This window comes from Ambystoma mexicanum, chromosome 8 (genome assembly GCF_040938575.1).
Source record: "Ambystoma mexicanum isolate Mex_15411 chromosome 8, UKY_AmexF1_1, whole genome shotgun sequence".
NCBI classification, from domain to species: Eukaryota; Metazoa; Chordata; class Amphibia; order Caudata; family Ambystomatidae; genus Ambystoma; species Ambystoma mexicanum.
Genome location: NC_090929.1, coordinates 502,032,216 through 502,176,394, shown reverse-complemented (window position 1 = coordinate 502,176,394; position 144,179 = coordinate 502,032,216).

Here is a 144,179-nt window from a genome sequence, read left to right as displayed (position 1 = left end):
TACAACATTAACACACTAATGCTAATAATTTTTTGCGCATTTGAGGTATGAGATGGGAGCGCCAAATTGCTCACCTGGGTAGACAATGAATCTGGACTAATGGCCATAATGCCACTGAAGAAAGCATTGTGTTACCAGAATGAAGGTGCAGTTAAGATTGGAGATAACACAGAGTGTAGGTACACAGAGAAGCATCCAGCAACAAAGGTTGGCACAGCAATATTAACGGACCACTATTGGGCGTGTGGATCAAAGGCATACTAGAAGCTGCCACCCAACTGGGGACGAGTTTGCTCGTTGGCGCACATCAATATGCCAGCACTGGTAGTACTACAGAAGGACGTGAAGGTAGATGATTTCTTTAAGATGGATACTAACAAGAGAAAGAAGATAGATAAAATTGGAAGAAAAGGGAAGTAAGAAAAGATCATCAGAGGTGAGTAGAGACAACTATTTCTCATCAGAATCAGAAGCATCCCTAGACGATGTATCACCTGAGCATCGGTTGTTCAGCAGGACAGAGATTTTTTTCGCGTCAGTAGTTCCAACAGTCTAGACATAAACAAACGTGAATTGGTTGCAGATAACAAGATGGGAGCTGATGCAGAAGATAAACTCTACAGTAAATGGCTTCAATGCAATAAAAGAAGGGCTTCGAGCAGTAAGGGTAATGCACTCCAAAACAGATACATTTTCAGATTTCTAACAGCAATGGAAGAAGGAGTTTGCGCAGAGATCAGGAGTTGCTTTTGCACATTTGTACCTGCAAATGATGGAGAGACTAGTACATTGGCAGAAGCAGTGACCAGACTATCGAAAATGCAAGCCAAGATGGAGGAAGGGGTCAAAGTTACAGGAAAGGACCAGAGCAGGTTGTCGTGTATATATGGTCATGGATGCCATTATGGTTAGCAGACGGACTGGAATTGTTTGTAGGAGCACTAATATAAGTACTAGTGGGACTGTGTGTGGTGAAGATCTGCATTACACAATCCTGCAAAACTACTGAGAAGACAAGATAGTGGAAGAAAGGAATAGCCTGAGAGCAAGGGTGAAGGAATGCCCGATGTTCCTGACTGAAATGATAACATTTAACAATCCATTCGACAATAACAGAAACCGGGGAAATGGGTATGGTGCAACCCAGAAGGAGAGTGCAGCCATATGACGTGGAGTTCCGATGACCATGCAAATTACTTCATTTTGGAGGAGTAACAAAGATATGGCTACCAAGAGAAAGAGTGAGGAAGTATGGAGGATTGGTCAACATGTTGATCAGAGAGGGAATGAACAGAGGGTCCTATGAATGCCCGCCTCTTATCCCCAATGAACATGACGGCCCAAAGACTCAAGAATGCACAAAGTCACTCATTATTCGGACAACCCCCAGGAAAACCATTGACTGACATGTATGCAGAGAAGTATACCCTCTCAGACAGCAATTCAAACCATATCCAGTGAATGTCTTTATGGATGCAGGTACTTCAACAGTGTTCGTAGACCCAAATGCCATGATGGATGACGTTGACTAAATGCAGAGAAACCACTGTGCTGACATCATCAGTGACACCACGACATAGCCACGTTAGTCATGAAGCACACTTGCAACAATGCACAGCTCTACACAAACACACATTCGTGTACATGAAGAACATGCTTACACAGTTCTGTAGATAGAGGACAGATACATACACATGCTGTCAATAGCTTTTATTATTTTGTCATTAGCCAAATGCAGAAACGCTGAACGCAAGGCAACAAAGAGATGCAGAGCAAGCTTGCAGATGCTTATGGCAACTAACCCTATGGAACTACAGGATCACAGAAGGAGCCTAGCAGGACCAAATATAACTAATCTATAGGAAGTATAGTATGGTCTAAGTGTGTAGAAGACATAATACAAGTATAAGGAAAATCACATAAGGCCTCGAACTGCAGGACAAGGGACGACAGAAAAGCAGAACCAGGCTGCACAGAGCGGGAAGGCCAGGCCACAAGGCCAAGATCAGAGACAAGCAAGCACATTCCAAACTTAAAATGGCAAGGGGCCAGCTGCAGAAAAAGAGAATAAATCCTGATAATTACAGACCAGAAATGCTCTATTTGGTGGTCCTCAACCACGTGATGCGGCCGAGCTAGATAATGGTCATTCACCCACAGTGGGAAGAAGAGCAGTTCCCACTGACACAGACATAAAGTGAAACCTGAATAAGTTAACAACGTTGCAACATGGAGAGCACTCTCACAGGCAAAAGTGGTACTGCTATCAGATACATTGGTCACACATAGTCATTCACATCACCTTGAAGAGGTGCACAGAGGTCTGAGAACCGAACTGGGCCCTAGGCCTGAGGAGACCAGTTCCAGCCAATCAGGGGACAGAAATCCAGGGGCGGATGGCAGGGGGCAAGGGCCAATGCTATTCATGTGACCCTGCAACATGTAATGGATAGCTTCTTGGAGAAGGGACAGGCCAGCCACCTGGCATGGAAGGACCAATGGAGTAGGATGTATAAGAGCAATCCATAGGGTATACCACTCCGAGCACTCAATGAGGATGTGTGCTGGGTTTTTAGGGAGGGCCCAGATTGTGATGCAATTTTGTATCAAAACGTGGAGACATGAGTTTGGAAATGGAGACTGTAGAGATTCTTGAATGTCGTGTATGATCCCTGTCAGTTTTTGTAATAAGCAATAGTTCTTCTAACCTTCCCTTGGCTGAGTCCTCCGTTTGAGTTCATGAGGAATCCCCACTCCTGGAGCGACTGACAGACAAGGAGAAGGTGAGAATGAACAGTGCAGCAGAGATGCGCCTTTACGAGCCAGTCATCCAGCTAAGGAAACAGCCGGACTCCCTTCAGATGCAAATGAGCCTCCAACGGAGCCACCACCTTCATAAACATGTGTGGCGCTGACATCAACCCAAAGGGAAGGACCCAGAACTGAAAATGCCCCCCACAGAGAACCTGAGGAACTGCAGGTGCAATGGGTGAATGGGTACATGATAATAGGCATTCTGCAGATCCAAGGAGACCATGCAGCCCTCCCCGCTTGACCAGAGGAATAATCTTCTGCAAAGACTCCATCCTAAAACAAACACCTCTGACAAAGTTATTTAGTTGTTTTAAATCCAGAATCAAAAGTATCTTCCCAGAGGCTTCCGTAACAAGAATACCTTAGAGTAAAACTCCAAACCCCACTGGAGCTGGAGCACAGTCTGGATGGCCCCTTTGGACAGAAGCTCGGCAACTGTGTGAGGCATGGCCACTTTCTTGGCAGGGTCTTTGGGCAGCGTTGTCATGAAACAGGATTGCTGAAGAGGAAGAGACAGAAAGTCTATCCAGTAACCTTCCTAGACAATCTGCAGGACACAAGCATCGGAGGACCACTGCTCCCACACTGGAAAATAATGCTAGAGAGCTTCCCTCCACAGGCACACAGTAATTGTCAGGGCTTCTGATGGCCTCCACCGGCTTTGGATCCCCAGGCTGGGGATGGAAGACCTTGGAGTGATGAAACAGGGCATATCTGCCCCCAGACTCTAGGCGCAGTTGCCGAAGACCGCTGGACCTGAGGAGCAGGCTTACGCCGCAACCTGTCAGTGTGCTTGTCAGCCCGGGACACCTGATGAACCTTGTCTTCTAGAGAGTCCCCAAAAGCTTACAGCTGTAAATGGAAGCCTAAGAGCGGCAGCTTTCTGGGAGTTGTTGGATTTCAAGTCCCTCGGATGAAGCTGATGACGAGCAGATATGCATGCACCTATGGCCATGGCGGTGCCCCTGAAGCCATCATAAGAAAGATCAGAAAGGAGTTGAACCTGACTCTGCATATTATCAAGCACAGGAGCGCAGGCCAACTCTTCTTTCATAGCCTTTACGGAAAAGCCTGAAGCCCCCAGAACCGTCTCAGACGTACATGAACCATAGACATTGGCCCTTAGTGCAAGATGAGAATCCACATGAGCCTTCTCAGAGGGGCATTTGTTTTACGGTCCTCCGGGTCCTGAAGGGCAGCTTCCTCTGCAGCCATGGAGGAAGGGCCCACCAAACTGGACAGAATATCATCAACAGCCACTGTGTCTGGGAGAAAATCCTCAGCACCTTTCAAAGAATAGAGACGTGCCATGAACCGCGGCATGGAGACATGTCCGGGTCAATCCATTTACGGAGCACCTTCGTTTCAATATCAGATATCAGAGAGATCCCCAGTTTCGGAATGTTTATATTGCCTTATGTTGAGGTCAGAGGAGCACTCCCCCTCGACTGGGACAGAAAACCCCATGGAGTCCCAAACCTGGGAAATCACAATCTCAGCCTCATCCCCGGAGAGATATTTGCCTTCAGCCTCATCATCAGAATTGGAAACCATTGAAGAATGGATAGAGGCAGTGGAGGTTGACGAGGAGGAAGAGGAAGAAGAATCTGAAGAGGATGGGCTGGCCCTATGCCTGTTCCTGCCCCTAGAAGCCTCATGCTCTTCAATGGCCTGTTTCATAAGGACGTTGATCTCCCTCTGTGATAAGGATAACTTCAAAGCCAAGCGCTTCTTGTGTTTCTTTTTGGCATGTTGATGTTCAGGGCTCCTAGAACCAGCAGGAGAGTCCACATGCCATCTTTTTTCAGAATGCTTGTCCATTCTGACCTACACAGAACAGTAAATGCCAGACACCAAAACATAATGCAGCCTGACGCTGCAGAAGCCATTACCCGCAACAGCAGAAAGCAGAAACACTGAGACATGGCAATCTGCACGTATAAGTAGAGCCGCCTCGCCCCAGTCAGGCAACCCGGGCCTTCCAGGCCAATATGAAAAAGGGAGATAACCTCCCCACCCCCGCAACCAGGTAACCGCCGGAAGTGGGGAGGGGGCTGCGGACCACAATGCACGGCGACCGGCAAAGCCATAAGAAAAAACAACCGAAGCTGGCACTTTATAAAAATCAAATCCGCAAAAGGGCCCAAAGCGCTGCAGGAGGTCCCCACCAGCCAGAACCGCTCAACCGGGCCTCAAGCCACTGAGGGAGCCCGGGAGCTCATAACCTACAGTGAGACCGCTGCAGCCCCTCAGGAGACGCCGACATGGAGGAAGCAGCAACAATGCCTCCCAGAGCCCCGCACCAGGAGAATCCAGTCCCTGTAGGTTTATACCTCCGGGGGAAAAAAAGTTCCTGTGAGGGAGGCGTGGGCAGGAGGCTTCCTATTATGCAAGTTTAAAGCTCTTGCAACACCACATTAGCTACCTGTTGAAAATTTCTATGATGGAAATATTTAAAAGTAGATTCCTTGGACCAATCAGCTTCTCTTAGGATATCCTCCAACGTCCCCCCAAGCAAAGCCAATTTAGGGGCCATAGCTCCCCTAGCAAAATGAGCTCCAAATATGGACATGTCTATCTCAGCCTCCTTCATCACCCAACACACCCTGGGAGCTAAGGTGGCTGAGGAAACTGCAACAAAAGACTTTCTGAAGGAGACAAGCAACTGAGAGGTGGAAGGAGTCTGCAACTCATTAGTAACCTTGATATAGGGTTGCAAATAATGAACCACATACAGTTTCTGATCCTCTGGAAAAGAAGGATAAGAAATCGAGGTAGATAAAAACGTTTTCTTGCGGGAAAAACCGTTATTACCTAAATCTAATGCTTTGACATCAGAAACCCTTCTAATGAAAACCAAACATAACAACATTGTTAATTTTGCAGGTAATTATTGAAGCGAAAGAGCATCCTTAGTTGGCCATGATTGAACAAATGGAAGACCACATTCACATCCCAGAAAACAGAATGCTTACCATTAAAAGGAGGATTCTTAATCCTGATGGCAAGGCTCTTCTTACTAGGAAATGCCAGCCCACCGGTTTTCCCTTAACCAAAATATGACCCGCTGAGAGGGTCGAGGGAAAATTATTGATTGTCCTATAAGATTGCCCCTCTTTAAAGAGAGATACCAGGAAGTTAACTACCTCTGCTGGAGCGGAAGAAAAGGAATCTCCATGAACCAGTCCACCCAGTGCACCTGTGCAGATTAGTAGGAAACTTGAGTGGATCTAGCCCAAGAGTCCCTCATGACCTGACTTGTGTCTCTGGAAAGGCATGGGAATGACCAGGACTCACAGAAATCTTCCATGCCATGAACTGTAGTTGCCCCTGCAAGACCAACTTGTGACACCCGCCCCCGGATCTGTGAGTAACAGCGGGAAGGACGGAAAGAGCCTGGGAATGTCCACCAGTTTGAGTTCCAGAAGGGTTGGAAGCCATAACTCAGTTGGCCCAAAAAGAGGTCAAAAGAAGCAATGACGCTGCTTGTCCGTGCACTTGCAGTAGAACCCTCGGAATGAGGGAGAACCAGGGAAAGGCGTATCTTTGAAGGTGATCCCAGTCCTGAAGGAAAGTGTCTATTGCCACAGCATCCGGATCCGAACACCAACTGTAGAAATGAGGGACCTGGCAGGTGAGGCGAGAGGCGAACAGATCTGTGAGAAAATCCAATCGCTGCTGTCCTGAAGGAACCTGGAGTTCCAATCCGCCACTGTGTTGGAGAGGCCTGGCAGATATTCCGCCTGCAACATAATCCTGCGATTGAGGCAGAAATGCCAGATATTTTGCGCTATGTCTGTTAATCCCTTTGACCGAGTGACCCCCAATTTTTTGATGTAGCGGACGGCTGACACATTGTCCATCCTCACAAGGATGCAACAATTCACTTTGTCCTTGACTAAACTCTTCACTGCAAATAGCCCTGCCAAGAGCTTTAGACAGTTGATATGGAGAGATTGCTCTAGAGCGGACAACTTTCCCCCTGTAGAAACCTCTTGCTTTCTCGCTCCCCAGCCAGACAGATTGGCATCCGACTCTAACACCATGTCTGGATCGAAGCCAAATATAGCTCGCCCGTTCCACGCTTGCATGAGCTGCAGCCACCAATGAAGCTCTGCTGTTGAGTCTTGCGACTTACACACCACTTGATAGGGTTCCATGTAATAATGTCGCCACAAAAATCTCGCCATGCAAAAATATCGTAGAAAAATGGCCGTTTTTTGTGGCGATTTTATTGAATGGAACATGCGGGGGACACGCCCGCAACCCCCAAACTTTTTTTTGTCTTTCTTTTATAAAAAAAAAAAAAAAATGTTGCCCCTCTCCCCATATATATGGTCACCCAAATAATATTGCCACGACATTTTCCCGGCGATATTATTTACGTCGACCATATATATGGGGATGTTATTACCTGATACCCTTGATAGTAGGGAGCTCCTGACTGGAGATATCAAGTCTTTGGCCACTAGAGAGCCCTGTAATGAAGCTTGCCAGAAAGATGGCTTGAATCAATGCCGAAAGCCTACCTATGATCCTGTCAGATGTCGAAGCGACAATACCCCTTTCTTTAGCACAGAATTGATCTGGGATCGAATTCCGTGCATCCTCTTCTGGGGCAACCAGAGTTGCCACTGCTGAGAATCTATAGCGAAGCCCAGAAACTGCAGACATTATGTAGGCACGAGGATAGACTTTTCCTGATTAATTACAAATCTCAAATCCTGAAGGCCTGGACACTTCCAACCTAAGTTGGGCAAGAAGGAGACTCTCCTCCTGTGCTAGAATGAGCATGCCATCTCGGTAAAAGATTATCCTTATCCCCCTGGACCGTAGGAAGGCCATCACCTTTTACAGCAGCTTGGTCAAGCACCAAGGGGTGGATGAGAGGCCAAACGGGAGAGACGCAAACCGCGTTTGGCACGAATAGGTGGCCTGGCACCAAAATGGCCAAGCCGTGAGGTTCTTTGTCCTGTCCTTTGGCCATCTTGCCCCTTCACCTTCCCCAGGTCGACCGACCCAGTTCAGTCCTTATTTGGGCATGCATTCTCCCGTGAAACACCAAGCTTTCGTGGACTTCTGCATGCCTTGTGTGTGTGTGTGTGTGCCTCCAGGATGTGGGCTGGGATGTCTGTTCCCAATACACATCCTGGGTGCCAGAGAGTCTGCAGTGCTGTGAATGCCTGGGACCACTGTGGTCCGTGATTGGTCAACGTATGATATACCTGTATGTGAGCAGATCTCCCATTGGGTCCTCTTCGTTTTGGCGCAAAGATGATTCTGGATAAGAGAAGGCCCCAAACTCCCATACCATGTCGATCTCTGGAGTTCTCACTGAACGAAGGATAGGATCCAAGTATCCTGAAACTAAGAAGCTGAGTCGAGGAACCGCTGGTGACCCGCTGGAAAGTTTGGCACCTTGAGCCTGCTGTCGTCCTGTGGGACCCCTCTGCATCTGGTCATCCAGAAGGTCTGCGAAGATGCTTCGACCCATTGTAATAGTGGGACCAACGCAGCACCTTCATCAAATCCTGCAAGTAAGCCTTCACAGAAGTGTCCCTGCGCCAACCAGTAGGTTGACCAGCTTATGCTGACTATTTGCCCTGATACCGCTGCCATTTCGAGGAGGCCCTCAAAATTTGGTATATCGCTAGCTCTGTATTCATGTCACCCTGACACCGAATTCCGTACCCTTGGCATTCCCAGTTCTGAAGTGAAGCGAGTGCGCCAGAACCGGAGTATATGCGGTTACTGTGTCGCCCAGCCGAGGTGATGAACATTGCATGTGCACTGCATTTGTGCCCCTCTTGCCCCTGAAGCCTGCTTCAGTGAAACTGGCCTGATCCATCCACCAGGAGTGGAGAAATCGCCACTGTCCCATTTGGGAGTCATCATTGTATCTTTGCTGCTGAAAGCTGCAGAGCCGTCAAATTGCCGCACTTGAACCTGCAACCGAAGTGGACTCAAATGCCGAAGTTTGGTCCGGAGTGCGCCGGGGTTCGGTAAGTAATTGCAACCTTAACCGCTGGAACCTAGTGCCTCCAACCATTTTTATGCACGAGTGGCCCCTGGGGGCCCCTCTCCTTTCCAAAGCTAGTGTAAACTATTTCCAACTCTTGGAATCGACTCTGCCCTCAAGTGGAGACCCTCCTAGAATAGTGGGAACCTATTCTTCATCGCCTCACCCATCTTGCTGAGCTGCTACAGATGCTTGAAGAGACCCCGTTTTGCCCATTTGAACTACTGCGTGGGCTAGCATTGCATGTACATTTGAGCATTAGGTCCACTCTTCTTAGGGATTGCACTGCCTCTTAGTTAGGAGTGTGTTGGATGTAGAAGGGGCTAAAAGACTATTTGCACTGCCTGTTTCCCCCCTTTTAGGTTGTGGACCCGTTTTGTGCATTAACCCTTTAGACCCCATTGGTCTTGTATATATGTATTTAGATAGAATTGTGTTGGCTTAATAAGTATTACTGTGATTTGATTTGTGTGTTGAAACTCAAAGGCCTTGAAATGAATATATTTGCATTTTTAATATATCTACTCCTGACTGGCATTGATTTGTAAGTGTCCTTTACTCTGTGTGCTCATTGAGGTCTTTCAGTCACCCTCACCCCTCCTGAGTCTTGACTGCCGCCAAGAAAAACAAGGCTGGCCTTCTGAACCTCTGCCCACCAGGTCAGAGTTCAGAAATCCATCTTAACACATGGCCATTGCTATTGCATCCAGTTCCTGGGGCTGGACCAGTGAGGGATGATCACCAGGATGGGGGATCCTCAGGGAGTGGAAGTGGGACACCAATGGGTAAGACCTACATAACACCTTTCCCCAGCCTACTACATAGGATGCTCAAATACTCTAGCCCCCCTTTTCTGACACAAATTTTGGGCCTCATTATAAGATCGTCGGAATGGGTTAAAGGGTTCCGCAAATGGGTGCGGACCCGTTAACTCCATTCTGCATGATTACAAGCTCCCCTCGCGGGACCCGGTAAAGAACGCCTGGTCAAAACAGGCGTCGTTACCAGGTCCCGCGAGGGGAAGATGGAGCAAACAACGGGCCGCTCGTAATCGGCCCGTTGTTTGCACCCTCTCCCATTCCCATTGAGCCCTACGGGGGCTCAAATGGGAATGGGGAAGGTCCGGGCCCGGGTTTCCAGAGGGAGGAATTACCAGGCCCTCCGTACTCGAAATGGCCCGGTAATTACCCATTCTGGGAACCCGGTAAGAGAGCCCGGTTTGGCGGCAGCCATGGAGCTTATAGCTCCATGGCTGCCGCGCAACTCGTAATGAGGCCCAAAGACTTTTGCACATCGCGAAAGTCAAAAGTCGACAGACAAACACCAGAGCCATCTGCCTGACTTGTCCCAACACAAGGGTCAGACACACACCTGACAGCACTTTCCCTTCCCCACAGGGATAAAAGGTGGAGCACGAGAACACAATACGAGCAAGGAAGACCGCAAAACGAGAGAGCTAACCCAGCATGGCAGTTCAAGAGGAGGAGAAAGACGGCACAAACTTTGAGGGTGACATGGAGAGAAGCAACCTTGCCCTTTCTGACCAAGGCCTGTGAAACCTCTGCAGAAGGAATCGTAAAACCGCAAACAATGGCCAACATGTGTTGCAGCAGATGTCAACGGTACCCAAGACCCTCCACTGCTGATAACCCGAATGAGGGATGCCGATAAAGAGGGGGCGAAGTCTAAAGTTGCAAAATACAGTGGGCCTCATTACGAGTCAGGCTGAATGGGTTAACGGGGTCTGCTAATGGGTGCGGACTCGTTATTCCCATTCCGCCTGATTACGAGGTCCCCTTGCGGGACCTGGTAAGGACAACTGGTAAAACCAGGCGTCCTTACCGGGTCCCGCGAGGGGACCAGGGAGCTAACAACGGGCCGGTCGTAATCGGCCCGTTGTTAGCTCCCTCTCCCATTCCCATTGAGCCCTATGGGGGCTCGAATGGGGAAGGTCCGGGCTCGGGTTCCCTGAGAGAGGAATTACCAGCCCTGCAAACTCAGAATGGCCTGGTAATTCCCCATTCAGGGAACCCAGTTTTGGAGGCAGCCATGCCGCCAATAGCGGCATGGCTACCGCCAAACCCTTAATGAGGGCAAGTGTGTTGACAAGAGTGAACCCGGCTGAGGGAGGTCCACAGTGAACTGTTTAAATAGACATTAAGATTTGTGAATGTCACAGACAATATTATGTTGAAAGCCGTAATGAACCCGGTTAAGGGAGGCTAACATACGAGAGGGATCTGCTCACGGAAGAGGGGCATCCAAGGGTGAAAGGTATTAACCAATGTGCAAGCAGAAAGGACATTTTTATTTAGTTTATTGTTTATTATTTTGAACACAGCAAGTCCACGGAGGCAAGAGACTTTTTGTATAAAAGAGACTTAACCACTGAAGGCCCTGATACCCGAAAATGGAACTGTTGGCTTGTGCTGGGAAATCTCGATCGTGTGCTGTGCTCTGGAATTCTACCTTGTCCCGTGATTGAAACGTGGGGAAGGGAGACCTCGACCACCCAATCCCGACTTATTGTTTGTGAACACTTCCTTCTTTCTTCTGAACATTATCTCACACTTCTTTGGCATTTAGTGTACGGATGGGCAATATGTTTTTAGTATAGGCCCTTTTTATCTGACAAGATGCCACTAGGACTGCCTTTTTATTGTTTGATAGTCGAAGCTTGCTCCCATCTTAGATATAGGTTTAGATTAGGGCTTTTTCCAACCTACCTTTGCAGTTTAATAAACACTGTTGAACAGTGATCACTTTTGTCTGTCTTTAAATTTGCCACCATGACTTCCTTACACTTTGTACTCCATTACTGTCTGGAACGCCATCCTGGAGTACCTTTTTGGAACTGAGCTGTTCCTTCAGACCAGCAGTCAGCTGGTTATGTTTGAGCCTGATGGGGCTGGTCGAAAGGCCTCAGTGGGGTCCATCGGCTGTAGGATCAAGACTGTCCTTTCCATGGCTTCAGTGTCTGCTGGGTTGCCCGTCCCAGAACATGTCCAGGGTCGGATGAATAGGGGGAGGGGGCGGCTTCCTGGGCGGACACAGGTGAGGTGTCTCTGCAGGGGGTTTGCAGGGCTGCTACGTGGGTTGGTCTGAGTATGTGTCTCAACCTTTCCTGGCTTAACATGCTTCTTCCCTGGAATGGGTCCCTTGAGGATGGGGTTATGTCTGTGGGCTCTGTAGGAAACCTAAGGGTACTTCCCCAGATAGAGCCCAGGAATCCCTTATTCAGGTGGTCAGGACACAGCCATCGCTGTTGGATCCAGTTCCTGGGGGTGGACCAGTGAGGGAGAATCACCTGGGTAGGGGAGCCCGGGGTTATGCTCGGGGGAATACCCCAGGTGAGACGCGGTACCATCACGGGGAGGATGGTGAGAGGAACGAAGTCCCGGAAGCTTTTAGAATCTATTCCCACTCATCATCCCTTCCACTCATTGAATCTCCATTACCCAAAGGTAAGGTCAACAACCCATTCACCTCTGGTAAAACTTGCTAAACCACAACTCCCAGAATATCTGTGTTCCTGGTTTCTATCCAAACACTCCCAGTCACTCTTCTCCTCGTCCCTTTAATTAATATTTTCTGAACTCCGGGTCCTCTTTAACCAAACCCTACCATTCCCATAATTCCCCCTGTTTATTTTATGATAAGAATCCTCGTCATTCCCATTCGTTTCATAACCCCTACAAATCCTACTATTCCAAGTTGCCTAATCACCTTCTTTCTTATGACACCTTTTCCACATCCTACCCCGTATGACACTCAGAAACTCTAACCCCCTCTTTTTACAATACGAAAACTTTTTTACACTGTGATAAAAAAACAGACTTTGCTGGAGCTAGTCCGCCGACACTGTCTTAGGATAGTCCACAGCAGTGCCGATGTACCGATGAAACGGCGCTGAGGTTTGGTCGACCAGCTACTGATAAGTTATTTTTGATACCATCTGACTTGTAAATATTCAGACAGACGGAGCGACGCTGAGTGTTGTCAGTGTTGGAGACTCTGAATGTTGTATGCTGTCAACCTCCTTATGTAAGGAAGTCCATTTCATCCAGTAAATACTCGGCCCCGGTCGCGGAGCGACGCAGAGCGACACGGAGTGAAGCTGAGTGTTGTCAGTGTTGGAGACTCTGGATTTTGTATGCTGTCAACCTCCTTGTGTAAGGAAGTCCATTTCATCCTTAAAATACTGTGCCCCGGTCGTGGAGCGACGCGGAATGACGCTGAGTGTTGTCAGTGTTGCCAGGGGTGCCGGGCGCACCGTACGAAGCGAAGCACCAGTTCACGTGTGTGCCTCGCGCCTTGTGCACCTCACCACTCCCCCCAGTTTATAGAACTGTGAACTCAATGAGCTCAATGATCACCTCGGAGCCTGGCCCTTCGGGACTTGTCATGAACGATGCAGCTGTGCACCCCCAGCATACTGGAGTCGAGGGAGGCGTGCATTCCTTTACGCGGCGGCAGCGTCGCTTTCTGGCTGCTAGTGGAAGAGAACTCGCTGAATATCGAGCGGCATCCCTGGTAAGCTGTAGCAGGTCCCATAAAAGGACCTGTGCTTCAATTTCATCTACAAGCTCTGACAGATTTTTTGACTGTCAGGCAAGTAGTTCACCTACATTTGCCATGGTTGTGACACCTCTAACAGTGCATGTACCTAATGACATGAACTTTGAGGGGGGAAATATGAGTCACGCCGTGTCTGAGGTGTTCCTGCAGACTGTCTCGGATGATAATGAGTTTCGTATAAATGCAAATGTCCCTCAAACAGCTGTAGCCTCCCGCCAAAGGGGAGTAGTTGAGTCACAGTCTGTCAAAACATTACAGTCTTTGTCGAGCAATGCGCTGGACTATGTTAAGGCCCAGACGGAGGGGATGGAGAGCAAAGGGGCCGAGGCTGTTGGTCCTACGGTTCGGCCTACCGGTGGGGCTAGTGGTAAAGACCCATACATGTTTAACAACAGTGACCCAGTACAAGCAGAATGGTGAATGGGCCACAACCCTTCAAATCCCCCAAGTGATCTGCTAGCTGATGTTGCAATTGGCACACGATATAATGCTGACGGGAATAGGTTAGCAATCTCACCAGACAAAACATTATGTGATGTGAGGAGTCCAAATCGGCGCAGCTCGATTGCTGCGGTAGATAAGGTACTAAAAGTCCTAATTTAAATAAACACCAGATTGGGAAGTCATCACACCTCCGAAAACAGGGTGGAAGCATCATCCATAGACATCAAAAGTCACACGAGCAGGAGTTAAGTGCTCATGCGCCCCAGGTGAAGAATGCACTAAATCAGCTATCTGAAATATGGAGACTTAATGAAAAACGGAACTTGTGGCTGAAACCTATGGCGAAAAGGAAAATACTTGACTCTATAAATGATGACTACATAGACCAGTTATCTGCATCGCAAAAAAGACATGCTGAGAAAAGACAATTAGCTGGTCTGGATGAAAACGGAGATGAGTCTTACTTATCGCTATTTTCAGCTGGTCCAAACATAGACGAACTATTCACAAAGAAAAGCAATCCATGGAAGCAAAAATCAAAAACATCTAGATCAAGGTCTAATAACACCAACAACAAAAAAACATTCAAACTCAAAACATGGCAGAATGTCTTTCCAAGGAAATTACCAGAGAGCTAAATACACTAATAATGGCGGCTCATACTATATCTATTTACCATATGTGAAATTATATGAACAATTGAATGAGAATATTAAGGACCAAACCACCCTTCTAGCTATGCTGAATACAAAAATGATAAATGTGGAGCAAGATCTGACCATGACGAAACAAGTACTGTCAGACGAGCATCTGAGATCTGAAGCAAATGTGAAGATAATACTGGAACACACTAAAAACAGCACGACTGACAAAGGATTGCTTGCAGAAGTAGCTCGCGAAGCGATTGCTTTGCTGAAACAGCATAAGCTGAATCCCATATCCACGGAGCAGGCACCTAAAGAGAACAGAGAATGTCACGATCTCAGTGTGGAGATGATATCTGCTACAAACCCAATAGATCAGAATGCTCAAATTGCAGTACTGGACACCGACAAAGATATGAACTCAAACCCACCAGAGACAAGCAGTGGCAATGGATGCATGAAAGACCCCCCGTCGAAATGTAAACAAAAACTGAAACGATTAAATGGAGCTGATCGTCAGAAAGTTAGTACTATCAGCATTAGCAGTGAAGCACAGGATAGCGAGACACCCGCACCAACAGAGGGCGTCCCTCTATGTGCGGAAAGAAATGGGAAACAGAATCCGAACCAACTGCTTGCAGATCCCTCTTGACGCGTTTATGATTCGACGTCAGAGCGATCTGAATGTGTTGGTTCCACTACCAATACGGGTATAGCTCGGGGGAGTGAAGCTTATCATCTGTAAAACTGGCTGATCATAACTGCCTTGGAAGGCCAAGGTAACCACAATCCAGGTACTGGCAGCGACGCGCCAGATGCCAAAGTAGCTTTGCAGAAGAAGTCTGTGTCTATCTCAAAAGAAGTGTTTCCAATCTTTGAACCAAAAAAAAGAGAGCCTGTAAAAAATAATAAAGCAGAAGAGACAACGGCTGGAAAGAAATCGAAGAACATGAGGAAAAGAAAAACTCAAAAAAGATCAAGTGTGCGATCATTCTTAAGGAATATTAAAGGTTTTAGCATTAGAAGAACCACTAAGCAAGCACTGGAGTCATAGTAAATGGCAATTCTGGTAATCAAATGACTTCCGCATTTGCAGGACAAAAGAACAGTAATGAAGTGGAAAAATGTACCATAACTGAGAATGAGAGTTCTCCAGAGGATCTTCTCGACCTCTCGACGTATGCTCATTGCAAAGGCGATAAAAGTGGCTGGACTGAGATTCCAGACTGTATTGAATGAGGAGTGCCCATCTGCAGATGTTTTTATTAACATTGACCTCAGCCCACACTGAATGAAGAGAAGTTGTCTGCAGATAAGAAAATCTGCAAGAAGCAGTCTTCCTCTCGAGAAATCCCAAGCATCAAAACCTATTGTTTAGCAAACAAGGAACCCGTATACCTGGAAAGACGTGTTACAATGGATCCAATAAAACAAGATGGTAATACGCTACAATTAGCAGGGGAAGTACCTATCAAATGCATGTTGGGCTAATAAAAGCAATACCCAACATTGAAGTAGAGTCTGTAGATATGGACCCTAAAATAACCGAGTCTGATCCCCAGCAACAGTCTAAAAGCCCATCGCTGCAACAAAAGATACACTTTGCTCTCCATCAATCAATGTCTGAGAAAACTCAGACCAATGCAAGAGCGAATGCAGCTTTCGGCAAAGACTCCGGCCGCCAAGCTCGAAGCAATAAGAAATTGGGGAAATATCTTCTGCGATTAGAGCGAATAGTGAGAGAAAAAGATGGTCTCTTACTAAACAGAAAAAATGTGATGAGATTATTACATCACATTCCATAATTAAGAACGGTGGTCTCTGAAGATATCCAAGTAGTAGAATTTGATGATGAAAAAAACAACGATTGTGTGATACTACACATAGCTTCTAAAATCATTTGTGACTCACTTCTAAATACTGGTGCCATCCTGAACTCCTTAGGGTTCGACATAAATGAAATTTGGAACCCAAACAAGATGGAACGATTGGGAAATCAGATACCAAAACTCTGAGGAACTCCTCTCTGCGAAATGAGGATCTTGATTGGACATGGGTCGCTAAAACTATCAATAGCCCTAAAAACAGCTAATGTTTAAAGTCCAATGATTCCGGTAATATATGCAGAGCCTCTTGGAACACACAAGGTTATATGCATCTTTTTGAAGACACACCGAATGAATTAAAGGACATAGATTTACTATGTCTGCAAGAGACATGGTTAATGAAAACTCCAATTGCGGACGGCTTTGAGATTGCCTTCAACCAAGCAATTAAAGGGAAAAAGGGACGCCCCCGATGTCAGGAATGGTGACCCTTGCAAAAATTAAAAGTGGTATACATATTCTATCTTCAATCAATGTGTCACCGTACATACAAGTCTCCAGGATCAAAATCCCGACGAGATCAGCGAAAGAAGAGAATTTACTAATATTGGTAAATATCTATTGGCAACATGCTGCAATGGACATCTTCATTGAATCCATTTCGGAACTCATCTGTGATATCAAGAGGAACGAAAAAGATGCAAACATCTTAATATGTGAGACCTTAACATAAATTGCTTGCAAAATGGAATCAGATCCAATCATGATGAGAAGAAAACTCATGGTGAACAAGCGGCCATGCTCTGGATGCTTGAAATGGATGCATGGAATCCACAGATGTTGAATGGAGAAGTCACAGGAGACATTCCCGCCCAACCAACTTGGCGAAGGAATGCACTAAGATCGACAATAGATTACATTTTTGTAAATGAAAGACTGAGAAGTGAAATCACATTCCTAAAAATTATCGAAATGAAGTCCAGTGACCACTGTGTAGTAAAAATGTACTTGAAGTCACAACAAACTGAAGGTCCAACTGATATAGCAAAAAGTGTTTTAGAGGTGGGACCCGGTCGTAATCGATTATGACTAAATGCGAGCAAGGTGAAATCACTGCTAAAATCATTGGAAGAAAAATCAGAGATGGATAAAATTGAATACACAACCCTCTTAGAGACCTACCGAGAGAAGAAAACTGCTAAAGCTAGACCGGACTTCATACAGTCATATGTATGGGATGAAGGGCTTAATGTAAAGAAATAAAAGCTGAACAAAGCCCTAAGAATGTTCAAAAATAAATCGGACTTGAGCAGCAAAAGTATGGTAAAACAACTGAAACAAACCTATAAGAATTGGTTAATCAGTCATAAACACATAATGCTACAACGAGATGCAGAAAACATGATGAAAACGCTTGTTAAAAGAAACACAAGTGACTTCTGGTCCTATCTGAATAATGTCTCAACTCCCCAAGGTGCCATTATAAAAAACATGGTACCAGAAGAACTATGGGTAAGGCATTATGCAGTAATATTCTACAACAATGTCATTAAGCTGGATGCGTCATCAATAACAGAGCATGAGTGGTCATTTGAAATGAAGAAAGAATACAGAAACATCAAAAAACTAAGTACATCAAGAGCCCCAGGGCCAGATGGGTTAACAAACCATCTACTAAAACAACAGCCGGAATTATGGGCAGATTTTTGCTACTCATTCCTTACATCAATTTTACAGAAGCGAAAGATACTCACATCTTGGCAGAGTACTATTGTACCGATTTTCAAAAAGGGTAATCACACCAACCCAAAGAATTATCGGCCCATAGTACTTCTTGATGTGGTGGAGAAAATCTTTGCTACGCAGCTTCAAATCCAACTACCAAAATGGATCCAAGACTCCAAAAGATATGATACTCGCCAAACAGGATTCGTTAAAGGGGTTGGATGTTGGTTGAACCTGACAATTCTGAATTTCATAAAGATGGAAGCAATCTGCCAAAATAGAAAGATCTATGTAGCATTTGTTGATCTGTCCAGCACATTTGATACAATTGATCGAGAGATGCTCTGGAATAAGATGAAGAAATGGAAATGCCCTGAAAATTTACTCAAGCCCATAAAAGAACTGCATACGGACACAGAAATTAAGGTCAGACTAGACTCTGGTGGAACCCTGAGTAAGTCAATAAGAACAAATCAAGGTGTGAAACAAGGCTGCCCGTTGGCAGCTACGTTGTTTGGCCTATTTCTGTCTGACATTGGAGAAAGTCTAGAAGCTGTAACTTCTTTTCCACCGAAAATTCATGGAATGTTCGTAAATTGGATGCTATATGCAGACGATATTGCATTACTGGATTTAACACCAATTGGTCTAACAAGAAAGTTAACAGCTCTAGAAGGATATGTGGAAAAAAATAAACAAAAAATCAATCCTGCAAAGTCCGAAATAATAATTTTTCAAGATCTTACAAGAACTAACAAACAGAACAAAAAATGTGCCCCAAAATGGAGACTGTATAATGATAATCTGAGATGTGTGAAAAAGGCAAAGTATTTGGGAATGTGGATCAACAGTAACATACACGATGCACCCTGGGCAGAGAATGCTAAACAAAAATGCAAACAACTGGCATGTCAAGGAGTGATCATAAACAAAGGTTTAGAACATTTTCTCTGCTACCAGTTTTAGCCCACTACAATCAAAAAGTCATGCCAACATTGATTTATGGTGCTGAAAGTGCTTTAGGAGTGTCTGCAACCCTATGGCCAGAAGTAGCAAACCAATATTGGAGGCGTGTCCTGCATCTACAAAAAGGAATCTCGAGTGTGTGTGTGCGATATGAACTCAACCTGATATCCATGCAGGCCCGAGTGCTATGGAACATGTTATCCATATACAGGAAAATAATCATAGCCGACTGCACTCCCCAGTTCAAGCTTCTACGAGATGCTCTGAAAGGATGAAAGGAAATCTGGAAACCCTATTGTGTAAATGGGCAAACAGTGGCAGAAACCAGCTAGTGCAGTTGGGCACTGATCAGGAAACATTGAAAAACAATCCAAACTATTTCAAGAAAAAGCTATGGGAGCAGGATGGTGCCCGACAGTCGATGATCGAAATCGTCATAAGCTCATGGAAGATGCGGCAATTGAAGCTAAAGATTGGAACAATATGCTGCAATATCTGACGAGAACAGCTAATGTTAGACATCGAGCAACGTACATGAAATGTCGATTTAACTTATTTAACACAAGAGTAAGTCAAGCTCTAAGAGCTCGGAAAGTGACAACGATACTAAGTTGCTGCTTTTGCAATAAACAGCATGAGACTCTTAAACATCTTACACTGTACTTTGAAAGCTTGAAAGACATGAGATCCCTGCACTTAGAAAACTTAGTGAGACAACATTCCACTTTATGCGGAGAAGACCTGTGGCGAAAATTCTATAACCATTGAGAAAAAGATATCTTCGGGTTGACAAATTTTCTGCAAAATCTGGAAATCTTGCTAATGGTCTGAAATAATTTGGATGGATATTGTCTAGAAGTAAGATGTGTGTGTGTTATGGAAGCAGGGATGCTTACACGGGGTAACGAAGACATTTTGAAGACCCAGGAATCGAAGAAATAAAACCTCTAAATTGAACACAGACTGGAAAAGTGGAAATAATAAGGCAAATAAGAAGCGGATACCTGTAGAAATGCATAGGTCAATGGGCCTCATTACGACCCTGGCGGAGAACCATGGTGCAATTTGCACCATGGTCCATGGCGCTAAGCTGCCAATTCCGCCATCGTGGTTGGCGGACTTACCGCCCCATCCCGACCTTGGCAGGGCGGTAAGTCCCCAATCCCCATTTCGCCCTTCCCCATTCCCATTCTTGCCCCATAGGGCATAATGGGAGTGGGGAAGGCGTTAATTACGCCACCGTAAATTAGGTGGCGTAATTAACAACAAGTCCCGTAGCGCCATGGATTTTTCCGCCTGCAAAAAGCAGGCGTAAAATATCACCATGGCGCTACGGGAACTCGTAGTCAGGCGGAAAGGTACGCCATGCTCTACGCCGGCGTAAATCCCTTTCCGCCAGGGTCCTAATGAGGCCCAATGTGTTTTGTGACTTGGTAGTAATTTGTCTCTACTCTGCTTCCCTGATACAATGTAAGAGGGGGATGGGAATTATTTTTAAAAAGTTTGTATAAACCAAATGAAATAAAATTTTTAAAAAAACAGACTAATGTTAAAACTGTTCATCTGACATGTCTCAACCCACGGGTCAGACAGAGTCAAGCAATTAATCTGAATCACGCACACCTGATGGCCCTTTCCTTTCCCCACAGGGATAAAAGGTGGAGCAAGAGAGCACACTAGGAGCAAGGCAGACCGCATGACGTGAGAGCTTACTCAGCACAGCAGTTGGAGAGGAGGGGAAAGATGGCGTGAGTCGAGAGGATACCAAGAGGAAAAGTGACCTTTCCCTAATCAACAGAGACACGTGAAGCCTCAAGAGAAGGAATTGTAAGACTGCAAAGAAATAGCCAGCATTTGTTGCAGCAGATGTTAACGATACCCAGGCATCTCCTCTGCTGACAGCCAAGCCGGGGAGCATTGCATGGCACAATGGTACCGGCCTTGACTCTACAGACAAGAAAGCAAAGCAGTTAATCACAGCCAGTGAGTCGAGGGGAGAGCTGATAAAGAAACCAAACTTTGTTGAACGAAAGTAGCAAGTGGCTAATTGAACTTTCAATAAACAAATAACTGTTGATATAAGAAAAGGGGAAAGCCAGCATAGCAGAATCAAACACCACGTGGGTGTTTACTCCAAAAATGCTAGGCGATTACACTGCTATTGAACTACAGTAACCAGAAGGCCTTAGAAAAAGGTGTAACGGGTTCAAAGTTGACAACAGTGAACCTGGCAAAGGGAGGACAACAAAAAGGGACAAAGCCTAAAATAACTGTTTATAAAGACATTTTGTTTTTTTAATACAAATGTATTGGAAGACCAGGGGAAGTGGATTGTCCCCTTGGCATTGGGATCCGAGCCCGGTAGAGGGAGAACCCAAAAGAAAAGCCAGTGTGAATCCAAAGGAGTGAGGCTGGAAATTGAAAAGGGGTCTGAACCCGGAAAAGGGAGATCCAGGGGTGGAAAATCACCTCCCAAAGTTTGTTAAGAAAAAGGAACTGTTAAATTGAGTTGTCGAGTACGACTGTGAGAGGTTTGTGCCTGGAAGAGGGGGACCCAGGGGAGAGACCGTCACCCAAAGCCATACCTGGAACAGAACTTTGTGGTTGTTTGTTGAACATATCAGGCTGTCATAGGCAAGAGACTTTTTATTGAAAAGAGGGTTAACCATCAAAGAACCTGATAGCTGGAACGGAACTATCGGCACTTGCTGGGAAAGCTTGAGTGTGTACTGTGCTCAGGAGACCCACCTTGTCCTGTGCTGAAATGTGGGGAAGGGAGATCCCTGGCAATCATATCCTGACTTATTATTTGTGAACACTTCTTTCTTTATTGAAACCCCTATCCCACAGTTTCTATAATTAGTTGTAAGGATTTGGCAATATTTACTATTTTTTACTATAGGCCTTTTACTTTGACAAGACGCCACAAGAACTGGATTAGTTTTCATTTGATGGTCAAAGCTTGCTCTCATCTTATATTTAGGTTTAGGTTAGGGGTTTTTCCACCCTGCATTTTCAGTTTAATAAACACCCTTGAATCGTGATCACTTGTGTCTGTCTTTACTGTTGCCACCATGAGTTCTTTACAGCACGGGCTGCTTGTTCTGCGGGCATAAAGTGGTGCAGATGGTGTTGCAGCACGTCTGTCTCTCTGTGTCTCATTGTGACCTCTTCCTGTTGTCTATGCTTAGGTATGCCTCAGAGGTAAGTACCAGAATGAGGAAGAGGGACGTGGAGGTAATGCTCTGATTACTTACTGGTAATCTTCATTACTGCTAGTGCTACTCTTCCTCTTGACAGTACTGATGGCCCTCCTCTCCCTGCCTGCAGGGAGGTTCCACTCTCTGGGATAGAAATTGTTAACTTGAGCTTATGGGTAAGCGGGGGGTATTATACCTCAGAAGAAAAGAAAGTGAGCAGGGGTTTCTGGAATGGAGGCGGGTCCATAGAGGTGAGTACTGTGATGAGGAAGAGTAGGACTAGGAGTAATGATGAATACTGGTAAGTAATCAGAGCATTCTCGTGCTCAGAGCGTCAGTGAAACATCTATGATGCTTTATGATTTACAACTAATATAGGTACATTAAATCTGTCCCATATATAATTTGGAGAGTTATAGAAGAAGACTAAACATTTTTTTTTAAACTGAAAAAGGAAGTGTCAAAAATGGAAGGGGAAGAAAACCGAGAACATTTTCCATGTGTCCTCTGGAAGCATTTCTTCAAGAAAAAATATGCAACAGACCCTTTTCGTGGAGTGAGGGCGACATTTTACCATTGCAGAAAACTGATCTTTTTTATATATAAAAAAACAGCATTGGCATCTGATCGCGTGTCAGGTTGTAAAGGAGAGGCAAAGGCACTCTTAGCACCTACCCCAATTACCAGGAAGAGGGTGCTTCGGCCCCAACAAAATCCCTGACGCAAGAACAGAAGACTCAACCATAGGGCAAAGTCTACTGTCTTTATTATAAAATAAAATGACTGGGATCATACTAGCTCAGCATATTGTTTCCAGAGCTCTTGTCCTCCAAACGTGTGCTACACAATTTTAACCATACATGATGTCACAAGAATGAGTTGCATCACCAAAAACCTATCAGGGAAGGGGATTGGTCAGTTTAGGAAAACTATATATGTAATACATAGGGGTTAGTTAGGTTATTGAATCGCCATATCTGGTGGCTCCTCCTAGGACCACCTCTGAATGTAACAAATACAAAGTTGCAGGTGAAACAGGAAATCTATTGGCCCCTGCAACATAGTGTGCCTTAAAGTGAAAGGTAGCTAAGGATTGCACAGAATGGGCCTCATCATGAGCTGGGCCTTAGCCCTTTAATGCAGCAGTAACGCTATTATCCCTGTGTTTAAGGGTTGGTCCAATCACGAGTGTGTGCCTGCCAGGATGCATTCACCTCCAGCTGGAAACTGGAGGTGAATGTGCCGGCGAAGAGGGCATTTATGGTGCTATTAATGCTGGCACAATTTGTGTCGCTGCTAATAATGACCCCAGCCCTATTTGGTGCAATGGACCCAAAGGGGAATGGGGATTTACCGCCTTACCGCTACTCGTGATCCGGCGCTAATAGTGCCAGACAGAGAAGCATTAACACTACTTGCATTGGCATTATCCCAGTGCAATTACCGCCAGGATACCGCCAACCTCGTGATGAGGCCCAATGTGTCTTCCCAGCCTTGGGACCTTGGACAGCTACCAGGCTGAGTGGACCTTTCCAAGGCGATGGGAACGATCACGAAGGTGCTGTATGTTCAAATCATGCTGCCATCTCTGATCACCTAAGCCCTGAGAGAGTACATCCAGCTTTGACCTGTGTAGTAATTGTATCTTTTCACCTCTTGTTTGATGGGAATAGCTTTCCTCCATCTACCTCGAGTGAATAGGCATTGTCCTCTTCTTCAGGTCAGATGTGTCGGGACCACAAAATGGAGCTCTCCTGCTTGTAATTATAAGAATTTTACTCTATATTGCTGATAGGCGCCTTGTCGCCTTGGTAAACTGGAAACCTTCCATCTCTGCTTGTCCTTGGCAAGGATGTGCACCGTGTCTGTGCTGGAAGCCCTTTCTGTCTTTAGCTGAATCAGGCTGTCAGCCTCTCCATCTATACAAAGTCTGTCTCACCTTCCCCATTCACTTCAGCGCACCTATGGCATTCATCTTTGTTCTTATGGCTTTCCATGTTAGTCGTAGAGCTGGATATATGTATTCTTGGAATCTTGCTGTTTCTGCTTAGCAAAGGATATATATGTGTGTGTGTGTGTGTGTCCATCCTCTATCTGCGTGAGTCATGAGCATTTGTTTAGTGTCTAGCAGTAATAAATGAATGAGTGTTCATCTAACTTCAGGCATGGATGCCTATATTCTTCATGTCTACGTGCCCTTATGTTGTGATGTCAGTGATGTGTCATCAGCCTTTTGAGGTTAACGTCAGTCAACTTGTTCGATAATGACAACTCTATCTCCTCCATATTGTCAGTTGGGTATGGTTTGAATGGCTGTCTGAGTGAGTAACGTTTCTCACATCTGTGATACATTGACGATGGCGACAAAGTGCCCAAGAGCGATGTGGATCTATCATTTCTCTGTCTTTGAACTGCGAGTCGGTTGGGGTCACAAGGGCCACGCTTGGACATCCGTCTTCAATCCCCCCTCTGGTCGATGAGTCAACTACACTTCCTAGATGACTCTCTCTATTCACGTACAGTTTTGGGAGTCAGACCTTCGTTATTCCTCCAAGATGCCCATGGTACTTCACATGGTAATCCAGACTCTAGGTCAAATAACCGCAATCTCCACGTGTTGAAGGGAAACTCGAACACTGTTCCTAATGGGAACAAAAGACACTGAGTCAGCTGTGATTTCAGTGCATTCCGTGTCTTTGTTTCTTCGTCCTCTTCTGTCTCTAAGTCCAGGAATACCTTCATCCCTATAATGTACTCAGTGGTTTTCCTGCATTGTGCTATCACTTCTCTGATGACACGGAGGCGAATAACACTAGTATCAATGCTGCGATCAGTACTTTCAGTCCGTTGGCCCTCCATGATGGTATCCAGGAAAAGATGTATTACAACCAGTCGTCACCCTTTCCTACAGAATTCATCTCTGCCTCCATTCTAGCGTGCAGGTCTGATAGTTGAGTGATAGCTTCTGTCAGGGTCCCATTCTCTTCATTGTGGACAGGTATAACATGTACAGCAAGAGGGCCCGATCCTGGTGCAAACGCCTCCTTCCATAGCTGTGAGAAGGTCTAGAATGTATCAGTTCTGTAGGGCCATCAACCTGACAGCTCTCAATTCTTCTTTGATGGCATTGAACCACTTAATGGTTGAATTTATCATCCTCATTAACTCCCATCGCATGATCTAGAGCCATTTGGCATTCACATTTACTTGAACTGCCAGACCAATGCACACAAAGAACATCTCAGTCCTTGTGAACAGCCTATGTTCTGGTGGTATTGTGTCCAGTGCGTCTTCCATCTTTGATGATGCATAGTTCCCTCTCTTCACTCTTGTCAGCTCTACATATCTCTTTTTCCTTTGATGAGCATCCATCCTCGAGAAGCCATCTACTTGTATGTCTTTCTGGGGTAATACTAAAACTGGTGTGTTTAGCTGTAGAAGAGAACATGTCCCTCCCCAGTTAGGTGGTAATTGCATGTATGCCGTTGATCCACTGGTCCATTAGTACTGTGCTACCGACCCCCATGCAATTTACCTTTGATATCTGCTTGCATCCCGTATTCTCTCCAACCTTCACTCGACCATCATACTGGAAACTCAATGAAGCACCCTCGAGTGGTAGAATTGGCAAAGGAACTGCTTCATTCTCTACCCATGTGAGCAGCATTGGACTTGTTTCCATTTCTTGAGGCAGTTGTCATTTTCCTTTTGCACTATTTCTACTGGAACTGTTAGGAGCGTGTGTACTTTTCTCCCAACCATTCCCACTTTCCACCCTTCTGTTGTGTAGATTTGTCCATACACTAATAGCTGTGATCTTTCCCAGCAACCTGGCATTACTCCTATTTCCTTTTGTCCTGTCTTGGGGCATTGTAATTCCTTTTGTACCACTATCTTTGCTTCCCCTTTGTGAGGAACATCAGGCTTGTACTCTATCGTCTTGTCAGTGTGCCAGTAGCCGCCTATCCTATCTTGAGTCTTGATATAACTATTTTGCTATGGGAACGTCTTTCGCGACATAAACCGGAATGTAGCCCATCTCCCTTAAAATTGGCCTCTGGTGGTGCAGAGCGACAGATGCATGAGGCATTATGCTCTGACAGTTGGAATTTCAGTTGCTACAAATGTTCTGGATGTACTCATGGCATAGGGGAGGAGAAGGCATACATAACAGCTCTCCTTTGCAGGTTATTTCCCTACCTTGCTCATGTGTTTGTACCACATGTTGTTGGCCATATGGGCCGAAACAGTTAGATATGAATTTACCTGGTGAACGTCTATGCCTATACTGCTGTTGTGTCCCACGTTAGCAGACAATCTTGGACCCATCAAAGGCTCCCCAATGCAAAAACGGAAGACTCAGCCATGGGACAAAGTATACTGTCTTTTATTATCCAATAAAGACAGGGCTCATACAGGAAAAGAAATCTCCAGCTGTCTCAGCTCCTGAACCTGTGTCACACGTTTTTATTCACGAGCGATGTCACAAAAATCAGGTCCACCCCAAAAACCTACAGGTTGTTCTCAGTGGTCATCTTAGACTAGTTCGGTGGCCAACACTTGAAGCATTTCCTGTCTCTCTGGGAACTGCTTCTCTTCCCACCACGAGTAAATGGGCTTTGTCCTGTCCTGCTGGGTCACATGTGAGTCGACTGCAAAACGAACCCCTGTTTCTGCAGTTATGAGGGTTTTATTCTGAACTCTTGCAGGTGGCTTACTGCCTCGGGAACCAGGAATTGTTCACCCGCCCTTGTCCTTGGCTGTGAACACTAGCTCTGCGCCTCGTGCTGCAGGGATAATCTCTCCCCTTCCTTGTATTGAGGCCTGGCTTTTCTTTCCTAATTCACTACAGTCACTCTATACATTCCCTATGTGTTTTCATGGCTGCTTGTAGTTGGTTGCAATAAAAGATATGCAAGCTTGGACCACGTTTATTCTGTGACGTGCGTTTTCGCTTTCACGAAAGAAAAGAAACAAGAGGCAAGCATAATTTTCATGTCAGTCTGGTGTTTGTCTCTGTAACTTCATGCATTAATGCTTATTTGCTTCATGGCTAACTTGGCTATGTCATGAAGTCACTAATGATGTCATCGATACCTGGCTTTATTGTTAGTCGATCTGATCCATTGATGAGACCTCTGTCTCCTCAAAATCATCAACTGGATACGGTTTGAATGGCTGTCTGAGAGAACATCTCTTGTCATATGTTTGATACATTGGTGTAGTCAGTGACAGTCCAAACAGCGAGTTACACCTTTCATTTTTCATCCTGCAAGTCAACATTTGCCTAGGGTTTATCAGGGCCCTTACAGGGACTCTCTCTTCACTGCGTTTAAGTCTTTTCACTTCTTTTACAGCATTAGTCATCTGCCCAGATATGGCTTCCGTAAAAGCATGGATAGGGGTTGCATTAGTAAAGGTCAAAGCACGGGCATGCGAAAATAGAATACTTTGCAATGCAAAGAGGGTCAAGAAGCAAAGACAACAGAAGGCACAACATTTCAATACAACAGTTCGAAATTACAGTTCCCATTTTTGTAGTACTGAATGTCCTCTGTGTTGCTCTGAAAATGTGTGAGTGTCACCTGAAAAGCTTCAAAAATGCATAATTATTGTTTTAGTGTTAGGTTAAGCTCTTTGTCTAAAATATTGGGATAGTGCTGCATAAAACAACCGCTCCCACACCAAACAGATCCTAGCACTACTTAGTAACGTTGTGATGGAAGGGTCTCTGTCGGTCAGACGTGTGTAGGCTTGTGCCACGTAAAGCAGAAGAGCAACGTAAAGAAGAAGCGCATGAAAAAACAATCTAGGCAAGATCATCTGTTCAGTCTCAGATTCAATTACAAATCCAATAACATACTCCTCAAAGGTTGTGTGCAGGTATGGAATTATGTATTTGAACAGTCCTTTTACTTTCACAATGAATACCTAGTATGAGAAATGATAGTGTGCCTAATCTAATTCTGTGCTTTGTCCTTCCCTAACTCTAGTAATCGACCGAGTTTAATCTTTGCTGCGATGCTCCCCCTTTGTCTTGTTCTTCTTCTTGCATCAGATCGTTCTGGTGGGAGAAGGTCTCACCTCGGCAGGGCTTGGCTTCTCCAATGTAATTCCATGCTTTTTTCCCACTCAGCTTAACAGTACGATCAATGGCTTGCTCTACAAGATAGGGTCCCTCAAACCTTGGATTGAACCAGTGCCTGACAACATTTCGCAAGAAAACAGAATACCCTGGATAAAGTGGTGGTTGTTTCACAAGTTCACAGTTCGGTTCTGATGCGTTGTCTTCCACAATCTTCTTTGGCCTCTCCCACCAGGATTGAAGCTGTCGAGAGCTAAAAGTGGCACTAGCCATCATGGAAGCAAGGTTATCATGCATTTCATCTCCTAAGCTAACAGCAGAACTATGGGCGTCTGTCAGTGCTCTAGTGAGAGGAGCAAGTGGAAGCTGCACCACTTCATGAGGGGTTAAGTGGTGGTCGAATCCAAGCTGGTTGTGCAGTGCGAATAAAGCTAGGGGCAGGCTTTTCCACCTGGCTTTAATTGTGCCATTTTTTTCTTTCAGCAGGCCATTGAAACGCTCATATATTCAATTCACTTGCGGGTAAAAAGCATCAGAGAACTTGTGCTTGATCCCCAGTAGAGCTGTTATATGCGCAAAGGTCTCATTTACAAAATTAGGTCCATAGTCAGACCACTGGACCTCTCACACCCCCCATTGTGGGAACACCTTTCTAACAAGGAATTTTGCGGCTCTGAGTGCATCAGGGTATGAACAGGGACCAGAATCGATCCCCCGGGAAAATGGGCATACAACTACTATCATGTAGCGGTAGCGTTGGCACACTTGGATCAAGTCAACATATTCTACATGGAGATGTTGTAAAGGCCCAATTGGGTTTTGGGTGTTGCTCATCCCACTAGGTGTAAAGTATGGCCCGCATTGAACTTTTTACAGACAGTAAAAGTTTCCATAAATGCAGCTATATGCTTCATCATATTTGGACATAATGTGTGCGTCAAGTAAGTCCCTACCTAAATGAGTGGGATGATGTAATTGTGTGAGCACAATCTGCAACAATGCTACTGGGATCACTAGCTTGCCTGTGCTCTCTTGTCAATCTGGAAAAGTGAATACCCTTCATTTGAATGACAGACGTAACTTTATGGCCGTAGGCCAACCGTCTTATGCACCGAATTATAGAAATATAGACTGTTATGCTTGAACAACAAGCGGCCATTTTAAACGTAGCAGAATCAACATTTTGCCTGTTAACCATTGCTCATTGCTTTCTGTCTAAAACTGCTTTGCAGCTTGCAATTCATGCGGTTTCTGCTTACTCTGCTCAACTGTTAACATTGTTGTCTGAATATGAAAAGGGCAAGGTCGCGGGACTGAGGAGTTCATTGAAAACTCCTCATGAGTAGCCTAGAAAGGAATGCCCACACTCCCTCCCTGTAGCCTTGAGGGAGAGCTGCAGGGCATTTAATCACTTCACAGCTGCCAGCCAGTCTCGTACGATGGTAGAATATGTTAGAATAAAACAGCTAAAGGCTTGAATTATGCTCTTGCTACGGCCCCCCTTCACAAAACCCTTTACAGCGTGTCGGCTCCCAGGACACGAATAGTACCTCATAGATAGCAAAGCATGGAATGTAGCTCTTCCCCCGTGTGCAGCTTGCTTCCAAGAACAGAACCACCGTGTTATGTTCAACAACTAAAAGATGCCTCCGCACTTTCCAAATTGCATGTTGTTACTAGAATAGACATCGAAAGTGTCATAATTGTCATACCCGTCGGAAATGTCCATCGTCATCCCGAGTTCAAAGAAACTTAATAAAGGAGGGTGTTAAACATGACATAGCTGATTGTATGATATGCATTTTGTATATATGCAACTGATGTATGTAATTCGCTCTCTTGCGTCCCTCGAGGTCTAGGAAACTCATGTCGCGGGGTGTGTGACCAGAATTGGCCAATTGGGACTATATTTGCTTTCAATAAACCCTAGCATTGGGAATCTGAACCTCGTGTCTGGCGCATCTTTTCGTGTATGGTTATTGCTTTGTTTCCATAGCACGAGGGACCCCTAGGGGCCCTTTCACTCTTGTCACCAAAATGCGTCCGTAGGGGACATTGAACAACCCCTCTTCACCCATAATTCCTTTTCCTGCCTTCCCCTGAAATTCCATTATCTGTGTGGCAGATCGTGAACTATACCCTTCCTTCATGAAAAACACTGTCTCACAACCTGAGCAATCGTCTCAGAACAGTTCCTCTTCTGTCAAGTCAGTGAGTATGTGCCCTTCTCCCACCGTGATTACTGTCCTCCATGATCGTCCTGTGTTGTCAGTCCTATGCAACATTTTAATCGTGCTATTTCTATCGGTATCACCCATCCTTCCTTGTCATCTAGGGGATCCTCTGGTCTGATCAAGAACTCATTGGGTATTCATAACAATTTGCCTTGTATCCCTGTAAACCATGCTATTAGCACTTCCACTCCATATTGGAAAAGCTCGAGATTCGCGGGACCCCCCTCTGTATGGTCTGCCCGCAATATGCCTGGATGAGTTCCCCCATGTTCATGTAGTGAATTGCAGGAGTCAAGCACACTATCCCCATGTCAGTGAATGAAATGGTCATGTGAAGTCAGCCTTCATATCCCTGCCCATTATGATGTCTGTCAGGAATATAACAATGGCATAGTCAGGTTGTGTTCTCCTACGAAAATCTGAGGTTCGTCAGTGAAAAGAACCAAATATGTAGCCCCAGAGAATCTCTGTGCATTCATGGGAATGCCTGACATTGGGTATCTCCCCTGCCTAATACGAGATCGAGTCGGCCCCATAGCACGAGAAAGGAGAACGTCTTGTCACCTATTGTCACCCCTATACGTGGTTCCTCGTTCGGGTTGGGTGTAACGGATAGGATTGAACACATCAGGTTTATCTGTGGGCTGCCCTACTGTGGATATAATGACATTTGCATCCCTGTAAAAAGATTTCCCACCAATACAGTCGCCTCTCCCAGTTTCCATACAGGAGTCTGCATCGTAGAGTCTGTGTGTGTCGTTGCTACAATGTTCTGATGCCTAAGTGCCTGTTGCGTTGCTTGAGGTGGCTGCTTGTGTTCCTGTGCATGCAGTGCATGTGTCATGGGCTGATACGGTTGTGCTTGCATGTTTGGTGCTTGTACCAGTTGTGGCAAGTATGCCTGTGCTTGTGTGTGATCCTTGGCATAATAGTCGGTTTGCTCTGTCTGGTATGTTGGCTGATGTGGCATTCCCCCATTCTATTGCATTCCGTCCCTGCTTCTGCACATTCGAGCTATGTGACCTCTCCTCCCACAAAGCTAGCATTGTATCAGACCCTAAAATGGTCTGGACTGTTGTTCCCTATTAAATTCATCTGCACCCTGTTGCATCAGGTATCCAAACACTCTTCCTCTGGGCACTCCTCCCAGTTCCCTTATCCAGTGGTTTGTGTTGCCCCTTCCGACAAAGCCTCCTCCTGCTGCCTGTGGTCGATTTTGTACATTCTGGGATACTACTTCCTCTCTGCTCATCAGCATCATCCCTTCCATTGTATACTTCGATAGTTTTTTCTGCACTAAATTTTCTTCTTCCTGCTTTCTCTCCTCACGCTTTTTTTTCACATTCTCCTGCATCAACCGACAACAGAGCACTATAGTTAGTTGGATTTCTGACCACGGGTTAGCCTCCATCCCCACTAATTTCTTCATCTGCTTTTGTTCCTGTTCTGGCAACTCTTGAAATAATATGTGATGAAATAACCCCACGGTTTTATCCCATGACTCCCTCGTCTCAAGATGCCAATGTTCTTGAATCTCCTGAATGTATTGAAGTGGGTATTCATTCTCTCACATTTTGCATGCCATAATCGCACTAATGTGTCCGGGTCCTGTACCCTTAGAGATTGCCATACGGCTGCTCAGCAGTTATTGAACGGTGTGCCATTGTGCACTTTGTTCTGTGCTGTCACTCTGGGGTATTCTGCTCTTTTCCAAACATCATCTATTACCTACCCAAGAATGGCTGAGAGTAGGCTCTTCATGTCAAATGATCTTTATCCATCTGTTGCCACAGTATATACTGTGGTCATATGCCACCCTTCTCTAGCAACTGAAACTGTGTCATTCTCATTCCTCTGTCATGTCTCCCTAAGTCTTTAGTGGCGGTAAACGCCCTTGTCATCTCTGCTCCTTTCCGTCCTGGCAGGGCTCTGAGCCTCTGCAAATATGGGGTAATTTTGTCTGAACTATGTGGTCTGTCCCTAGGAGGCTCCAGTCGTCTCTCAGGATCTCCCTCTTCTCTTCCCATGTCTTCCCCTTCTCCCCACAATGTGTCTTTGTTAGGGTTTGCTTCTCTGGAGCAGCGGCAAGGCCTCTCCCCCCATCATTGTCGCTTTGCTGTTGATTTTCATCTGATCCCATGGTCCCAATACTACAGTCACTGTCCTCTTCTCTCTCATCCTCAAAGCTGAGCCTCCTTAACATCAGTTTTTCCCGTTGCTTCCCCTTCACTTTATCTGAACTGTTACGTTCTCCCCTCGACGAGGACCCTGTTGTACCCCTACTCGTCTTTGGGGTAACCAAACAGTCTCTTCTACTTCTATAAAGTTCCCCTATTCTTCATCGAACCCCCTCTCCTTCATCGTCATTTAGAAGTGTCAAGTCCATTTTAACGTCCATAATTTTCTAAGAATGACTCTCCTGACTTTCACGTCCCTCCCGCCTCCTATCCTCCTCTTCTTCTCTGTGTCAGAGCTCTTTAACAAGTCACTCGACTTCCAATCTTCTTTTCTCCCTCTTCATTTGCAATTGTCTCCCCTTCTCTCTTCAGCCTTCCTATCTGCTGCCTCCTCTCTGCTTTTTCTTCTCTCTCTCCTCCCTTTGCCTCTCTTCTGCTCGCTCTCTTTCTCTTCTCAACCTGTTGTATTTTCTCTGTACTTCCTCCATTATCTCTCCCCATTCTTTAGGTTCTTCCTCTGCATCTTTACGATTTGAAATTTCCGTATATGTCCCATCTCGCTTATTGTCTTCCCGTACAGTTTAAAGAATATCTGTCAACCAACCCACACATTTGTCGTGACTATCTGCTCATGATCTCAGCTGTGTACTGTCTTTCCACTTCATCTTCCCTCAGTTTCTCTTGCAATTCGCTGCATTCCTTTACAATCACCACTGTTAACCTACGCTTTGTATTTGCCTGCTTTGCACCACTAAGTGTGTATTCGCTGCTATACGCTGGAGGTGCAAAAATAGGATTGGTGTATTCTGCTGCTGCTTTCAACTCCTTTAAGGGGTATAATCCCTGACTTTCTGCAGTTGGATCTACGTCTGCAGTTTGAAGAGGAGGAGGGGGAGCTGAAGGCGATTCACCTTCCGTATTGCATTGACTCAACATCCATTGCTTTTGGATCGAGTCCCCTTCCTTGTCCTGAAACATTTTCCATGGCTCTAATATAGCCAACCGGTTACTCAATTTCTTCCCCTTATGAACTGCTTGTAACTATGTGGTCATATGTTGCCGCACACATTTGGAAAAGCTTCTGTCTTTGGGCCATGGTTCACCAATTTGGCCTCTGTGTCGTTAATCCATGATGTGCTATACTTGCATATTTTGTCTTGATATCATGGGAGGGACTTGCATAAATGTTGGATGGGTGTATCCCTCATTTTGATACTTTACTCTGTAATCGTCAATACTTATTTTACCTCATATTGGGATTTCAACACCTTCAATTTACCTTTGTCAATTTACAATTTTCATAATTAACATAATTGTTTGTACACATTTCTCAGAACAATAACAATTGAAACAATCTTTTCACCAGCCTCTCTGACTCACCATCATCAACCATCAACAAGAGCATGCGCACCAGCCGCACTGTGCTTTCTGCCCTTAAGGCCCAAACCGTGACTTCATTCATGTGCTCCTCTCACTCCACCCAAAAGGCACATCACTTCTTATCACTTCTCATTGATTCAAGCAACAGTTCAACAAACTGAATCTACCACCTTCTACGCACCTCAAGTCCTACTTGACAACCTCACAGGTGACATCACCAACTGTCCAGAGGAAAATCCCTTAATACTTCACTGTATATGTACGCTTTTATTAAACACAATAACAAACATGAGTTAACACACAGCTGTCTTCTTGCATCACCAAGATACAGGGTATCCCAAAATTGTGGTCCTTTTTCTATAGTGCCACATTTAGGAGTACATATCAATGAGATGAATTAAGAAACCACCTTCCGTGATACAAGACAGTCTCTTCTGCTAATACCTATACACACGTAACCATACCTAATCATCCATGAACCAAGCTAAACTGCCTAACTCATAGGTATACTCTTTTTTGTATTTTTATATGTTTGTCACCCATACACCAAGCTAACGCCTCGAATATAGGTAAACATTTTATAATATCTGTTATAATTCTCATCCATAAACTAAGATGACTGCCTAAACAATGGGTAATCTTTACACGAAAACACAAAAACACAGAATCGCAAGATAAGCAGAACTTTCTCTTCCCCTATACTTGCCATATAATTCAGTCTATACTTACACTCCATGATCCACTGAAGCCTCTCGGACACTCACTCTCTGCAAATCTGCCACTCTGCCGTCCGGTCTGCTTGGCGTCCCACGGGGAGTGAGCAGGAATTCCTCCAAGGCAGCTCCTGACGACCTCTTCACTTGTTCCCACGTGTGGGTTTGTGATCCTTTGGGCTTCCAGCGGGATCAGGCAGGATTAATGGCGAAAGGTCTTAGCGACCATGCGTATGCTACCACTTGTAAAGGAGCGTCAGGGACACTCTCAGCAACTACCCTGATTACCATCAAGAGGGTACTTGGGCCCCAACAAAATACCTGATGCAAGAACAGAAGACTCAGGCATAGAGCAAAGTGTACTGTCTTTATTTTCAAACAAAAAGGACAGGGATCACACTAGACCAGCGTATAGTTTCCAGAGCTCTCATCCTCCAAACATGTGTCCCACCATTTTAACCATACATGACGTCACAAGAACGAATTGCATCCCTAAAAACCTATAAGGGAAGGGGATTGGTCAGTTTAAGATAACTATATATGTAATACATAGGGGTTAGTTTGGTTATTGGATCACCATATCTGGGGGCCCCACCTAGGACAACCTCTGAATGTAACAAATACTAGTTTGCGGGCGAAACAGATAAACTACTGGCCCTTGCAACATAGTGTGCCTTAACGTGAAAGGTAGCTAAGGATTGGAAAGAACGTGTCTTCCCAGCCTTCAGATCTTGGACAGCTACCAGACTGAGTGGACCTTTTCAAGGCGATGGGAACGATCACAAAGGTGCTGTATGTTCCCATCATGTTGCCATCTCTGATCGCCTAAGCCTTGAGAGAGTACATCCAGCTTTGAACCTGTGTAGTAATTGTATCTTTCCTCCTCTGGTGGAACGATGGTAGCAGCTTTCCTCCATTTACCTCGAGTGAATAGGCATTGTCCTCTTCTTCCAGATCACGTGCCTCATTGCCTTGGTAAACTGGAAACCTTCTGTCTCTGCTCGTCCTTGGCAAGGATGTGCACCATGTCTGTGCTGGAAACTCTGTCTGTTTGCCTTTATCTGAATCAGGCTGTCAGCCACTCCATTAATTCAAAGTCTGTCTCACCTTCCCCATTCACTTCAGTGCACCTATGGCTTCCATCTTTGTTCTTATGGCTTTCCGTGTTAGTCACAGTTAAGGATGTGCAAGCTGGATATATGTATTCTTGGCATCTTGCTGTTTCTGCTTAGCAAAGGATATGCATGTGTGTGTGCCTGTCCTCTATCTGCATGAGTCATAAGCATTTGTTTCGTGTCTAGCAGTAATAAACTAATGAGTGTTCATGTAACTTTGTGCATGGATCCTATATGCTTCATGTCTATGTGCCCTAACATCGTGATTTCATTGATAATTTCATCCGCCTTTCGAGGTTAACGTCAGTCCACCTGTTCGATCGATGACAACTCTATCTCCTCCATGTTGTCAGTCAGGTATGGGTTGAATGGCTGTCTGAGCGAGTAACGTTTCTCTGCAATACATCTACTATGGCGACAAAGGACCCAAGACTGATGTGCATCTATCATTTCTCGGTCTTGAACCTCCGTCTTCAAGGTGTCGACCACGAGCCCTTGCACCCATCATATTAATTTTTGACATTTTGACAACCTGTTAGCCCAGCCCATGATGTCCCCATTTCTATAAACATGTGCAGATTATTAGTCACGTGCTACACGCATCAATCCATGCACATTAATTAATATAGGGTGTTTTAAAGCCTTCCATTTTAGTGTAGGCTCTCGCAGACAGAGTCCTTGTTAAATATGGCGCGGTGTGCAAGTCATGTGTGTCTGGTGTCTGGTGGCTCAGGATGCTGTATCTTTGTCTCAAGAGTGACTGAATTGGTATCAGAGGAAATACATGGATTCCTTGGTCCTCTTTCTACCTGCGTGATTTGCAGCCTCCAGACTACAAGCACACCGCGCATGCGTGGAGCGCTCCGCGGTGTGCAAGCAGTGTATGTCTGGTGTCCGGTGGCTCAGGACGCTGTATCATTGTCTCAAGACTGACTGAATTGGTATCAGAAGAAATACGTGGATTCCTTGGTCCTCTTTCTACCTCCGTGATTTGCAGCCTCCAGACTACAAACACACCGCGCATGCGCGGAGTGCTGCACAGTGTGCAAGCAGTGTGTGTCTGGTGTCCGGTGGCTCAGGGTGAGAGGCGAGGTGATGCCGTGGCTCTTAGCCCATTGAAGATCCTATTTGGACAAACTCTCTAACGAACAAAGGTGAGCCGCTATTCGCATCCAAGGTCAAGACACTTGTCTCCAGAGGCAACACAACTGTTCCCAGTGCTCACTGCTTTTCTTGGTGCTAGACTGCAACTGCGTGGCAAGGCCCTTTGAACAGTCGTGCAAATCTTACCATCTCATAATTACAAACGGTTGTATATGTGGAGCATCATCTACTGAACTAGTGTTCATTGGTTCTTGTTTGGTGCTCGACTGTGACTGCGGGGCTAGGCCCTTTGAGCAGTCGAGCAAACCGCCATACTGCTATACTGTACAATTTAAAACGGTTGTCCACATGGGGCATCATTCGATGAACTATTGTTTGCTTTAAGGGGCCGAAAAAGAGCAGATGGTGTATAACACCTACACATTAAAAACAAACATGCCCACGACATTGAGAACAACAAGCACGTCACTTACCTTAAAGTCCACCCCTGTACATCGCTCGTCGACGAGTGCCCTCAAACGCAAGATGGTGGACTCTATGCTTGATTGTGGGGAAAAGAAACCTTGTGCCGGGGATATTCGAGACTTCTGCAAACCCATGTGTTTAACCTCCTTCGATGTGAAAGCAGTTGATGTCAATCAGACAGTGGCCCTTGACGGTTCCCCCATAACAGTGTCCAAAAGCATTTTGATCACTGACATGCAATTACTGGAGGTAGAAGCATTGCCGGTTCTGTCACTGCAAAGTCACTTAGAACCGGTGTTCTCTGAGGAGCTGCGATCTGCAAACGAGGGAGATGGTGACAGCATCCCTGCCGTCATCCCTGTGTCAAACCTAGGCGGCGGTTTGGAAAATATCAATGCACAATGTCAGTGCCAATGTCTTTATGCCTGCATCTACTCTAATTTCAGCTAAATGTCCAGAAAACTGTAGCATATGTGTCAATGACATTTACATAATTGCTTCATCTTCCTTAATAAGTTCCCATGACAATAGCTTATATCAGCCTCCAAGCTTATTTGACAATTCTAATAAAACAGTTCACTTGTCACTCTCCCCACTACCCATAGAGGGTCAAATACCAAGGGGGCTAAGTGAACCACTAACTCCTATTCGAAATCCATCGAGCTTTCCATCTTCTAATCTGTATGAAATTACCATAAAGGCTAAGAACACGACAATTAACACTTTAGTGAAATTGTTTTAAACATTAGACTACAAAATCTCAGCTCAAGCCAAACAAATTGATTTAATAGTGAGTTGGATGAGTGATAATGTGCCACGAGATACGAACCACTTGAGTGAAAAAACAGCAGTGAAATGTATGAAGGAACCTGCAAGAGCTCATGACGCTCTTATGCAAATGCCCATTGTTTTGACTATGGAATTGAGCTGGAAAAGCCTGTGGCACCTGAAAATTCGATGGTTGTTGATATGAATGATAAGATGGTCATGTCTGTTGATGTAACTAATATGAGTATGAATAAGTCTGTCATCGACCTTGTAACGCAACATGCAACAAGTCCATGTCCTGAAATTGTGTTAGCTGATAATTTAGTGATTTGTCATGAATCTGATGAATCTATAATGGATCAAAATCAGAAGCTGTCCGTAGATATTGAAGGTCAACTGGACCAATGCAAAAAGGCACCTTCCAGGCTATTTCAAACTAAAACAGGCACGATGCGAAGGAGCGGGAATCTAGGTTTGACTAAGAAATCGAAGAATCAAACGGTTCCTCCTTCGTGATCTAGAGCCAATCTTAAACAATTGTTGAAACGTCTAATCCCACAAGTGAATACTGTGTCCAAACTGAAAACAACTGTTTGTAAAAAACTGCCCAGCCCACTTGCTAACACAACACAGATCGTATCGTAGAGGAGTACCAACCATTGAATGAGCTTATAATGTCTATTTCCGACGTGAAATCCAGAATCAATGTCACTCCATATGACGCTAAAGCGAGCACTGTCGAGACTCCAGTTGCTGTGAAAATAAGCACTGTAGAGACTCCAGATACTGCAATTTTTTTTTGTATTATTTAGATCAGCTGAATTAAATCAAGCTTTCAAATATCAGTTATACAAAAATAAATGTTTACATGTCAATTTCAGAGCCATATACATATTAGTATTCTTTACATTACAATTATATTACATTCTGCAAAACCACTAAAACCGTGGGAGGACAAAGGAGTACATAATCATACAACCAATGTATAGTAAAATCGACACAAAGGGATATTATTGCTTAAAAAAACATCAAAGTTAATTCACCACATAGGGAATCATATAAGTAGTCATATTTTTCTTTTTGTTCCCTGTGCAATGTCAATTTTAATTTTCTGTAGTCTCCAACTTTAAACATGTTAAAAAGTTGACAGTTGCAATTTGTAAGGGTAGGTTATAAGCACCCAAAATTAATGACCAACACAGTTCCTGTCCTGTAAGGCACAAATATTTACAATGCCTTGTGCAATGTATTTCACGCAAAGCTTGTAGTGCACAACATTCTGATATGATGTGCTCTAAAGTTTCACAAGCGTCTCTCATCAAACAAAAGCGGCAATAGTTGTCATTTGTGGCTATTTGTTTCCGCTTCGCTTGCACATCCCTGGTGTTCCATAAATTAAAACGTAGTCTTAGAATACCATTACGAATTCTATGAGAGGGACACCGAATCAAATATGATGGCAAGACTCGTGATTTTTTGTGTGGAAAATGGGATAACTCTATATTATTGTATGAAAGACATAGAGTTCTGGTATTTATCCAATCAAGATCAAACAATTTTGATTTAGCTTTGTCAGGATTCTGAATTAGTAGGTCTAATGACACCTCTGCCACATTCAGTATATGGGAGACCTTTGTAAGCCATTGTTTAATGAATGGTTGGCTGGAAGTAAATATATAATTTGTCAGGGTTTTCAATAGAACATTTAAGGTAGTTGAAATCAAACATTTTCTAAAAAAAAATGCACACAAACGCCATTGATATATGGCATGGATAGAGATCAAGCCCAGTTCATACCTTATCCAGGCGGCTGGTACGCAATTTGGTAGATGTAGAATACGCCGCCAATATTTTGCCTCCCATTTATCAAACGGAAAGTTTAAGTTGGTATTTAGTGTTTCAAGGCCATACAAAAGAGCCGGAATTGCTTTCATATTCCATAGTAACTATGCAGGCTTTATGGAGAATTTACCAAATTTAAACATTATTATTTTAGCTTGAGAGATAAATGATGTAAGTTTTGTCTCTACTTGTGCTATATGGGCTTTTGCATTGTGCTGGCCCTCAAAAACTATTCCTAGATAGGTATACTGGGGTACCATTTGTATGGGGGATTGAATGTCCAAACATACGATAGTGGGCCTTGGCGCTTAGGTGAATAAGCAACAATTTGAGTTTTGCTTAAGTTGATTTTCAACTCATTATCTTGAGTTTAGATGTAAAACGCCTCCAGTAAGCGCCGCAGACCTAGTTGAGTTTTTGATATACGAACTAGGTCATCTGCATACATAAGAGATTGAATGGGTTGGTTATTAAGCTTCGGAGAATCTGACATTACATTTATCAAGACAGATCGAACCTCATGAATAAAATAATTGAATATTGCTGATGCCAGGAGACATCCTTGCTTCAAACCCCCGAAAGGTACTAATCTGTTCAGACAATAAACCGTCTAAGGTTAGCCAGACTCTGATATAACTTTGAGAATGCAATGAGTGTATGACATCATATAATGTCACTGGACACTTGTCTCTAGACAATTTGGTAAGCAGAAGTACCCGGCTCACTGAGTCAAAAGCTGCATTGAGATCCACAAAAGCAAAAAAGACTTGTTGTTTAAGCATCTGGCATTGTGATCTAATTAAATTAAGGACAAACAGGTTTATAGTAGTTCTCATGCCCGCAACGAAACCTGTTTGATGTGGGTCTCGTAGCTGGCATTGTAGAGTCCAGGCATTAAATTCACAGAGAATTAATTTAGTGAATATTTTTCCTGGCGCATCTAAACAGCGATCGGACGATAGTTGGCAGGAACACTTCGATCCCCTTTTTTGAAAATGGGAACAATAATGGACGTTTTCCAGGAAAGGGGGATGGCCTGAGTGATCAAAATTTCCATAAAGATGGAATGGAGAATATTCGCCCATTCGTCAGGATGGGTTTTGAACATAAAGTTCGAAAGTCAATCAGGACCCATCACCCTAGAGGAACTTGCCTGCAGAATGATGGCACATATTCTTTCTATGGAAATCTGTAATTGCCACATGGAAGAAGAGGAAGGTGAATAGACAATTTATGAGAAAGCAGAGTCAGCATACAACGAAGAAAAGTGAGAAATCCAGTGCGATTCCTTGACGCCATTGATTTGTGCGTCTCCTTGTAGATGACATTTGTGGTCATTCAGTAACTGCCACATATTGGCAGAGTTTTTATTGGACATGGCATTTAGCATGGTCTCACTGTCCCGTTGAAATTGAGCTGCCTTTCTACTCTCTAGAGGTGCTGCTATTTTTTTTGGGAGATTTTTATGGTCTGCTTTAATGCAGTGTATCTCTGCATTAAAAATATGTGGGTTCTGTATTCGGTTGGACCGAAGGATTGTGATGGTCTTCCTAAATGGATTTAGCAGGTCAGAGTATTCCTTGGTGTTAGCTTGCAAAGCATTTTGTTCCACACTATTTAGATAGAGTGTTAGGGTTCCATTGAAGACGAGTTCTAGCAGCATTAACTGTTATCTCTGCATGTAAGGTTTGCTTGTCTCTGATTGGCACCGCATTCCAAGTGGAGTGCACAATCAACAACCTGTGATCACTATGTGCGTGGTCACAGATATCAAGTTTGATTACATTTTTGAATAAGCGAGCACTCATATAGATGTAATCAATTGTACTTCTGCTAGACCCACGCTGCCACGTATGTTGAGAAGGTATGTCTCCATCTACAGCGCCATTAAGCATATAAAAGTTACGGTCTTACATGAAGTTATTCCATCTCTGGACATTCTGTGTGCTACTCGTGGTGTTCAAACAGTCCAAGTTGAGATCACCCGCAATGATAGTGTCTAAGATGATATTGCTCATCATTATTATATCTAATATGCCACATAGGCCCTCATAGAAGATGTCATCAGACATGACGGCAATATTCCTATAGCTGTTAACAAATGCTATCATCTGCGTGTGACTAACAACTTGCACTAGTTGTATTTGCGCCCAAACAGAAGACCAGGGCTTGAAATGCAGCCCACTCTCAATGTGTGCTGCGAAAAGGAGACCTGAAGACGGTCTACCCCCACTTGGAAGGGCGGGAAGAAGGGCGATCTCATACCCATCCCACTGCGGGCAATCAATGAGCAAGGTTTCCTGTAAAGCCAACACCTGGCAAAGATTGGCCAATTTGGTAATGGAGGACCTTTAATGAGAATTGCCCCTTGTGTTCCAACTTGCTATATTAAAAGGGGCAACACTTATTGGTGGTTAATAATTTTGAGTCGCACCACTTTGAACTACATTATCTTGATTTACTCCACGATAGATATTTGGTTTCACGTAGACATTTTGGATTTTAGGGCGTACACCTGAAGGATCTTCAGCTAGGAGGAAACCCATGTCAAACAATTGCATCCTGCATCTCCAAATGGAGTCTTGCACTACTCCAGAAGGGAGCCATAACCTCACAATTGTTCGTGACACGTCCGAAATAAATTCGATTTGATCAATATCCTGTGTTGATACATTACATAGATCAGGGATATCTCCAAAGATGTTCAACACACTTTGACGATTCAAGTCATAGGATGGGAAATTCCCATCTCTACATTTTAAAATGAAAGTGTGGAAATGTGCCCTGCGTGGGTGTATATGGCGTGAAACTGATTGCAGGTTAGGATTTGATGGTTTCCATGTTAGTTTCGAATTGTCAGTGTTTATATTACGATGATCACTATACATTTCCTCCTGCATCTGTTGTTCTTTGCGACAGAAACGTTGTGGACTATGTCCACTTGCAGTCGCCACCACCGCAGGGATGGTGTTTTGCATCCTAACAATATTCGTAGCCAAGTATTCATCTACCTTCTGTTTAAAATTTTCAAACACATGTTGTGTTACCAAACCATCTGTTATCGGTACATGCACTTTTGAAAGAGAAGCATTAGCATTGTTTACAATAGGCAAAGCAGTTGGTTCACATACTTGTTCACTGAAAAGTTTAGTTGGCATGGTTGGCATGGTTGGTGGGTCACATACTGTGTGCTTAGACAACACTTCAGTGGACTTAACCTCGGTTGGACCAAACAACTCGTTATTATGTTTTTTTAATGCACCGAGTTGTTTGTCAGCCTCATTGTTACGGGCTATAGATAGTACAAGTTGTGAGAGAGGAGACAAGGGGCCACTCCGCTCATCTTTATTGCCTGATCCCTCTGTAATTAAAGGTGCCAAAGATGAGAATGGAGGCACTTCTGGTACTGATGTTACAATAGGAGCGGTTCCACTTAGCACTTGTACCTTTTTGAGGAGCAGACGTTTTTTTGGTATGTTTAACATTAACCATATTCTTTGGGGTTTTTTTTTAGCACAGAGAGTGGTTTCTTATGAACAACTTTGGGGTTTCTCACTTTTAGCGCCTCTAAGTGGCTTAAACCTTGGCCTACTGGCCGTTCAGGTGGTAACACTATATTTGCCTGGATTTCGCCATTTGCACATTTTTGAGGTATATGACCCATAAGTGTAGGCTTTGCTTCCTCACTTGGACCAGAACACAAGCTCATATTAGAACGTATTATGCCAGGGATCAGAGGCAAAGTACAAACCTCAATTGACACCTTTTGATTGGCAATATCGATCTGTTTACTATTCTTGATCTGATTGTGCTCAATACCATCAACACTAACATCAACACATTCTGTTGATTTATTCACTGCACATAAATCATTGTGCGCAAGCATACTCTTGGACTGAACAGTGGAGAAATGTGCCGTGACTTTGTTAAATCATCAAATTGTTTCGACTGATGTGAGACTTTTGTATCCAATGACTCAAATAATTTACATAAACTCATGACGGTAGTATTAATGGCAATGAGAGTGGGTTGAATCATGGTTGCATGTTGAAGAAAGAGATCAGCTGGAACTATTTTGGTAGCTCTAGGTGTGGGAAAGGCAAACATTGTAACATCGAGTTACGAGTTTGTTCTCGTGAGTCTACTTGAATGGAAACCTCCTCTCTCGTATGGACAACCTCACCATAGCAATTCTTATCACTCCATAATACTGGAGATTCACATTGACTTGCATGAATAGACAAGCAAGTATGATCGTTACACAAGGAGGGAAACTTTATGGGTGAGATGACAATGCGGGAGGAAGAGTGTCTCGGAATGTGTTTTGTGGACACTAGCATGGTATGATCAGATAGTGGTTGGGGGTTAACCTTAACACATGGTGTGCTCACAGGAAATGGCAAGCTATTTGTCTTCGGCCCACCAGATTTGTTATAATCGATTAAGTGAGAAGTTGACATAGAAGAAATGGAAACAATAGATTCATTCATTTGATTTTCAAAAGTAAATTTTGATTTTGAAATGAATGATGCTCGAGTTGGTGTGATTGAAGTGGCTGAGTAAAAGTTCTGCTGAATGGCTTCTGAATCACCTGTATTCGATGGTTTCCTGACTGATGCGAAATGCGGTATATTCAGCGGCATACTTGTAAATTTATATGCCATGATGCATTCACTTCACAAAATCAAAGGGCGAATCAGGTTCTTGGGCCAACCCACTATGGTTTTTTGGTCTTTGTGTCTTCTAACAGTTCACCAAATTACCTTCTCCAAGATCTGCATACCAAAGTTAGTAATCGATTGCAGGTGAATAACAAAATTGGCAAATTTAGCAACGTTTTTGAAAGGTTTGAAGTCAATATAAAAGCTCTGTCAAAGAGCCCACAAATATGCCGTCTTAAGTCACCAAGGCACACCAATTGGCTCGACTGCTCAAAGGGTGGAACCCCGCAGTCACAGTCAAGCCAATCAAACCAGTTGAGAACTATATATATAAGCGTGACTGCTCAAAGGGTCATGCCCCACAGTCACAGTCGCGCTAATCACAAATTGGGGCTACTGAAGCCTTTGTGGATTTACTGGATTGTTGTGCTAGAAGCAAAAAGGAATTTGCCAAGTCATTTGATGGAGCGAACTAATCGAATACCGCTCACCTCCTGTTTTAATCCGGAATCACACTCCTTGAAGTCGCTCTGACTCCCACACCAGAGCACGACCTCGTACTTATCCAGCTTCCTCCATAGAGATTGGTGTAACGATGGTTTATCCGCACCTTTTCAGACCAACAGGAGCGCGCAGTGAAGGCTTCACTTTTCCTTCGCCACCAGAGCCAAACAGCAGCCTACCAGCTCTGTTTTCACCACACAGCAGGGCTTCACGCCGCGAGGGCTGGGTGTCGTGGTTTTAACTTCATGGTTGCTCCGGGGGCAGGGGGCGTGGTTTCGCTCTTCGAGAGCGTTAAAGGAGCACACAGCTGATTTAGTCAGTGTATTGCAGGATGTTCGTCTGGATGCTAGTCCGACAGTTCAAAGAGCAGACTATGCTCTCAGTCTTACTCGTTGTCCAAATGCAGCAATAGTCTTAATACAGCTTGTAGAAACACGCTCCCACACGTTCCTGGATACACAACAGAGCCACAGCAGCCTAACAGCTCTGTTTTCACCACACTGCCCTTGACACCGCAGCTGGGCTTCACCGATGCTGCAATAGGGAGCACTTTTGAAGTGTCCAAGGTTGTGAAAGTGAGTGCTATTAGGACAGTGGACGGTAGTGTAACATCTAATCACATCTATAAAGGAGTATTACCTCCAACTCAGGAGGCCAGTAGTAGTTTTGTCCTGACGGATATTCAAGAGCAAATCGAGTGTTCCATTCAGAAATACATTGAATTCCAACGCACATGTGTGAATACCAAACTCAAACAGCCCCAAATACCAGTGGTAGGTCAGGTTCCCGGCACACTAGAACAACCTTTTCAAATCATTGATGTTCAGACGTTGGCTGTTCCAGTTAAAACACCTGCCGTGACTGAATTAATGCCCTCATCTGCGGTGCGTTATAATCAGGAAGTAGACACACTGATCCCAATGTACGCAGTGTCTCATGCAGAGGTGACAAGAGAAGTACATAGACCTTTGGTGGACCTCCGATCAACACTGACACATGTCAAATTAACATGCCTACGGCAAACCCAAGAGAGTGGGCCTCATCACGACTTGGGCGGTAACGCCGGCGCTATTAGCGCCGGCGCTATCTGCCCTACCGCCGAACTCCTCGGCGCTAATAGCGCCGGATCACGAGTTCGGAGGTAATGTTCCCCATTGAGCCCATTCGGGAATGCCCCATTGACCATTGGGCTCAATGGGGAAATTTCACGCTAATACCGCTGGCAGATTTCCCGCCGGCGGTATGAGCGCGAATTTTCGGTGGATTTCCCCCCAGCTCAGAGCTGGGCAAAATCTGCCGAAGTCCTGATTTGGCGGACCCTTAAATCCGGCGGTAATAGCGCTACCGCTGGATTTAAGGGTTACCGCCAAAGTCGTGATGAGGCCCAGTGTCCTTTAAATTCTGAAGCCCCTCCTCCGCAACACCACGCAACTAAGCATGTCATTTTGGCAATCCATTCTAATATCCAGGAGGTTCAGGCACATATGGGTCTTCAAATTGACAATCAAATTGCCAAAGCGGTTCAATGCTATTTTGACCGCAATCAGCCACACTTTGATTCTTTGAGGGCCTCATCACTGGCTAAGACACAATCGATTAAAATGAGTCCTGTTTCTAACTCTGACTCCCAAAAAGTAAGCTCCATTCCAAGAGGCACTGAAACACTGAGAACGAGTACAAAACAAAGTTAAAACCAATATGGTTAATAAGAAACGTGCTAATTTCTATCGCCTAATTCTCAAGTGTCGTCCTGCACCTTTCACTGCCTACACAATGAACAGAATGAGCATTCTGGCCATTTTCAACGAGCTCAGTTCGCTAAAAGGCATAACATCGGCGGACATTGACCAAGTCGACTTTGTCCAGAGTAACGACAACTCGATTGCTAGAATATGGCTACAATCCCATTTTATAAGAAACGCTTTGTGGCAAGCAAGGATGGATATCTTTGTGCTTGCTTTTGTTCTATCGGTTGATCCATTTACGCTGGACACAGAGGGTAACTTAATTCTAGCAAGTAATGCCACAAGTTCTGAGAGAGTCAAAATTCATAACATTTATGGAGTAGGTCAGTCAAATAATGAGAAACCATCTCAGTATCTCATTTCAGACAAGGCCAACCTCAATCGAAACTCATAACCAAGAATTGAAAAAAGTAAACAGGAGATTCTTACAATTAATTGGAACACATGTGGAAACTCGCATCTCTTTGGTGAAAGTACGTCTGTTTTGTCTACGTTTGACATTATTATTATTTTACAGGAGGCGTGGTTAAAGGAAAAAACTGTTTGGGAAGATCATTCAATAGTGTTCCATCCTGCCAAGGCCTCGGCCCAGGGGCGTCCATCGTCTGGTATGTTAGTAGCAATCAAAAATCATAGGAATTGGCAACTCACATGGTGGGCTGCTCCCAATCCCTATTTACTACTTAGCAAGCTTACCGTCACCGGGGGGAATAGTGGCAATTTTGAATATATATCGCAATCCAATGGGGATGTCGGATGATAATTTCTTTTCTGATCTAGAGTGTCTACTAAATGAAATCTGGAATCTTCTGATATTACTAACATCATTGCCATGGGAGATTTAAATCTACAAATTCTGCCAGAGAATAATCCACAATTTAACTTGGCCTGCTTAAGATGGCTTCTGGTAGTACAAAATAGAGGCCTCTATATGTGCAATGGTGCATTACCTGGAGACACGATTCTGCAAATCACATGGCAGAGAGGAGGATGTACATCAATTCTCGATTATGCTTTCTTCGATAAAAGCATGTTTGAGGTGGCTACGAGTTTCAGAGTAATACCCCAAGTTTTTAGTGACCACAACATGTTAATCCTTGCATGGATGGTCAACTTGGGGGATCTCAACAACGATCACTTTAGCTTCCTCAGTCAATGACAGTTAACAATGCTCGAATGCGATTGAGTTGGAACCCTCACTCTCTATTAGCATTTTATAATCAGGTGGCGAATTACAAACAGAATGTCATAGCAACAAACAATGACTACACCACCTATTTACATAGCTATCGTTAGAGGGTTATTTCTAGTTCGCAAGTCCAATTTCAACTGCGGCACAAATTTGATCCCCTGGTACATTCTAAGAAGGCGCTTTTGCACAAAAACAAAAAGCTTGTTGCTTCCTCCAACTGTGCGAATAAACATGAGGGGGTACGCGCATTGCACTATCAGTATCGAAACTGGATGCAAAGTCATCAAATACAGCTGTTGCAAGCTGACGGCGAAAGCATGCTGAGAAGTATTCGATGTAAAAACTCTGCTCAAACTTGGGCTTTGATAAATATTGCGAATAATTCAATTAAAAAATCAGTCCAGATCAATGGCGTCAGTGAGTCAGACAGGATAGTACATTTCTCTACCCTGTATCAAAGTCTGATAAGGCAGCAGCCTTATGCTCTTATGGAGGCTTCAAACTACGATGGCCTCATAATTGACGAGGGGGACATTCTTATGGAAATTAAATAACTCAATAACTCTCGTGCCTCTGGCCCCGACAAGCTCAGTAATTATTTATTCAAGCAAAATGATGAATTGTGGGCCAAAATTCTCAATAAAATGTTGATGTAAATTCTAGTTATCAACAAGATTCCTTCCTCCTGGCTTTCTGCAATAATTGTCCCAATCTTTAAAAGGGGAGATCAGTCTGCGGCTAATAACTACAGGCCCATCTTTCTTTTGGACGCTTCCAGCAAGCTGTTTGCCAAATTCATATTAAGAGATTTCAACAACTGGACCCACACTGAAGGCATTAGAGATCCTTTTCAAACATGCTTTATCTCTGGGATGGGTACTTGTGTTAACCTTTTGACCTTATCATCAATCATTCACAGTCATCAAGTGAGAAAAAAAGCATTGTATATGGCATTTATAGATCTGAGAGCAGCCTTCGATTCAATCTCCAGGGATTTGCTGTTACATAAATTAATGCAACGAAATTGTCTGCACTGCATAATTTCCCTTGTTAAAGATCTGCACAACAATAACACGATGCAGGTTAGACTGTCTGCTGATGGTAAACTTTCAGCTCCAATCAATGTTCATCGTGGAATAAGACAAGGCTGTACCTTGGCATCCGCTATTTGAATATGTAAGATGTTTCAAAATATTCTATCTGATCCTCCGAAACTGGCCCAAAAAAATACCATTCTTAATGTATGCGGATGACTTGGTCATGATATCTAAAACACTAAAAAGACTCCAAAATGCATTGGAGGCACTTGCTGTATACACTCAAGATAATTTCCTGACAATTAATCTTGACAAATCAAAGATAATGGAATTCAATGTATTAGGCAAGCGCAGATCCAAGGGAAGAATGTGGACCCTTAGAGAGCAAAGCCTGCAAGTGGTTTGCCTCTACACCTACTTGGATGTTCAAATAGCTAGTCAAGGGGCAACTGAAATCTATAAACAGCTTCTGATTGATAAGGTCAACACAGCTAAGCATCAAACAATTATCATCCAAAGGAGATACAGCAGATTTTCAGCTGTGCCTGCGCTGAACCATTACCAACAGAAAGCTACTCCCATTTTGCTATATGCTTCTGAAACCAGACCCATCTTGACCAAGGAGTTCTGGTCTCTGTTAGAAGGGAAATATTGGCGAGGAGTCCTAAACTTGCCTAATTGTACACCACTTCCTAATACGATACGAACATGGTCTCATTTCACTGCACAGCAGATACACCTGGCATGTGATTGCATTTTTCAGAAAGTGCATAGTGGCCATTGACAATAACTCAGTTCTGGGTTTTCTAGCAGAGTATGTGTTTTCGTCAACTGATCCATTTATAAGCAAATGGCGATCTCATGTGGTTCAGGCCATGGCTGAAATAGATGTATCACTAACTATTTTGCTTCGAAATCCTATGCAAGTCAAAACTAGATTGTATGCCATGGACTGGACCAATTGTGAGCAGTGTGCAAAATATCGTGATTGTGATCCAGAAGGATATGGATCCAAAAAACACAGCATACCTGAGGCTTATTTGGTCAATGGCTCATAGAAATGACTTACTACAGTTAAGACTGAAGCTAGGCCGACAAGACAAGTCTTGATGCGTAGGAAGATCGTAAATGAAGCCCTGAACATTTGTCATTTTTGCCCGGATGATACTAAAAGGGAAGATCTACAACACGGTTTATAGTCATTTTTTCGAATGCAAAAATGTCGAAAGTAATTTTTTCGAAAAAATTATGTCGAAAAAAAAGGCGAATTATTTTTTATACGTTTTTTATTCAAAATGAGGGGGTTTCCCCCAAACCCCCTTTTTTACATTTTTTTTTTTGTTTTACCCATTTATTTTTACTCCCGGACCCCAAAATAAATATATAATTTAAAAAAACGGAATTCGACTTTTTTTTTTCGACATTGTTTTTTTAGAAAAAATTGTCATTCGACATTTTTTTTCGAAAAAATGACTGACCACCCTACAACACCTATTGACTGAGTGCAAGACACTTTGAATGCAGCACCAAATCCACTTTAAAGCAATCGTAGATCTATACGAAATCAAAAGTTCTACCATCTTGCAGAAAATTATCTACACTGGTTACTCTGTAAAAGTGAGAATTCGATCTTTAGCGCTGCTGCATGGACTCAAATTGCGAGAGACCACTGGGGTTCTTGGTGTAGAGGCTTAAAGTTGCCCTCCAGGCTCGAATATGTTGTGTCTAAAAAGACAAACAAAAAAGGTTTTTTTCATGCTATTGTTATTTCTTGTATTTGCACAGGTGAATGACCTTATGCTGTGTTTTCTTTTGATTTCGTTTTGTCTTTGCAAATTTTAGATGTTCTTTTCATCTTTTTTTTCTGATGTGTTTTAATGTAGTAAAGTTGATATTTTTCAGCTATAACAATAAAAAAATAAAAAAGAATGCAGTAAAAAATAAAAATACAAAAAGAATATGCTCCCAAGACCTCAGTGAACTAGACTACAGTTGCAGAGAATATGCCATAGCTTGGAAATGTGTTGGAGGATGGTTAAACTGGTAAGAGATGCTTCACTTGGAAGCTACCCTGCAGAGTCCTGCCACTGGAAGTGGAGCTGTATTCAACCCTTGCGAGACTGAAGCCACCATTTCTACACTATGCCTAATCTGTGTACCGGGCCATCCCATTTTACATAATTAAGGCCGTGTACAGGACCTCGTCCAGGACAAAGCAATAGACATAGAGCGTCATTATGAGTATGCCTTTCCGGTAACAACGGAGCCGGTAAGCACATGACTGTACGGTCCAAGCAAGGCATAGCCCCCAGTCCGACCATATGCATGTACATCAATCAAAGCAGTAAACTGCCATACTGTCACTCATATGAAGTATGCTCCTCTAAAGGCCTAGCACCCTGTGACCCCATAGTACACACAACATTACATGACAACTCACCAAACACATTTCTATCAAGGTGTTGATGCACATTTGCATGTCTCCAACAGGCCCACAAGACACCCAGGAACTCTATGAAGGTGCCAGTACCTCAGAAACACATGCACCAACAGGCACCACCAAAGCAACAGGCCATGCCTCGTCAAGGAATGGGAGTGTACCCCGAGGAGAAGAGCCAAGGCGACTGTGCAGCCCACCTCGATGGCCACTGGCTCACCGGACACAATTTAAAGGCCTACTCAGGCCATTGGGGAGTCTGCAGCTCCACCCTCAACAAGGGTACCATCCAAAACTGCTGGGGACACAGGAGACCCATACACTGGCGTGAGTGGTGACAAACGTGAGCCATGTGCCCAGCCCACTGTACCCACTGACAACGTGCTATCCTAGTCTTCCTCTTCCACCTTCAGTCCACCACAATTATGTGTGAGACAGTTCTCACCCGAATCCTAACCTCCTGCGCAGCCTCTTGCCCATGTGGTCCTCCCCCTTGTCATCTCGTCATGCCCTGCACCTCCAGCAAGACGATGACTCAGATGACCAGGCAGAGCAGCCAGGCCGTGCATCCCACAATGTGGGTCTGCGCCCACGTCAATCTCCTCAACTAGTGCCGGACCCCACATTGCAGGCCATTTGGGAGCAGCTGGATAGAATAGAGGAACGGCATGCAGAAATGTAAGCTATTGCACAAGAACAATTGGGCCATTCACAGGCCATGCGTGATGCCATCCAGGGGGCCTCCAGGCAGGTGGCCAGATCCATTGATCAGCGGTGCGGGAGTACAGTGCATACCAATGCAAGCAACAGCCTCATCAGCCAAAGGGTGAGGGAGCTTGCAGAACACATCTCGGCCTGACATGAAACCATGACATGGGGAATAAATGTGACCATGGAACACCTCTGGGGCATTGCGCCAGTCAGTTTGGTGTCAGCTACCCCTACAGAGGGGTCCTTGGCCAGCACGCTGCCCGGGCACTCCCAGCGATGCATGTCCCATGCTCCCCTGCCTGCACAAAAAGGGGACAACAGGAAGCGCTAGTGTGCAGCACATGGGACAGACTGAGGGTGTGGGGTGGTTGATAGAGTTGGAGATCAGGGTGTGGGTGGGTGCTGGAGTTAGGGTTCAGGGTGTGGGGTGGGTGATGGAGTTGGGGTTCAGGGTGTGGGGTGGGTGATGGAGTTAGGGATCAGGGGCTGGGCTTTCAGGAATCCAAAGGTGCACTCAATGCATTTCCTGGTCCTCTTACGGGCCTCATTATAGGCATCGTCCCATGGTGTACAAGGAGTTTTCACAGGTGTCATCATCCAGGGTAACTGTGGATAGACGTCACCTAAAAAACCTTGAAAGTATAGTGTTACACATGGCAGTTTGTGTGTCGAGGTACATGTATATGGGCCTGTTGTGCCATTGGCCCATGTGCGCTCATGTGTGCATGTGGATGACACACCTTGCATCCATTGCACTCAGTGCACCCCACTGAGTGCACTTACAGTCATTCACAGTGTATACAACATAATTCATCATGTATTTGTCTTTGCACTGATGTCACCCATGTAGTTGACGGTATGGAGATGGCGCTAAGCCATGTACGGGCGGTACATGACCATGCAATGTCATCAATGTCAAAACAGGTCAAAATCAGTTTGAGATTGATGAACGTCTTTGAGCAATGGGTTGCAAGCATTTTAAAATATAGAATGGCCATGGCCAAAGGCACGGCCGGTGGTTTGGTAGTGTTCTAAAATTATCAGTGAGCACAGCCGGAGACCATGCTCACCAGCCATGGCTGAAGGCCATGGCTAGTGATCTGGTAGTGTTTTAAAATAAAATGGACAGTGGACAGGGCCAAAGGCCATGGCCACTGGCCATGTGAGGAAAATATCTATGCAATAACAAAACCCTTGAACTTCAAGTAAATAACTTTAGTTGCAGGGACGTTAAGGTGCGAACTTAACCCAACAAAACCTCTGAAATTCAGCTAAAGCCACCTTAACTTTTCACCCCTTGTTGCGCAGCCTATGACCATAATGATGACATCACAGATAACATCTCTGATGACATCAATGGTGACATCATCTATGACATCACCAATGGCATCCCTGATGGTATCACTGGTGACATCACTATTAGAATCATATATGGCATCAGTGATTATTTAACTATTGGCATCAGACATAAGATCACTCTACATTTTTGCCCATATTTAGACCACTCTTACATTTCTACAAATTTGATATTAGCATTTTCCAACACTTCATAACAATTATTAGATTTTCTAAAACAGTAAACAGCAACACATGCATCATATCACTACTTGTGAAGCTTTCCTTTGTAGTACTTTGTTAAAAGATGGTATCTGAATTATAACTAGTACACTGCATAGATTGTTCCTGTTTGTGCCAAATATATCTAAGACATGTTCACTATGATATAATCTGTATATACATTTACAAAAAAAAATGAGTAGAAATTAATAGAAAGCTACACATGTTGAACCCTAATTATTTATCATGTTTTAAAATAAACATGTAAATACACAATTGTTTTTTGTAAGGAAAATGTGTACACGTATCATTTTCTAAATGACATGAGAAGTGCTTTCAAACAAGGAACAACTAAGTATTAGGATATATTTTGTGAGTTTCATACATGGATATTGAAAAATGTTATTTATATATGTATAGAAAAGAAATTAAGCTTTAAAATGTAACATTTGCTTGAAACTATGTACATATATGTTTATTTCTTTCTGTGTGTCTTTTGTAAGTGATAACGTGTTAAAATTGAAAAAAACACACACTGTACAAAGTAAAAGTCATCTTTAAATAGTATCCAGTTTTGTAATACATTGGGCTTCATTACGAGTTTGCTGGTCCGACCGGCACCCTTGTTTCCGGATCGGCAAGCTCTGAGTCTGCCTGCCGTGGCAGCTGTGCCCGACAGGTCTGACCCTGCCGGGCGCTGCGGCCATGGTAGGCAGACAGTTCACGGAAGCACCGGCATTGTTGCTAACTATGCCAGTGGTTCTGTGTCCCCATGGAAATGGGGACTTACAATTTGCCAGCACCTGACTTCCCAGGCTGCCGGACTCGTAATGAGCCAGTGGCACCAGGAAGTTAGGTGCCGGTAAAATATTATGGGTCTGTCGGCAACCCGCCGGTTGCACCGGCCGGGTTACCGCTGGACCTGTAATGAGGCCCATTGACTTATGTGTATGTCATAGATGATGTCATTAGTGATGTCATCAGCAAAGTTAAAGTGGATTTAGCTGAATTTCAGGGGGTTTGTTGCGTTAAGTTCTCACCTTAACGTCCCTGCAACTTAGTTTGTTCATGAATGTATACATGCATATAATACAAAACGTAGGACTAAATCTCTCTCACACAGAGATACATATCTTTGTTTTCTTTTATTTGTAGCTAAAATAAACCAAATTTCGCTTCTTCTGTACATAAAATTGAAGGGTGCCTCTGTGGGTCTTTGGCTGGTTGCGGCACTGGCCCAAGGCAAAACATAATAATGGGCCTCGCCAAATATTTTGCCCCGGGCCTCACAAAACCCTGTGACATTCCTGCCCAGTGGTGCCCTCTATGAAACCTGAAGCTGATATGAAAATTCCTGCGTTATTTAGCGAGATCCAAAGGTAATACTCCTTAAGGTCCCTAGTACCCTAGCAACAGTATCTGCAACCCTTAGTGTACGTTCAAAAAAGGGGGTTCACAAGATCACTCAGCTCACCTTTTGGTAGCGAGGCTGAATGGACATGCTGTAGCCTAAAGATGGCTGCTAAGCAGGCTCAGATTACACCACATTTATTTTGTATTTTTAATTAAGAATAAACTGTGAGCAAGTTGTTATAAATATATAACGATTTTTCACAGAAAAATATCACAGAACTATGTACTGGCAGAACTACAGATAATAAAAGCAGCCCCCATCATAAACTCACCTCACGGTACACCAAACCATACCCCAACCTAACTATACCCTGCAACAATATTACTTATTAAACACATTCCCATAAAAATCCTTAACACACCTAACGTAACCAGACTATCTAGTGCATTGATCAATGCCAGGTCCTTAGTAGCCCCAGCCACTAAAATAGCAGATACTCTATCATCAGACAAACGACCTCGTGGCAATCACTGAACCATGGCTGCACGAAGCTGCAGGTCCAGCACTCTCCCTAGCTATCCCTGAAAATTACCAATTAATTAAAATGGATTGACCTAACAGCAAAGGAGGGGGATTAGCTATTATAGCTAAAACCAACCTTGCTATTAGACTACAAGCCTCATCTCCTCTCAAATCACGCAGACTCCTCATAGCCAAACTGCCCATCTCTAACTGCCACACACTCACCATCTACCTAATATACAGGCCACCTGGCTCCATTGGGACCTTTGAAGAAGATTTATCCAGTCTCCTAGCCAATAACACCAAAGACTTGTCACAAATCCTATTACTAGGCGACCTTAACCTAGGTTTTAACGACCCAGATGACAAACCAGCCCACTCCATAGTTACTTTGCTAGCTGAACACAGCTTAAACCAAAAAGTTGTCACCCCAACCTATAATAAAGGAAGGACCTTGGATTGGGTCGCTACCCTGAATTGTGATACCACTATCACCAAAACTACCCCTCAACATTGGACTGACCACTTCCTTATCAACTTTACCTTAACTCTGAATATACACACCACCAAAGAGAAAATCATGGCACCCCCTCTACCCACTAGAGCCAAAAAAACATAACTCCAGACAACCCCCTACCACTGTTACTACCTTCTATCAATGCTCTTCCAAACAACCAGCATCCTGAGCTCCTATTAGAAAGCTATAATAATGCTATGAAAATAGCACTAGACACTATTGCTCCTCTAAAACTTCAAAAAAGTAAACAACAAGCCCACCTAAATGCCTGGTTCACCCCACATCTAAAAGAATTAAGAATACAAAAAAGGAAACTAGAGTCTAAATGGCGCCATACCCCATCTGAAGAAAATAAACTGCAACTTAGACTTTTCGCCAATAAATACAAAAAAGAAATCCTTCTCACAAAAGAAATCTCTTCAATGAAAGAATTTGCAATGCAAGCTCCAACACTAGAGAATTATTTACCATCCTAAGGGGGCTGGAATCTCCCGTATCACCACCTGACAACATCGCCAAAGACAAACAATGGAGCTCCAGCATCCAAAATGCCCTGGCAAATAAAATTAAGACACTCCAAACTAAAATTGCCTTAAAAAAACACTCCCTAATTCCCAATAATACATCACTCATCACCATCCCTATGACTACTAAAGCTCTCGGCCTCAACCCCTTCAAATTAAAAAAAACATCCATCCTGGAAACTGAAAAGATCATCGCCTCCCTCAAACTATTCAACTGTAAAGGAGACATCTGCGCAGCCCAATTAATTAATGACGCCGCAAGAGACCTATCCCCCTTCATAACCAAACTGATCAATGCCTCCTTCTCATCCAACACCATCCCAAGTAACCTAAAAGAGTCCTGGGTCCTACCCCTCCTCAAAAAACAAACCCTAGACCCAGCCATTCCCACTAACTATAGACCTATCACCACTGTACCATTTCTCCTCAAGATAATAGACAGAGTAGCATACCTGCAAATCCAGCACTCCCTTCAAACTAACCAATGCCTACGCACCCGCCAATCAGGATTCAGACCGCAGCATGGCACAGAAACTGCCTTAATTGATCTTAAGGTACAGATTGACAACCTCAATGACAAGGGACACACTGCCATGCTACTCCTCCTCGATCTGTCGGCAGCCTTTGATCTGGTGGATCACACAGTATTGTGCAAACACCTGACATCGGCTGCCCACTTTTCAAATGAGGCTATAGCATGGATCCAATCATTCTTGGACATCCGTACAATGAGAGTTTTCTCAAGATTGGCATCAGCAGACATTATCAAAATATCCTGCGGTGTACCCCAAGGTTCTTGCGTCTCGCCAACTCTATACAATATCTTTACCAAGCCGCTATTTGACAAATCGGACAGACTGGGTGTCGCCTACACAAATTACGCAGATGACACCCAGATCCTCATTCCCCTTTTGGGCAATTTCAACACAGATACGGCCTTGGTAAACAAAATGTATCTCATAATTCAGGCATGGATGCCACACATGGACTATGCCTGAATGATGATAAAACCGAAATCCTACTCCTTGGATCCACTGCCAACTTAAAAAAACTTAGCCCAACTACACAGCATTTAACATTGATGGCAATGTAATCACAGTTTCCAAAACAGTAAAAACATTAGGTTTTCACCTTAACTCAGCCCTAACACTAAAGAAACAAGTTAACTCCCGAGCATCCTCCACATCTTACACCTGCAAGCTTATTAGGGCAAGCAGAGCTTTCCTCACCCAAGCTAGCTGTATCATCATTGCCAATGCCCCCAATCCCCAAACTCGACTACTGTAATGCTCTGTATTTGGGAGCTAACAAATACATCATTGACAAAATTCAAACATTACAAAACAATGCCCTTAGAACTGCCCTCAATTTACCTTCTAAAGAACACATCTCTAACACTAGAAGAAAATATAAATGGCTCAAAATCTGCGACAGAATCTCACTCAAGACAGCGTCACTCACCTTTAAATGTCTCAATAATGCAGCCCCCCCTTACCTGGCATCAGAACCGCCAATTCCTACTGCCTTCAGATATCCAAATTTAGACTAAAAAAAACAGGCAGCAGTAGCTTTCCAGTTAAGGCGGCCCAATACTGGAATGCCCTCCCACTTGACATCCAAACTGACCAGTCCTACTACAGCTTTAGACGGAACATGCTAGCATGGCTACATGCCAATGACCCCCAAGATTAACTATGGACCAATCCTACCTACTAACCTGACTGTACACATGTATATTCTTTAATCTGACTTATCGCAATGTCAAGTATATGTTTAAACTAAACTTTGGCATATAACGGGTGTATTGTATATGTTTATATTGTGCCTTGTAACTAGGTTTTTAAGCAATCTTGTTTCTCCTGTTGCCTGTAGCACCCTGTAACCTTTGGTTTTGGCGCGCCATACAAAATCAATAAACAAACAATAACTGAAACCATTCTTAAAACAATGGCAAAAAAGATTTAGAATACATACTGCCTCATCACAAGTTTGGCGGTAACCCTTAAATGCGGCAGTAATGCTATTACCGGCACATTTAAGGGTCCACCAAATCACAGGCTTGGCGGATTTACCCCCAGTTCAGAGCTCGGGCCTAATCCGCAGTGATTTTGCTGATTTTCAACGCTATTACTGCTGGCGGTAATATCGCCAAACATTCCTCAATGGGGAATGGGAAATTCCTGAAAGGGTCCAATGGGGAATAGGTATTTACTGTCCCGCCAAACCCGTGATCCGGCGCTAATAGCAGGGGAGGGTTGGGCTAATAGCCCCGGTGGTACCTCCGGGGCTAGCGCCCAACACGTAATAGCTGCCAAATTGCACTGTGTCACGTGACACGCATCGGGACAGTCTTGGCGTTTTCCATTGCATGCTGGTACTTGTAATTTTGTGCACCATTGAGCTGGTTAATACAAATTAAGATAGTTCTCTATAGAAGAAGGGAGATGTTTGATAAACTGCGATAAACAGACTATAGTAATTCCCTAAACGCTATGTAAAACAATGCTAATCGAATGCTTTTGTTTTTAATTGAGGCTGTTGATGTTTTGCACATACTAACACCAGCTTTGAGACCCGTTTATAGCAAGGAAATGCCTCATTTGCGTAATGAATGTTTCAGAGTATAGAATGAAAGTAGTTTTAAGTATTCAGGGAAAGAACAATTGATATGATGCGTGAAATAAGTGAGGCAGACTGACGAAAGAGTTTCTTTTTGGATGAGAAACTAAATGGACTTAAGACAACGTTAATCTGCCCCGCTGTGCTGTGACTTTTTGTGTAAGATTCTGTCTTGGGAGACTCTTTGGGGATTAGGGATGAGGCGGTGAGGACCACTATGTATGATAACAATAGACACACGCACAGGGTAACATTTTCTCTAATGTTGGTGAATAGGAATTTGTTTCCCTTCATAGCCCTTTCCTTTTCTCACTGTCGGAATGCTGGTCAATTTCCCACCACATGTATTATTTGTTTTGGGGGCTATTGTGTTGGCTGGCATTGCATGTGGAATATGGGCTATTACATTGTTATGGCTGACATTGATGTGTGTGACTTTACACCAGCTTCTATAAAAATCACTTTTGGGTTGTGCTCCACAGGAGGCTGAGCTAGTAGCAAAACCTGGAAACAATGTCCAAAGTGAGAATGATACAGGGGGCCTCATTATGGGTTCGGCGGTTACCCTGCCGGTGCTACTGCCGGACCCACAATTATTTACCGGCACATGACCTCCAAGTGCTCATTACGAGTCCGGCGGCCGGGAAGTCAGGCGCTGGTATATTTGTTAATCCCCATTCCCATAGATTCTTATTGGACTTTATGTGAGTGGGGACACGGGAGCACCGGCTCCGTTAGCAATGGTGGCGGTGCTCCCGAAAAGAGTCTGCCCAGCATGGCCGGTGCACCCGGAAGGGTCAGACCTGTCAGGGACAGCAGCCATGGCAGGCAGACCCAGAGTTTGCCAGTCCGGAAACAAGGGTGCTGGTGAGCTTACCGGCACCATTGTTTCTGGACCGGCAAACATGTAATGAGACCCAGGGTCACATATTTGTTTTATTTCATTAATGTTTCCTTAAATTGGTAAAGGAAAATACAATGTAAAGGTATTACCCAAATTGTTCCAAATAAATGTGAACGAATGGTAGATTTGACCGAATTCAGTCACTACCATTAGTTCGAATTTATTTGAACAATTTGGGTCTGAAAATGTTGAACATGAGGAGCGGCGGTTGCAGGGGTGTCCCCCATTCCCCATGTTCGGTATCTGCTGCCTCTGGGGTTTGTAGGGTGTCCCCCGCTTCCTTAACAATGGAGGCGGGAGACAACAAAAGTTGCTCGGGCCCCCGTTTTCAATGAACAGTCAAAACGGCGGCCCAAGCCGTTTTACTGCGGGCAGATCACGCAGATTCTAATTTGAACATGCATTTGCCAGCACTTACCCTCCACTGCCTTCTCCCTCTTCTCTCTCTGCACTTACACTCTCTGAATGCTCACAAGGCCTAGTAAGTCTGTCTTTATCCTCCAGTGTATAAATTGCTTCCAATAACATATTCCCTCCCTGTTGCCCCGTGGGCGCTTTGAAACACAATTTACTTGTTGTATAAGCACCTAACAACTGCACAATAAATAAACAAATACATAAAATATATACAAACATTACATATTCATTGCTAACCTATCTCTTTTCATGACCACTGATATCACCTTTTTGAGATGGACAATTGTCCCTCAACAAATGTCAATTGTAAGGGCTTAGTACTAAAACTTGGAATTGCCCCCAACCACACATACAATGTGGTCCATGATTAAGGTTATGTCTACCATGCTCTGAAAGATGAAGACAGTGCCTGGATCATTGTTGGAGATGCCGCGCACCAGCCATGGTTTTTCACTGGGTATTTCAGCTGTGGTTTACTCAACAGGTGCCCTTTCTTCTGAAACATCATCCGGTTGACCCATTCAAAGGTGATGGATATGTCCGTGGTGAACAGTATTCCTTTGAAGTCTTTGGGGGTCATTCTGAGTTGGGCGGTAAGGGTTACCGGGCACCGGTAAGGAGACAGGTGCTGGTAAAGCCTTAACGCTCAATTCTGAGGTCCCTTAGCGGGAACCGCAAAGAACGTGTGGTTTGACCACACGTCCTTTACGGGTCCCGCTAAGGGACCAGGGTGCTAATTACGGGCCTGCTATTTGCGGGTCCGTAATTAGCGCCTTCCCCATTCCCATTGAGCCCTATCGGGGCTCAAATGGGAATGCGGAATGGTTGGTTGAATGGGGACTTACCGGGTCCACACAGGTTGGAATGTCCCGGTAAGTCCCCATTCAACCAGACCGGTGCCGGACCCGGTTTTGGAGGCAGCCATGGCGCAAATAGTGCCATGGCTACCTCCAAACTCGAAATGAGGCCCTATATCTGTCTCGATTCACTGTTTTGCGTGGATCACTTATTTCTCCTTGTTAGCATCACACAATAGGTGACAGCCTAAAATGTAACAGAGATATATGATTCATAGACTGTCCGCACAAAACATCCACATAAACAACACACAAAATGAAATGTTGCTTATTTACCCCCTCGTGTTACAGTCCCACCACCCAGGTTACAATGCTTCCCTTTATAAAACCAGAATGCAAAGCAAATACCTGAACTGGATAAGCCCAAACAGACTATAATGGAATGATGTTATATGCCAATCATGTTGGCATATATATCAGAGCTGCATACGTGCTCTGGAACCACTTGACATGAATTTAGCAGAACCCACCCCAACACTCCCCCTCAGCCCAGGGAAAGTGGAAGATCTTTCGTGCATCTTTGTCCACCGTTTTCAACCGTGAGCTCACCAAGTATGGTAGATGACTTAATCTGTAACTCTGATCCAGTTGTCAAGGGGGAAACAAATAGATACTGTCCCTCCCCGTCCACAGTGCAATATTGTAAACATGGGAAGCATTTCCCTCTTAGACAACTGTATCACCCATCCTCTAAACAGGGGCAGTAATAATAACCAAAGTGTGAGCTAAAGATGGCAAGAATGACCACGCAGACGGTAGAAACATAAATGCATCCATTAGTTAGGAAGCACATATGCATTCACCATGATGTCACACAGACATTAGGTTAAATGTGCATGTATACATGAAGAACATCTGTGCAACCACACACGTAGAAGAAACATAACATAAGTGAGTCCCATGCTGAAATGCAACAGGAAGAATATTTGATTGCAGTTTGCTAGTATATAAATGTGATGATACCGAGCAGCCATCTTATCTAAAATGGACGCCACAGAATGGCTCTGAACAGCCAGCACGTCCAGACCCCAGGAAAGCTTAACAAGAATGAATTCATAAAGACAGCAGCACATTAGAAAGGCTTGCTTTGCACATAAGATAATTTAATACTGAACCTCGATGGTGAGTACATGGAAAAGCATGTCCTCATGGGAAGGAGAATTCTGCTCAAAAAGCAAATTGTCGATTCTAACATCATAAAATAATATTAAATAGAATCAAATAGTAGTGAATATAGATTTTAGCAGGGCCTTTGCAAAGGGTTTGTAACTAAAACTTGCACAAAGCAGGCAACAGATCGAGAAAACAGAACAAGCAGTCAGAAGTGAAAAGAAACAAAGGGTACCTTGGCACTGAACATGTTCTCCTTTCGATTCTCCAAGCGAACAGCATCTGTTGAGAACCAGTGTTTTCCCAAAGCTAATTCTTGCAGGTCAGCACAAAGTAACATCAACAGGAAGGGGGATCAGCGCTTTGTTACTGTTCTCACCACCCCCTATTGTGCTAATTTGCGGGTAATCCTCCAAGGTGCCAAGGCAGAGAACGCCACCACTGACCAACCATCACCCTCCATCCACGTTGCCCTACACATTGTTACAGCGGCCAATGGCACGTTGTAGAGATGACATGATTTGCCTGTAACAACTTAGGATGTGGTCTCAGGCAGAGTTAGAAGATAGTGCCTGGCCAATGAGCAGACTAACCCCTACATAATGTGTATATAGTTGATTCCCTTAACCAACACCTTCCCACCTTAGGTTCTTGCAATGTTAGGTGTCACTTATAATGTCATAACCCTTTATAATGTGTTGTCAAGCTTGGAGCTGTTGAGAGTCATGGAGATTTGATGTCCCTATTTTATATGGGTTTTCTTAAATAAAACAGTAGTTAGTCAAATTTTTGGTCTCTTCTTTTTTTTGGATGTGGGTTTGCCCCTGGCCTGCCCTCTTACTTATCCACAGGGGTCTTCCTCCCATTTTGACACAGTGACGCAAAGATAGCAGAGATGCGAGCAGGATCATCGCTCGCTAGTCAGAGGGTCAATGATCTCACACAGACAACTACAAAACCAGAAAATAAGTTGCATGCAGTAATGTTAGTGTTCAGAAGCACCAAAACATTTTTCTTTTCTTTGATATGCCAAATAGTTTATTCAACTTTTCACAACTTAGAGCATTGTATCCCATCTCCAACTAATTCATTCCCTCACAAAATAAAATCCACATTACAATCAACATTGAAGTCATTCCCCCTCCCAATCCCTTCACAAGCAGTCCTCGAACAGATTTCCTAAAACATTTTCAAAATGTTGAGAGGCGAACTGTGATAATGGAATGTGCCCATTGAGTGGCAGTGGGGTGAGGAATATTTCAGTGAGAGACAGTACAAATCATAAGTCTTCCCAATTCCCATATATTATAAATAGGGATGGCTGGCCTTTATGGCTGCCCTCACCTAAAACAGCACAACACCCCACAGACCCACCACCTGCTGCACACATAGACCGTACAACAACCACCAGTACTGGTGCTTAATTATGCTTCTGTGTGTGTGTGTTTTCCCGCTGGTGTTGTAGTATATGGCAGACAATTTAAGGGAAATCCTGAGAGTGACAAACCGTTGCTAGCTTATATTGATGGAATGCCCAGCATGTCAAAGCTCCTTTAGCCTGGCGCTCATCTCTGGCCCAATGATTTTAGGCACTGCAGTTACAGGAGGAAAAGTAGCACAATTGCAAAGTAAACCAAGTAAATGTACAGTCATCTTCAAAACAGGAACCTTTAAATGGAGAAGGGGAGCAGGAGGAGTGGTACACGCGGCGCATACAAGTCTGCATTTTAATTGATTCATTGAGTACAGTCTTAAGAATAGTCATCAATGTTTGCTGTCTTAACCAGAGTATATTGACATTTCTCACCCTCGGTTGAAAGAATCACCCATGTGAAAAGGTGAATACACCTTGCTAGAGGAGGTACTGGGTGCTCTCTGAGAGGTTAACATCCCTATATCACTGAGGAGCCCTCAGACTACGGCCACCCAAACCCAAAAGTCAAACATACCGTAAGAAATAAAAAAGGCAGAAACCTGAAGGCACATTTCAATAAAGAGGGAACTATAAGCTATGCAGAAGTTGTAATAGGATGTCAGTGACCCAAAACCAATTGCAAAATTCAATGGACAATAAATAATTCATCCCAAACTGTAATTATTAGTAATTTGGAAAATCAAAATTGTGTTGGTTGTGAAGGAGTTCCAAAACTGTGCTATTTGATCCTTGGACTGAGTATTCAAACCTGTCCCATGCATTTCAATGGATGGAAGTACCATCTCCGGTCATGGGGTCCCGTGATATCCTCTTACATGGCTATCTGATCTTTTTCTAGTTTTTGGAATGTTTTTTTATTTGATACTCCTTTTCCACTAGGGTTCTCTCAAAATTATGTCCTTGTTCCTCACCTTTTTATTCTCTGTGTCTCATCCTAGACAGAACAAACTCATTGCCTCCTTCCTCTTCTAGTAGTATCTCCTCACAATGACATGCTTCTTCCACTCCTCACCCCCAGAGTTATCCTCCCATTTCCACCCTGATGGTGTTACACCCCATGATGCTTAATTCCTCCTAAATGGAGGTTTACTTCCTCCTGACTTCAATTGCCCCACTGATCCTCCCATTTCTCCATCCTTTCTCCAGGATTCCTGCACCACTCCCCTTATCGGCTAGTAACCTGGATGCTCCCTCCGACAACAATATTGAACAGCAATGGTTCAGCACCTCCACTGGACCGGCTGCCAGGCTTAGCCCTCTGCCGATCTTACACTTCTCACTCCACTGAGTCTCTCAAATCTACTTACCAGGCTGGTCTACCGCACACGCCTCTTCATGCCTCTCCCTTACCCCACTTGAAAAGGTACTAAACTTTGCCACCTGCACCCTCTTCAGCCTCACTTGATCTTCACCTGTATACACGCACGGCCTCCGTGTGGGGTGGCTGTCAATGCACATTCGCTTCCACTTTAAATTCCTTCTTCTTGTCTTCACATCAATCCACGGACTGCCCAGTGTAGCCCTCAAACAGTATCAGGTAATATTATCCCCACCAATAATATCGACATATATATGGTCGTGGGGTAAGGCCGTAGGCGGTATTATTAGTGGGAATAAGTTATGGGGTTATTGGGACCGGGGGTTGTGGGGGTGTCCCGTGCCCCATAAAAAAAATGATGGACGTTTCAGGGGTGTCCCCCGCAGATTCCATCACTTAATATCGCCGCAAAAATATGGCGATATTTTTGTATGCTTATATTTTTGCAGGGATATTAACGGTTGTATACTAATTGACCTTTTCACAATTGACCTCAGGAGAATTGACCTCGGGAGAATCGACCTAATTTATAAGGTCAATTAGGACATATATGCGGGGGGAAACCCCCTGCAACCCTGCACCCAATTCAAAACCCCCCGCAATCCCCCACCGAATCCCCTTATATTATTTATAATCCAAAACCAACCCAATACATATATAAAATAACTAAAATAATATAAAGGTCAATTGTCGAGATGGTCAATTAGGACCACTATAATTAGGTCAATTGTACAAAAGGTCAATTGTAAAAGGTCAATTTGGGTAATACCATATTAACACATGAAACCCCTCAAAAATGGCAAACCCCATCTCCCGCTACTCATTTCCTCTCACTCTTAAAGATCAAGACCTCTATAGCCTGTCCTTCTTTTGTGATATCCCACTTGTGCTCCTTCTCCCCTTTTTCCCGCCACCATTAAACCCCCTTTCGTCGTGACATCAAGTCTTTGGCCACTGTGTCTGGCTCTGGCTTCGAGGCTTCCCTGAAAGGACACTGCCTTTCTCAAAATGCAAGACCTTGAGCATATGGCGGCATGGCTCCCTGCGGTCCCTCGCTCTGCCCAATTACAAGTGTGCATTCTGTAAATGGCAACCCCGGCATATGTCCATTTGCACAACCACGCCTCGATTAGGTGGCGCTTGCACCACCTGTAAACCAAACCTATTGCAAGAGAGTACAGAACTATACGCAATGAGAACTACTGACTCCCTCACAGGCTTCACGAAAGCAGTCAAAACCTATCGGTTCTGTTGGATTCGTGTCTTCGTCCTGGCTATCGGATTGTCTGTTTGTCCTGCTTTTCCATTGTCCTGTTTTTCATGTGCCCTGAGGCCCGTGGGCATGTGCGGCAAAATAAGAAATACGATACATAAATAAATAAGTAAATACATAGAGAGAAATGGCATACGAGGAGTGGCACACAGCCTGTAGGTGTTGTTTGGTTATTTGCCCCCCTTTATCAATGCTAATTCCTATGGCTATTACCCAGAGGTGTTGCTACATCTGTAAAAGATCCGGGGCTACATTAATGTCGGGACTGTCGGGACTCGGGGCTAGCTAGCCTTTTGGTTGTAGCCCCTGAGATTCTATCCGGGGCTACAATTAAAATACCAGGGGCTATAGCCTTGTGTGGTTATGGGTTGAAATAACCACTCAGGAGCTTGTTTAGTTTAAGTATCTTTAGTGGGTTCGTAGAAACATAGGTAGGTACATCAGGATATATTTCAGACAAGTTCATAGGTTAGAAGCATCCACCGGTCCCCCCTACTATTAGGCTTCAGATCTCAACTGACTCTCTGTGGAATTAGAGCAGCTTCACGCCAAAACATTCTACAGCCAACACTCTACATTCCACACTCCAAGCCCACACACACACTATCAGGGAATGACCAGAATAAGGTAAACCCAACACATCTCCCCCTTACATGACAACATAGCATAATGGGGAGACTGAGAAATTATGGGCACTAAACAATTATAAACAGAAGGATGATGGACACTAAACAGTTTTGGAACAAAACATTAAATGATCAAATCTACAGACATCCTCCTAGAATATACCCATCAACTCCATTATGGGCGTCCCTCTAGAGAACCCTCTAGAGAAACACATGCTCACAACTGAGCATATTCCAATTTCCTCCACTCCACCACTCCAGGCATCATGCCTGAGCTAATAAATGCTCACAATTGAGCATCCCATACTCACCATAGAGCAACCAATAACCTCCACACCACCACTCCAGGCACCAAGCCTGAGCTAACAAATGCTCACCATTGAACATCCCATGCTCACCCTAGAGCATCCTCCACTCCACCACTCCAGGCACCATGCCTGAGCTAATAGATGCTCACAATTGAGCATACCATGCTCACCATAGAGCAACCAATAACCTCCACATCACCACTCCAGGCACCAAGCCTGAGCTACTAAATGCTCACCATTGAACATCCCATGCTCACCCTAGAGCAACCAATGCTCACACTAGTAACCTCTACTCCACCACTCCAGGCACCATGCCAGAGCTACTAAAAGCAACCATATGCTCCACATTATGGTACCTGACCATGGCTCATGGAAGAAATAAAGGGGGTTGATAGTGACATGTTTGCCATTCACTAATTGCACTATGCTAATTGTGCTTCGTATTATTAACCTTTCTTTGCAGCATGTTAAAAAAAAAAAGTTTTTTTTAAAAAAAAGAATTTATTGGAGAAAAGTGCAACAGTGGGGTGACTGTTTGACCTTGGCGGACAAATGTCCTCGCACTAAGTGCATTTTCATGAGTGAGATACATGTGTAATATACGTGTGTCTTATCACGAGAATCCGCGAGGAGCTCTCATGGTGTGAGAAAGATAGAATGTTGGAATGGTCAGAGACGTAGGTTGGTGTACGTTCTGACATTCAAATGAGAAGATCATTGCAGCCACAGTCAGTGGGGCCTTACATCCGTACTCCTCTATCCATATATATTTAATTACATAAGCTAATAAAAGTTATTATATTCATCCAAGGTCTCCTGTCATTACCTCGACCACTTCAACTGGTGACGAGGATTTTCACAGGCCCCACCACCCCAGTGCCCCCGTGCTACCTGGTTCATACGAGCGTCGTAGCTAGTTGCGCAACTCTCCTACGCTGCAGCTGCTCCGCTCCAACGGTGAAATCTGCACGGCGAACGTGTAGCAGGCCGCGTAGCTGTCAAGAAGCTGTGGCCGCTCCGTTTCGCTCCTCATTTCGGTCCGGATGCTAATCGGACAAACGCTGGAGCGTTTAAATCACAGTGAGTGGTTGCGCGATCGTGGTCAGTAATTCCTGCATATGATTAATTGTTTTTGTTCCGGGTTCTGACACGCCCAGTTACGTTGTTTCCTCTCTCATCTGCCTGGACAGATCTACCGTATTGCATAGTATAGGAGGGCACTCCTGTTTGCAAAGAGGTTTCACAAACAACAATAATGTTGATGCTATTAAGTATGGTATAATAAGGATGCAGGGCACACAAGACTGATATAGAATTGTGTGCTGAGTTAAAGACATATGAAATTGATGCAAGGAATTCAAGTAACTATAAGAATCAACACTGCAGTGTGCAAGACATACATATATCTTGCATAACTCTTAACCCTTTTACTATCATCCAGCAAAGTGTACATCATGTCTTTTAACAGTGTGCCACCACCCATGTTTTTCCTGTCGGAGGTTGGGGACCCGGTGATCCCTTGGGAAAGGTGGATCAAATCATTCGAGCACTATGCAGGTGTTGTATGTGGTCAGAACTGCAGTTTGGAGAAGAGGAAATCTCTTCTTTTACATTGTTTGGGCCCGGCAGGACAAGAAAAATTTGAAAACTTGCCAGAACTACCACTTGAGGAAGATGTTGATCTCAATGTGTATGAACGCTCAGTCAAGAAAATAAGCAAACATTATGAGAAGAAACGGAGTACGATTCTGGAACGTTATAAATTTGGGAAGAGGACTCAGGAAGAAGGTGAGAGTGTGGAACAATACATTACAAATTTAAGGAAGCTGGCTAAAACATGCAATTTTGATGCTCAGTTAGATGAAAGATTAAGAGATCAATTCATGTTAGAGTGCAGGAGCAGCAAAGTGAGAGAATGGTTATGGGCTGAAGATAATCCCGCTCTGGATACAGTTTTACGTGTGGCCAAGGAAGTCGAGCATACAGAGAAATGTGTCAAAGAATTACAAAATAGGCTGCAGGCTACTGAAATTAAACATGATATTCCTAAAGACAAAATCACAACACCCAACGTGACCAAGGACAGTGAATCCATAGCTGTAATAACAGAAAATACCAGTAGAAGATACAAGTCAGAAAGGGGTGGCAGAGTATCCTGGAATGATGATAAAAGAAAAAAAATGATTCCTAGAGCGAATAATGGTGATGTGAGGAAGAACACAGGGAGGTGTTTCAGATGTGATGGTACTGACCATTGGGCAGATAATGCAGAATGCCCTGCATTAAAAATGATATGTGGGAAATGTAAAGGCAAGGGACATTATGCTCGATGCTGCAGAATACAGAATACCTCTACAAATTGGATAGGAGGTGATAATTACAGTGATGAGGATGGAGAGGAATGCGTGTTTGTTATAACAGGTGAAGAAAATGAGGAAGAAATGGAATGTCCCAAGGCTATGGTGTGCGTTGACGGTGTAGACATGCACATGATGATTGATTCAGGAGCCAGATATACCCTAGTGCCACAAAATCTGTGGGACAGGAAGAAACATGAATATCTGCAGGAGTCAGACATAAGACCCAGAGCATATGGTGGAATCCGAATAGATGTCATTGGATGGTTTTGGGGCACGCTCAAATTCAAAGAGAGGAAAGCAAATGGAAAAATATATATTACCAAAGCAGGAAGAACACCTTTGTTGAGTTGGACTCATCAAAGCAAACTCAAAGTGAGATTAGATGCTGCATCCAGTGAATCGGTGTATTCACTCGAAAGTGGTACTATGAGAAATCAAGAAAACAAGGTCATCATTAATGATGACATAACGAAAGGGATTTTCAGGAATGAAATTGGATGTCTTCGCGGATTTGTTCATGAGATTAAAATGAAACTGAATCATACTCCGGTAGCACAGAAATTGCGCAGTATTCCACTATCAATGAGAGATGAGGTGAGGAAGGAGATTAAATTGTTAGAAGATCAGAGAATCATTGAAAGAATAGATGCCAGTGTGTGGGTTTCACCATTAGTTGTGCTAAGAAAAAAATCCAGCAAGCTGAGAATATGTGTGGACATGAGGGAGCTTAATAAAAGCGTAATCCCTGACAGACATCCACTCCCCAATATACAAGAAATTGTGTCTACTATTGGGCCTTCAAAATATTTCTCTACACTCGACTTAACTTCAGCATATCACCAAGTAAAATTACATAAAGAATCTAAGAAGTTGACAGCATTTATTACGCCACATGGGTTGTACCAATACAGGAGACTACCTTTTGGGTTAATATCAGCTGCTTCAGTATTTCAAAGGATTATGCATAAACTATTTGAAGGTGATCAAGGGATCATTTGCTTTCAAGATGATATATTGGTGCATGCCACAGATCAAAAGGAACATGATGAGAGGTTGCGACATGTCTATAAGAAATTATATGAGGCAGGAATGACTCTCAGTAGGGATTAATGCAATATCAATCGCAGAGAAATTGAGCATCTTGGACGTACCATATCTGCTGATGGTATTCGCCCAAAGAAGCAGTTGTCTGATGCTATAGAAAACATGCCGAGACCCAAATCAAAGGAAGAACCGCGCACGTTCATAGGAATGGTGGAATATTATTCCAAATTCATAAAAGATTTTGCCTTACATACAGTTCCACTACGTGAACTCCTGTAGAAAAAAATCTTCGAATGGAATGTAGAATGTGAAAACGAATTTGAGAATATCAAGCGGGAATTGAGCAAAGCACCATCATTAAAGAATTTCAAAAGTGGAAAGAAGACCATAATTATGACGGATGCTAGCAATTTGGGACTTGGAGCTGTTGTCACCCAGGAAGTTGATGGGAAAGAAAATTTAATTGCATTTGCATCAAGACTGTTAAAAGGTGCGGAAAAGTCTTATGCCACAATAGAAAAAGAGATATTGGCCATCAAGTGGGCGACGGAGAAGTTTAGAAATTTCATTTGGGGAGTGGAGGTAGAAATCCGCACTGATCATAAACCATTAGTACATGTCATTATGAATAAAGGATTGGATAATGTGTCCAACAGAATAAAAAGATGGGTCATACTTTTGCAAGAGTACAACTGCACAGTACGATACGTACCGGGGGTGAGAAATCGCGCTGCTGATTGTCTGTCACGGCTCACCAATAATGTAGAGAATGATGATGAGAATGAAAATAACTCAGAAGTTGTTTTAAATATAGAAACATTTTCCATATCGAAAACAGAATGGGAAGAGGCTGAAAAAGAAGATGATGTTATGCTGAAATTGAAACAAATCTTTCAAAACAGTAAATATCTGAAGAAAGATACATTTGAAGAACACAATCTCATGGAATATTGGAAAGTTGCAAATGAACTCAATGTGGTGAATAACAGAGTCATGAGAGGTGATCGGATAATTCCACCTGTGAACCTGCGACATAAGATTATTGAGCTAGGTCACGAAGGTCATCAAGGAATAGTGAAGACCAAACAGAGAATACGTGATGACTTCTGGTGGCCGGGATGCGATTTGCAGATCGAAACATCAGAGAATGTATCCTTTGCAATGAGAGTGACAGAGCATGTGTGAATGCAAAATACCCTATGGTGGTAACAAGTATTCCATGAAAGATATGGGATGAATTGGGCATTGACATTTTAGGACCTATTTTCTGTGATGGTAAACAACAGTTTTGTCTTGTAGTCATTGATCTTTTGACCAGATGGGTAGAAGTTCTTATTAAACCCAATATGAATGCCAAGACAGTTGTGGAATTCATGTCAGAAATATGTGCTAGAGAAGGGTTCCCCAGAAACATATTAACTGATAATGGAGTCCAATTTAGGTCAAAGGAAATGGAGAAATTTTGTATTGAAAATTCTATTACGCATAAAAGAAGTGCAATATATCATCCGCAAACGAATGGTGTAGTTGAGAGATTCAACAAAATACTCAAAGATGCCATTCGTTGGGCTTGGGAAAATGGACTAAACTGGGAAGATGCAGTGAAAAGAAAGATAATTGATCACCGGTTTACACCACATTGTACGACTGGTTTGTCGCCATTTGAAATGAGTAGGGGACGCAGAGCAAACACTAAATTGACTCCATCCTGGATGGAGAGGGAAATGGTTGTGAGAAAAGATTTTGGAGAAGCAGTGGAGAACATTAGAAACAACCAGCTAAGAAACAAAATAGCTCATGATAGTCATGTAGGGAAAGTAAAAAAGAGGGAAACTCCCACAGTAGGGGGTTTGGTAAGAATTAAATTGCCCCCAGTACTGAGAGATGGTCCTTGCAAATGGTCCAGGCCGATGGGTGTAGTCGAAGTTTTCAAACATGCAATACGAGTGAAAGATGGAAGAGTTTGGAATATGGAAAGGGTGTGTGTGATAAAGTCATGTAGTAATGTAAGTCCAAATTAATCTGTACATAAGGAACAAAGAAGTATGGATAGTGGTGAAAACATGGAAGAGAGTGATAGTCGTGTGAAATTAATGTCAAACAGAAATGTAATGTCGACAATTTCCTTGCCAAAAACAAAATCAGATTTCTCACGGGTGTCAAGAACAGGAAGGAGGATTTGCAGACCAGCATACATGAAAGACTTCGTATGAGTATTTAAAGGACACAGAAGAAATCTTTACCAGACTTTTAATGGACAGCAGGAGGCTAAGGAAGGGAGATGTGTAATATACGTGTGTCTTATCTTATCACGAGAATCCGCGAGAAGCTCTCGTGGTGTGAGAAAGATAGAATGTTGGAATGGTCAGAGACGTAGGTTGGTGAACGTTCTGACATTCAAATGAGAAGATCGTTGCAGCCACAGTCGGTGGGGCCTTACATCCGTACTCCTCTATCCATATATATTTAATTACATAAGCTAATAAAAGTTATTATATTCATCCAAGGTCTCCTGTCCTTACCTCGACCACTTCAGTGTTGCTACATCTGTAAAAGATCCGGGGCTACACTAATGTCGGGACTGTCGGGACTCGGGGCTAACTAGCCTTTTGGTTGTAGCCCCTGAGATTCTATCCGGGGCTACAACTAAAAGACCAGGGGCTATAGCCCCCTCAGCCCCCCTCTAGCAACGCCTCTGCATATTACCACCCAGCTCCTGCCCCACCCTGCCTAAAACACCTCCTCATGAGAACTCTTTGTGGTAGCTTTAATCAATAATTACCATCAAACTTTGCACTCGAAGTGCCTGCCATTGTTTTTTCAAAGCAGCAAAGCAATCTTCTGAGAGTAAACGACTTCATTGTTTTTAAAAGCAGTCAAAAGCAGTCTTCTGGGAATTAATGACTTAATTGGAGCTGTAAAAACGCTACTGGATTAAACATTTTTTTTATAGCCAGGTCTGCCTTGAGCCTTTATAAGCACTATGCATGTCCATCACTGAAGTCCTACTAAAAACAAGCATTGGCAAAGCCAACCGTTTTGGCTTGTGTATAAGCCTTAGGATTTGCCAGCCACTTATATTAGATGCCCAGATGCTCGTACCATTTTGCACCTGCTACCATCAATGGCCAGTTAATACCACTACGGCAGCGCCTGGCAAGTGCCTTTCCCATGCCTAAACAAAAGCCCAAACTGTTGGCATTGCCAATGCTTGTTTTGTTTCTTCTTTGGATTTTGTTTATTCGTTGCCCCGCTCTGCAGAGCATTCAGGGCAGGGTTTGCAGTTAAATCCCTAAAGTAAAATGTCATTGTAATGTCATGTGTGATGCCATCAGCTGTACGAGGCGCGTGGCGGGTCGTACCGGTTTTGCTGTTTTCTGCGTTATTAATCCAAACATTGATTTTAGGTTTTGCATTGTAACCTTGACATCCCTTCAAAACATGTTTTTTTAGCAAGTGCATACATAAATAAGTTGCACTCTCCCATATTATGCGAACTGCCAGGTTTTAAATTTGCTAAAGAATTATCATACGCATGTACATAATTGTAATCAGTCACCCCTCCTGGGAGAATTGTATCTCCCAGGAGCTCGTGGCAGTAGCCACGTGACAAAACTGAATAAAAGGAATGGGCGGCCTTTGGTGCGCCTGGTCTGGGTGACCCAGACCAGGACATAACAATAATAATAGCTCTTAAAATCAGTCTTATCTGGTAACACGTTGATCGGACAGGTCAAAACTTTGCTCTGTAAGCCAAAACACCATAAATTAAGACACGTTTCTATGTTGCGAAGAAAGCCACACGGAGACAGGCGGCTCTCGGGGGAGGGAGTTTATGCACACACAGAGACCCCCTCCCCTCCAGGAGCAAAAGGAGACTCAGTACTTCACTTCCCCTGCTCGGCTCCTCTTGTAACGGCTGTCCCGTGCTGCCGCTCCAGAACCCACACAGAAAACTCTAGAACAGCCCGGAAGAGCCATCATAGCATTATATGAGCTAGAATGTAATCATACATGTTGTAATTTAATTGGTCTCTGCGCCACTACACACTGTGCAGTGCAACCTCTTGTATTCGACGTCTGTAAGTCTATTTATAGTCCTTGTGATATTTTAAAAAGTCTCAATAAAATGATTAAACAAGAACCCGTCACTATAAATTATAAAAACCTAATTGTACCTATTTAAATTAAATTCTACCTGTTAAGTATCTATCGGATGGGTGCCTGGCATGGATTCTTGGACCAATATGTTTAGTAAATATGTTTCCATGATATTGTATTGCCATCTAGTGGCTGATTGCTATAAAGGGAGGTTACTGTTAGAGGTTGGTAGTACAAGTGGGACGTTTTGCTTTGTTACGTTTGCCTTCATCGTTCATGTCATCACAATTAATGTTCCACGACGATGCCCGAAAATGTTTTTTTTTTCCACAAACCAGTCAGCGACGTGGCCGGCTGAGGCTTTCGTTATACCAGGTGTGTGAGGCCCGAGTCGCACGTCGGAATCTTAGGAAGGTCTCTTCAGTAGCCTGTATTCGACATGGAGGTGAAAGAGTACGCAGTGAGTGTGGCCGTATCTGATTCTTCCATGGGCACTTAGGCTATCAGACCGCTCTCTGCCATAGGGGCGACAGCCCGCAGCTGCGCCCCCTCATAGTTGTAAGCATCCACCTCATCACTCATCATACTGGGCCTTCCCCATTGCCCACCTCCCTCCTCCCCCACCCAGGAAGGATCCCTTGGGAATTCCCAGAAATAAAGAGGCAGGACCAGTTTTCAAAGGGGAAAGTCACAAATGCTGCAGCAAGCTTTATTGAAGCATAGAGCCAGGAGTTATATTACAGGTGATCCGTTTCTCTACCACACCTCATGAATAATTCTACGCTGGGTGTGGCTTCTTAAGCAGCCCCCGCCGCCCCCTGTCAGTATCCAGAGGACCCTGACGGGTAGACTCATCCCTCCCTAATCATTCCCGCTCTACTCATGGCCATCTCTTTACTTAATTTTTACTTTTACTTTTTGTTTCTTTTCTTCTATTCATGAACTGTTGCTTCCATTCTATCCATCTATTAATTTTTTCTTCACATTCTAGCATTCTATTTCTATTCATTAGTTTCTTTTTTCACATTCTACTCTTCTTTCATTGTTCACTTCTCTTTCTATTTCCCCATTTTTTTCTTCCCTCCTCGGTGCCCCTTCCCCCGTCTAACCCATCCCCCTTCCGCCATTCCTAAGTCTCTTCTCACTACCCCTGTGATTTCATCCCTGTTCGGTTTGGTCCATTCCCCCTCCCCCCCTTACGCTTTCCTTTCTCAGTTCTTTCTATTCCCCAAAAATACCTATCATTCCCTCCCCAAGCTCTTCCTATGCCCCATGTGATGCTGGAAAAGCATTGGAAGGACAGGGAGGTTGTTCTGCAGTCCTTTTTTGTGTTTGTTCTGTGTTATTTTCTGCCCAGGAGTCCATGTGGATCTCCTGGCCATGCAGCCCTTTCGCTTTTTGGTTTGGTGTACAGATCCTTGGGATACCCTTCTGGCACCCATGGGTAGGGGTACAACCTTGTTCCCCTAGTGTATGTTTTTGGATACCTGTGTGTGGTCCACAGAGCAGGGTATGGGCTGGTGGCAGCTCCATGCTGAATTTGACAGGTGCTCTGAGTAGCCTCCATTTTGGGATACCCAGGCCCTGCCATTGGAATCAGTTGATTCCTGATAGAAGACAAGATGGCCCCTGTGGCCTCCTGCTTTCTATTGCCCGTTACCTTGTTTTTCCCAAAGTCCTGGGAAGCCCTGACTCTGTCCCTTCCCCCTGACTGGCTGTTGGGTGGAAGTTCCATATATGGTATTGTGGGGAAGTCCAGGCAAGACTGGCTAGACCCTTCCCAGTGACTGTATGTTGTGGGTACGCCCTTATGGTGGGAACTGGGTGAATGGAGTGTGTGACCAATATACACTGCATGTTATGGGTGTCTGGTTTCTGGTATGTACCCCTATTGTATTTATGTTTAGTGTAGCTGGTCAGATAGCACAGCGAGTAAAGCGCTTGCTTTGACACCAGTGCAGAGCCTGCCAACGCAGGTTTGAATCCTGGCAGGGCCAAACTCAGCCTTTCATCCTTCCAAGGTCAAGAAATGAGCACCACACACGTGGGAAAAAATAAGCAGCACTCAGATGACTGAGGGTTTGTAGCGCTGTATAAATGCTAAATTATTATTATTATTATTATTATTATTATTATTATGTGACACAAAGACTGAGACAGCCCTGCCCGAAACTGGTATTAATGCAGTGTGGAGTGCTGAATGGCTGGGTACTTGTCCCAATACACATTCCTTGTTGTGAGTGTCTGGAGGGATGAGAATGGCCTGAATGCACTGTGAGCCTGATTGGCTGCCTGCCTGGATGCCCTTCTGAATGATTGGTTGCCTGAGTGTGGCCCAGCAGAGTGACTGAGAGACCAAACAATATATCTGGGGACCTCTCACTGATGGAAATTGTTCAAAAGCTGAAGTTGATACTTGATGCTTAACCTAGAAGCCCATTGGAAGAAATGCTGTCCTTTGCCAATCTGAAAGCTGCTGTGCCTTCAAGAAACGGATCCAAGAGAGGGCCTGGCTAGGAGACCTATTGCAGAGCTACGAGGGACCATTGTGCACCAGCCGATCTTTGCCAAAGCTCCCTGGACGTCAGACCCTCGAAAGGCTGCCGACCGGAGACGGGGACTGCCGCGGAATCATGAAGCGAAACGCCCGGACATTGAAGTCCATCATCTTCGACGACCGCTGTCGCCGACTGGAGCTGCAGTGCTCCTTTGTCTAAGAACACTTTCAATGAAGGACTCCCTCGCTCATCACCGGCGACCGCTTTGTCCTGTCGGAGAAAGTCAAGGCCATCGACGCGCCAAGGAGAATCCGCTGGTCGGTTTCCCACCACCCAAAGACCACAGAGACGGCTATGACTCGACGCTCTTGCTGGGCCAACGTTCTTCAGTAACTCTTTGCGGCAACAAACCATCATCGACGAAGTGCACCCCACGCTTCATGTTATCAGGACGTCCATGACCGATCATCGCCGAGCACCGCCAGGACTGCAGCTGCTGCCTCAACGCCTTTGTTCACCATTTCCTCGTGGGATCTCGATGATCCGTGGCTCCTGCCTTAAAGGGAGCCGCTCAAGAAGGATCCGTCGATGACCCGTTGTCAAACTCTGATATTCCAGGTACATTGGGGTGTAGAACTGTCATAGAAGGAAATAAGACTCATGTAAACAATATATGGACTGGGCTTGTGGTATATCTTTATTTACATGTTGCCCAGGTGGGGGGATCCTGACATAGAACTGTGTCTAGGTAACAGGGCCAGTATTCTGCCTATTGTTTTAACCAACCTGCTTTCCACCTATGTCTATTGCTGGTTCACTTTATTAACTGATTTGTATGACATTTAAACTGAGTACAGTTGATGCATTTTAATGGAATCAATAGTAAGTGTGTTACCACATTGAGACTGTATATGTTTACCATTTTAGAATTGTTGGAGCACAAAGTGGGTTATTGTATGTGTACATAATCAAAGCCTTATTTATATAAAGACTGTGTTTTCACTAACATAGTGTGTGTCCATTCCTTTGTGGGTGCTTGGGGACAACACTGCACTTAAGAGCCACCCCGCATCACCTCCTGAGAGCTAAGCCTTGATTGCTCATCCATTGCTACCAACAATAGAGAATCTTGACTGGGGTGCCCTGTGCTTGGACTGTGCCATATAGAGAGCAGGAGTACAGATAACCCCCTCCAGTCTTTATAGCCCCACATCTTAGCCCCAAATGCTTTAGCCTGCCCCCCCAACTCCTTCCATTGCTAATTGACTCCATCCCCAGTACCCTCATTCCCTTCCCCGGCTTTTCCAGTCCCCCCATACCCAAGTCTATACAACCACCCAATTCATTCCAGTCCCGAAATCCTTACTCCCTCCAATGCCTTTCCATCACCCAACTCCTCCAATTCCCCAACTCCTTCCCATTTCCCCAATTCTTTGCTTACCCAACTCCTTCCTTGCCTGTAACCAAATTATTTCCATTCCCCACTAATTCCCCCGATTTCCAAGTTTTGTTCCCCCATTACTTTTCCCTTCCCCCATTTGCTTTCATCCCCCTTCTCCTGAACTTCCAACATGCCCCCCCGTGTTGGAAGGTCTTCCAAGCCCACTACCCCTCCCCCTTTCCCCAGGCCTCCCCTTAGTCTAGTACTCCTGGGCACTGTACATTCTAAACTATTGGCTGCACAATCCCCTTTGTGGTATCTGGCAACGCTTTCTCTTGGGATTGACCTGTGACTTCACCATGACTCTCTGCTGGTTACCACCGGCAGAGACATCTCCCCAGATATCAGGTCGTGGCTCGCGCTTGGTCAAGGGACTTAGCACCAACCGTCGCCTCACGCACGCATTTGTCACAACATTGACGCCATCAGCAGGGCCACTCCGGAGGTTGAACTTTGGAGAGGGGCACCCTTGTGTGAAAGTGTCTCTCTTACCAAAGGCCGCCACTGGGCTCCTTAACTGTAGCACCACTGTTTTCAATATTACCTAATCTGTTCTATCACCTAGCACTCCCCCCATCACAACCTTAAACATATCCCCTCGAAAACCCGCTGAAAGCAACGAAATCCCCAACCTTAACCAAAGGGTGACTTACTTAATCTTAGATCAACAGAAACCTTAATGACCCATGGCTTACTCCTTAAACCTAGGCACTATGAAATGCCTCTACGTTTATTCGCTATCCTACTGTCAGATGAGGGCGGGTGGGACTACAGGCTGGGGGCTGAAGAGACTGGGTTCGGCAGTCCCCCCGACTTATATACGCTCCCCGGAGCCCACCCTGATGTGGTTGGGCCAGAGGACACCGCTTTGTCCTAAGGAGGAGGCTAGGTGGCAGTGCCCCCCTCCTAATTGAATCTCACTGTTAATTGCCTGCACATTTTGGGAGTTCACAAAGCATGGTCCCACTGTCCCATGCAATTCCAATCCAATGGGCATCCCAGTTATTCTTGACCCCATCCTCGCTTGCTTCCAGATAGACCTGTTTGTTTCAAAGGTGGACACCCTCACACTTTCGCCTGGGTGGTTACTAAAATTGGCAAGTACACTCCGAATTAAATTATGTAGTGATATTACTCCCAATGAAATTAGGAAAGAGCATGTATGGTCTTTCACCCCAACTTTCCCCCTCGCAGCTCCCTGAGTATGTTTGGGTCAGTAGACCTTTCCTGAAGGCCCCCTTATACTAAGGTACAAGCTAAGGTATCAACAACTAGGCACAAGAAAATAACATTACAAAACATTTTGTTAAACCGCTGGCAGTAATTTGCTCGCTAATAAATTGCTCTCATTGGGAATCGGGGTTGCACATATCTTCCAAAGATTTGCAGTGCTCCTTACCTTAAATCGTTCGGCATGACCTCCTCCCCACTTTGAAATCTTACCTCGGGCACTGACTAAACATATGCCCTCAACAGGCCTAAAGTGGCTCACCACAAAACCCCACATACCTTGCCCGCTCCTCCATGTGAAGGCACTTCATGTAATCGTCAGCAAACAAACTGCAACTTGTGGTGCCCGGTCAGTCAAAAATTCAAATAAGCCACTGAGCAACCCCAGATGTGGAACAATTTACCAGTACTCCCATAAATTGGGACCAGAAGGAATGGTAGCTTGAGACCACTACAACCCATTCTGTTTAAACAAGCCTTCTGCTGGCAAGAGAATCTCACCTATGAACTTCTCCCTTCCGCCCTAGTCACATACTCCCATTTAATGACTTAAGTTAACCATCATAGTAGTATTAGATTGGCAATTAGAGCTCCTTCCTGGGATATCCGTCAGTGTGTGCCACTGATTCCAAACCCACTGTGCCAATGGAACCCTCTGTCCAGCCGTTTGTTCATGCTGCATTCACTTGTTTTGGAAGTAGCCTTTTGTACAGCTGCCCTAGTGTTTATAAATCGTGTAAATTGATCCTTGAAAGTTAATTACCTTCCGTTGCGTTTGTTATTCATGTATGCTGTACATAGAGCATGCTTACATAACTCCACTCGAAGTAAACATGTATGGTCTTGCACCTCAGTTTTCACCCTTGCCACTCCAAGAGTATGCCATTACTATTTGGCAGGGAACAGCTGCCCTTGGAGGCTAGTTGAGCCCCTTGTAACGTTCCTTTAGCTGACCAATAAACATTGCCCCCTTGAAAACAAAAGACAAAATGTATTAGTATAGGTCATGACAAATTCATTAATTCCACAACATTATTAGCAGACCCCTCGACCAAGCACAAAACCATGATAAGGCATGCAAAAAGCCAAGATGACACCCCTTAAAACCACCAACTGGCCCGCCTGAACGTCTGCCCAAGAAATGCCATATGTTCCATATGTCCTGCAAAACTGCATTCAAATTAGGCATCCCCAAGCCCTTACGCACGCTAAGCAAAATTCTCCACCTAGCCCATTCAATCCATGTTCAGTTTGCACAACCCCTATTATTCTAGCTTTGAACAGAGTCTTTTAACCCTACTTAATTCTCTCCCAAAGACTGCCCAACTATTTGTTGCCTCTGCAAGACTGCAGTTGTGATTTTAAAGAATATTTTTTCAGCAACACTTGTGAACACTTACTAACCCTAATGCACGGAAACAACTGTTTGCTGCAAGCCAAATCGCGTTACACACACTCGTGATCCATGTGCTGGCCAAACTTCCGGAATAAGCTTCCCATCTTGTTCCTCCCCACAGTGCTGTGCACCCTGTACGCTGCGACTGACTTACAGGAGCACAATAGACCATAGGCCTGGAAAAGGATCTCCTGGTGGGCTAGCAATAAAGCCTTACCAGGTCACTCACAAATGCCGACTAGGTAAGATGCCCTCCTATCTACAGGACCTGCTAAAAGAAAAAACACATGCAAGATCCTTTAGGTCTAATAACACTGATCAGCTGGCCCTACCAAGATGTAACACCATCTAAGCCACAAATGGAGCCTTTCAGTATGCGGCCCCAAGAGCATGGAATGGTCTTCTGCCAGAACTCAGGGGCCTAAAGTCTACTGAACTTTTTAAGAAGAAATTTTAAACTCTGTTATTTGAATGAAATCGCCTTCTCTCTTGAACTCGTCTATTTGGTTTGGATGTTATCTTGTCTATTTCTTGTGAATACTTACTGTTTTTGTGATGCACTTAAGCCTACGGATCCATGGTTTGCGCAGTATAAATTATTAAAGTATTTGTTCTCTGAGGCTGCTGCACTGGCCAAGCTACTCCCGCCCCCTGGCAAAGCACCCCCATCCCCCATGGTACGCTCTATAAAGTAATGCAAAAGGACTGAGGCTCATCGGGTGCATACTTCTCCTTTCCAATTATGGGGGCTTGCGCCCTGAAGGTGAGGGCTACCGGTCGAACCCATGGCCCTCCCCGCAGTCCACCCCCGCACCTCTGGCTCGGGTTACTGCAACTACCAGAATGCAATTGGGCAGAACTTTGTGGAACACCAACTCTCACGGGACTGCCTCCGTCATGGCCGACATTAGAAACCAAGCCAGTCATGAAATTCCCCCAAATGTAAACGGATAACTTGAAAGATCTCACTTTTGACACAACTAATTGCCCAAGAATGTGTACATTTTTGCGGAAGACCTATCGTCCGATCCCCCCAGTACCACAAACATACAAATGAATGCTTACCATTATAACATTCCATTCTCACCCACCATTCCCTTGAACAGGAACTACATCACCCAGACTACAACAGCAAACTTCCTCACATCCTCTCCAGCGGGCCTGCAGAGCGGGCGCAACTGAACCAAATTGGACCGTGGCGACCCTATCCCCCATCCCTAAAAGATTCCACTTGTTAGTAGCCCCTCTAACGACCCATTAACCTTGTTCCATGGGCCAGCAATAAAATACCAGCAAACACTCTCCTGATTGCACAAAGGCGCTTGCACTGGATGCTTCCATTGTGCTTAAACTGACATGTCAGTGTCAACACCATTACGCACACTTCACCCAGTGGGCAGAAAACGCAACTTCTATTGGTCTGAAAGTTTATACCATACACTCTAATACACTTGGGTTGCGGACTTGGGCGCATGTACCAGGTCGCACACGGTCACTGCTCCGTAGAGAGAAGGTGCCAGCTGCAGATTCAGGGCAGGCAGCAAGCCAGGCAAGACAGAGTCATGTGTGTGCTATAGGTCAAGGTAAAGGAACCTGGTAAGGTAAGGGGACCAGATGTAGCGCTAGATGGAGGTACCAGCACCTGGGCCCTGAACAGTGCACATGTGTGGCTGGGATAAGTATCAGGTGGGCATCGCAGTGTTGCAGAGGGGAACCCAGAGTATGTGGGGATAAGGCTGAGGGTGGGCCTGCAGTGTACTAGACTGACAGCGAGGGCAGGACAACGCCCAGACAAACATACCTTTTTTAAAGAGCCGCATAGACATTGAAGAGGACATCTCACACCATTACACCCCCAAATCCCACGAGGAAAGTCAGATGCTGTGGAAAACGTGTTGTGAATCTACCCAGTAAATTGCAAAAAATCAACCTTAATTCTCCGAGGGCCAACACCAGTCCCCACAACACACACTCATGGCGGCACGCAAACCGCCCCCACCATCCAACACCCATATCAAACCATGATCGCATACCGACAATGGCACTTTCGCTTCCAACCTTCCTCTTGCCATGTGAGCCCCTTAAATTGTTCGTATTTCATGCCCTATTTTAGACCTTAAAGGAATAGTGCGCTCAAAAATATTATTGTCCTAACAGATGGGCAGCAATGAAAAACATGAATAAAACATAATTTTAATGAAAGTTCCTATGTAAACTTTTGAGCAAACGAGGCTCAAAGAGTTTACATGGGAGCATCCATTTTGCCATTTCAGGCAGCCTCCTCAGCTCATGTTAAGCTCTGCCCTGGCGGCACTAAACAAGCAGCAAAAGCCCCCTACTGGGAGCTTTGGATTAAGGAAGCCAGAGCAGAGCTGTACATGAGCTTGGGAGGCTGCCGTCACTTTCATTTTACGTTTTCGGGGCTCCCCAAGCCCAGGGAAGCACAGAAAACGTAAAATGAAAGTGAAAAAAGCAAAGGTGCAGCAATTATAAATACAACGTTGTTGTATTTGTGATTGCTGTGGTTCTGACTGCGGAGGCTTTCACTTGGAGTCTCCTGGGCTCCCCCGCGTCGGGGGAGCACAGGAGACTCAAAGCGAAAGCTGCCGCAGTCAGAAATACAATGTCATTGTATTTCCAAATGCTGCAGTTTTCTTTCTAAGTTTTTCGGGCTCCGGGAAACGGTGAAAGAAAACCACAGCATTTTTAAATACAACAACGTTGTATTTAGGTTTGCTGTGGCTTCAACATTCAGTCTCCTGGGCTCCCCCAACGCGGGGGAGCCCACGAGACTCAAAGCTGAAGCCGCTGCAGTCAAAAATACAACTTTGTTTCTAAATGCTGCGGTTTTCTTTCTACGTTTCTCGGGCTCTGGGAAACGTAGAAAGAAAACTGCAGCAAACATAAATTTCAGAAAATAATTAAATGTAAAGCACTTACGAGCAGCAGGTTGTGTCAATCTAGTGCTTGAACTGTTTGAGTTTGAGCCTAATTTGCTCAAGACTCTACATAGGAACTTTGTTTAAAAATATTTTTTATAAATATTTTTGATCATTGGCCATCTTTTTAGCCAATAAAATATTTGATAACACTATCCCTTTAATTGACCCTATTCTTCTGCCCGACAATTGAGGGTCCACAATTAAATCACACTAAATGAGAGCTTTTACATTGTCTGCATGCCCTGCAACCTTATACATTGCATTACAATCTGCATTAACCGTTAGCTGGTTTCGTCCCTGCACAACCCCCATGCCCAGCTAGCTCTGGCCTTTAAGAGGTGTGTCTAAAAAAAACCTCACCCCTAGCGGTAGAGCCCCACCCCTCCCATAGCCGTGGACTCAAGCAAAGCCAGTCCCCACCCAAGGCGGCATTAAAACTATGAGACACAAGTCACCACATCGGGAGTTTGTTTAACAATGGTTTAAATTGTATGACCCTTTGTGCTACTGCATGATGGTACTTGTGGCCTAGGGCACCACTCGTGGTTTCTAAAAAGGGCCGTTAATAAGCAGCACTATGCATTTGCAATGACATTGTCGAATCACTAGAAATGCATGATCTAATTTAACATTGCATACACTATACATGATGCCTTTATAGGGTTTAGTAAAAGCATAAATCAGACATTCTGTGTAACGCATCTTGCCTAGTCAATGCTTAAGAAAGGCCTTTCATTTTGGAAAATATAGGTGGATTAGACAACACCGGCCATCGTGCAGCGCTCAGCAGTACATTTGTAGTCAAACGGCCTGTTTCTATTGCATATTCCATCCTCTCAAGCGACTAGCATACACAATAGTGCGGATCCCCACCTAGCATTAGACAGGAAGAAACTCCAGGCAATAGACCATACCTGAACCTTAAACACTGACAGAGAAGGATACATGAATATCGACCAGGCCGCACGACACAAAATGCTGTAACATCCCCACTCATTTTACATGGGCCCCCGGAGGTGGAAGGCCCTGGGGCATAAGATGGCAGGTGTGAATTGCAGGGAAGCGGACGTGGGAAGCACCTACCAGGTGCCTGCCCTTTAGCACCCAAGTGAGTAGGGTCGGCCACCAGGCTCCTAGGACAAAAGGCCAGCAAGAAAGTGTCAGGGGCAGGTGACAACCACCTGTCAAGCAGGTAGTCCCTGCCACTGACACCCACATCAAAGCCCTCATTCCCGTCTGGACGGACGTGGAGACAAAGGTCCTTTGATACTTCAAAGTGGACTACCTGCCCTCAGGCCAATTTTGGCCTATATCTGAGGAGGGCAAGGTAGCCCCCATCTATCTTCCCCTCTCACCAGCAGTTGCAGGAGCAGCACTCACTGCTGTCCTCTAAGCGAGAGACCAAAAGAATTCAAAGCCCCCCTCCCTCCAAGTAGAGCATGCCTTTGTAACACCTATTTAAACAACCCTATCCATAATCCATGACCAGAGAAAAATAAAGCAGGCACCAATTAAAAAATTTAAAATTCACAGAAAAGGGGAAAGAAAAAAGTTAACTTACGCTTTGCAGGAGCTAACTAAATAACCAAATCACACAAGCAGGGTACTGAACATAAGGTGAGTATGGGGAAAGCGGGAGTCCAGTAATCCATCAAAAAGGGTGAAAAGGCACAAAATAACCAAAAAGGCAGACACCTCACAAAGCAGAAATATGATAAGACTGGGTGAACTGGCCAGAAGGAGAAAGCCAGTTGCTAATTATCTACCAGCTACTAACGCCTCGCAAGAGGCAAATAAATTATAAAGTTTTGGGGAAAGCAAAGGAAACAGTCAAGAAGCATGGAAAAAAATAACAACGCCTCTCATGGGGTCAATCCTAAAATGGGATTATATATCAAAAGGATGGCTGATAATGCTTCAAAATGTTGAAAGTTGCATAAAAAACGGGAAAAAGGCAAACGCCTCACCAGGAAGCATGGGAAAAATAATAACACCTTTCAAAGGGGTCAATCCTAAAAAGGGATTATATATCAAAAGGAAGGCTAATTACACTGTCACCAAAATGGTGGAAAAACACATAAAAGAAAGGAAAAAGGTAAACGCCTCACCAGGAAGGCAAATTGAACCAAACGTCAAAGGAAAAGGAAAGTCGGTGGCGAAACAATGGAGGCAATATGTAACTAAAGATTGATTTGGAAAATGACACTTTTAAGGAGTAAAAAAGAAAGTAATGGAAGATAAACCAGACACAGCTCACACGCTGGGCCCACAGAATGTCACAAGCTTGAGTATGAGGGGTGGCAGGGATCAGCCTCGAGTTGGCCCTACGTGGGAGTAGGGTCCCCGCTCATCTGATCCCTTGTTCCCCAAAAATGTGTTTATTTTTTCATCATGTTTTGTTGGTTGGTTCTCTTTGCACATAGCTCATGATACAATAAAGCTTGTGACCAAAGTTGTTTCCATCCTATTCTTTGGCAGGCCTCATCATTATGGTACTGTCATTATTGTCATCTGTTACACCTGTCACCCCTTCCCCACACTAAAACACTTGCAGGCTTATAAGGCGCGGCGGCCGTCCATGATCATTCATTGACAAAAAACCTATTATAAAGCCACCATACACCAAGCTCCCCCACACACATACCCTCCCATATGCACCGCCCAAATTAAACACACCATAAAAACTGTGCAATCAAACCCCCCCTGGCAGCTCGGCGGCCACCCTTGTACATCAAACAACACACTATTACATCGACCCTGGTACACAGCCAAGACAGTATTAGTATTAATATTTCCCCGCATGATCTTAAGATGATGGCAAACCCAAAGCGAGAATATATACTTTCTTTTCTACAGAGCTTTACACAGGCACTTAACACATTTTTATGTAGTGGTAAACTCTGGATTTAAATTGTGTCTGTTAGTTTCACACTCAAGAAATGATCCCCTCCCTAACCTGTATCCAATAGCTACAAGTAAAACCAGTGGTATTGAAGCGTTTTCATGCTACTCCAACTTCCATAACATCATGCCGCAAAGAACCCACAGCATGTTTTTTTGTTTTTTTTTAAAGCTCACCGGACAGCTAACCAGCACGCAAACTGACCCAGCGGCACAAAACATCCTTCCTTGCATTCAAAGCATATACAATGTACTGCATGACTGATTTATGGACAAGCATACACATGAATGCAGAACTCTTCGTAGCACCTGTTACCCCTGAAAAGGCTGCATCCTTTAGCCCCTTTCAGAGAACAACAACAAATTAAACTTGAGCAAATCATTCCAAAACACAGGCACCGACGCAGATCATAATTATCGAACAGATCAATGCAGGCCGTTCCTCTGAGCTGGGGGAGCAGGATCAAGAGGGTGCACTCAGGGGCCATAGGTCCTTATATACTCCCGCTCTCTGGCGCTGTCCCCCCCTTTGTCGCTCCTCGGTGAAGTGCTGCCGGCCCCTCATCCCACATGGGTGGGGTTGGCCGTCTAGTCCATCCCTCCTTCCTTTCGAACCCCTGGTTGGGCTAGGTGGGTGTCCCCACTAAGTGCAGCGCCAGCCATTTGCGGTCTTGCCGGTGCGTTCTCCTGGCATACCCGCGAGTACATATAGCATATCCTGGGTTACAAGGTGGTGCATAGGTCAAAAGGATGCGCCAAGATTAACACAGGAAGTGCGTGTGGGATTTGTGGGGAGGAGGGTCACCACCTTGAAGAACATTGACAGAGGGGGGGAACATGGGAGGAAGGATAGCTCAGCATCTGACCCAGCCCTTTAAGATGAAGTAGCAATATTTAGAGACAGATGGAGATGCAGAATATTACTCAAACATTGATAATCAAAACTGACTCAGAAAGTTGGCAAAGTACGACTGTTCAATTATCTAAAACAGGGAGTTACAATGAACATCAACGCGTTCGCTCGATCTTCACACTCAAGTCAACACATAAAAAAACAGGTTACTATACTAAAAACGTGTCATCATTGACGTCTACCTACGTTGCAAACTACACAAACATATTTGGAATGGTGATAGGCTTACAAGAAACATCTAGGTATACGTTCCATAATCGTCAAGGAAGGTGATTGGGTCTCTAACTTCAGATGGGGCAACTAAACCATCCTCTAGTGCAAGTCACAACGGCCGTCATTAAATACACGATGTCCCATTGGTTATACAAACTATAGGGCTCTCTACTACATGTCCCTCTATAATTGGTTGGCACCCTTCTATCCCTCTGTAATATTCCACCTACGCAAGCAGCACACAGGCTGGCACACAGGTGCTGGTGGGCTGGTCATAACCATAGCTTCCCACCAATTAGACCTGGCATCCATCATCACACTTGCAGCCTATTAGTCAATTAAGGCTTTCAACTCGGCCTTAGAAATGTTCTCTGTGCTGGAGAATATGAGGGAGTATAGCATACTCTGTCTTCTGGGTTTTGATACAGTTCATCATCGTGTCTATTTTCATCTGACCACGTGACTGTAAACCATGTTTTCGAGTCTTACTGCATTTAAAATACTGCTATTTGATCAACCTCTGACGTCTTCAATGTTCTCCCCTCTTATTTAAGACAGAAGGTTTGTTCTTTTCACACGTTCTGAAATTGTTTGTACGCACATCCGGGTCCAAGGTGGCCTTGACCTCTTGGTGTTGATTCAACCAAGCCTTTCTTTGATCCACCTCCGTGGTTGAGTTTTCGATTTCTAACTACGACACACTGAAAACATCTTTCTGCTCACACAATCCAGCTCTTCTTAAGTGAGTTGTGGAATCAGCCATAGTCCTTACATTTCCTATATATATACATTGGCGCATCACTGCAATCTATTCACTACATAGCCAGCCTTAAAGAATACTTTGTCTACTTGAATTGCTGCGACTGTACATTTGTAAAATGACTTGATAATTTTTCATTATTTCTGTAGCATCAACATCTTCATTTTGAGCCCGTATTGTTGCTCATCTTTAACACCTCCTCCTTTGCTTCTATAGAGTGCTTATGTTCACTCGTCTCTGCATCTCTTCTGGGTGCATCAACTCTGCTCTTCATGACTTCACCAGTCTTCCCTTTTGCTCAGTTTTCCCACTTCTTAAGGGATTTCATTCAAATGGCCATCATATTGTCGTGTATGCATGTATGACTCCATCTCTACACGTTCATCTTGGAAGAAAGACCATGCAGCGCAACACAGGCTCAAATCCCGATCCCGCGCTTAGAAACCACATACAGATATCAACGGAGTTATAAAAGAACAATTATAATTGGATAGTTTTGATTGCCTCATTGCCTTTAATGGACTCTTCATAGTGTCCTATCCTCCTGCTGGCCATCTATTAATGTTAGCGTGCAACTGAATGCTCATGAAAATGTTGATGAGTAAGTGTAGTGTTCTGAATGTGTCAGTTGGGGACCTGAACTGGAGTGCATGAGGATGGCATTGCTACTCTATATATCTTATAAGTTATTGGAACCATAAAGTCACTGTACATATTTATAGTATAACTATCTAGACTAATTGGACATGCAAGGCTGGGGTATTTAACTTCCCCAGCCTTGCCTGGCCCAGTGGGGATGCCAGCTAGGAAACTGCAGGCCTAAATGTGTGTAGGGTGCTTCCCTTGGCCTCCTTGGACATTTAGGTTTACTTGGGTGGCAGGATTGCTTCCTGGTTCCTGTCTGCTGGGAGTGCGTGAGCCGGAGACCCAGAGAACAGCTGAGGAGTCAGCATCGAGACCAGAGTTGGAGAACAACAGATAAGAAAAAAAAGTATTTTTGTATTTGTGCATGCAAGGATGTGTATGTATGTATGGTATGGTACAGTAATGTTTATTTGTAAAGCAACCATACACAAGGCAAGTGTTTCAAAGCGCTCAAGGAGGGAGCGAACAAGGGGAAAAACAACAGTTATTCAGAGCCCTTGAATTTCTGCAGGAGGTCAGAATGTAAGCAGGAGGTCAGAGTAAGTACACGTATCAATGAGTGTTCAGTGTGAATTGTGCATATGGGTATGAGTACACACGTGAATAAGAATGCAGTGTGAATGTCCTGAGTGCACGTGTAAATGGTTGACTGAGATAAAGCTGTATGTGTGCATGACTGTGGGGGGAGAGAGGGTGTGTGTGTGTGTGTGTGTGTTTTCTTACTGTGGCATGGCGTCTGTTACTTGCATTAAGGACAAAGCCAGCATGATGAGTATTCTTTCATGGGGTGCATTTGTGCAGCCAGCAAGGACATGTTTTCCTACTCTGGCATGTCATTCTTATTCCTGGCAGTAAAGGCAAAGCCAACAGGAGCATGTTCCTTCATGGGGATGCCAGCACATATTGGCAGAGACAGCATGGACATATTTCCTTATAGTATCCTTAGTGGGATTAGGGCGCAATCATGATTGTCAACTGTGTGGATTTTTACCCAATTTGATTTACTTCACGTGTGCTCTAAAATGTACCATTGTAACCTATTACTTTAAAACATGTCTTGGGTGGTGAGTCCCATGATCCTTGTTTGTTTGGTTAGGAACGGCAAATTGCACAGTGCTTCAGAGGAGAGCGCACCACTGGGAACCACAAGCTTTGAAAACGGTGCATTTTTGCACCTATTCACCAGCCACTTCAGCAGGGATAGCAGCACTGCGCAGATGAAGCCTCATGCATGTAAGCAAGATACTCTGTCAAGACAGTGCCCTGCGGTGTCATTAGGTACAAGCCCTTGAGGTATCAGCTGGGGGCAGGACCAATGGAACTACTGGCAAGCAGGAAGCTGCCTGCTAAAGGATAAGGCGAGCGTTACCCAGGATACACGATACCAACTGGGAGTTTCCACTTGATGTGGGCAGCACCGAGTGAGTAATAGAAGGGAATACAACATTTCCTAGTTAAAAAAAAAAAAAAACTAGAGATCCCAAGTTTCACCTCGAACTCGGGGCTACCAGTGTTGGATCATGGCAGTCCAGCACAGGGTGCGTCACTTCCGGTAACCACGCTCTGGCATCTGCACAGCCATTGGTCCTGCACCTGGAATGCTCAGACAGGAAATGCACAAGATCTGATAAGGAGCGGCTGTGTTCTCCTCAACGCCACATTAATGTACTTTTTGACAAATTGAAGTAGCCTTCATGCAATAGTTCTGTCATTCATATTGCAATGGAAAGAAGCCAGCACGCTTTGTTTAGTACTGCTGGTCAAAGGAGCGCGTTGAACTTTAAGACTGCACTTGAACCATATACTGGGGCTGGCTGAGGATGGCAAAGAACACTACGCTGCCCAGAGTTTCTCCAACTTACATTTTTTACTATGGGATAAGCTAAGGTATGTAGGGCAGGATGTTTTGTCTGTGTTGGATACGTCATGTTTAAGGTTGTGCATCTAGTACTAAGCACAACATGTTAGCATCTGCATAGTGGCATCCCGCTCCTGCTCTTTGTCAATGACCTCTGCAGGGTTTTAAAGTGTTTACCCTCTGCTGTTGGTCTTAGAATTAGAATGCCGTTTGGGGTTTTAGGTATTGTGAGGGCGTTGTCACTTTGGTGTGAACGTATTTCACGTTAAACATTGTGGCCTCAAGGGAAGCAGTCAGCAATAGTATGCTATAGACTTTCTTAGCAAGATTCAGTTGGAATGTGATAGTCTGTATCACAATAGAACATCTGGACAAGACTTTGTTGGAACTAACCAGTGGAAATCAAGTATATTGCAACATAGAACATGGATGATGAACTTGTGATGATGTTTGGGGTGGAAGTATATGAGGGAAGGTAGTTGTAAAATAAAGTTTGTAATTAACTATGACATTTACAATAAAACAAATAGTATGCTATCTTTCTATTCAATGAACCCAGGTGTAAGGACAACAGGGTTTCCCCTATAGGTATGGGTCTTAAGTATAGACCCCACGCAACATGTATTTTTGGTATAGGTCTAAAGTATGGGTCCAGGGAATGTGTATCACGTGTATAGGCCTTTGGTGTAGTGTTCCTCCAGGAAGATGTATTCTGGTATAGGCTGTAGGTGAAGGCCACAGGGAAAACGTAAGCTCATATAGTTATAGGATACGCTTTATTTAGTTCAGACTTAAAGCACAGCTGTTTTTTTTTTTAGAGAATTCACGATCATTTTTAGTTTACATGTATTGGTTGGACATTACAGTCTCAAGTACCCCTCTGGGAGGTGCTACATGCCCATTGGAATATCACTGAGAACATTCCTGAAGTTTAATTAGGACAACGTATTGAAATATAACACTGAGGAGGAAAGATAATAAAGACACAGAAAAGTAGGACCTACCTTATCAAGGTAAATTATAACTAAATGGAAAACTGCATTACCCTGTGGTGTATTTCAGCGGAGTAATAGACATATTCTCGTGGTAAGTGAAAGGGGAACCTATTAAGGGATAACGAAATTCCATTGTTCACAGAAACTAAGTTCTGAAGTGCCAGTGTCGTTTTCAAAAACAAAACTAGATATTCTGCAAGGATGGAGGGAAGTCCACATAAGGAGAATGCAGGTAAATGGTGGTTTCTTTAGAATCGAATCAAAAGGGTAGGAGATCTCTTGTAAATGAAAGTATTGTAAGAGCGGACACATTCATTTAGTTGCTTCTAAAGAGATTGAACAGCAGTTTAGGATGCAAACTTAGTACATCTTTACTAGTATAGAACACAAGGTACTCCTTAAGCCAGTATGTATGACGAACAAAAGGACTTGCAAGGATAAACATAGAGATGAGAAGGAACAACTATTGTGTGATGAGGATTCATCTAACACTGTATCCGCCTTCAGATAGAAATAAGTGAGAGTTTGAGAATGTTTATTGCTATGAAATTTTGACAATAATTAATCTAAAATATTAAAATGAAGAAACACATAACAAGTAGAAATCTGGCAATGAGTTTCAAGATACAAGTTTGTATATTGAGGTGAGTATGTTAAGGTATAAGAAGAACATTGGGAATAATATTTTATGAGTATGATATAATAACTAGATAATAGCTAATAACAGTATTGGTTTTCTCGCCTACAAATCGTAAACAATTTACAGTTGCCATTCTGCAACTAAAAGAGGTAACCCAAAGGAGGATTTAGAAATCATAGGTATGTAGTCATTGTCTCACCACCTTTTGTAGAAAAACTCATAATACCTAGGGATGGCGTTGAAGTGTTATTTTATTCTAGCAGTGTTAAGAAAACGAGAAAGAGTTATACCCAATGTACATGCTTATATAAGCCTTTTCCCTACAGATGGCATGGAATAAGCAAGAATGACTCCTGATGAATGTCTCAGCATTAATAGGAATGCCTGAAGAGAAGCATGTAGGGCTTTTGTAGGATGATCATGGTCTAGATTATGTTTTCAGTAAACTTGCTAGAGTTTTTAAATATGAGATAGCACTGTTGAATGGAGGTTTCAGTGAGCTAATAATAATGTAACTTGGATGAGGAAGCTGATTGGATCAATGTTAGTTCATTAAGGATACAGACCTTAATGGAGATTTATTGTTAGATATATTTATAAATATACATTTTGATATGTATTTGGAATAGGTGAATACATAGTCATGAATATGATGGAATCTAATTTAAATAATTGAAGATTAATGAAATGTGAGAATTGTGATGATTCGCAAGGTGTTGTCACTTCTGCCCAAGGGTGAGCCCCTTCCGATGAGACTAGGGAGGTGCGGCTGCTACCCTTTAGTCCCCCCAGGGGTGGTTTAATGAGGTAGGACCTCACGGGCAGGGACTCTCCCTCTGGGGACAAGGACGATTACCTAGGGTACAGCCCATTGAGCAATGTCACTCCCCAAAATTCCCTAGACCCCCCTCCTCTCCCAGCCATTTAATTGAGAGGAAACCCATGCATTTTTGCAGTACATGGGATATAGCCAGAACAGAATATTCATACTGAGACGAGGAAGAACACAAGAAGAATGAAGAATAACCAACTCTTAAATATTTGCCTTCTTTTTATGGAAAATAATAGCATTAGCATGGCCTAGCAGGAGGGCGCAACTCTGCACTTTTGCCTTAAACAGTTGTATGTAATGTTATGCAATTAACTTTTATCCTGCGCCATTCACCACCATAGTGTTCTTACTGAGCTGGAACCTTGTCTGAGAGATTGACCTAATGTGCCCGCACCTGGAGTAACCAGATTGTGATCAGTGGAGGTAAAAAGGTATGTCACTACCTTAATCAATACACACTTAATATGCTCTCCTCTCCAGCATGCGTATCTCCAGTATTTGGCTCCAATATTTGAGAAATTGCTCATGGCATTATATGGAAACCTCTGACGATTTCAGAGGATGAATAACTTTAAAAATACCATATTAACCAAGATGACAGAATGCAAGCTATTGAAATACATTTCAGAGTCCTGTGTCACTTTTTCCAGTTTTGCAAACAGAAATGGTCATCAGATGTGTGTGCAAAGAAGGGATGATTTCTTCCTGCCTCTCTACATCACACAGAGTCCTGCTGTCCTCGCTCCGGCATCCCTCTCACTGCCTGCAAGCAACTTCGAATCAGCACGCATTTGCTTCGGTAAGCCTTGCAATTTCAGTGTGCATCGCGCATGGCGTGAAGATTTTTGCAACTTGATTACAAAATGTGTGTTTTCACTGCGAGCAGCCCGAGGATTGCGTGAAGAGCAATCACTTCTTTTGATTTCAATTCACTACCTGGGTTTTTTCTCATTTGCACAAATTGATGCCTCGCTTGATTTGGCCTTTCTAAGATGGCCGCAATACTTTCTCCTGAGTGAGCCGCTTGATCGGTCCTTACTCCCCCTCCCATTGGTTGATTTGGTCTATAAAGGCCAATCACAGCAACCACGTGGTGGGAGACGGCCAAGACAACCAATTCCCACAACGAAGGCCCCTGTCTCTGTCTGCTCCCTGTCCACTGCCGGAATGCTGCTGGGGTTGTCTTGCACCCCTGCACATGAGCTTCCATGATGCTGCTACCTCACACCCCAAAGAAATCTGGACTATCATGCCATTCACACCTCCTTAATCTATGGGTTAGTTACCTCCTTTCTGGTCATACTCCTACCCTCTCTTGACTTCACTTCCTTCTCTGCCTGACTCCTATGTTTACACTCTTGATTGCATTGTGTTTTGCACCCACTGCAGCATCTGAATCAAGTTGTAATTTGTAATCTAGCTGTGTTTTTGCATTTAGCTTAAAATCAAATTTAGCAGTGTTTTTGCAATTAGCTTAAAATCAAATCTAGCCATGTTTTTGCATTTAGCTTAAAATCAAATCTAACTGTGTTTTGCAAACTTGCTGTGCCCATTGCTTGCATTACGTTCTATTTCTGTAACCTACAGGCCCAGTGACTGCACCATTCTGCTTGTTTGACTCTGACCCACTGTCCCTCCACCCCTTCTTCTCCCCCCCTCTCTCTACCTCTCCCATGGTGATTTCTGTTTCTCCTATCTTCTCTAACTGTTTCTCCATTGACTATCCTTCCCTTCTCACTAAGTCTGGTAGGATGAAGTTCAAAAAGGATATCTTGGCCTCCAGCCCTGGTCTCCCTATCGCTGACACCTATTCCAGAGCTTCCTCCAGACAGACCCTGACTGACTTCCTCTTTGTTTTTCCTTCGCCAGATCTATGGACTCTTCATATGATCTCTGTGCTCTGTCCTTTCTCCTCCTCTACAAAGTAGAGTTCAATAGGAGCACACCAAAGAAGAAAACCTATAATGAATTCTTATTAGGATCATAAAGTATTCCAGGTGCTGGAGAGGAATACAAGCCCTGACACGGAGCTCGTGCAAAACATGAACAAGAAAAAAGTGTCTATTTCTAAAGACACTCCCGTCCCCTACACAACATTAAAGCTATTACAAAATCAGTCAAGACACTATTTGGGGTTTTACAATAATATAATTAAGTTATTCACAAAGCAAAGTGAACGAAACTCATTAAATCCAGTAACTTCTGGTTAACATTTGACGGTAAATTAATAGAAAAAATACATAACGGCCATCATAAAACAAAGGAGTATATATATGCAATATTCTTGTGATGAAATGAAGATTCAAGCTCTATGCGTTTCGGGGAACACCCCCTTCCTCAGGAGCGAAGTAATCATACATATATATGGAGAATCCATCAGTTGAATTTCTAAACATGTTTTTTCTAAAGAACAGAAAAATCACTAAACATGTATTCGCAAAAGTAGATGTTGAGAAAAAATGCTGAAGCTGACAACACATACTCGCATGGACTGGTTCATATTGTGATACAAAATATCTCAATGCATAATGTGACCAGATATACATTTGGTGTGACTCCAAAAAATAAAAATAGAAGGGAAACATGTGATTGAACTCAAAATAGTGAAGAATGTAAGTAAACAAAATCTTAGACTGTACCTCATTTGCTAAAACGCAGATCAGATAGTTTACTTTCGCCAAAGATGCTGACTTCCAAGACTTAATCTATACAGGGTATGCACCGGCACCCACAAAGGGGAGTCCCAAGTGTTGTGTTAAATCCGAGGTAACCCGTACCCAAATGAGATCTGAAGGGAGCTGTACAAGAAAGATGCAGAAGGCAATCGATTAACCCTGAGAGCGAGGTAAAAAGATGAAACCACTCTAATCTAAATGAAGTGCTTACCTAAGTAGCTTAAGTGTGTTATTACTAGACAATGGTCCACAAATGATGTCCTTAGAGGAGACGGTTGCACCCTGGAAGTATCACACCAACCACTTGGCAAACCTATACAAATATGCGCATGCTTCTACAGTGCAGAGCACAGCATTAACTGTGCACAGAGGTTTTGGGATGCTAGTAAGGGACAGTAAACAGAAATACCATCAATGTATATTACCATACACAGGCATCTGCGATGTGACATCAGACAAAAACACTGTCCGTTTTAATCCACTGTAATTGATCAAGAAGACGGAACACAGCCGTCCCTTAACCACTAAATAACAACTTCTAAGACTGGAATTATACCTCGTAGGTTATACTAGTATCAACAAATGCACACAGACATTGAAAAATCTAAACTGGCCACATGTACTCATTACGGTAACATTGCAACACGTATCCAAAATGAAAATGCAAAAGGTACACGCTCATCCCACTGTAGCACTATATTAATTAAAGAAAATGTTAAAGTACACTGATCCGAAGTGATGGATAATTCTTACCTAGACAGGTACACACAAACTCTGTAACTGGTGGCTACTAGCTGCAGCATATGGAACAATAAGCGCTATCTACTTTGAATGAACTAGGCAGGCCTTTCCCGTCACGTGACCGGTGCACGTGACAAGACCACATCCAAGCGTGCGGCAACCAAACTCAACTAGACCACTACACTACTCAAGGCGATGTAGCCGTGTTTTCAATCGCTAGTAAACTGCATGCGGCGTTCGGTGCAGAAAAAGGGGGGGTTTAGACCTCACAAATGTTATGATCGCGTTATGTGCAGATACAACAGGATAGACCTCCCAAACAATAAAATAAGGGGAATACCTAAAGTCATAAAGCAGAGTGAAAATAAAGAATAGAATCAGAAAAAAGGTAGGAAAACACTTTCCAAAATAAAATGCAGGAAAAAAGGGACGCAGATCGATGAAATAGAAACAAAAATGAATGAAGAGCAATTAAAAACAGACATGTAGAAATAACTAGAACACTGAGCAATATGCATGAAGCCAAGAAAGAGCTGGATCTAAGGTCACAAAGACCTGTATTAAGTTTACACTGAAGGATCATCTAGAAAACTAGATGCGTAAACCTCAAAGGTCTAAATTATGCTGTGAACAGAAAAATAAATAAAATAAATACTAACCTACTAAAAAGTAAACTAAACAAGAAACAATAAATACACTGAGAGATAATAAAATTGGAGTCAAACCGTTCATAGCATATACGGACTCACATGTCGTCATCCAAAACAAGCCAAGATGCCTCAATGCACCAATTTCAAAATGGATATATCCAAACGGCCATACCAAGAAAGTCGTTTTATATAAAGCAGTTAAGTGAAAACTCTTCGTTAAGTGCCTTTGATGATATTGTGTCTAAGGAATCGATCCAAAATATCTCCCTTTGAGCAAGGGTCCTCATATAGTTACCTCCCCTGTAGGGTTTCTTAACAACTTCCAAAATGGTAAATCTGATCTGTGCAATGGTGTGACGTGCTGCTGTAAAATGTCTTGCGACAGGAGATTTATCATTCTTACAGCAAATATTTGATTTGTGCTCTGTCCACCTCTCCCTGGCAGAGCTTGCTGTTTGTCCAATATACATAAGGCCACATGGGCATTTGATACTGTGAATAGCCCCAGTTGACCGACAGGTAGCGAAATCTTTCAGTTTAATCTTTTTCCCTGTGTGAGGATGTGTGATGTAATCTCCTTTAAGCACATTATTGCAGTGGCTACACGTTAAGCAAGGGAATGTACCCTTTTTCTTAGTAGCTAATGTAAATTGAGTTTGTTTAGGGCCCCGTTCTGCCTTCACTACCTTGTCTCTCATCTTGGTACCTCTTTTATATACCATCATTGGTGGTCGTGGGAACAATTCCAGCAAAGTTGGATCGTGATGTAGGATAGACCAGTGTTTTTGGACAATTCTTTTGATATGGAGACTCTATCTGGAGTATTTGGAGATATGTAGAATTGTAGCGTTTTCTTCTTTGGTTTTGGGGTTAATAGTTGTTCTCTCGTGATGGGCAGTGACCTAACGCGAGCCTCCTCAACAATTTCCTTAGGATAACCTCTGGAGGTAAATTTCTTTGTCAATGCACTGCATTCATCTTGTAGAACCTCAGTGTCTGTGATTATTCTTTTTAGGCGTAAGATCTGACTGTATGGTAGACTGGCCATCATTGACTTTGGGTGGAAACTCGTGTAATGCAGTAGACTATTGACATCTGTAGGCTTATGTTTTAATTTGATTGTCAATAATCTCCAACTGTACGTCGAGAAAATATTGTGTTGGACCACCCATTTCTAGGGTGAATTTAATGTGTCTATGTACGCTATTAAGATAACTGAAGAACTCTTCCAATTCTTTTTTGGAGCCACACCAGACCCCAAAAATATCATCAATGTACCTTTTCCAAACTATGATCTTTGAAGACCATTCAGATGTGTCCAATACATGCAATTTCTCAAACCAGCACATATAGATGTTTGCATATTTGCATATGCTGTGGCCATTGCTGACCCCATTGATGTACCAGATACTTGTGCAAAGTACTCTTGTTGATACCTGAAAAAGCTGTTGTGAAGAATTAGATTGATGAATTTAATGGCTAACTGTGGGTCACATTTCACATTGTTAGTTTGAAATAACAACCACTCTACAGCCTCAATCCCCTCCTGGTACGGGATAGAGGTGTATAGGCTACACACATCCATAGAAAATAAAATATAGTCTGATGACAAGCAAGACATTTCTTTCACATCTAGGAGAAAGTCGGTGGTGTCTCTCAGGTATGTCGGTATTGATTGAACCAAGGGTTGTAGGATCCTGTCGACATATTTGGATAGTGGGTCTAAGATACTGTTGGTGCCTGCAACTATAGATCTTAATGGGGGATGGTGTTTATCCTTATGAATTTTAGGAAGCCCATATAGGACAGGAATTATAGACTATTTTTTCAATAGAAAAGATCTTGTTTTGACGTTAATCCAGTCATTTTCAAAAGCTTTGTTGACACAGTCTTCAATTGTCGACCTGATTTATGGAGTGGCGTCCCTGTCTAGCCTTGGGTATGTGGTGTTGTCATCAAGCATGGATCTGCACTGAGAGTGGTAAAAGGTGGAATCCATTACCGCAACAGTTCCACCCTTGTCCGCTGGTTTGATCGTCAATTCTAGATCTTTAGCCAACGATTCCAATTCCTTCAATTGGAAATCCTTAAGGTTGAATGGAACCCTTGAATGAAAGTTAATCTTCTTCAAATCGTTTTCAACTTTAAACTTAAACATATTTACTACGGGATTATCGATTGGAGGGTCAAATAAGCTTTTAGGTTTCATCTCAAGCTGGTCATACATATCTTCCCACACTGTATCCTGTGTTTGTGTTGCAAAAAACAGTTTAAGCTTAATTTTACGTAACAATAGGTGAAGATTAACTTTTTCGTCAAATAATGTAGAATGGGAAGTCGGAACAAGTGAAAGACCTTTATTTAGGATGTCCAATTGGTTCTCAGTTAGAATTTTGTTAGAGATGTGTTGACGAGGAGAGATAATTACTGACGGGCCCATTGGTCAGCACTCACCCTCGAAAACTTGTAATACAAGACAGCTGCACCGTGTGAGGACAGGGTGCAGGATTTACATACTCCAGTACAAATCAATACTCGGGACTCAGTAAGTTGGCAAAGGGAAGTCCGTTTAATGATACATACATCAGCTTATGGAAATTAGCAGCATCACGAACACCTGTCTCGCCCCGACTTCCTCGAACTTCAGTACAACAGCCTCTTTTATGGGCAAACTTCGTCATCAATGACGTACACTTCTATAAAAAATCATCATGCAATATAATTGGTTGGGAAAGGTAACTTAAGTATAGGTGTTATATCTGTATATGAAAATAAGGCATACGGATTGGATAACTCTTATTGGGTGGGCATCTATGCCCATCCTTCTACACCACGCGTGATTGATGTTACTACAAGTACGAAGTCTCGTTGGTTACAATGTCTATAGGACCCTGGATTACATGGTCCCTTGTGATTGGGCGAGTTACACCCCTAAACATAAATCTCCACTTTAATTAGCAGCATGCAGAATAGACACCCTGGTGCCTGGTGTCACAAGATTCACCCTGCCTCCCTTCCATCAATCAGTGGTTTAGGGCTATGTGTCAATTAGTTGGCTGGGTATGGCCTCGGATCTGTAGTCTCTTATCAGGAAAAGTTATGGCACCCTCTGGTTCTGAATGACATCAGGCGGTGGTACATCTTCGTGCCTGTCTGGTCACGTGTTGGTCCACCGTGAATCTGCTTCAGTTCTCAGTCTTTTCGTGCATTTGATTCTGTGTTTGCTTGGCCACCTGCATGGGCCTCTCTTATCTTGACCTTCACGGGCGGGCAGGCGTGTTCTGAAGTTGGACACTCGTGAGCTCATGCTCACCTCCCCTTCTCTGGTTGACCTCGATTTCCCCGGCATGAGCCATCCTTTGTTAAGTTTCGATCCCGCTCTTTTCCTCAGCTTGGACCTAGATGTGAAACTCAACCAGTTGGGCCTGGGCCGCCTGGGCTTTCTTCTGCTCAAACAAAATGGAGTTGCACGTGTACGTTGTGCTGTATTGAGGTAGACATATATAGTTGGCGCATGCCGCTCTATTCTTCTACTTAAGCATTGCAGGCGGTATCGATTACCTAGCATCTTGCGTTTCAAGCTTATTTACACATGTTCAATAAGGCGGTTGCTTCCGTCTTGTCTCATGACACCATTCTTCTAACATACACAGGGCAGTGGCCCATTGCCGCCCTTTGTTGGTTCAGCTGTTCCTCGTACGTCACATATCACGGCGAGTACCTTACTGGCAACTCGCACTGGGGGGCAGGGGTGCAGGTCATATCTGGGACCTCGTCTACACTCCCCCCTCTGGTCGGTTCATCGACCACTCCTACTTCCTCCTTTATATATACAGTATCTTTGATTCCTCAGCTTCTTGCTCATCGTCTCCTGTGTTTACACAAGAAGGCGTGAAAGTATGCAATTTTGGTGTCCACATCTTTATCACCCCTTTCAAGCTTTCTGCTGTTTTCACATGCTCATCTTTGTTCCAGGTCATCAACTGGCATTGTCCATTTGGACTGCAGTACATCATTTGCCTTCATACCTTCTTCGTTTCTTGGGATAAGTGAATTTTGTTCCCTCTGGTGCAAATTCACTGACCTTCACGAAGTCCTTTATTTCCTCATCTGTCAGGTCTCTGGGCTTCCAGCCTGGTTTCATGTCAGCCATAATTTTCATCCCAATGGCCTTCTTTGCAGTTTTCTGGCACTGTGTGATGATTATCTTGATAACACAGAATCCTAGCAGTACCATTGCTAGCAAAGCTCCCAGGAACTTGAATATATCTGCCATCCATTGCGAGACCCATGAGAATAGGTTCCCAAACCAGCTGTCATCATCTACTTCATCTGCTTCTTCAGTCATCTGGTTTTTCAGGGTCGTTAACATGCTTATGGCCTCTGTAAGGGTTCCATTTTCTTTGTCGTGTGATGGTGTAAATGTGCAACATGATTCTCCGATTTTTGCACAAACACCTCCATCCATTGCTGTGATCATGACAAGTACATATCTGTTCTGGAGGGTCATCAGTCTTACCGCTCTCACCTCTTCTTTGATCGCATTGAATCCTTTTATGTGGTGTTGATTGTCTGCAGTAACTCCCATCTGGTTATCTGCAACCATTTAGCATTCACTCCAATTTGGATGTGTGGCAGGAACATCGTGGTGAATACTGTTGAAGTGAGGCTGAACATCCTATGTTCGTATGGAATCGCATAGAATGCTTCTTCTGATTTGGCAGAAAAGTAGTTTTCTCTTCATTCTGGATATCAGTTCTGCGGATCTTCTCCTTCTCAGATGAGCATCTCCTTTCGGGAAGCTGTCCAGATTCAGATCGTTTTTTGGAATCACCAGTGTGGGGACATGATCAGTGACCAATGTACATATGCCCCCCCAATTTCTTGGCAGTCTTATGTATGCTTTGGATCCACACGCCCAATAGCGGTCCATCAGGACTGCGGTTCCTTGTGCCATTCCTGGTGCCTCATATATTCGTCCACAGTTTTGATTTTCCCCCATTTTCCTTGTACCATTATTTCTGAAGCACAGTTTCGGGTTCTCCAACGGTACTATTTTCAGGGGTCCTCCTCTGTCTTCGACCCATGTTAACAGCTTTGCCAATTTTGGCCAGAGAGGTTTACATAACCTCTGTGAGTTTTCTACTGCTTCCTTGCAGGCTCCAAGGACCATCCAAGCTCGGCAGATTACTACTCCTTCTTCCCATCCGTCTGGGGAAACCACTGACCCCCAGATCTGCATTTGGCCTCTGTTCTTCCAGATTTGAGCCTCTTCTGCAGTTTTTCCTTGGACGTTCAGTCTTGGGTTTATTTCCCATCTAATTCCTGATCCTTTGACGTCAGGGTTTTCATATCTAATAACGTGATTCTTGGTGTGCACACTGTTTCTTGTTTTGATGTCCTGGACAAAACCGTCTTCATCTGGGAAGTCCTTTTCGTTGGCCCATATCAGTGAGGTGTCTCTTCCCATAAACTGCCCTCTGGTGTTGCACATTGCTACGTGTGACATGCAGTGTGCCGTGGGGACATCAACTTCTACTGCAACAAAGATTTTGGACTTGCCCATGCTATATGGCAAGAGTGCATAGACGAAACATTCTCCTTATGATTGCCTTCGTCCAACTTCCTTCATGTGCTGGTACCATATGTTGTTTCCAAGATGGGCTGTGCTGTCCAGGTAGTCGTTTAGTTCAGTGTCCGTTTCATATGGACTTCTCTTGATTCTTAACGTTTTTCTGTAGTTGGCCAACACTATGTCTCTGAATGCGTCTGTACTGCTCTTTCGTTCAGGCAGTCTCTCGGGCGTTATCCTTGGTGGGGCAGGTCTCACTTCCTGCACTGTCATAGTAGAGGAAGGGCTTGCATTTCTTTTCTTTCCCTCGTACACTCTGTTGTAGAACTCTTCCCACCACCATTGGCTCGTTATCTTCCCAACGCGTGGTGGCATTGTAGGCCTGTTGCTTATCTCTGGTGTTGGAGCAGACATGCTAGTTATTACAGGTTCTGTGGTTTTCTTGCTCAACTCCTCATGTAGTTTCTTTGCTCTACGTATGAGCGGGAACACATACTTGACTACCGCATGGGTTTTCTCAGTGATTTCTTTTGCGGCTTCCTCCGGTTCATTGAGTGATTGTGCTATCTCACTTCGTTTTGGTTTCTCACTTTGCTCCCTTTCAGTTAGTTTGTCCTGTGGTTTTGTAGCCATTGACACCTGCCCTTGTTTGTGTGCACTCAGTGTATGGGTGCGTGCCCTGGACAGTGCTATGTTATCATTCATTCCGTGCTGACCCTGTCCCCAGCCTTTCTCACCATTCATTACTTCAATTGTGTATGTGTTGCTGCTAATTACATTCAACTGTAAATCGTTTGTTTCATCATCAGTTTTTCTTGGAACAGGGACGACAATATAAGGTCTGGGTGCTTTTGTGGGCCCCAGATGTTCATTACCTGGTGGAAGCACGGACATTGGGATGCTTCGTGCACCAATAAGAAAGGCAGTTCTGACAGTTAGAGACAAAAATACTACAACAATCACTATGCATATGCATATGACGGCCTTAAAAGACATTTTACAGCATCTCCTTCCAGGAAACCGGGGGCGCCCCTTCACTGGTGGCACAACTAAATTACTGTTTTGGGCCCCCATCTCGAACAAGTCCATAGTCAATAGTTTATTTATTTTCTTATCTTGATTTTCGTTACTTAAAAATTCAGCAAACACTAAAATGGCGGGTGCAGTTTAATGTCCCCCCTCTTGGGAGTGATGATGGAAGTCTCTAGTTATGGAGTACAGATCCTTTGCTAGACTATGGAAAAAGGTTAGACTACCGTTTTTAGCACATCACATTCTTCCTGCATTTGTGTATACAACGCATTTCCAGGTGCCCCTTCCCAATCCGTCTTGGCCCTGAGGACATGCAGGAATTTGTTCGCAGTGACACCATAAAAGGATGGCTTCCCTGCGGATAAACCATTGAAAAAATAAAAACAAAAATAAAAATAACAGTGAACACATGAGAAGGTAGGAAAAAATAAGAAAAAGGTTGAAAAAGGTTAAAAAAAGTAAACACGGCAGTGAAGTTCGTTGCTCTGCTCCTTTCGCTTGGTTCTTCGAGGTCGAGTTGCTGCAAAGTCTCTTCCCCCCACCCCATTTACTCCACTGCGGGATGATGATGGAAAACAGAGAAAAATAAGAAAAATAGGAAAAGAAGTTTAGGATGTAGTTATCCCCTTTCGAGTCGTTCTACGTTGGAAGCATGAAGAACTGTGTCTTTGTTTTCTTGCTCTGCCCCCAGCTGGGGCTTCTAAAGGGTTTTATCTTGGATCTCTCCTTTCTAAGGCTCTTAGCAGCGGATATCCATGTTTGCTTCTCAGCTGTGATGCAATAGCTCTCAGGAGTCTGTTGAGTTGTGCATTTTTTGCTGGATCACAGAGAAACGTGGGCACGTCGACAGTGATGGGTCTACCCACTAGCTCTGGAAAGTTCTCGATGAGGTGAAAGAAGACTGTGAAGGCAATTCTGCTATCTTCAGGTGATAATGACATTTGCTCTGATTCTCTGTCTCTTAGGTCACCGGCTTTTTTGCAGTGTGATCAGTCCTTGCCTTCTCGATCTGTCCCTCGCCGACTAATTTCACTGGAATTCTCTCAGAAACTCCCTCTGAAAGCTGGACAGTTCCATTTATAGATGTATGCTATAGAAGAGTGTTCCTATCTTTCTCGCGTTGGCAGGGTCTCTGAGGAAGGTGAGGGCGTCAACCTCAGCAGGTCTCCCTACCATTTCCGGAAAGTCATTTACTAAGCCGAAGAGGACGTTGTGGGCAAGTAGGCTGTCCTCAGGGGACAGGGACATTTATTCGTTTTGCAGAGTCTCAATCACAAGGTTTTTATTTCCTGTTGTGAACAGTTTCTTTGCTTATCTCCCCGATCGGTCCCACGGTGGAAAGTCTCACTGGAGCCTCCTGAGGTATTCTTGCTGGAAGTTAGATAGCTCCACCTGGAGCATGATTCCATGGAGAAGGGTTTTCATGTGTGGGAAATTGACTGCGTCTCTGAGAAACATTGCAACGTCAGCAGGTCTTCCCACAATTTCTGGATAGTATGCAAAGAGGCGAATTAGAACATTGTGGGCTAGCTGCGTGTCTGCGGGGGACAGTGGCATTTGCTTCGCCTAGCTGGGTCCCGATCACACGCCTCACTTTTGCTTTGAGCAGTCTTTGCACTTGCCAGCTGCGTGGAGGGCTACCACAGTGTTCAGTTTACTCCATATTTGGTTTAGAAAATGATTGTTTCGGGGATCTCTGATGAACGTCAGTGTATCTGCGGTCCTCCCGACAAGCTCTGGGCACTCCTCAATGATTCAAAAGAATAACGTGCAGGTCACTTCGTCAATGACTGCTTAAGGTGGGAGCATTGGTCTTTGAGTCACTGTGCTCAGGCAACTCGGCGAAGACCTCTGCGATGACAGTGAATAGTTGCCTGATTACCTTCTTATTTTCTGGATCTGGATGAATTCTGTGACACTTGTTTCTCTCCCTATGAGTGATGGATAAGTCAATGTCACTAATTGAAAGAAGGTGAGTACATCCCACTTAAGGCTTCTGCTGGGGTGTACCATAAGTTTGTGAACAAAGTCTTTATGCTGGGTACTTCAGGATAACAGTTTCAGTTCTCAGGAATATCTGGTTCTGTTGCTTACCAGAGTCTTAGAGTTCTTTGTCCACTACTTTGTGGCTCTACATGTTTAAGTTACCAGTGTCACTGCAGGTTCAAAGTATGCAACCTTTTCCTTTGCCCTGCGACTTCAACTGCACATTGCGTTTGTCTGAAAAGTCTTGTATCTCATTCAGTGCTTAGAGAAAAGTTCAATGTATAGCCACAGTTTTCACAGCAAGCTCTTCAGTTTGTCTTTTCTGCTTGTGCGTCCTTCTTCCTAACCCTAGACCTTGTCTGCACGTGCTGTCGTCCCTCCTCGTTGTCTGTAGCTTCCACGGTGGATGCAGTAGGAGCGCCTTCTCCTATAAAGGGTTTGACGTCATTCAGGAAGATCCAGGCTCTTCTTCCTTGGAGCTTGACAGCAGACGGGGTGCAGTCATCTACGATGAAAGGGCCATTAAATGGTGGTTCATCCCATTTCTTCCTCGTAAAGTTCTTCACTAGAACTCTGTCCCCCGGGAAGACAAGGGGTGTGCCTAGGCTGAGAGTTGCGCCTGCATCAGCATTGTCTGTTGTGGTTTGTGCTGCGCTGTCCCCTTTCCTCCGTCGCTGCAGCTGGTCTGAAATGACAGATGTACTAGAAGTAAGACAGTCAAGGTAATTCTTCATTTCTGCTCCCAGAACCTCCCTAGCGGGCTGGGCATCACATCTAGCTCTATCTCGGGGGGTAAGAGGGATTCTCATCCTTCTACCAGTGATAATCTCGTGCGGCGTGAGGTGATGGTCGGAGCCTGGCTGGTTCCGAAGCGCATATAATGCCAGTGGTATGCAGTGCAGCCATCCCTTCTTTAATTTGAGCTTCAGTTTGGCTATCCTCTCTTTGAACAGGCCATTGAGGCGTTCACATATGCCATTTCCTTCTGGGTGATACGCTGACGAGATCTTGTGCTTTATACCAAGCAACAAGCTAATCTTCTCAAATACTGAGTTTACGAAATGGGCCCATTGCCTGACCTCATAACCTCACACACCCCCCATCTGGGGAAAACCTCCCTCACCAGGAACTTTGCAGCACAGGCAGCGTCAGGGTGTGTGCAGGGCCCCGCTTCTATCCATCTAGAGAATGGACACACCACGACTATTAAATACCTGTACCCATTACAAACCTGAATCATATCGACATAGTCGATATGCAGGTGCTGGAAAGGCCCTTCAGGTCTGCGAATGATTCCTCTCATCACTTTCAATGTGTGCCCAGAGGTGAATTGCTGGCAAATTATGCAATTGACCATAAAGAATGCAACATGCTCCGCTAAATTCGGCGCAAACCAGTCTTCTGAGAGTTTTGCAGCAAGATTTTATTTTGACATATGGAACGGTTAGTGGAGCTGCTATAACGCTACCTTTAGGAGGGTGACAGGCATTACTGGTTTACCAGTGCTGTCCTGCCTCCATAACCCATCAGAGGGGTTTAAAGAACACGCTCAATGCTTCCATAAATTCTTCTCATCCTGAGGTGCCTCCCCCTGGAGTTCCATTAACTGCGTCTGCCCCATATTGCTATAGGCTTCTGGAGTGGCTCGAGCTATCATCATTCGCTCATGGGTACGTGCCACCTCCACGTTCATGATTGTCTCACCCTTGGATGCCATACGCTTGGCTTCCGTGTCCGCTTCATGGTTTCCACGTGACACGAAATCTGTTCCCTTGGTGTGAGCGGCGCACTTGACGACCGCCATGCACACTGGGAGCTGTAGTGCTTTTATCAGCCTGTCCAACAAGGCTGCATGTTGCACTGGCGTGCCGTCCGCTCGGAGGTAGACCCTCCTTTTCCATCGTGCCAGGCCTGCGTGCACGGTGGACATCACATAGGCAGAGTCACTGTACACTGTTACTTCCTGGTCTGCGTGATTCTCGATGGGGAGTATCAATGCCACTAGTTCTGCAGCCTGTGCCGAATAGTGGGATGGTATTCGTGCACTGACAAGTACTTGGAACTCTCCATTTGCCATGTGTTTGATCACGGCCACGCCTGTGTATCTTTGCCCGTCTCTTGGTCAATTCTCGATGACCCGACAATGAAGATGACTTCTCCGCTTGGCAGAGCATTCTCTCTTATTCTGGGGATTTCATTATAAAACTCTTCATAATTGGCACAGTCATGTACAGGTTCTCCCTCTGTGACTGGCTCAGCAATACACATAGCAGGGTTCACAGTTTTGCATCGCACTACTTGATGGATTTGAGATAATCACCTCATATGCGGATGCTCTCTGTGACGTCAAGGTGCCCTTTGGCTTCTCCAATATGGCAAATAATGAGTGCTCAACATATAATGTCATGGAGCATCCCATCACAATGGATGATGCTTTCGCGATGGCAAACGCGGCGGCTGCTAAATTTAGCTTGCATGGGAAGTGGCCCCTCATGACCGGGTCCAAGCTCCCACTGTAATACGCTAGGGGCTTGTACCCCAGCGATGTTCGCTGAGCGAGCACTGGCGTCATAAAATTGCCATCGGTATGAGAGAAGAGATAGAATTCCTCTGCATAATTGGGGATCCTGAGAACTGGGGCTTTACAAATTGCCCCCTTTAGTTCTGCAAACTCCTTTTCCATTTCTTCAGTCCATTCAATTTTTCCCTCTGTTGCCTGGGCTTTCTTTATGGCCTGGAGCAAGGGCTTGGTGTATGAGCTGTAATCGAAGACCCATGCTCTGAAATAATTGCATAGGCCTAAGAAGCTCTGCATTTGTTTTACCGTGAGCGGCTTAGCCGTGTTCATGATAGCTTCAGCCCTCTCTGGTGTTACCTTTTTCCCTTCATGTGATATTAGTTGCCCTATGTATAACACCTCCTGTTGGCAGTATTGCAACTTGTCCTTGTCCACCTTGTATCCCTTCTCAGCTAATATGGTCATTAGCTGAACAGAGTCGTGTCGGCATTGCTTTTCAGTGGTGCTGCAGATCAGAATGTCATCTACATACTGCAAAACAACACTGTCTACCGCAATGTTACTTAGGTCCATTTGCAGGACTCAGTTAAAAATGGACGGAGATTCACAATACCCCAGTGGCAGCCTTGTACTTTTCAGGTGCATTTGTCTGAAAGTAAATGATGTCAGGTCTTGTGAATCACGGTGCAATGGGATCGAGAAAAATGCATTCTTCAAATCAATCACCGTGAAATATTTTGCCTCCGTGGGTATGTTGCACAAAATAGTGGATGGGTTAGGGACTAGAGGGAACTCGGCTTCTACTATGTCGTTCAATGCTCGTAAATCCTGGATTAAACGCCAAGACCCTCCCTTTGATTTCTTGACAGGATAGATCACCGTGTTACAAGGTGTTTCTGACGTTACCAGAATGCCCTGCTCCATCATGGCAGAGATTGTCTTCGCAATCCCCTCGTCCGCTTATCTTGACATGGGGTATTGTCGCGCTCTTGGTAGAATCGCTCCAGGCTTGAGTTTAATCCTCACCTCTCCTGCCCGCTTCAGGAGCCCTACGTCATAAGGCCCTTTTGTCCATACTGTGACTGGCACCTGGGCCATGCCCTCCTCAAAGTATTCTGGTCGTGCCATCACTAGCATCATTCGCTGTGGCACTTCTCGTTTGATCATTTTGACCCAGAATATGAGACTTTCTTCCACCCGTGTCTCCTCTAAGTCAGGGTGCTCTTCGAACAGATCATCATCTGTGACGTCAGTTACTTGATACCCTTCTTCAATGGCGATAACTGCGCACCTTTGCCTTCCTTCGTCATCGTATCCTTCTACTAAAACCACCTTCCCCTTTACTGCAGCAAACTGTATTACCAAAGGAAATATTTGTCCCTCTTCTTCATGCATGGGTATCCTTGGCCTAAAAAGAAATTCATCAGGGGTCCTCATAGTTTTGCCTGCGAGGCCCGGCAATCCCGCCATGAGCACTCGCACGCCATATCCGAAGACCTCCGGCTCCAGCGGTAAAGCTCTCATAGCTGTACGTCCCGAGTATGCTCTGATCATTTCGCATACGTTGGAATAGTGCATTCCTGGCATGGAGCACACTATGCCATCCTCAGTGAATGAGATTGACATATTCAGCTTTGTCATTAGATCTCGACCCATGATGTTTACTGGGGACTGCCGTGAGTACAGTAAAGGCACATTCATTTCATGCTCTCCCATGGAGACCGGGAGAGCGTCTGTGAAGGGAGCTCTACTATGAGCTCCAGTGAAACTCTGCGTGTCTATTGCCTCGCTGGACAAGGAAAACTTGCCTTCTCTTATGCACGAACGCGTCGGGCCCGTCTCAACTAAGAAGGAATACTCTTTTCCTCCTATGGTGACATTTACCCTTGATTCCCTATTAGGGTCTGGTGTCACTGATAGGATAGAGCACATCCGAGTTTCCCGTGAGCTGTCCTATTTTATGTATAGGTTCGGCCCACTATAAGTTTGCGGAACACCCCCATTGTTCATCCCTTGTGGTACTGGCGACGGTGCCTGCTGGGGTTGCCCCTGTTGCAAGTTCCCCAAATTCGAGGGTTGAAACCCTTGCTGTGCACCTTGCTGCAAGCCAGCTGCCTGCTGCTGCACAGTATAGTTTTGTGCATTGCCCTGTTGTGGGGTAGCCGGTTGATTTACCGTGCCTTCCCCCATCCCTTGATTGTTCTGCCACATGCCTTGGCTTCTGCACAATTGCGTGCCACATGTCCTGTCACTCCACACAGCCAACACACTAGCGGTGGTCGGGCCATCTGTCCATCTGGCATAGCTGGACTGCCCATTGGTGCGCTCTGGAAACCACCTTGAACATTCTGAAAACCTCCTTGGGTACCTCTAAAGCCTCCCTGATTACTCTGCCATCCTCTTCCTCCAAATCCCCTTCCTCTCGGATAATATCCCATGTTACCCTGATTGTTCTGCGGCGGGTTAGTGGCACATTGCGCACTCGAATCGGCTGGGCTTGTTAGCACGGCTCCCTCGAGCGCATACTTCGTGAGCTTCCTTTGCACCAACTTCGCCTCTTCTCCCTTACGCGTTGCCTCTTTCTTTTGATTCTTTTCTTGCAACAGCCTACAATAATGGGCAATTGTCAACTGGATTTCAGCCCACAGTTTAGCTTCTATTCCTACCAATTTTTTCAGTTGTTTTTGCACCGGTTCTGGTAACCTTTGGCACAGTATATGATAGAATACAGGGATAGATTTTGTCCAAGACTCATGCGTTTCAAGCACCCACGTGTCTTGAAAATTCTGGATATAAAGCAACGGATCCTCTGACTCTTTCATCTTCCGAGTCATAATGGCTCCCATGTCTGATGTGTCAGGGTATAGCGTTTGCAGCGCTTTCTACACTGTGGCTCCACAATTATTAAATGGCGCTCCGTCATGAGAGGTGTTAGTTATGGTTACCCTAGCGTAGCCTGCCCTCTTCCACACATTGTCTGCTCTTTCTCCGAGTATAGCAATTAGGAGACCCTTGATGTCCCCTATGGCTAGAGTGTCTCCCCCCGTCATTTTTTCTAGCTCATGTATCCACTTGCCAGCTCCAGATGTCAACATTGGAAGCTTATTCTTTAAATGTTCCCAGTCCATGTGTGGCCATGGAATATATCGCAGTCTTACTCCCCCTTTCTCTAGCAGTGGGAATTGGAATGCTCAATCCTCCTTTCCCTTTTCTTTACCTCCTCGGTCTCTTGCTGGGGTGGCGTTCCTGCCTTGCTTTCTACCTGGCAGTGCCCTTAACCTAGCTCATGTATCCACTTCCCAGCTCCCGATGTCAACATTGGAAGCTTATTCTTTAAATGTTCCCAGTCCATGTGTGGCCATGGAATATATTGCAGTCTTACTCCCCCTTTCTCTAGCAGTGGGAATTGGAATGCTCAATCCTCCTTTCCCTTTTCTTTACCTCCTCGGTCTCTTGCTGGGGTGGCGTTCCTGCCTTGCTTTCTACCTGGCAGTGCCCTTAACCTATCTGTATAGGCAGGTGCCGATGCCCCCCTCTGACCGTGGGGCATTTCTTCATGTCGGCTGGACTGTCCAGCGGACTTCGATGTCCTACGTAGAGACTCACCAGCCTCTGACCATTGTACCCCTTGGTTCCCTGGGAGCCGCCTTTCATGCCGTCTCCCTTCGTCATACATCGCTTCTTCCGCGTCCCCATCGGAGTCAGACTCCGAATACTCCCAGTTTGCACAACTTCTTGCATCATCTTCGTTCTGCCTATCTTCTGGTCTATCTAGGGAACGTCCCCTACTCTCACTACTTTGGGTGACATCCTCAGTGTCATATAACCGAGTGCTCTCTAAGCGCTCATCTTCCCTTCCCTCTTGGGAGATTCGTTCCAGTGCCATTTCATCATATATTTTATCAATCGCTTCCCCGATGCTCCTGGTGTCGAAGTCATCATTAATAATGGTTCTGCTTGTACCTGGTACTGCATCACTTGCTGGAAAGAACTCTTCTATGTCTTCCCAGTCTACAACAGGATTGGGTTTTTTCACTTCCCGCTGCAAATATTCTAAGTCTCGCGCCCTTTGTCTATGTTTTCGTTCTATTTCCTCATTTGTTTCCTTGCGTTTCCTGGCATCCTCTCTAATCTTATCTACTTCCCGCATCCTTTTGTCTCTACATTCCTTTGCCTTTCTAATCTCTTCCTTCCTTTCATGCACCTTACGTTCTTCCTCTAACTTCAACTTATTCAGTCTGTATTTTTCGTAGGCTGCAAACTGAGTGCGACTGAGCGGTATTTCTTGCTCTTCGCGATAAAGTTGTTCTCGCCTCAGCCTGTCCTTCTTTCTATTTCTTTCATCCCTTGTGTCCCTGTCCTTTTCCCTTCTCTGCTTTTCATCAGGCCTTCCTCGTGGCCTTGCATCATCACTCCCCTTTCCATCTAACTTTAACAATATCTGTCCTCTCATCCATTCGTCCTTTGTGAATGTCATCTCATCACTCTCTCTCTGCTTCTTTCCCTCTCTCTCCTTATCGAGAGGTGCACTATTCTGTACCTGATCCTTTCGTCCATCTCTGAGCCTCTCCTTGTCCCTCGGGACGGCGGGGGCTGGAATGGTTTCCCGCTCCTTCTCATTAGTTTCGTCACCACTGCATGCAGGTGACTCATATGCGGGGTTGCTATACCCCGTGGCTGCTTTGAGCTCTCGTAGCGGGTAAAGACCCTCTGACCTGCTTCCCTCAATGACTGGTTCCGGCGGGGCCGGTGACGCAGTAGGCGTCTCACCCCCCTCTGTACATATGTTTAATATCCAGTCTGCAGGTGGTTCTTCTTCCTTTGTTTGTTCAGACATCTTCCATAACTCGAGAACAGCAAGGCGTTTCTCGAGTTTCTTCCCGCTATATGTGGCATGTAGGAACGTGGTCATGTGCTGTAAGATGCCAGGTACTGTCAGGTTGGAGTGACATATTCTTTACATACAGTATCATATACTCATTTACATGGGGTCAGGGCAGACACATATTTAGTATAGAAAGGTTTTAGGAAGTTATTATGGGTTATATTTTTAAACAGCCAATTTTGCCCTTAACCTTGATTGCAGTCTATGGAGATTGCCCCAAGCCAAGATGGAGGTTCTCAGTCTAAATTCTGATTGGCTGGAGATTGTTTATAGGGAGGACAATGAACATTCTAAACTGCCTTTCATCGTCCTTGCCCAGCTGAGAGGTCGTGTGCCTTGTTGCTCCTGCTTAACTTTGTCAAGGGTGACAAGTTTCTAGCAGTTGAGCGGAAGATCTGAAAGTATAACAGGAGTCGTGTTTGGAGTTTGGTGGAGACATAGGACAGGAGTCAGAAACTTCCATTTTTTCTGAGAAAAGAAGTTTTCAAGTCTTAGTCACAAGATAAGTGACTTTCCAGTTTTGTTGAACTTTGTAAAAAGGTTATATTATCTAAGGGATTGAAATCAAATCTGTATCTAAAAAGATTGAAGCGCGTACGTTTGTTTTTATCGCTATGTGTCAAATCAAACTAGCGCGTGAGTTTTTTGTCCGTTACTTTTCGCCCGCGCGTGTGTCTGTGCGCGTGAGAGTGAAGCGCGAGCGTGTACTTTGGACTCGCGTTTACTGTTCGTTTACGCAAGTGTTTTTTCTGCGTGATAAAAAAAGCGCGTGTGTGTTTTGCGCGTGTACGTATTTATTCGTGAGTTGAACATTAGCGCGAGAGCGTTTTACCGGCGAATTGAATCTTCAGCGCGTGTGCGTGTTTCCTGCTACTTGGAGGAAAGCGCGTGTAATTTTTATCGCGTCTTGGACTTTAGCGCGAGTGCGTTTTTTCCCGCGAACTTGATTGTTAACGCATGTGCGTATTTTCCGCGATTTGGAGAAAAAAGCGCGTGATTTTTCTCTTCCCGCGGTTTTCTGGCTTTCCACATGAAGATTCCATCGCAAGTAAAATTCGTTCCTGAGAAAAAGACTCTCTACAAAGAAAATATTAAAAACAAATACAAGAACTTAAAAGAACTACATAAATCTTACTTGAAGACATTGTTCAAGAATCTTAGATTTGAGCAGACTAACTACAAAGTTAAATTACATTCATGGACCTACTGAGAAGGCTGAATTATCTATAAGATTCTGGTCCACAAGTAAGGAAGTCTTGTCTGCTTTTCACTTCTCTGGGCATTCTGAAGAGAAGAACCAGGTATGGTTTTTAAACTATTTTGGTTAAGGGTTTAGAGTTTAAGGTTATTATAGTAACCAATGAGTAATGAGGTATATTGCATGTTTATGTTTTAACTACAGGTGAAGAACCAGCGAGTTGATAGCTTCCAGCCTGGTGTTTGTTTCTTTGTCCCTTCCCCCTTTCCCCTGAAAGTGAGGTAAACTGAGCAGTTATATTTATGTCAGCTCAGAGTGCCACATTTTGGGTGGATTGTCGGGGGTTCAGCAGCTTCTGCAGACACCAGGTTCTCAGCATGACAGTATGAAAGGCCAATAAAAAAAAAAGTGTCTGCCCGAGCTGTTATGAACCCCGACGAGACAACCATGGAGGCATTGGGAGTAATGGTTAGGGAAATGAGAGAAGAGTTAAGGGTGGCTCATAAGGAGTATTCAAGTCTTTGTCAAAGAATGGATGAGTTAAATTTTAAAGGTAACCCAAATACAAGAAAGAGAAGGTGAAGTTTCGGAAGGTGCAGGAAACCCACCTGAGTTGGTAAGAGTAGGAGAAGAACAAGAACCTAGGCTTCCCAGGGGGGCAGAGAGAGGTTTAGGAACTTTAGTTATGCCTCTTCCTTTGGCAGCTCCAGAACTTTTCTTAGGAGATTCTAGAAAGTTTCAAATCTTTCAGACTCAGTGTGAATTGCATTTTCTAAGTCATCCAGAGTTGTTTTCCACAGATGCTTCAAAGGTAACATTCATTTTATCATATTTATCTGGAGAAGCTTCTGCGTGGGGAAGTCTTTTGGTTAGTCAAAAGAATTTGGCTTTGAATAATTATTCCCTTTTCCAGACAGAATTTAAGAAAATGTTTGATAAGAGACAGTTGTCTTTAGAAGTTGATGGAGAATTACTGGAACTGTGCCAGGGAGGAAAGGAGTTGATTTCTTATATCACTCAATTTAGAACTTTAATTTTAGAAAGTAAATGGCCAGAGGAGAAGAGGGCTTCCTTATTTTATAGGGGCTTAAAGGATGAGTTAAAAGATGCTCTGGCTGGAGTTTTGGAGCGACAAAATACTTTAGATGCCTTAATTGATTTGGTGGTACAGTTGGATTTTCGTTTAACAGAAAGACGTTCTGAGCGTAGACATACTCAGGGAGAGGTTAGGTTTCCGGGAAGAATGGAGAGGCCTAAAGTTGAGGTGGTGAACAGAGAAGTGAAATCAAAGATAATTGACCAGCAGAGCCGGGTGAGAAGTCCGTTGTCCAAGGAAGAGAAGGCAAGAAGAAGGGAGAGTAATTTGTGCTTATACTGTGGTAGGAGTGGTCATTTTCTTGAAACCTGTCCTTTTACCCCCAAGAAGATCTCCAAATCTTCAGGCAGAGTACAACAAGTGGCAAACACAATACAGACAGCGGTTCCTCACATAACGGTGAACGTATCCTTGATGTTTGAAAAGGTATTTTTAGGTTCTGGGCCAATTATTATTGATTCAGGAGCTACGGGTAATTTTATGGATAGAGGATTGGCTAAAACTCTAGGTGTTCCTATAGTTGCTAAGAAAGAAATGGAGCAGGTCAGAGCAGTTGATGGGACATCTCTTTCTTCAGGTGCAATCACTCATAATACAGAGTTACTTGAGATGGAGATGACTGGAGGTCATAAAGAAAATATCTCTTTTGAGTTAATTGACGCTCCAATCTTGAAAATTATTTTGGGTATGCCCTGGCTTACACTTCATAATCCCAGAATTGATTGAAGTGCAAGAATTGTATCCTTAGAATCAACCTTTTGTCAGGAACATTGTTTTTCAGGAAAATCTTTTGAAGAGAAAGAAAAAGTTGTGAATTCCGTTTCATTCTCGCTTGCAGAAAGAGGGGCAATAGGTTTTGACATTGGAGCAGTTGTGGGTGAACATCCAACTTGTTATCAGGATTTTTGGGATATTTTGATGAAAAGGAAGCTGGAGAGTTGCCTCCTCATAGGCCTTTTGACTGCAAGATAGAGTTGGAGCCTGGAGCTATTTTACCAAGCAGTAGGGTTTATGCCTTAACTGAAAAAGAGAATGATTATTTGAAAGAATATTTAAAGGAAAATTTGGCTAAGGGATTTATTCGGCACTGTCAATCGCCGGCAGCCACACCATTGTTCTTTGTGCCTCAAGCTGATGGTTCTCTCAGAACTTGTATAGATTACAGGGCAGTAAATAGAATGACAGTGAAAAATCAGTGTCCTCTCCCTCTCATTTCAGAAATGTTAAATCAAATCCAAGGTGCAACCATATTTTCTAAATTGGATTTACGTGGAGCTTATCATCTTGTAAGGGTCCAAGAGGGGGATGAGTGGAAGATGGCATTTAAAACCAGATTTGGCCTGTACGAGTACCAAGTGATGCCTTTCGGTCTTTGCAATGCCCCAGCGGCTTTTCAATTTTTTATCGATGAGGTTCTTCGGGAATTTCTTGATGTTTTTGTTATCGTCTATATTGACGACATTTAGATTTTTTCACAGAATTTGGAGAAACACAAAATTCACGTTCGACAGGTCTTGAGGAAATTGAGAGAGAATAATCTTTTCGCTAAATTGGAGAAGAGTCAGTTCCATACGGATTCGGTAGAATTTTTAGGATTTGTGATTACTCCTTGTGGTCTGGAAATGAATCCAAAAAAGGTGGAAGCCGTTCGTGATTGGCCTACTCCAACTAAGGTGAAGGAGATCCAGAGCTTTTTGGGATTTGCCAATTTTTACCGAAGATTCATTGAAGGCTTCTCCAGTTTAGTAGCTCCAATTACTCGACTTTTAAGAAAAGGAGTTCCATTTGTTTGGGAAGCTAAGGCTGATGAGGCTTTTCATATTTTGAAGGAGAAATTCATTACCTCTCCTATTTTAATTCATCCTGATACTTCCAAACCGTTTTTTGTAGAGTCTGATGCTTCCAATGTGGCAATGGGAGCAGTGTTGTCTCAGAGGCATAATGTTACAGGACAATTGCATCCAGTGGCTTACTTTTCTAAGAGATTTTCACCTACAGAGGAAAATTACACCATTTCAGACCGAGAGCTTCTTGCTATCAAAGCAGCATTTGAAGAATGGCGACATTTTTTAAAAGGAGCACGTCACAAAGAGACTGTATTAACTGACCACCGAAATTTACTCTTTTTGAAGACAGCTAAAACTCTGACACCTCGACAATTTAGGTGGTCATTATTTTTTGCGGATTATGACTTTATAGTTACTTTTAAGCCAGGTAATCAAAATAAAAAGGCAGATGCTCTGTCACGGCAGTTTCCAGAAAATGAGGTTAAGTCGGTTTGTGAGCCTCTTCCATCGATCGCTCCAGAACGTTTTGTTCTTGCTGGGGTTGAAAAGGAGAACGAAATCTTCAAGAAAGTAAGGGAATCCATTTGTGAGACACAACTTGAAGATTGGGTTCGTTTGGATCCAGCTCGCAAAATTAAAGATGGTTTACCTTATTTAGATGACAGACTCTATTGACCATCAATTAAACTTAGAGAAAAAATGTTGAAGGAGTGTCATGAATCACTCTTGGCAGGGCATCCAGGGTATCGGAAGACTCTTGAGTTGATCAGAAGACATTTCTGGTGGGAACGAATTCGACAAGATACCCTTAATTTTGTTAAGACCTGTGAAATTTGTGCTAGATCTAAGAATCTCATCGGAAAGCCTTCTGGGTTATTGGAGCCGTTACCAGTTCCACCGCGGCCTTGGTACTCAGTGTCTTTAGATTTCATCACGGATCTTCCACAAGATAAAGGTTGTACTTCGGTATTGGTTGTAGTTGATTTACTCACCAAAGAAGCACATTTCATTCCAATGAAGGGAGAGGTTACCGCTGATAGTTTAGCTCATAGTTTCTTGCAAGAAGTGGTAAGATTACATGGAATTCCCAGTCAGGTCATCTCGGATAGAGGTTCTCAATTTATTTCTAAGTTTTGGAGAGCTTTTTGTAAGAGATTGGGAGTGGAGGTATGTTTATCATCAGGTTACCATCCAGAAACCAATGGGCAGGTAGAAAGGATAAATCAGGAGTTGGAAAAATATTTGAGGTGTTATCTGCAGACAGGTGAAGAGTGGGTAGATTTGTTGTGGGTTGCAGAATTCGCATATAACAACTGTAGTAAGGATGCCACCTCTATGTCTCTGTTTTATTTGGGACGAGGTTTTCATCCTCGTTTTCTTAGTATTGAGATTCATAATGATTCAGGGAACCCAGAAGTCGAAAGGAGACTAGAAGTTATGAAAAGAAATTTGGAAAAGGCAAAAGGGGTGTTGGTGGAGAGTAAACAAAAATACAAAGGGTTTGCTGACCGTAAAAAGAAGATTAGTCCTCAATATAGTGAGGGAGATTTGGTGTGGTTATCAACCAAGTTTTTGAGAATTAAAGGAAGAAATAAGTTTTGTCCTCGTTTCGTAGGACCGTTTGTTGTTGAAAAGGTGATTAATCCAGTGGCTGTTCATCTTAAATTACCCAGTCATATGAAAACTCATCCAACTTTCCATGTTAGTTTATTAAAACCTGTGGTTAAAGGAACTAGATTAACACCTACTCCTTCGGCAGTTGTGATTGAGGAAGATGCTTCCGGAGAATTTCTGGTTAAAAGAATTCTGGACTCTAGAAGAGTAAGAGGAAAGCTACAGTATCTCATTGATTGGGAGGGCTTTGGTCCTGAAGAGCGCACTTGGGAGAAAGCTAGTGATGTGCATGCTCCTCGTTTGGTAGAAAGATTCCATAAAAAATTTCCATTGAAGAGTGGCCCAGGGACTGGGCGTTAGGAGGGGGGTACTGTCAGGTACTGTCAGGTTGGAGTGACATATTCTTTACATACAGTATCATATGCTCATTTACATGGGGTCAGGGGAGACACATATTTAGTATAGAAAGGTTTTAGGAAGTTATTATGGGTTATATTTTTAAACAGCCAATTTTGCCCTTAACCTTCATTGCAGTCTATGGAGATTGCCCCAAGCCAAGATGGAGGTTCTCAGTCTAAATTCTGATTGGCTGGAGATTGTTTATAGGGAGGACAATGAACATTCTAATCTGCGTTTCATCGTCCTTGCCCAGCTGAGAGGTCGTGTGCCTTGTTGCTCCTGCTTAACATTGTCAAGGGTGACAAGTTTCTAGCAGTTGAGCGGAAGATCTGAAAGTATAACAGGAGTCGTGTTTGGAGTTTGGTGGAGACACAGGACAGGAGTCAGAAACTTCCATTTTTTCTGAGAAAAGAAGTTTTCAAGTCTTATTCACAAGATAAGTGACTTTCCAGTTTTGTTGAACTTTGTAAAAAGGTTATGTTATCTAAGGGATTGAAATCAAATCTGCATCTAAAAAGATTGAAGCGCGTACGTTTGTTTTTATCGCTACGTGTCAAATCAAACTAGCTTGTGAGTTTTTTGTCTGTTACTTTTCGCCCGCGTGTGTGTCTGTGCGCGTGAGAGTGAAGCGCGAGTGTGTACTTTGGACTCGCGTTTACTGTTCGTTTACGCAAGGGTTTTTTCTGCGTGATAAAATAAGCGCGTGTGCATTTTGCGCGTGTACGTATTTATTCGTGAGTTGGACATTAGCGCGAGTGCGTTTTACCAGCAATTGAATTGTCAACGCGTGAGCGTATTTTCCGCGACTTGGAGGGAAGCACGTGTAATTTTTATCGCATCTTGGACTTTAGCACGAGAGCGTTTTACCCGCGAATTGAATCTTCAGCGCGTGTGCGTGTTTCCCGCTACTTGGAGGAAAGCACGTGTAATTTTTATCGCGTCTTGGACATTAGCGCGAGTGCGTTTTTTCCCGCGAACTTGATTGATAACGCGTGTGCGTATTTCCCGCGATTTGGAGAAAAAAGCGCGTGATTTTTCTCTTCCCGCGGTTTTCTGGCTTTCCACGTGAAGATTCCATCGCAAGTAAAATTCGTTCCTGAGAAAAAGACTCTCTACAAAGAAAATATTAAAAACAAATACAAGAACTTAAAAGAACTTCATAAATCTTACTTGAAGACCTTGTTCAAGAATCTTAGATTTGAGCAGACTAACTACAAAGTTAAATTACATTCATGGACCTACTGAGAAGGCTGAATTATCTATAAGATTCTGGTCCACAAGTAAGGAAGTCTTGTCTTCTTTTCACTTCTCTGGGCATTCTGAAGAGAAGAACCAGGTATGGTTTTTAAACTATTTTGGTTAAGGGTTTAGAGTTTAAGGTTAGTATAGTAACAAATGAGTAATGAGGTATATTGCATGTTTATGTTTTAACTACAGGTGAAGAACCAGCGAGTTGATAGCTTCCAGCCTGGTGTTTGTTTCTTTGTCCCTTCCCCCTTTCCCCCGAAAGTGAGGTAAACTGAGCAGTTATATTTATGTCAGCTCAGAGTGCCACATTTTGGGTGGATTGTCGGGGGTTCAGCAGCTTCTGTAGACACCAGGTTCTCAGCATGACATAAGACAGCCTTAGACAATGACCCATTCTGGGGCCACGGCATAAACATTTTATTTTTGGTGCCCTTAACCCACTTCTGGCTGTATTTCTTCAGCTTTGCTGCATGTTTTGGCAATTGCTTACAGAGATGCATAAGCGGGGTGACCTCCTCCATCTTTTCACTTCAATACCCACAATGTTTACACAATAACTTAAGTCTCTCCACCAGTATGAGCGAGCACCACAACCGCAAGCTCCAATCCACTTTTTCCCGCCAAAATTTATACCATCAATTTACTCAACAGAAACCATCAATTCACTGGCGATCCCCTCTCAGTTACAGAATCGCAAAAACCCAAAATGCATTTCGCTCAAACATCAACACATTTTTCGCATCAATACATTTATTGCGCTTTCACATATAGCAAGACACTTATAACAGACGCTTGACAGACTAGACAGACACCAGCTGGTCAACATATACCTGCCTTCTAATTATTACCCCGTCATGGGATTTGAACTACCCCTTTATGACGTCTTTAAACGTCATCGTAGCCTAGCGTCCCCCTCTCTGTGGGCTCTGGGTTCAAGTTCCTTCTGACCACTCTTTAAAGCGCAGGAACAAAGCGAATTTACAGTTCTCTCTCGAGTGCCCCCCCGGTATTCCTTACCGTTTTTAATCTCAGGTGCCCCCGGTATACTTTTACGTTTTTACCTTTTCCCAGGTGCCCTCCTGGTATTCTACCATTTTTAATCTCGGGTGCCCCCCGGTATACTTTTATGTTTTTACCTTTCCCAGGTGCCCCTCTGGTATTCTATTACGTTTTAGCTCAGGTGCCCCCCTGGAATCCTATTATATATGTCTTCCTTTTATACTCGAGTCATTAATCCACTATATATATATACCGTCTTCTCTACCTCTAACTAATTTATCTTTCTCTGCCACCCTCCGTTACCTTTCCCCGACTTGCTCTAATGCCTATGAGTTATTTGCCAAGGTAACGAGTTTCGTTGTTTCACTCACCAATCGTCTCTTTTCCTCTCTGGGTTTCCGGGATCACCGCCCCTTCCTCTTCCCGCTTTATGGTTTTCATCCGATCCGCTTCCCGTGAGAATGAAAAGGGTTATGCTTGGAAAAGCGGGTTCCTTCAGACCCACTGCAGATTTTTTGGGAGTATATACACTATCACTATCCACGGGAAGCTTCTCGGCCTACTCAGCCGGAATAGCGAAAGGACTCACGATGTAACCGAAGATCCACAGTTACTTCGCGCCATCGGTTTAAAGGTGTCTTGTGACTATATTAATTGATTATCAATAATCGATGACCGAAACCATCCTCTGCTACCAAGTGTTGACAAGAGAGGTAATTACTGACAGGCCCATTGGTCAGCACTCACCCTCGAAAACTTGTAATACAAGATAGCTGCACCGTGTGAGGACAGGGTGCAGGACTTACATACTCCAGCACAAATCAATACTCGGGACTCAGTAAGTTGGCAAAGGGAAGTCCGTTTAATGATACATACATCAGCTTATGGAAATCAGCAGCATCACGAACACCTGTCTCGCCCCGACTTCCTCAAACTTCAGTACAACAGCCTCTTTTATGGGCAAACTTCGTCATCAATGACGTACACTTCTATAAAAAATCATCATGCAATATAATTGATTGGGAAAGGTAACTTAAGTATAGGTGTTATATCTGTATATAAAAATAAGGCATACGGATTGGATAACTCTTATCGGATGGGCGTCTATGCCCATCCTTCTACACCACGTGTGATTGACGTCACTACTGACGTCTCATTGGCTACAATGTCTGTAGGACCCTAGATTACATGGTTCCTTGTGATTGGGCGAGTTACACCCCTAAACATAAATCTCCACTTTTAATTAGCAGCATGCAGAATAGACACCCTGGTGGCTGGTGTCCCAAGATTCTCCCTGCCTCCTTCCATCAATCATTGGTTTAGGGCTATGTGTCAATTAGTTGGCTGGGTATGGCCTCGTATCTGTAGTCTCTTATCAGGAAAAGTTATGGCACCCTCTGGTTCTGAAAGACATCAGGCGGTGGAACATCTTCGCGCCTGTCTGGTCACGTGTTGGTCCACCGTGAATCTGCTTCAGTTCTCAGTCTTTTTGTGCATTTGATTCTGTGTTCGCTTGGCCACCTGCATGGGCCTCTCTTATCTTGACCTTCACGGGCGGGCAGGCGTGCTCTGAAGTTGGAGCCTTGTGAGCTCATGCTCACCTCCCCTTCTCTGGTTGACCTCGATTTCCCCGGCATGAGCCATCCTTTGTTAAGTTTCGATCCCGCTCTTTTCCTCAGCTTGGACCTAGATGTGAAACTCAACCAGTTGGGCCTGGGCTTTCTTCTGCTCAAACAAAATGGAGTCGCACATGTACGTTGTGCTGTATTGAGGTAGACATATATAGTTGGTGCATGCCGCTCTATTCTTCTACTTAAGCATTGCAGGCGGTATCGATTACTTAGCATCTTGCGTTTCAAGCTTATTTACACATGTTCAATAAGGCGGTTGCTTCCGTCTTGTCTCATGACACCATTCTCATACGTTTTCACAGTGTCTATCCCCTTCGTCCATTACAATTCTCCTCGCAATTGTCGATATTGTCATGCATAGCTTTCAGTAGCCACTTCTGGTTGTTCTCGGGGCTGCCTAGGCTCTCAGTCTATTTCCATTGGCCTTCCATTAAGGCCTTCGGGGTCTCCACGTGGACAGTCTGTAAATACTCGTCGTTTCGTACCAATGGCAGGTACGGTTGTCTGATTGGGTACCGTGCTGCCCTGGTTATGGGCATTTCAACAGGTATTGATCTTCTAACTTACACAGGGCAGTGGCCCATTGCCGCCCTTTGTTGGTTCAGCTGTTCCTCGTACTTCACATACCACGGCGAGTACCTTACTGGCAACTCGCACTGGGGGGCGGGGGTGCAGGTCATATCTGGGACCTCCTCTACAGATGTTTACCACAATTGATTCCATCATTTGTTTTTCTTTTTGGATCTTGTGCCCACGTCAGGTCTTTTTTCTAAAAAAAGGAGGTGCTGTTGGAGATCCTGAGGTGCTGGGTAAGGATCCGCCAACCTCTCCTGTCTGGCTGTTCTCTGGTGGTTGTTGTGCCGGTACTTTTTTGCCTGGTATGGGATCACCTATACTACCTTCACTGGTATTATCCGAAACTGGATGAGGTTGGACGAGGAGTAAGGATTCTGTTCTTGTTTCTTTGAGCATAGAATTCCTGCCAGGAATATACTATGTTGTTATGGTAATTGAAGGGATTCCTTCTGAACTTACGTAACTTACGTTGTTCAATGTCCTGTTGTTAAGATGAAAGCTTTTGATTCGTCTTACAAGAATGAGAAATCTCCTGTTGCAAGACACTTTACAGCAGCACGTCACACCATTGCACAGATCAGATTTACCATTTTGGAAGTTGTTAAGAGACCCTAGAGGGGATGTGACTATATGAGGACCCTTGCTCAAAGGGAGATGTTTTGGATTGATTCCTTAGACACAATATCACCAAAGGGACTTAACGAAGAGTTTTCACTTAACTGCTTTATATAAAACAACTTTCTTGGTATGGCCGTTTGGATATATCCATTTTGAAATTGGCGCATTGAGGCATCTTGGCTTGTTTGGATGACGACATGCGTGTCCGTATATGCTATGTACGGCTTGACTCCAATTTTATTATCTCTCAGTGTATTTATTGTTTCTTGTTTAGTTCACTTTTTAGTAGGTTAGTATTTATTTTATTTATTTTTCTGTTCACAGCATAATTTAGACCTTCAAGGTTTACCCATCTAGTTTTCTAGATGATCCTTCAGTGTAAACTTAATACAGGTCTTTGTGACCTTAGATCCAGCTCTTTCTGGGCTTCATGCACATTGCTCAGTGTTCTAGTGATTTCTACATGTCTGTTTTTAATTGCTCTTCATTAATTTTTGTTTCTATTTCATCAACCTATGTTCCTATTTTCCTGCATTTTATTTCGGAAAGTGTTTTCCTCCCTTTTTTTTTTATTCTATTCTTTATTTTCACTCTGGTTTATGACTTTAGGTATTCCCCTTATTTTATTGTTTGGGGGGGTCTATCCTGCTGTATCTGCACATAACGCGATCATAACATTTGTGAGGTCTAAACCGCCCCCCTTTTTCTGCACTGAACGCCGCATGCAGTTTACTAGCGATTGAAAACACGGCTACATCGCCTTACGTAGTGTAGCGGTGTAGTTGAGTTTGGTTGCCGCACGCTTGGATGTGGTCATGTCACATGCACCGGTCACCTGATGGGAAAGGCCTGCCTAGTTCATTCAAAGTAGACGGCGCTTATTGTTGCGTATGCCGCAGCTATTAGCCACCAGTTAAGGAGTTTGTGTGTAGCTATCTAGGTAAGAATTATGCATCGCTTCGGATCAGTGTACTTTAAAATTTGCTTTAATTAATATAGTTCTACAGTGGGATGAGCATGTACCTTTTGTATTGTCATTTTGAATACGCATTGCGATGTTACCGTAATGAGTACCTGTGGCCAGTTTAGATTTTTCAATGTCCGTGTTCATTTGTTGATACTAGTATAACCTACGAGGTATAATCCCAGTCTTAGAAGTTGTTATTTAAGCGGTTAAGGGGACGGTTGTGTTCCGTCTTCTTGATCAATTACAGTGGATTAAAACGGACAGTGTTTTTGTCTGATGTCACATCGCAAATGCCTGTGTACGGTGATATACATTGATGGTATTTCTGTTTACTGTCCCATACTATCATCCCAAAACTTCTGTGCACAGTTAATGCTGTACTCTGCACTGTAGAGGCATGCGCATATTTGTGTAGGCTTGCCAAGTGGTTGCTGTGATACTTTCAGGGTGCAAGCGTCTCCTCTAAGGACATCATTGGTGGACCATTGTCTATTAATAACACACTTAAGCTACTTAGGTAAGCACTCCATTTAGATTAGAGGGGTTTCATCTTTTTACCTCACTCTCAGTTAGGGTTAATCGATTGCCTTCTGCATCTTTCTTGTATAGCTCCCTTCAGATCGCATTTTGGTTAGGGTTACCTCGGATTTAACACAACACTTGGGACTCCCCTTTGTGGGTGCCGGTGCATACCCTGTATAGATTAAGTCTGGGAAGTCAGCTTCTTTGGAGAAACTAAACTATCTGATCTGCGTTTTAGCAAATAAGGTACATTCTAACATTTTGTTTACTTACATTCTTTACTCTTTTGAGTTCAATCACATGTTTCCCTTCTGGTTTTATTTTTTGGAGTCACACCGAATGTATATTTGGTCACATTATGAATTAAGATATTTTGCATCACAATATGAACCAGACCATGTGAGTAGGTGTTGTCAGCTTTGGCATTTTTTCTCAACATCTACTTTTGAGAATATATGTTTAGTGATTTTTCTGTTCTTGGAAAAAAGATGTTTAAAAATTCATCTGATGGATTCTCCTTATATATGTATGATTACAGATTACTTTGCTCCTGAGGAGGAAGGGGGGCTTTCCCGAAACTCGTAGAGCTTGAATCTTCATTTCATCACAAGAATATTGTATGTATATACTCCTTTGTTTTATGATGGCTGTTATGCATTTTTTTCTGTTCATTTACATTCAAATGTTAACCAGAAGTAATGGATTTGATGAGTTTTGTTCACTTTGCTTTGTGGATAACTTGATTATATTATTGTAAAAACCCAAATAGTGTCTTGACTGATTTTCCATCAGCTTTAATGGTGTGCAGGGGACGGGAGTGTCTTTAGAAATAGACACTTTTTTCTTTCTCCTCCTCTCCCATTAATGGTGGCACCCGCTGGGAATCCCCCATGCCCCACTTCGACTCCTCTAAGGTCATCACTAATGTCTACGTAAATGGCACTGTCATGGTCCAAGGTCCTCAGGTCAATCTCCTACTCTTTGATAGGTGCTTCCCTCGCCTCATCAATTTCCTTTCATCTTCTGCTGTTCCCTCTCTCGCCCCTCCTGGCTACCTTGCCCTCTCTTCCCTCCTCTTCTGCCCCCCTTGGGCTCCTTCTGCACCTCCGCAGGGTGTACCCCTGATTTGTACCCCTCCCTGGAAGTCCTTTAAGGCTGGCAACCTTCTTGATCTTGCCACTCTCAACTCTCGCTCTGCTGTCAAACACTCCTCTGACATCTGCCGCCTCCTCAAAGAATTTGACCTCGATGTCCTCGGTCTCACTGAGACATGGTTCACGGCCAGCTCTGTCACAAGCTTTGACACTCTCCTCCCTGACGGCTACAAGATCCTCTCCGCACCCAGATCCACCAGGTCCGGAGGGGTGTAGCCCTGATCTTCCCTGAGTGGATTCCTGCCTCTATAATTCCCATGCAGAATTACTCCTCTTTCGAATGCTTTGTCTGCAGGCTTTCTCTCTCTCCTGGCCACTCTCTTACCGTGGCTACAATCTATCAGCCTCCTGGTCAGATCACCTCTTTCCTCTCTGAGTGGGTGGACCTCTCCTTCTCCCTCCTGGCCTCAACCACTCAACTCCTCCTTCTTGGTGACCTCAATATCCATCTAGATTCTCCCTGTTCCTCCTCTGTACTCTTCTGTGACCTCTGCGATTCCCTCGCCCTTTCTATCCTCCCCTTTGGCCTGACCCACTCTGCAGTGCACACGCATGATGTTTTGATCTCTTCTGCCCTCCTCCTCTCCATCCCTCAGACCACTCCTCTCTCCTGGAGCGATCACTCCCATCTCTCCTCCCATCCCTCCCTCTCCACCCCCCGGCCAAGCCAACCCCAACACTGCCACCTACCTTCTCGGACATCCAGTCCATGAATCGTGTGTCAGTTGAGGCTTTCGCCGCCATCTTCTCTCCCCCTCCTCTGCCTCTGGCGGACTCACATCCTGACACAGACCTTTCCATGTTTCTACTCTTCTATCTCTGATACTCTTTATGCTCTTGCCCCTGTCATGTGGATCCGTTTGAAGCCCAAAGCCAAGTGCAATTCTTGGTATGACTTTGACCTAGCTATCCTTATACGAAAGTGCAGGGTGGCTAAGAGGAAATGGAGGGCTTCTTGCCCATCCTCTGACAAACTGGCCTGCCACCTGCTCCAAAGGCAATACCAACTCTCTGTCCATACTAAGAACAGAGTCCACATCCAAGCCTGTGTCTCTGTGGCATCTCACAACTCAGCCGAACTCTTCAAAATCTGAAAGGAGCTGACCAACCCTGCTGCAGTCTCTACCTCTCCTGTTGCCTCCCAGGCCCTTTGCACAGCCCTTGCCTCTAACTTCATCTCAAAAACCCAGGACATCCTGTCCACCCTCTCTTCCCCTCCCCATCCCTCCCCTCTCCTTCTTCGAACTCTGGCCATCCTGCAGCTGCCCCCGCACCGACTTTCTCTTCCTTTCCTCTTTTCTCCCCTGACAAGGTTTCTAGACCAGTCTCATCTATGAAAGTCTCCTCAAAACAGGTTCTTCCCTGTTCCTCCAAAACTATCAAGAACCACATTGACACCCTTGCTCCTACCCTGGCCGACTTCTGTAACCACTCCTTTACCACAGGAGCCTTCCCCTCCCCTCTGAAGCACTCTCTTGTGCACCCTCTTTTCAAGAAAACCACAGCTGACCCTTCTTGCTCTGCAAACTATTGCCTGATTGCCATCACTCCTTTCCTGGGCAAATTCTTAGAAAAGCTTGCCATTTTGCAGCATAACCTTCACCCCGATTCTGTTGGTTGTCTCCACGACCATCAGTCTAGCATTAGAGCTGCAAGAAGCACGGAAACTGCTCTCCTGAACATCCGTGAAGACCTGCTCTCCTACCTTGACTCTAACATCCCTTCTGTCCTCATCCTACTCGATCTCTATTCTGCCTTCGACACGGTCAACCATACCATCCTGAGCAACGGTCTCCGTCACAACCTTAGTATCACTGATCACGCTCTTGCCTGGCTGACTTCTTTCCTCTCGGATCGACCCTCCCAGGTGGTCCCCAGGGGTCCCCAGGGGTCTAACCTCTCAACCTGGCTTTCAACCAATAACTGGCAACTCTCGCCCATCACATTGTGCCAGTTTTCAATGCTATGCGGATGACACTCAACTCATTTTCAGGCTTCCCTCGGCCTCCTGTTCTCCTTCTCTCATCTCTGATTGCCTGTCTGCTATTCAGGAGTGGTGTGCTGCCAACAATCTCTGCCTTAATGCCAGCAAGATGGATATCCTCCTCATTGGCACACCTTCATCCTCCTTTCCTGTCACTCTCTGGCCGGCCTCCCTTGGCCCTCCTCTTACCCCCACCTGCAAGGCTAAGAATCTCGGGGTTATCTTCGACTCCACACTTTCCTTTTCTGCCCACATTTCTAATGTGTCTAAAAAGTCAAACTTCCAACTGCACCTCCTCTGAGGTATTCTGCCTTTCCTCTCCTTCCCCCAGAAGCTCACTGTATTTCGAGCCCTGGTTCTCTCTAGCTTGGATTACTGCAACAGCCTCTTTCTAAATTGACCTGCTTCTACTCTCTGCCCTATACAACTCATCCCGAACACGACTGCGAGACCTTTTCTTGGCCTCAAGCCCTGGGATAGTATCGCTCCAAAAAACAAGGAAGGAGGCAGATTGGTGGCAGAAGAAGGGTAAAGAACAGGAAACAGAATAGAAACAAGGAAGTTCCCTAGCAACATAGTTGCGATGCATTTCTTACTATCCTTTCACCACTTATATTTTGTAGGTACTTCTAATTTCCATACCGACTTCTTCACCATCTTGGCATCATGATGCGTTAGCACATCATTAGGCATTCTGAAGCAAGCAGCAGCCATCTTTGGTTGGGATGAACGATACTGCTTCCTCCTTCATCATAATTTAATCTTCAGCACTGCCATTGCGACCAGGGCTGGGGTCGTCAGTGGGATGCTCCCTGACACCTTATGAAGACTCCAATGGGAAATCCAGCCTATAAGGGGATGTGATTGGAGGAGTTGGGATTAGCCTAGACAGAGGTTGGCCCAAGGAAGCAGCTGACTCAGGTGCCCAATGGGAACAGAGAGAACCTGCTAAACAGGAAGGGGAAGGCTACAAAAAAGCCTGCAGAGTCAGTCTGCAATGGGGGGTGTTTTGGTGGGTCAGAGGAGCTGGTGGAAGATTAAGAGGCCAGAGAGAAGGGTGCAGCAGCTGGTGGAGGATTTGAAAAGAGTGAAGGTAAAGTGATGGTACTGAGAGAGTGGCACCAAACTGACTGCATGTGTGAGTGAGAGAGTGATTAAAGATACTTTTGGAGGGAGAACAGTGTGGGGCTGAGAGTAGGAGTGATAAAGAGAGAGAGAGAGGACTGTGATAGGCAGGAGGATGGAGGAGAGCAGAAGAAGCAGTAGGAGGGAAGTGAGAAGCAGAATGTCGAGGAGAGTAGAGGCGGGGGGTAGGGTGAGGTGGAGTGAGATCAGGAGGGAGCTGGAGTTTGGAGGCAGGAGAAGGGAGAGACGACGATAAGACCAGAGTAGAGAAGATAAATCAGCAGGGAGCTGGAGAGGAGAGAGAAAGAGATCAAATACAAATAGACACAATTAAAAAGCATTAGGGGAGTTTCATTGGCAACAGCCACAATCATGCATTGAAAACATGGTGGTATCTTTAAACGTCATAAGAAGAGATCATTTGCAAGTCCAGCTCTTTAGTCACAGTGTCTTCAAAAGTACTGTTAAGCCATTTAAGGGGGAGGAAGAAGTGTGTGGGTTCACACAATGGCCCTCATTACGACCCTTGCGGAAATCGACTGACCGGAGCGCCACAGCGTAAATAGCGTTTCCGCCATTGCTGCGGCCCATTTCGACCCATCGGGCACGAGCACCACGGCATGGCGGAAGTGCAAAGACCGCGATGGCGGAAAAGACCCCAAAACGGCCCACACCGCCGCCGTACGGCGCCCCAGGTGCAATACCGCCACCCCTCTTAGCGGTCACCGCAGTGTGCGCCTACCGGAAAGTACGGTGGCCGGAAATATACGGAAACGGAAGTTAAAACACGGGCCCGGAACGGGAAACATCCCGGCGTACACCTATAAATACACTAAAACCACACAACCACTAAAAACACTACCCTGAGACACACCCCACCCCGTCAACCACCCTAGCGAAACCAAGAAAAATGGGAAAAGCAGCGAAGAAAGCGTGCGACCGCAAGCGGCAGGTCCACTTCTCCCGTGAGGAACTCACCGTGCTAACAGAGACCCTCCAGGAGAATGCTGCCGTGGTCTTCTCCACGCAAATGACCAGGACGGCACTTGCAAACAAGAAGGCCATATGGGCTCTGGTGGCACAGCGGGTAAGTGCGGTGGGGACCGCACCCCGCACCCCACAGCAATGCCGCAAGCGATGGGACGACCTGCGGATACGCGTCCGCAGCATACTCTCTGCCAACCGCAACATTGCCACAGCCACCGGGGGAGGTCCTGAATCACCCATCAAGTTGACCCCCTGGGAAGAAATCTGTGCCTCCACCATCGGAATGGAGAGCATTGAGGGAGTCGGAGGGATGGAGAAAGGAGTGCAGACATCCGAAGATTCAGGTAGGTGGGCCAGATATAACAAGCCACACAGTCCATCCATGTGAAGCACCATGCGTCCACATAGTGCAACAGAAACACATGTCCAGGATAACGTCCACACACATCGGCCTGATAGCGCACGTTAAAACACACAATAAATACATAAATAATTAAAAACCCCTAATACACGCACTACACGTGCAGCAGGCACACCCAAACTGCAGGCTGCCAAACAACTGCACCCTCACTCCACACACAAATCAAAGCACCTCCAAGGCCCCGACCCAAATCACCCTCAGGTACCACCCCAAAGCATGTGATACAATGCCATTCCAATTCCCACAGACCCATCAATAACCCTCGCCCTCCTTTACTCCACCACAGGGTCCGATCCAAACGACGAGCCACAGGACACCCCTACCAGCACACCTGCAAAGAGGGCCAAGACCAACGGCCAGAGACCCTCCACCTCAGCTGCACGCATCAAGACACGGCAGCAGCACAAATCAGGTGGCAGCACAGAGGAGGGAACATCAACAGGCACCCCAGCAGCCAGCATGGCCACAACACCACCACCACAGGTCCCCCCAATGGATGCCACAGAAGGCACTGCCTCTGGTGGCAGCAGCACCATAGGTGACACCCCATTGATGGCAGCATGCTCGGACACAGAAGACGGGGATGTCGAGGTCAGATCCATCCATGACCTGTCCCAATCCCCCTGTCTGTCCCATCCCGTACAACATGAGGATACCACGCAGGTGCAGCCACAAGACGACGACTGGCCATCCCCCACAAGCCCTGTGGCAAGGCAACATGAGGACAACAGCCCCTCTGTGACACCCCCGCAAATGGGCATGGACCAGCAGAGGCAACAGTCCCTCGACAAGTTAATCGTCCAACAGCAGCAAATGGCCACACTCCTCAAGGACCATGCCGATGAATGTGGGGGCACCAAGGCAGACATAGAAACATCAACAGAGACACTTAGGGCAGAAATGGAGAGAGGTACAGAGACGCTAAGGGCACAAATTGAGAGTAGCACCGAGAGCCTGAGAGTCCAAATGGAGAGTAGCACCGAGAGCCTGAGAGTCCAAATGGAGAGAAGCACCGAGAGCCTGAGGGGGGAACTGCATGCGACGTCCAAAGACGTATGTGCCGAACTTGCCGCAGTGCGCCGTGTGCTCACTGAGCTCTCGCAAACCCTTAGGGACATGCATGGACGTGAGCAGGCAGACACATCATCCGTTGCAAGTTCCGTCCAGGGCAGCCCCCAACGTAGATCTGGGAGGACCCGGCGCTCCACGGGCAGGGGTGCCCCTGATACCCGCAGAGGGGGCATGCAATAGCGACAGCCCACTGACAATGAGCATCTTTGAACACTGGTGTTCGGGGGGGAGGTAGGAGGGTGGAGGGGGTGTGTTGGGCTCACTTGGGTGGCGGGTCGATAGGGTGTACAACATGATATCACATATGCCATAAACAGTGCACGATCAACCAATGAGATGTGTGGACATTGATCTTTGTGTACTAGGCCATCATAGGCGTACAGTCCATTTTGTGCATGTCCCAGACACACACAGTGCCACGTGTCCCGTGTCCATGTTTCAGCCACCAGGCATGAGTGCTAGAAGCATACATCAATGAGATGCTGACGGATGTCACGGCCCTCCGGTGCCTCGCAGACTCCTTGAGGTGCTGCCACATCCCCACCCTCATCATGACCATCATCCGGTGCTTGCAGTTCAGCGTCAGGGGGCATGGGCACATTTCTACGTACGCACATGTTGTGGAGCATGACACATGCCATGACCATCTTTGCAACCTTCTCATGGCGGTACAGGAGTGCCCCGCCAGACCTGCTGAGGCAGCGGAAACGAGTCTTCAGTAGGCCGAATGCCTGTTCTATGACTACACGGGTACGTGAGTGGGCATGGTTGTAGTCCTCCTCATGCTGGTCCCGTGGGTTCCGGACTGGTGTGAGGAGCCATCTCTTCAGTGGATATCCAGCATCACCTGTATGTGGACGATAAACGTAGGATGTGGAATGCCATTGATACGTACGCGCACCCCCCCCTTCCTGCCAGTACATTGCCAAATCACATACCCCACATCATCATGCATGCAATGAGACTCACCGAGTAGCCAGGATCTGTTCCCTGCGTGTCGCTCCATGTAGCGTGGTATGGTAGAGTTCCTCAAGACCATGGAATCATGGGTTGATCCAGGGAATCGGGCACAACAATGCGTAATGATCCTGTTGGAGTCACACACCATTTGTACATTCAGGGAATGAAATTGTTTTCGGTTGCGGTACTGGGCCTCCATGGCATGTGGGACGACCAATTCAACATGGGTGCAGTCGATGGCACCAATGCAACCCGGTATGCCGGCAAGTGCATGGAATCCCACTTTTGTGTTCGTAATTTCCTGCTCCGAGCGTGGTAGGGAGATGTAGTCGTCTGCGTGCTGCAGGAGGGCATCGAGCACTTGGATTAGTGTCCGTGAGAACAGTGGCTGAGAAATGCCATGCAACTGTCCGACTGTGTGCTGGTAGGTGCCTGTGGCCAGGAAGTGGAGTACAGACACCACCTTCAGTAGGGGTGGGATTGCGGTTGGGCTATCTATCATGCTGACTAGGTCAGCCTGTGTCATGTCCACAATGGCGGCTATGGTGTCCCGGTCCAGACGGTAGAGGGTGTGGATCTGCTCATCAGTGAGGTTGAACGGATGTGCTCGGAGGCGTGGTATTGCGGGCTGCCTGCGTGGTGGTAGTGGCTGTGCTGCTGGGCCTTGCTGGCCCTGCCTTGGCCTCCTCCTCCTCCTGCGTCTCCTCCGTGCGGCTGGTTGTAGTTGTTGTTCGTCTTCTTCTTGGAGTCGGAGCACTTGCAGTGCTATCAGGTCCCCCAGGGCCAACATCGCGAGTCCTGCCGGTAGCATTTCGCTGTGGTTGTGGGAGGAGACTGGCTGTGCAATTTATGTGTTTTCAGGCTGTATGGCCTCCACCTGTGGTGATTGATTCCACCTGTGCAAACTGCTCTCCCCTTTGGCCGAGCACGTCCCGCGCACTACGCTGCAATTCGGGGATTGGTATCTTGCTATTGCAATCATGTATTTGTACCCGATGGGCGTGTGAGATTGGTTGATATGTTCATTCTGCTGTGGTCCCATTGTTTCCCATACTATCTGTGCAGTCGCGAACGGACTTGTGAAGGGTCAGTGGAACGTAGTACTCGAGTAACGGTGGGCCCTCATGCATCACTGTACCGAGTTGCAACGACGGGCGGGGCGTCCCATTTGTGGGTGTAGGCAGTTGCCATTTTCACACACAGCCGCACTCGATGGAATAATTAGTGATTTCAAACGGCCACAGATGCCTTTTCGACGTGATGTTGCAAATGAGGAATTCGAAGGGCGGCGCTTTCGGTTTCCAGCTAGCGGCGAGGAGATGCCCACAGGTCTGACTGCAAATATAACGTTCTATTGTTCTATGTCCTTGAGACAGGGCCCATGGCGAGGGAGCAATGATTGATATGAATAGTTTGGGATGCGCAATAGCTACGTGGGCGATGAGGCCGGCCATTCCCAAATACATGTTACTTCACAACACTGGAATTACGGGCTGGGGCACTGTGGATTTTGCAGGCTGCATAACGCACAGTCTCAATGGATGTCTCTAATGTCATGTGAGTAAATATTCAGGCGTTTTGATCCCGGGATGGGGGAATGATGAATGGATGCATGGGCAGGTGATTTGATACAGAGTTTGCCATGTACAGGGCTTCTTGGGATCTTTCCGCCTCCCCTACGCTATGTGATGCAGGGCTGCCATAGTGGGACCATCGTCTATCTGGCCTTGTTGAGCCCTCCCTGTCTCGACGCGCCCTCAGACACTTGTGTCCATGCACGTTAACATTCCCATCTGATGGATTCTGTTTTGGCAGACGCATGCACAGGTACACTCGTTCGTGATGGTGTTTACACCTAGGTATAGATGGTTATGAGTCGCAAGTGGCTTTGGGGTGTTGATGATCCTTTGGAGTGGGCTAGCATGCATATGGCTGTGGATTTCGTGTGCTCATTGAAGTGAGTAGTTCGAATGTAGTTCTGATGGCCATTCTGTTCTTGTTCTTTTCTTTTGGTTGACAGGTATCTCCTACCCTTTTGCCACTGCCATCTGTATGCCACTCCTGCAGATGGATTTTACTCCCGACACCTGCTGCTTCGTGTTAATCGGTGGAGCAGCATTACGATCTTATGGGACGATCGCCAGTGGCCCACATGCCCTTACGCAGTACTGGTGGCTCGGAGCAACATTTCGGCCTTTCAGCTGGACTAGTGCCTCCCCATTGGGACGGCCCTGCGGTTGTGTGCGCTTCCTTTTTGCCTTTTCGTACGTGATTGTGGCTCTGTGTACCATGATGGGACAGGGCGTCACACAAGTAGTGGCTGGTCATTTCTTGCGGATGCAGGCCACGATGGTGAAATGTGTTTTGGAGTTCATGGCCTGATGGCTGTATGGGCTTGGTGATTTTGTTGTGCATTAAATTTCTATTCTGATTTGGGCCGTGTAGCGTTTTTCTTTGCAAGTGATGTGGCATGTGCCTATATGTGGGGCGATGTATTGTGAGGAGATCTGCATTGGGTTCCTGCTTCGGGGTTTAGTTGCGTGGTACTGTGCTGGGCGCGTTTGCCTACTGAGCCCGTGAGGTCAGGGATGGGGGCTGCCTATATGACAGTTTGGATGTTGTCATGCTCAGGGGCGGGGGATTGGGTTTTGTGTGACAGATGGCGGTCAGCCAGGTGGACTGGTGGAATGATGTGATTTTCGGAATGTTGCTGGTCACAGGTGCCTGTGTTTGCGTGCGTTTCGGGGGGGGGGACTGTGGTCATGTCCATTGGGATGGCTTCTGTATTCGTGCCATCTGTGCCCTGCAGCTCCCATTGGCCCCTCTTGTGTTTCTTTTGTTCGTTGGCATGCATGGGTGCTTTGTACATTTCAATGGTTGCATTGTGACTTCATTGCACCTACAGGGAGTTGTACTTTGTGGGCAGGGAGCGGTGTACAGGCACTCAGTGGGGGCGTTTACGGTTGATTCGCGATGCCGTACTTCTCGCCATGGCGGAATGGTCCATTCCGCCATGCCTGATGGCGTTAGGTACATGTCCGCTAGGGTCGGAATTGGCGTACCGTTGCACCATGGTGGTGTTTGCGGTTTGCCATGGCGCGCGCGCGCGTGCTTAGTGCAGTTAGCGTTGGCGTTCACTACGGTGTCGCTAATGGCTTCGTACTTTGCGGTGACGGGTCATAGTCGCACCGAGCGCTATTCGATGGCGGAATTGCATTTCCGCCATCGTTTTCCCCTTTCCGCCAGGGTCGTAATGAGGGCCAATGTATTAAGAAAGCTGTCCAGCTCAGCGCCATCAGCGAATGTTCTACAAACTAGCAACCTTCGGTGGCCAGCCTCCCTTTTCACGCAAGTAGCAGCAGCCCTGAAAATGAGTTTCCTCTCTCGTGACTGGCTCGTGCAGAGCGAGGAGGAAATACTGAAACAAAGTCATGTTACCAACATGAAGTGGAATAATAACAGCAACACCTTTTTGTGTTGCGGCGACATTAGCACGTGTAAATCGCACATGAAAGTCCCTCTAGCATTATCAGAGCAGCAAGTACCTTGCATTCCGTAAAGACCTCAAAACCTGGCTGTTTGACTAACTTGTGAACGCCTTGTTCTTGCATTACTGTCATTGTTCATGCTGTATGTATGTACACTTGTAACTAAGCAACCTATGCACATCTTATTATTGTATTAATGTCATTGCTCATGCTGTATGTATGTACCTTTGTAACTAAGCAAACTTACTTACCTCTCTAACAGAGCCGCAATTCCTACAGGCTATTGTGCACTATACAAATAAAAAAATAAGAGTGAATGCTTCAGGACTTTTTGACGGGGGTCTTCCAACAGTGGATGGACCATGATTGGCTTTCGAGAAGTCATAACCCTCTGTTGTTCGGTTGTTAAGATGAAATATGTTTTTGTCAGTGTTCGATGTGTACGAAAAAAAGTAGTGGAACTATGTGCCCTGCTGGCCTGCCCCTGCTCCCCGCAAACCCCATCGCCACGCCCCCTCCCACACACAATCCAAACCCCCAAACAAACACATCTGCTGTATAAGGGAATGTTCAGTGCAGTGCACTGAAGTGCAAGTTTCAACTTCTTCCTACACTTTTATTTCAACCTTAATTTCTGGTTTGGTTTCTTTTCAATTAAAAGTATAGGAACAGTAAAACCTTTTTTCTTTTTTAAGTAGAGGAGCACCGCTGCCAACAGCTCCCACCCACTTTGACCACTGTTTTTTTTTACATTTGTTTGACTTCTTCTTTGCTGCTAGTTCTTTGGTTAAGCAATGCTTCCATAGAAGGAAGCCTAATAATCTCTGAATTAATTCTGCACGCCCAGTAGACATAGCTCCATGACTACATCATGTACCATTATGCAACTGTCTCCGAGGGACGGATGCTGAACAGTGTGCAAAACAGTCAAACACCCCCCTCCCCCGGAACTTAGAAATGTAACACAATCACAGTTCGAAAGGTAATGGACTGAAATTTGGTGCTATATGAAAATACATGTTATGTTGTATGAAGGAGGAAGAAAGGAAAGAAAGCGGCAGAAACACAGCATAAAGTGGCTTAAATGGAGGCAAAGGCCTGGAAAGAAGAAGAAAGGAGAGAAAAGGGCAGACAAAAATCAGAAAGTGGTGAAAATGAAGGCACAGGGCACAAAGAGTGAGAAGGGGGACACACCTCACAGGGTCCAGGATGTAAAATGGACTGCAGCGTCCTGGTCCCAGAACACAGGTTTAGGGGGCGGATGGGGGAAAGAGGGCATGGCATAGGACGCCTAAGAGAGCCAGGTACAGTAGAGGATTGTTAAGGTACAAAAAGGAGGAAGAAAGAAGAGAAAATGGCTGGAAAACTGCAGAAAGTGGTCAAAATGGAGGCAGAGACCTGGGAAGATGAAAAAAGGAGATAGAAATGAGAGAAAGGGGCAGAAAATGGCAGAAAGTGGTGAAAATTAAGGCACAGGACACAGAGAGGGAGAAGGGGACGCTCATCTCAGAGGGGCCAAGATGCAAAATGGACAGCAGCGTCCTGGTCCCAGAAAGCAGGTTTAGGCACCCTCTGAGGGGGACCCAGTCAGGGAAAGGGGAAGCAGGCAGGAGGGGAAGAGGACAGGGCAGAGGTTGCCTAAGAGAGCCAGGTATGGTAGAGGCCTGGTAAGGTGAAAAAAGGAGGAAGAAAGGAGAGAAAGGGGCAGAAAAACATCTTAAAGTTGCGAAATGGAGCCAGAGGCCTGGAAAGATCAAAACAGGAGGAAGAAAGGGGAGAAAGGGGCAGAAAATGGCATGAAGTGGCGGAAAATGAAGCAGAGAACTGCAAAGATGAAAAAGGCGGAGGGAAGGAGAGAAAGGGCAGAAAAACGCTAGAAAGTGGCAAAAATTGAGACAGAGGCCTGGAAAGATGAAAAAAGGAGGAAGAAAGGAGAGAAAGCGGCAGAAAAGATTAAAGGATCGTACGCTTGAATCACTAAGTACATAATGGGAACTGGGCTGGGTGTTCATTTCATTTTTCAGAACATTCGCAGCAACATTAAAGCGTTTGTAAGCTTGAACTATATGTACTTATTCTGACAGCCTGTGGGTTTGGCTACAATATTCGTCACTCCATTAGGATCTAAGGGCCTCCTTCTCATTTCATTGGATAACGTTTTCTCTCTCCATGCTTAATTTAAGAATGGGGCGGGGCTGAGAGTGGTGGCTGGTTCTGCACAGACATCCATAGAGAAATATTTATTTATTTACCTATATTGTGCCAAACACAAGCGTGGAGGCATCAGGGCGCTCATAAAACAAGGATGTAGGCACACCTACAAACCAAAACATAAAAGAACACCCCCAAGGACAGCACCAAAATCAGCGAGCAAAAGGGAAAAGAATTCAATCAAACTAATCAAGTAAAAATGTATGTTTTCAAGGCTTGTTTAAAAGGTTCCAGGAGACGAAAGCCCCACAGCTCAGGTGACAAAGCATTCCAGAGTTTAAGAGCATCATAATCAAAAGTGCAGTGACCGCCTAAGACCAGGTTAGTTCTTCGCAAGGTCAGTACATTAGCAGAATTAGATCTAAGATTTCTCTGATCCAGTAGTAGCTAGGAAATTCTTTCTGATAGGAAGCCAGGGTAATGTAGATTACCCCTGCTATCTGCGCAGGGAGTATTAATTCTATTAAAGACTAGGAGGCGAGCATTATGCTTCATCTTCCTTTATTTCTACTCTTCAGCAGTTCAACAAACATGTACAACAAAATCCTGAAAAGTGTCTTAAAACTAACAACTTTTTTTTTTTTTTATCAAAACTACAAAGTCCATGATCTTCTGTAGTCCATGCACCCTCCACCAGTCACAATCCACTTCCTGTGCCTGGACTCCTCCTCTGCTTTTACTCGCTCTGAAAGTCTCTAACTGATCCTTGACAACTGTGCGAAGGCTCTCTTGGACTTTTAACTTAATCGCTGCAAATGCTCTGGGCTCCTGACCCTCTCTGCTCTGTCTTCACCATCAGTTATTCTTCTGATCCTCTCCTATGAAAAAGAGCAACAAAAGATTATGATAGGGTGGTGCCAACGTCTCGTACTGATACATAATAAATCTTGCCATTGTATACTTAGTACCAGACTCGGGTGGGAATTTAATGCTCGCCTCCTAGTCTTTAATAGAATTAATACTCCCTGCGCAGATAGCAGGGGTAATCTACATTCTATGACAAGACTGGAGGCGAGCATTATGCTTGTTCAAAGCTCACCCAACACCATATTTGCTAAACTTTCCGCTGGCTTAAAATAAGATTCTTTAAACGTCCTCTCGCTTGACCAATCTGCTGCCAGCATTATCTCACTCAAAGGCACTCCTGCTCTCACGGCGGACGAGGCCATGGCCCCCCTCACCGAATGAGCTCCATACGTGCTCACATTCAAACCTGCTGCATGCATAACCTCCTTGACCCATCTTGCGATGGTAGCCGATGCAACTGCGTGATAGGGCTTCCTGCGCGCTATTAATAACTTAGTAGTATTCGCTGCTCTATGCTCTGCCGTTCTATTCTCGTACTCCTTAATGCATCGTGCCACGCACCATTTCGAATTACTCGGGAAATACGGATAATGTACCGTAGACGTCCCTGTCTTGGTCCTTCTGACTATGGAGAATGTAACTCCCTCCGGCCCGAAGGATCGTCTGTTAACTTCTAGTGCTCTCACGTCCGATACTCTTTTGCAGGAGATCAAGCATAGCAGCATCGCTAGCTTTCCAGATAATTGCTTAAGCGAGAGATATTTATTGGTCGGCCAACTCGCTAGAAGACGCAGTACTGTAGACACCTCCCATGTCGTGGTATACCTGGGTTCCGGTGGCGCTTTGAATCTAGCTCCTCTGATGAGCCTCACCACCGCCGGATGTTCCCCTGCCGGGACGCCCTCTAATGGCATGTGACCCGCAGAAATCGCCGATCTGTACACTCCTATAGTACGGAAAGCTCTCCCGCTCTGTAATAAGTTCGCTAGAAAGTTCAGAATCTCCACTACAGGTGCTGAAACGGGATGAACACCTCTGTTCTTGCACCAGCTTGTCCATTTTGCCCAAGCTGAGTCATAGCTCCTCCTAGTGGATGGGGCCCAGGATTCCACGATAAGCTGCGCAGCCTGCGCCGAAATTCCTGGCAAGGCCCACCGTTTCCGGATATCCTGCACGCGACTAGCGGGAGTGTCCCTCTCGCTCTCAGAGGATGACACGACCCAGCTGGGTCCATGAGTAGTCGCTCCTCGTCGGGGAGGACTCTCGGAATGTCCGACACTAGTTCCATTAAGGTGGGGAACCACACCTGAGACTTCCATAATGGTGCTACTAATACCAATTCTGCTTTCTCCCTCCGACATTTCGCCAATACTCTGCTCAACATCGCGAAGGGGGGAAAAGCGTAATGCGGACCTCCTATCCACTCTTGTAGGAACGCGTCTGTCCCCAGCGCTCCCGGATCCAGCCTCCAGCTGAAATATTTGCTCCTCTGCGTATTGAGCCGGGAAGCAAACAGGTCTACTTGTAATGGTCCCCATCTCGTGTCCAGTCTCTGAAACACTGCTGGATCCAGTCTCCAATCGCTGGAATCCGTCAGGTACCGAGAGTTCCAATCTGCTACTACGTTCAGTGTTCCTGGCAGGTACTCTGCTGTCACCGACGTCCCTGATTGTAGGCAGAAATGCCACAGGTCCTTCGCTAACTCTGCGAGCATCTTGGATCTCGTACCGCCCAAATGGTTGATGTAGCGCACTGCTGATATGTTGTCCATCTTCAGCAGGACACAAGATTTCACTCTTTCTTTCGTAAAGGCTTTGATCGCGAATGATCCTGCCAGGAGCTCTAGGCAGTTTATGTGTAGACGAAGCTCCTCTTCGCTCCACTTGCCTCCGGTCTGTAAAGACCCACATCTGGCTCCCCAGCCTTTCCGACTGGCATCTGATTCTATTATCAAATCCGGTCTGTCTCCGAATATGGCTCGCCCATTCCAAGCGTCCATATTCTTTAACCACCATTCTAGTTCTGTAATCGAGTCCTGATCCAGCGGCACTTGTTGATGGTACCTCAGACCTAGCTGCAGATGCTTTATTTTCAATCTCTGCAGTGCACGGTAGTGCAGTGGCCCCGGAAAAATGGCCTGGATAGATGCTGCTAGAAGCCCAACTATTCTCGCTAATGTCCTGAGGGATACTTGTTGCTTCTCTAAGCATACTCTGATCTCTCTCTTGATGTCTCTCATCTTCCGAGCTGGAAGCTCTAAGGTCGCCTTCTTGGTGTCTAGAATGAATCCCAGGAAGTCTAACCTCTGTGCTGGTACGGTATCTGACTTTTCCGTGTTCACTAGAAATCCTAGTGAGGTCAGAAGGTCCTGCACCCATCTCGTTTGGTATACTAATACCTCCCGGTCTTCTGCCAGCAGCAGGAGATCATCCAGGTAAATAATAAGCCTTATTCCTTTCTCCCTGATCGCTGCCGATACTGGCTTCATTAGCTTTGTAAATGCCCATGGTGCCGAAGCAAGACCGAATGGCATCGATTTGAATTGCCAGAAACGACTTCGCCAGCGAAAAGCTAGAAATGGTCTGTACTCCTCTAGAACGGGTACCGTGAGGTAAGCGTCCTTTAGATCTAGACGCGTCAACCAATCTCCTTCTCTTAGGGAGTCTCTGAGCTGATGGACGCCTTCCATCTTGAAGTGCCGATATATGATCCAGCCATTCAGCTCCTTGAGATTTATCACCGGGCGTACTTTCTCCTTCCT